At 45.6% G+C, this 144,179-nt stretch overlaps 1 protein-coding gene across 1 annotated transcript; it reads left to right on the plus strand.

Annotated features, from left to right (window-relative positions):
• Nucleotides 1–22,368: 22,368 nt before the first annotated feature.
• On the plus strand, nucleotides 22,369–92,905 carry CHSY1 (chondroitin sulfate synthase 1). The gene is made up of 3 exons (XM_026510341.4): nucleotides 22,369–22,722; nucleotides 37,165–37,660; nucleotides 89,848–92,905. The coding sequence occupies exons 1-3, from the start codon at nucleotides 22,400–22,402 to the stop codon at nucleotides 91,435–91,437; spliced, it is 2,409 nt and encodes an 802-aa protein (XP_026366126.1). The 5' UTR covers nucleotides 22,369–22,399; the 3' UTR covers nucleotides 91,438–92,905.
• The last annotated feature ends 51,274 nt before the right edge of the window (nucleotides 92,906–144,179 follow it).

Below are 144,179 nucleotides of genomic sequence, written 5' to 3' on the forward strand. Positions count from 1 at the left end.
TTATTTATTTATTTGACAGAGAGAGACAGCCAGTAAGAGAGGGAACACAAGCAGGGGGAGTGGGAGAGGAAGAAGCAGGCTCATAGCAGAGGAGCCTGATGCGGGGCTCGATCCCAGAACACCAGGATCACACCCTGAGCCAAAGGCAGACGCTTAACGACTGAGCCACCCAGGTGCCCCAAGACACAGTCTTTCATACCAGAGGAAAATAATTCTTCATTTGGGCCTCTAAAATGCTGGGCGTAAATAGCATATTTTATTCCCAGTTCACATATAATTTCTTGTAGTTCTCCCATAGAGGTCCAGTGTAATAGGGGCAGGGGTAGGGGGAAGAGAACATTTCCTTTGTTATGCCAGGTTATCTTAATGCTAGCGTTTATCCAATCCATCAAATTAGCTAAGTGCCTGCGATTCTCACCCATGCCTGCAGCATATATCTTTGGCGCAAGGCAGGTTAAGCAGCGATGGAGGCCATTTTTGACATTTCAAACGCATTTAATATTATGCAATCTCCTCCAGTATTCCACAATTGTAACACCCAAGCTGCCACCCTTCTTGGCCCTTTTGCTTAAAGAGGCTGGTTAGCGCCATTAATTCAGCGGTCAAATATTCCCTCATAGTCATTTCCTGATGAGTGGGAATTTTTTCTCGGCCATCCCCAGGCTCATGAGTGGCCTGGGTCTTTGAATTGAAGGGCATGCCTATAAATCCATTTTCCTCTTCTATGATAATATCCTCCTCATCAGAGGAGTCATTATCCTAGGGATCCCATGCTTTAGGGTCCCAATTCTCTTGAGATATAGTAGTTCTCACTTTAGTGCATGGTGGTCTGTGCCCATTATCCATGCATCTTTAGCATCTTACATGCTGCAATTCCTAAGTGTTCCTCCTGCTGTTAGATTCTTTTGGACATAATTGTTTCAGGATTTCTTTTCCCAGTGTTCTTGGTCACGCCGCTTTGAAGAATGAAGAGGTAGACCAGACGAAGAGTGGTGGGCAGCAAAGCAAAATTTATTGAGCAATAGTACAAAGCTCCTAAAGAGGGAGGGGACACGAGAAGGTTGCCCTTGGAGTTTCTAAGTCTAGGGGTTTTTATGAGATTGCTGATGGGCTGTTTTAATCTGATTAACCCTTCATGGGTTAATTAACCCAATCAGGTTTTTGTCCATGCACTCATCTACCTATCGGGTAGTTGTTCACATGGGAAAGGGTGGAGGCCTCCTTCCAGGGTGGTGTAGAATAGCAGGATGGGGGCTTCTTCCTTTTATGGGTAGTTTCCTCTTAGGATGGTGGGCCCCTTGCCCCTGCCTGTCTTTCTTCCGACTCTCCTCCATTATACTGTCCATGTCAGAGGAACATGCAGCTCATACATCCTTTTCTAAAGCCGATGCTTCTCTGGTCTGTTCCAATTCTCTCCTTACTGGGAATTCCCTTTTGTATTGTCTCCTACTGCATAGATCAGTGGCCAAGCTGTGGCTGCAATAGTTCATTCACTTTCCCTTCTCTGTTTCCTTCTCCTCGCCATGTTGGATAGGATATAAAACAATCCCATGGGCGTTTTGGAGGCATCCCTGTACTCACACTGGTCCAAAATGCTCAAAAAACCTCGGTCCCCACATAGAGGTGGTTGGCCACCCTGGAATTTCTCTCATGGATGCTGAGCTTTCTCCTCCTGCCCAGTCCCTTTACCCATGTTTGGTTCATTTTTGGTCTGCCAGCTCACTAATTATTAGAAGGTAGAGGGGGGACAGTAAAGGATCCTTAAGACTGAGAACCCTCTGATACTGCAGACTGAAGTAAATCACTCCACACTGTTCGCACAGAGTTTTATTCAGGGTAACCCGTTGACAGGGGGTGACCTGGTAGATGATGTACATAGCTATGCTCCACCCCCATCTGGACCCTTATCCACCAGTTTTATAGAGGGAGGGGATCATGGTGGTGAGGTCAAAGGGTAGTGATCTAAGGTGGCGCCTTCTGTGTGCTACTTTAAGCAAGATCAGAACAAGCCTTCCCTCCTTTTGGTCAGGGCATACATTAATCTTTAAGGGACCTGGAGGACATAGCCCCAAGGGAGGTCATTGTGTGGGTATGAACAAGATGGAGGGCTGAAGACGGAATCAGCATTGTCAGCACTCCTACAAGTTGTTCAATAGTCAAAAATCAATCAATATGATAGATCACATTGATAATAGAAAGGATAAAAACCATATGATCATCTCAATGAATGCAGAAAAAGCATTTGACAAAGTACAACATCCATTCATGATAAAAACTCTCAACAAAGTAGGTTTAGAGGGAACATACCTGAACATAATAAAGGCAATATATGAAAAACCCACAGCTAATATCATCCTTAATGGGGAAAAGCTGAGCTTTTCCTCTAAGGTCAGGAACAAGACAGGTCCACTCTCACCACTTTTATTCAACATAGTACTGGAAGTCCTAGCTGCAGCAATCAGACAGGAAAAGAAATAAAAGGCATCCAAATTGGTAAGAGAGAAGTAAAACTTCCACTATTTGCAGATGACATGATACCATATATAGAAAACCCTGGACTCCACCAAAAAAAAACTACTAGAACTGATAAATGACTCAGTAAGGTTGCAGGATACAAAATTAATATACAGAAATCAGTTGCATTTTTATACACTAATAATGAAGTAGCGAAAAGAGAAATTAAGAAAATAATCCCATTGGAAGGAGTTAAGATGGCGGAGGAGTAGGGGGCCCCTTTTTCAGCCGGTCCCCTGAGTCGAGCTGGATAGGTACCAGACCATCCTGAACATCCACGGAATCAGCCTGAGACGCAGGAAGATGCATCTGGATCTCTACAAATGAACATCTCCAGCGCTGAGCCGTGGTACGAAGCGGGCAGCCGTGACACCACGCACAGATATCGGAAGATAAACGGAAGGGGGAGGGAGCCGCCGCATTCGGGCGCCGGGAAGCGGTAGCCACCTGCATGGAGGAGCGGGGGACTCACGGACAGCACCCGCGAGACAGCAGACTGAGACCGTGAGCCGGGGAACACGCACCACCAGACTGAAACGGAGCTCCGGGAGCACACAGGGGCGGCTGGCGGCTGGCGGTGTTAGAAACACAAAGGACAGAGATGCACCAGCCCTGGAAGTGAGGGCTGGGACGCCGGGTGTGGGGCGCACATCCCGGGACGCTGCAGGGTTGAGCAGCACCAAGAGTAACAGAGTTAAAGTGGCCAGAACATCAGTGGAGAGCGGTCCGTGATCCCTCTGTTCTGAGACACAGGCTGAGAATCGGCCACTGCTGCTCTGACTCTCAGAAGAGGCACAGCAAACCGCCAGGGAAAGCCGCCAGAGAACAAAAGCCTGGAAATACCGGCTCACAGCGTGCCCATCCCCATCCCCCCTCGCAGGGGACGCGGAGACTCTACCCAAACAGGGTTGCCTGAGTATCAGCACGGCAGGCCCCTCCCCCAGAAGGCAGGCTGAAAAATCAAGAAGCTCACATCCCTAAGATCCCTATAAAACAAGGGCGCACGGCCTGGGTCCCGGTCAATAATTTGGGCTCTGCACAATCCCGCAACCTCTCCTCATCAGAATGACGAGAAGGAGAAGTCCCCCCCAGCAAAGAAAAGACAATGAGTCTGTGGCCTCTGCCACAGAACTAATGGATATGAATATAACCAAATGATCAGAAATGGAATTCAGAGTAACAATGGTCAAGATGATGTGTAAACTTGAAAAAAGTATTAACAAAAATGTTAATGAGAATATAGAATCTCTAAGGGCAGAAATGAGAGCGAATCTGACAGAAATTAAAAATTCTATGAGCCAAATGCAATCAAAACTAGAGGCTCTGATGGCCAGGGTCACTGAGGCAGAAAAACATATTAGCGAATTGGAGGATGGGTTAGTAGAAGAAAAAGCGAAAATAGAATCTGGACTTAAAAAAATCCAAGCCCACGAATGTAGGTTACGGGAGATCACTGACTCAATGAAATGATCCAATGTCAGAATCATTGGCATCCCTGAGGGGGTGGAGAAAAATAGAGGTCTAGAAGAGATATTTGAACAAATTGTAGCTGAAAACTTCCCTAATCTAGCAAGGGAAATAAACATTCATGTCCAAGAGACAGAGAGGACCCCTCCCAAGCTCAACCGCGACAAACCTACGCCACGTCACGTCATAGTGCAATTCGCAAATATTAGATCCAAGGATACAGTATTGAAAGCGGCCAGGGCAAAGAAATCTCTCACGTACCAAGGCAAAGGCATCAGAATTACGTCAGACCTGTCTACACAGACCTGGAATGAGAGAAAGGGTTGGGGGGGCATTTTTAAAGCTCTTTCAGAGAAAAACATGCAGCCAAGGATCCTCTATCCAGCAATGCTGTCATTCAGAATTGATGGAGAAATAAAGACCTTCCAGAATTGCCAGTCATTGACCAATTTTGTAACCACGAAACCAGCCCTACAGGAGATATTAAGGGGGGTTCTATAAAGGTAAAAAGGCCCCAAGAGTGATAAAGAACAGAAAGTCACAATCGATAGAAACAAAGACTTTACTGGCAACATGGCATCATTAAAATCATATCTCTCAGTATTCAATCTCAGTGTAAATGGACTAAATGCTCCCATAAAACGTCACAGGGTTGCAAATTGGATAAAAAGACATGACCCATCCATTTGCTGTCTACAAGAGACTCATTTTGAACCTAAAGATACATTCAGACTGAAAGTAAAGGGATGGAATACCATCTTTCATGCCAATGGACCTCAAAAGAAAGCTGGAGTAGCAATTCTCATATCAGACAGAATGGATTTTAAACTAAAGACTATAGTTAGAGACACAGAAGGGCACTATATTATTCTTAAAGGATGTATCCAACAAGTGGAGATGACAATTATAAATATATATGCCCCCAACAAGGGGAGCAGCAAGATACACAAGCCAACTCTTAACCACAATAAAGAGACATATAGATAAAAATACGTTAATAGTAGGGGACCTCAACACTCCACTATCAGCAATAGACAGAGCACCGGAGCAGAAAACCAACATAGAAACAAGAGCTTTGAATGCCATACTCGACGAGTTGGACCTCATAGATATATATAGAACACTACACCCCAGAACCAAAGAATACTCATTCTATTCTAATGCCCATGGAACATTCTCAAGAATAGACCATGTTCTGGGTCACAAAACAGGTCTCAACTGATACCAAAAGATTGAAATTATCCCCTGCATAGTCTCAGACCACAACGCCTTGAAATTGGAACTCAACCACAAGGAAAAATTTGGAAGAAACTCAAACACTTGGAGACTAAGAGCCATCCTGCTCAGGAATGATTCGATAAACCAGGAAATCAAAAATCAATTTAAACAATTTATAGAGACCAATGAGAATGAAAACACAATGGTCCCAAACCTATGGGATACTGCAAAGGCAGTCCTAAGGGGAAAATACATAGCCATCCAAGCCCCACTCAAAAGAATGGAAAAATCTAAAATGCAGTTTTTATATTCTCACCTCAGGAAGCTGGAACAGCAACAGAGGGACAGGCCTAGTCCATGCACGAGAAAGCAGTTGACCAAGATTAGAGCAGAAATCAATGAATTAGAAACCAGGAGTACAGTAGAGCAGATCAACAGAACTAGAAGCTGGTTCTTTGAAAGAATTAATAAAATTGACAGACTACTGGCAAGACTTATCCAAAAGAATAGAGAAAGGACCCAAATTAATAAAATTATGAATGAAAAGGGAGAGGTCACAACCAACACCAATGAAATTGGAAGGATTATTAGAAACTTTTATCAACAGCTTTATGCCAATAAATTAAGCTATCTGGAAGAGATGGAGGCCTTCCTGGAAACCTATAAACTACCAAGACTGAAACAGGAAGAAATTAATTTTTTAAACAGGCCAATTAATTATGAAGAGATTGAAACAGTGATAAACAACCTTCCAAATAACAAAACTCCAGGACCAGGTTTTCCTGGGGAATTCTACCAAACATTCAAAGAAGAAATAATACCTATTCCCCTAAAGCTATTTCAAAAAATAGAAACAGAAGGAAAGCTACCAAACTCATTCTATGAGGCCAAAATTACCTTGATCCCCAAACCAGGCAAAGACCCCATCAAAAAGGAGAATTACAGACCGATTTCCCTAATGAATATGGACACCAAAATTCTCAACAAGATCCTGGCTAATAGAATCCAACAGTACATTAAAAGGATTATCCATCATGACCAAGTGGGATTCATACCTGGGATGCAAGGGTGGTTCAACGTTCGCAAATCGATCAGTGTCTTAGATTTTATCCAGAAGGAAAAAGCCAAAAATCATAAGATTCTCTCAATAGATGTAGAAAAAGCATTTGACAAAATACAGCATCCTTTCCTGATTAAAACCCTTCAGAGTGTAGGGATAGAGGGTACATTCCTCAATCTCATAAAAACCATCTATGAAAAGCCTACAGCAAATATCATTCTCAATGGGGAAAATCTGGAAGCCTTTCCCTTAAGATCAGGAACACGACAAGGATGCCCACTCTCGCCACTATTATTCAACATAGTACTTGAAGTCCTTGCAACAGCAATCAGACAACAAAAAGGGATAAAAGGTATCCAAATTGGCAAAGAAGAAGTCAAACTGTCTCTCTTCGCAGATGACATGATACTCTATATGGAAAACCCAAAAGAACCCACTCCCAAACTATTAGAAGTTATAGAACAATTCAGTAATGTGGCGGGATACAAAATCAATGCTCAGAAATCAGTTGCATTTCTTTTTTTTAAAAAAGATTTTATTTATTTATGTGACAGAGAGACAGCCAGCGAGAGAGGGAACACAGCAGGGGAGCGGGAGAGGAAGAAGCAGGCTCCCAGTGGAGGAGCCCGATGTGGGACTTGATCTCGGAACATCGGGATCACGCCCGAGCCGAAGGCAGACGCTTAACGACTGCACTACCCAGGCGCCCCTCAGTTGCATTTCTATACATGAATAATGAGACTGAAGAAAGAGAAATTAGGGAATCCATCCCATTTACAATAGCACCAAAAACCATACGTTACCTTGGAATTAACCGGAGACGTAAAGGATCTATATTCTAGAAACTATAAATCACTCTTGAAAGACATTGAGGAAGACACAAAAAGATGGAAAAATATTCCATGCTCATGGATCGGAAGAATTAACATAGCTAAAATGTCCATGCTACCCAGAGCAATCTACACTTTCAGTGCTATCCCGATCAAAATACCGATGACATTTTTCAAAGAACTGGAACAAATAGTCCTTAAATTCATATGGAACCAGAAAAGGCCCCGAATCGCCAAGGAACTGCTGAAAAGGAAAAACAAAGCTGGGGGCATCACAATGGCGGATTTCGAGCTGTAGTACAAAGCTGTGATCACAAAGACAGCACGGTACTGGCACAAAAACAGACACATAGACCAATGGAACAGAATAGAGAACCTAGAAATGGACCCTCGGCTGTTTGGGCAACTAATCTTTGATAAAGCAGGAAAAAACATCTGGTGGAAAAAAGACAGTCTCTTCAATAAATGGTGCTGGGAAAATTGGACAGCTACATGCAAAAGAATGAAACTTGACCACTCTCTCACACCATACACAAAGATAAACTCCAAATGGATGAAAGACCTCGATGTGAGACAGGAATCCATCAAAATCCTAGAGGAGAACATAGGCAGCAACCTCTACGACATCAGCTGAAGCAACCTTTTTCATGACACATCTCCAAAGGCAAGAGAAACAAAAGATAAAATGAACTTGTGGGACTTCATCAAGATAAAAAGCTTCTGCACAGCCAAGGAAACAGTCAAAAAAACTAAGAGGCAGCCCACGGAATGGGAGAATATATTTGCAAATGATACTACAGATAAAGGACTGGTATCCAAGATCTACAAAGAACTTCTCAAACTCAATACATGAGAAACAAATAAACAAATCAGAAAATGGGGAGAAGATATGAACAGACACTTTTCCAATGATGACATACAAATGGCTAACAGACACATGAAAAAATGTTCAAAATCATTAGCCATCAGGGAAATTCAAATCAAAACCACACTAAGATACCACCTTACACCAGTTAGAATGGCAAAAATTGACAAGGCAAGAAACAACAATTGCTGGAGAGGATGTGGAGAAAGCGGATCCCTCGTACATTGTTGGTGGGAATGCAAGTTGGTACAGCCACTCTGGAAAACAGTGTGGAGGTCCCTTAAAAAGTTAAAAATTGAGCTACCCTATGACCCAGCCATTGCACTACTGAGTATTTACCCCAAAGATACAGATGTAGTGAAGAGAAGGGTCATATGCACCCCAATGTTCATAGCAGCATTGTCCACAATATCTAAATCATGGAAGGAGCCGAGATGCCCTTCAACAGATGACTGGATTAAGAAGTTGTGGTCCATATATACAATGGAATATTACTCAGCTATCAGAAAGAACGAGTTCTCAACATTTGCTGCAACATGGACGGCACTGGAGGAGATAATGCTAAGTGAAATAAGTCAAGCAGAGAAAGACAATTATCATATGGTTTCTCTCATCTATGGAACATAAGAACTAGGATGATCGGTAGGGGAAGAAAGGGATAAAGAAAGGGGGGGTAATCAGAAGGGGGAATGAAGCATGAGAGACTATGGACTCTGAGAAACAAACCGAGGGCTTCAGAGGGGAGGGGGTGGGGGAATGGGATAGGCTGGTGATGGGTAGTAAGGAGGGCACGCATTGCATGGTGCACTGGGTGTTGTACACAACTGATGAATCATCGAACTTTACATCAAAAACCAGGGATGTACTGTATGGTGACTAACATAATATAATAAAAAAACATTAAAAAAAGAAAGAAAATAATCCCATTTATAGCTGCATCAATAAGAGTAAGATACCCAGGAATAAACTTAGCCAGGGAGGTGAAGGACAGATAAAAAAAGAAGAAAAAAAGGAAGGAAGGAAGGAAGGAAGGAAGGAAGGGAAATCAACCCAAAATTTTAAATAGGCATAAGCTTTAAACAGTTCACCAGGACGACATATAGATGGCCAATAAGCACATGAAAAGATGCTCACCATTATTAGTCATGAAGAAAATGCAAATTAAATGCACCATGAGATTCTACTGCATACTTATCAGAATTGCTAAAATGACTCATATTCCAAGTGTTGGCAAGGATATGGAAGGACTGGAATTCTCACCCAGTGCTGGTAGGAATATAAAATGGAAAACAGTTTGGAAGTTCCTTAAAAAGTTAACTCACACTTACCATATGATCCAGCCATTCCACTCCTAAGTATTTGCCCAAGGATAATGAGAGCTTATGTCCATACAAAGACTTGCATGTGAATGTTCATAACAGCTTTATGTGTAATAGCCCAAATCGCAATCAGTGCAAATGTCCATCAACAGTTGGAGGGATAAGCTGTAGTATGTTCATGGAATGGAATGCTACTCAGCAACAAAATGGAATGAATTATTAGTATGTGCAGCAGCAAGGATGGATTTTAGAATAACTAGTGTGTGTGAAAGAAGCCAGATGAGAAAAGTACATGCTGTATGATTCCGTACATACAAAGTTCCGGAAAATACACACACTCTGGTGACTGAGGGCAGGTCCGTGGTTGGGGGCAGGAAGGGGGTAACTTTTGAGGGTGATAGATAAGTCTTGATTGTAGTTGTCTTAGTCCATTTGGGCTGCTATTAACAAAACACCATGGAATGGGTGGCTTAGAAACACTTATTTCTCGCAGTTCTGGAAGCTGGAGTTCTGAGATCCGGCTGCCCACATGGCTGGATGAGGGCCCACCTCCCCATCTCAGCCCTCCTGGTATGTCTTCACATGCCCTCACTTGGAGGCTAGGGGGCTTTGTGGGGACCCTATCATAAAGACAATAATCCCACTCAAGGGGGGCTCCACCCTCATGACCGAATCACCTCCCCAAGGCCCCACCAGCTAATTGTATCATCTTGGAGATTAGGATTTCAGCATATGAGTTTGGTTTGGGCAGGGACACAAACATTCAGACTATAGCAGTGACGTATTTAATACAAATATCAAAACGCGAGGCACCTGGGTGGCTCAGTCAGTTAAGTGGCCGCCTCCGGCTCAGTCATGATCCTGGAGTTCCCGGATCGAGTCCTCCCTGCTCAATGGGGAGTCTGCTTCTCCCTCGGTCCCTTGCCCTGCTTTCATGCTCTCTCTCACTCTCTCGCTCTCAAATAAATGAATAGGATCTTTAAAAACAACAGCATATATCAAAACTTATCAGATCGTACATTTAGAACACGTGCGGTTTATCATATATCAATAGACCTCAATAAAACTGTGTTCAAAACTTCTTTTTGCTCAAATAACAGGCAAGATTTCTGGCCCCTGACTGGCCCCTGATAGGACAGGTGGTTCCAGTGCAGGGTCAGAGCTCTCTGTGGGATCTTTGAGTTTCTGTCAGCTTTGCTCTCTTGACATCACAAAATTTCACAAAGGAGTAAAACAGGGGTGGTTTGGGCCTGGCGTATGTTCCAGGCAAGTGTCGTGGGCAGCTCCTGTCCGAGCCTAAGTTACACAGCTTCTCACACTTGCCTCTGATGTTTGCCCTCTTTTAACCCAAGCACTTGGCTCTATTACTACGAAATATTTAGAAATAAAATGGATTTTGCAATGGCATAGATGTTTTTTCTCATTTAATCAAATAACGTATTTATTGGAAAATGTCAGGAAACCCAGAACATGTAGAGAAGAAAACAAATTAAACTAGGTCAGTAGAATTTCCCTATTATTTTCAGCTTCACTGAAATGATTGAACTTTTCTGTCGGGCAGCAGGGCTAGTTGAAACTTAAGACCATTTCTAGCCTACAAGAGACTCATTTCAGACCAAAAGACACCTACAGATTGAAAGTGAGGGGATGGAGACACACTTATGCAAAAGGATGCCAAAAGAAAGCCAGGGTAGCAATCCTTATATTGGACAAGTTAGACTTTAAAATGAAGACTATAACAAAAAACAAAGAAGGACACTGTATAATAGTAAAGGGGACAATCCAGCAAGAAGACCTAACAATTGTAAATATTTATGCACCTAACATGGGAGCACCCAAATACATAAAACAATTAATGACAAACATAAAAGAAATAATTGGTAGTAACTCAACAATAGTAGGGGACATTAACACCCCGCTTACACTGACGGACAGATCATCCAAACAGAAAACAAGGGAACAGTGGCTTTGAATGACACACTGGACCAGAGAGATATAACAGACATATTTAGAACATTCCATCCTAAAACAACAGAATACACATTCTTCTCAAGTGAACATTGAACATTTTCCAGAATAGATCATATGTTAGGCCACAAAACAAACCCCAGCAAATTCAAAAACGTTGAAGTCATACCATGCATCTTTTCTGACCACAACTCTATGAAACGAGAAATCACCCACAAGAAAAAATCTGGAAAGACCACAAATGCATGGAGGTGAAATAACAAGCTACATAATGAATAAATGAATAGATGATGAATCAACCAGGTCAACCAGGAAATCAAATAAGAAATAAACAATTATGTGGAAACAAATGAAAATGAAATGCTCCAAAATCTTTGGGATGCAGCAAAAGTAGTTCTAAGAGGGAAGTTTCTAGGAATACAGGCCAACCTCAAAAAAGCAAGAAAGATCTCAAATAAACAACCTAACCTTCCACCTAAAGGAGCTAGAAAAAGAAGAACAAACAAAATCCAAACCCAGCAAAAGGAAAGAAAGAATAAAGATGAGAGCAGAAACAAATGATATAGGAACTAAACAATAAAGCAGATCGATGAAGCCAGGAGCTGGTTCTTTGAAGAGGTAAACAAAATTGATAAACCTCTAGCAAGAATCATTAAAAAAAAGAGAGAGAAAAGACCCAAATAAAATTACTAATGAAAAAGGAGAAATAACAACCAACACCACAGAAATATAAACAATAGTAACAGAATATTATGAAAACCTACATGCCAACAAATCGGACAACTTAGAAGAAATGGATAAATTCCTAGAAACGTATAAACTACCAAACTAAAGCAGGAAGAAATAGAAAATTTGAGCAGACAGAAATCACCAGCACAGAAATTGAGTCAGTAATCAAAACACTCCCAACAAACGTAAGTCCAGGACCAGACAGCTTCACAGGCAAATTCCACCAAACATTTCAAGAAGAGTTAATACCCATTCTCCTCAAACTATTCCAAAGAATACAAGAGGAAGGAAAACTTCCAAATTCATTTTATGAGACCAGTATCACCCTGATTCCAAAACCAGATAAAGACACACACACACACACACACAAGAGAACAACAGGCCCATATCTCTCATGAATATAGATGCAAAAATCCTCAACAAAATGTTAGGAAACCTAATCCAACAATATATTAAAAAATCATACACGACGATCAAGTGGGATTTATTCCCAGAATGCTAGGGTGGTTTAACATTCACAAAATGTTCAGTGTGATACGTCACATCAGTAAGAGAAAGGATAAAAATGATATGATCATGTCCATAGGTACAGAAAAAGCATTGGACAAAGTACAACATCATTCATGTTAAAAACCCTCAACAAAGTAGGTTTAGACGAAACATACTTCAACAAAATAAAGGCCATATATGACAAGCCCACACCCGACATCATAGTCAATGGTGAAAAACTGAGAGCCTTTCCCCTAAGGTCAGGAACAAGACAAGAATGTCCACTCTCACACTTTTATTCAACATAGTACTGGGAGTCCTAGCCACAGCAATCAGACAGAAAAAGAAATAAAAGGCATTCGAATTGGTAAGGAAGAAGTGAAACTCTCACTATTTACAGGTGACATAATAACACATATAGAAAATCCTAGACTCTACCAAAATACCATTAAAACTGATAAATGAGTTCAGTAAGGTTGCAGTATACAAAACCAATGAGCAGAAATCTGTTGCATTCCTAGATGCTAATTATGAAGCAGCAGAAAGTGAAATTAAGAAAACACTCCCATTTACAATTTTACCAAAACCAATGAAATTTCTAGGAATAAACTTAACCAAAGAGGTGAAAGACCTGTACTCTGAAAACTATAAAACACTGGCAAAAGAGATTCAAGATGACACAAAGAAATGTAAAGACATGGATTGGAAGAAGAAATATTGTTAAAATGTCCATACTACCCAAAGCAATTGACAGATTTAATGCAATACCTATCAAAATACCAGCAGCATTTTTCAGAGAGCTGGACTGAACAGTTGTAGATTCTACATGGAACCACAGAAGACTTTGACTAGCCAAAGCAATCTTGAAAAAGAAAAACAAAACTGGAGGTATCACAACTCCAGAGTTCAAGTTACATTACAAAGTGGTAGTAATGAAAACCGTATGATCTGGCATAAAAATAGACACACAGATTTATAGAATAGAACAGAGAACCCAGAAATAAACCCACAATTATATGACCAGTTAATCTTCGACAAAGGAGGAATATCAAATGGGAAAAAGACAGTCCCTTCAACAATTGGTGTTGGGAAAACCGATCAGCTACATGCAAAGGAATGAAACTGGACCACTCTCTCACACCGTACACAAAAATGAGCTCAAAATGGGTTAAAAACCTAAACATGAGACCTGAAACCATAACAATCCTACAAGAGAGCATAGGCAGTAATCTCTCTGACATTGGCTGTAGCAACATTTTTCTAGATATGTTTCCTGAGCCAAGGGAAACAAAAGCAAAAATAAACTATTGGGACTCCATCAAAATAAAAAATTTCTGCACAGTGAAGGAAACCATCAACAAAACTAAAAGGCAACCTACAGAATGGGAGAAGATATTTGCAAATGACGTATCTGATAAAGGGTTAGTATCTAAAATGTATAAAGAATTTATACAACTCAATACCCCAAAAAAACAAATAATCCAATCAAAAATGGGCAGAAGGCATGAAAAGATGCTCAACAACGCTCATCGCTAGGGAAATACAAATCAAAACTACAATGAGATATCATCTCACACCTGTCAGAATGGCTGAAATAAAAAACACAAGAAACAAGAGTTGGCGAGGATGTGGAAAAATAGGCACCCTTTTGCAACAGTCGGTGGGAACGCAAATTGGTGTAGCTACTCTGGAAAACAGTACAGGGGTTCCTCAAAAAATTAAAAATAGAACTAACCTACAATCCAGCAATTGCACTACTGAGTATTAACCCAAAGAATACAAAAACACTAATTCAAAGGGATATATGCACCCCAATATTTATAGCAGCATTATTTACAAGAACCAAGATATGGAAGCAGCCCAAGTGCCCATTGATAGATGAAAGGCTAAAGAAGATGTGATGTATATATGTGATATATATCATATCATATATCATACATATGATATATATATATATGCCGTTTATGGCTGAATAATAAGAATGAAGTCTTGTCATTTGCAACAATGTGGATGGAGCTAGAGAGTATTAAAGTGAAATAAGTCAGTTAGAGAAAGACAAATACCATATGATCTCACTCATATGTAGAATTTAAGAAACAAAACAAATGGGCAGAGGAGAAATACGAGACAGAAAGAGACAAACCAAGGAACAGACCCTTAACTAGAGAACAAACTGATGGTTACCAGAGGGGAGGTGGGGGCGGGGGGAGGAGCAAAATACGAGATGGGGATTCAAGAGTACACTTGTCATGATGGAAACAAGTCAAATAATTTTTTAAAAGACCACTTCTAGTCTGTGATAATAAAGCATGTTGTCTTTGAGTCTTCTCTTCCATTTGCCAGGCAGGAGGGCACATTTTCAGAGTGCCCTCTGAATTCAAGTGTGTGTGCATGGAGGGGCCTTTCTTGGGGGGACACAACAAAGGCAAACATTATACGCAGATGACCATGTCACCCACAGTTCATATGACTGCAAACGTGTTAAAGGTGGCGTTTGGAGGAGAGTCGCGAAGACAACGTTTGGACCTCGAACTTCTGCTTGGAGGGCTGGCAGACGAACCTCTCCAATATGGACTCTGCAGCTGTGACCCCAGGCGGATGCAGGAGGTTAAAATTTCTCCCTTAGTGTCTACTGCCACGTGCAATCAGCTGACACTGGCTGGTCGTTTTCACTGGTGGGGGAAATCGACCCATTTCCCACATGAAAGCAGAGATCCATGGTCTCAAAACTCTCTGTGTAACAGAATCTCACGGGGCGCTTGTTAAAACAACAGACACAGGTCACACTTCCTGTGTTTCTCATTCAGCTTCAAGATGCAAGGGGTCCCTTCTAACCAGCCCTTTAGTTCAACTCCTCGCATTTTACAGTTTCACCAACGAGTTAGCCACAGGTGCAAGACCAGGGTATCACCTTGGAAAATTCTGGTGAAGTCAGGTCATTAGAAACAGGTTATTAATAACCATAAAATAAAAAATCTGACCATTGTTCTCTTTGAGTCCAAGATTATAGATCCGCACTTAACAGAAATAGCTATATACCACAAGAGGGCGCCGTTGTCACAATGTTCTTGTACTGCCCCTGACCCTCTTCACCGTGTTTAATACTGTGTTGTCTAAGAAAATTTTGAAAGATTGATTCTTTCTTTTGTGTGCTTAAAGGCACAAACTCAAAAAAGACATGGCAAGAGGCCCTAAGATCATGGAAGAGCCAGGAATATAGTACAAGGAGGAACCAGGATTAAAAAAGGGGGGGGGGAGAAATAGATTCTGAAAAAAGTATGGGAAGTTTGATGGCTTGGGAAGGCTCTTAATGACATTTCCATGCTGGTAGAACACTTGTAATGACGTGTTAAGGAAACTACATAGTAAAATTTTGATTAGACCTCTGAAATATTCATTTTAACTGATAGCTAAGGGGTGAGAGACAAAACCTGGGGGATTCTTAGAATCTGAGGCGTTCTGGGCTGGGGTGTTGGCTAATTGGTTGGTGGCTAACCGGTTTCATCTCTCTGGGTCCCAGTTCCCACTTCCATTAAACAAGAGCAATTGCACCAAATAAGGTGTCAGAGAGAACCCACGGTCTTTAGTCATCAGTGCTCTGCTAACATCATCTTGGGGCTTCAGCCGGTGGGAAATTGGTAGCTCTTCTTGGACGGTTCGATAGATAATACAATCACCTAACAAAAAATCAAATGAATATTTAAGTCTCCACTGGGAAATCTCCCATTTTTACTTTCAACCACCAAGCCCCACACCTGGAGGTTTTTGTTTTGCTTTGTTTTTAATTTTTAAAAAAGATTTGCTTATTTATTTTAGAGAGCAAGAGAGCGAGCACGCGAGTGGGGAGGGGGGAAATGGGGAGAGAAACCCAAGCAGACTCCCGTGTAGCACGGAGCCCAATGCAGGGTTCGATCTCAGGACCCGGAGAGTGTGACCTGAGCTGAAATCAAGAGTTGGACGCTCAACCGACTGAGCCACCCAGGAGCCCCCAAAACCTGGAGATTTTATCTCTTCTTTCTTGTGGACCCTTTGGTGTTTTGTTACGAAAACACAACCAAAATTCTTATTCCATCTGCTCTTTGTTCTGTCCCCCTTCCATCTCAGCGGGGAGGGGGCACTTGCTTGCTTTGCTTTTCATCAGCAGCCGATTTCATTCTCTGGTGGATGCCCTGTTGTTTATGTCTCCATTATTATTTCTTCCCACGAGAGGAAATGGACACTTGGGTTTCCTCTTTAAAGTGTCACAAACACTGTGGCAGAGAATAACCATGTGCAAGTGTCATTTGGTACTGCTATGGCTGGAGGACAAATTCTCAGAAGTGGCATTGCTGGGTTCAAACTCAATGCACTCATAACTTGCAGTTTTGCCCAAATTGCCCTCCACGTGGGTTGTAAGACTCTGCTCCCAGACTGTTGGGAAGCCCCTTTCTCCAGACTCTCCAACAGAGTGCATCGTCATACCATTTTTATTTTAAACTCCTGTAGAGACCTTAATAGCAAGTCTGGATAATCATCCTTCTAACTCATTGGATGGGTGATGGGAGGGTTTATGACCCCGTCATGGGCACCCTAGGACGACAACAGCGCATGTGAAAGCTCAGTGACATGGGGCCCTCTGAGCAGGTTGATGTCGTTGATGTTTTCCCATTCTTGCTCTGCCCTTTATGTGTTTTTGGATCTGAATTTCTGCTCCTCAATTCAGAGCTTAAACCTTCTTCTGCAACTTGAATATTCCCCTCCCAAGCAATTTTATGCTTCATTAGGCCGTGAATAAAAACAGAGAGAGTCCGACCAGCACATCGATCTGGAGCATTTCCACAAGGCGCCCAGGCCTGACCACTGTCTGTGGCCCTCAGGTGGCCATGCTGCTGACCGGCTGACCAGTGCATGGGTTCTGATGGTGGGGGGGGGGGGCGGGGGGGACTCCCTCCCTCCCTCCTGTGGACTGGAAGCTTTGTCTTTGTGCAAACTTTCCAGCTGTGGAAACTCTGGCACCGCTCTAAAGATTAATGGCATTTCTTGGCAACGGATGGGAAAGGCAAACTTCTCTGCTATTCAAGGATTAAGTCTTAGCCTAGAAGCAAACTGTCCCCGGCCTCTGCAGTGAGTTTATCTCCCAGAGAACATTCAGGCGGTTTCTCAATAGCGCCTGTGCCGGCGTCAGCCAATGTTTTCTAGTTAGTAAGATTACATCCCATCCGGCCAGCACCCAGAGCCGTGCTGAATTTCTTCTGTCTCTCAAACACACACATAATGACTCAGTAACTGACAGAAAGAATGGACAAAGCTGATAAGCAGACCAAGGAAGCATGAAGAACATTCTAGCACAACCAGTGTCCGAGCCACTCCTGTCTGGAAGCCAGAACATAAGCCATAGTCGCTTGCCCTTTCCTGCGTCTGCCTGGAAATGCTGCAAACAGAAGGAAATATTGAGCAAAAGTAATTAGCTAATGAGGACCTTAAATGCCCATTTAATAGTGCCATTAATAATAAAGCAAAGTTTTATTGGGTTAATAGAGGTTAAGTGGCAATCTTAGTAAAATGGTCATTATAGATTTTCTTCTTCGCAGGCAATGAACAGAACCTTCTGAAAAGACGGATTATAACTCCCTCCGCTGCGTTTGCTGTTTCTCAAAAGAGGTATTTCTAAAGGTCTTAAAAAATGATTACCACTTTTTGCGGGGCCCCCGTCTGCGGCAGGAGTCCAGGAGTTGCGTCTTTAAAGAAGCCCTTACAGGGAACTCTGTCAGTTGCTCAAGGCTTGCTGCCAACAAACAATTGAGGTATTTACCAAAGGTTTCCAAGAAATTGCTGCAAATTATATGAAATGTTATACCTGTTACAGGCGTTCAATGTATTAGCAACAGAAAAAAAATGTAACGCGCGTGGGGACAGAGTAGCAATTTGTGAGAAAGTGCCCAGGATCGTAGGTGGAGGTGAATTTTAATGATATGTCGCAGAGAATCACACTGCATGAAAGCAGAAAGGAAGTCAGATAATGTGGCGTTTTTTGAACAAATTGCTAAATGTTGGTGTAGAATCACTGAGAAGGAACTTCTAACGTGATCCATGGAAAGACCCATTTGGACTCCAGAACACTGAGACCCTGAGGCGGGACATAGCTTGTCTGGGTGGGACTTCCTCGCGTAGAAGGAAGACCGGAGGCCCCACTCGGTCCCTGCTCCAGGCCAGGCCCCCATCTCAGGTGGGGTGTGTGCCCTTAGCAGCCTTCATCTTTCAATAACTCTCTAGTCTGGGGTTTCTCTTTACAGGTTTTTCTGATTGTGGTTAACACCACTCCTTTTTTTTTTCTTCTTTTTAATGATTTTATTTATTTATTTGAGAGAGAGAGAGAGCACCAGCGGGGTGGGGGGAGAGAAGCAGAGGGAGAAGCAGACTCCCCGCTAAGCAGGGAGCCCATCGCAGGGCTCGATCCCAGGACCCTGTGATCAGGACCTGAGCCGAAGGCAGATGTTAAACCGACTGAGCCACCTGGGGGTCCCAACACCACTCCCTTTTTAAATGAGAAAAATGGTCAACGAGTCCCTGAACTTAAGAGAGAGGGCTCCTACAGCAGTGAAATTGAGAAATAGTTCTTTCCTCAGTTTACTGAGGCTAAATGCCTATGAAAGCTGGTCAACCTGACTTCTCTCCACCTTTAAAAATAAATTAGGGGGGCTCCTGGGTGGCACAGCGTTTGGGTGTCTGCCTTCGGCTCAGGGCGTGATCCCGGCGTTCTGGGATCGAGCCCCACATCAGGCTCCTCCGCTATGAGCCTGCTTCTTCCTCTCTCACTCCCCCTGCTTGTGTTCCCTCTCTCGCTGGCTGTCTCTATCTCTGTCGAATAAATAAATAAAATTTTTTTAAAAAAAATAAATAAATAAAAATAAATTAGGGAGAGGGAGACATAGGGGTGGGGAGCTGCCTGGTCCGGAGGTGGTTTGAGGAGGGTGCATGCGTGTGCAGGAGTCTTAGAGGCACACCATCCTCCCTAGATCCTTGCTGGTAATGGCTGTGCACGGGCCCATAGGGCTGGTGTCTATGCAGGCAGGCCTCCATACTGGACTTACCTACCCGCTTTGGCCCTTTGGGCTTCTGGCTGTCACTGAAGTCCTTGGTTCCAGGCATTGGCCTCCGGCTATGAAATGCCCATCTAGGCCAGCTCTGCCTCCAATTCAGGCCTCAGCAGGGGCCCTCCGTGGGTCTGACACCTTTACATCCTTCCCTAGGAGAACTCCCTCAGCTTCACCATTCAGCTGCTGCTTCCAGCTGTGCCGGGGCGTCCCCTCCCTATCCCCAGGCCACACCTGGGATGTGATCCCTGCCCCGGTATGGAGGCCCCTGAGGCCCCTGGCTGACTTCTACAGGACCTTGGCTCTCCTGTCCTCCCACCATCCCCCAGACTGGCATTCCCCTGCTTTTCCGGGGAGGACTTCACCTATGTCACGTTGTCCTGGTCCAGGCTTTTCAAAACCTTCAGGCTCAGGCTTTACGGAGAACAGGGAGTCTTCTAAATCATGAAGGAGATGCTTCCATTGGGTCTGCAGATGAGACAAGTGAGGATATTGATCTCGGGACACAGGGACAGCTAGGAACCAAGGAATTGAGGAGGACAAAACATTCCAAATCCTCACAACGTTAAGTCCCATCCTGTTTATGTACTTTTCATCAGATTTCACCCTAGAAGAGGAAATATAGAGACGTTTAAAGCAGGTTAGAAAATATTGAACTCATTAAGTATGTCACCAAATTGAACATCTGTGTCTTGCCAGATTTGTGCTTTATGGAAATCATTGTGAATTATGGGGCTGTTGCTGAATTTGGGGGCATCTGGTGACTACTTGGCATTTGTGGCTTATGGTCTTACTGGAAACCCCTTTGGATGGTTTTCGAGCCTATAATTCATGGTTATATGTTCTGTATTTTTCCCAAGACTACTGCTGGAGTCCTGTGTTCACTGCATAATGAGCATTTTATTTTTAGATGTGGATCACCTCTTAGGGAGGGAGTCTGGGGAAGGTGGGTAATGAACTATTTTTGACATAAATAATAAGTGCCAAAGAATGTGGTAATATCCAAAGAATAAAACAACAGTGACCGCCATTCAATTGCAGAGACCGTGTCTGTATCTCCCACAACTTGCCACTTTCAATTGTGTAATATTTCAAACATTTGGTCATGTTAACAACGAGGAAAGATGCAAAGGATTACCCCAAGCATGCTTACTTTCTGTCCCTAATTCCTGGGTTCATTTGATGAAATGAAGGGAACCTGTCAGGCCCAGGAAAACACTTTGCTCTCCAGGAGTTTCATTAGAAAACCCCAACATATTGGCGACTAAGTAACAAGACTAATATTTACTCTATACAAACATTTGTTGTATGGACACTTTCTCAGTTTTTGTAGCTTTAGCTGAGTTTTTTTTTTTTCTAAGAGGAAATGTATAAAATTTAAACTCCATCCTAGAGATCCGTTATTCAAAACCTCTCTTTAGAAATCCACAGCACTTTTATGGATGAATGATGTAAAAATATTGACAAAGATTCAGGTAGGTCAGGGGTACTAACCGACTATCTGCCTACAAAGAATGTAAATAAAAGTAGTGTTTACCATCCAGAGTATTAACATCACCTTCCATTTCTCCAACATCCGTTAAATGCTAGCACTGTTAGGAGCTTGGACATAAAATATAGCTTTTTTTTTTTTTTTTTTTTTTAGCTTAGAAACTAGGGGCAGGGAACAAGGTAAGTGAATTCACGGTTCACTCTGCAAGCATGCACGTCTCAAACGGCTCCTGAACTGTTTATTCTATATGCGCTTGCTCCTGCCCACATAACGGCGGGAACAAAGGTACAGTGTGAATCGGGAAGACGCGGAGAAGGTAGAAGGTCAGGTCCGCCTGGCTGGAGGGCAGGGCGTGGGGAGTGAGGTTTATCTGAGGACAGTTTCAGCAGAAGGAACGAGCGCTTCGTGCAGAGTTCGGGGACCAAGAAGCCCCTTCTTCAAAAATCCCTCTTCAGATTGACGCTAGCAGGGCATCTCGCAGGATGGGGCCGCCTGGCGGGCATGGTCCCCGGGAGGGGACACCCTGGGGCCGGTGCTGGGCGCCGCCGCCAGGAGTCCGAGCGCAGACCGGCGGGGGCGTGGTCGCCGGGCGGATAACGGGCTGCAGGGCGCCGCGGTCCGGGGCCCCGCCGGCGCCGAGTCCGGCCCCACGCCCCCTCCGCCCGGGCAGCCCAGCCGCAGACCGCGCTGGCGGGGCGGGGCGGGCGACGCGCGCGCCGGGAGGCTTTTTTTTTTTTTTTTTTTGTCAAACTTTGGCCACGTGAACCTCCCCCCATTCACTTTTGCGCCAATCCGGAGGCGCGGACGGATCCCGAGAGGGGCCAGGCTCCGCCGCCGCCAGGGCCCCTTCATAACGCGCCGTGCGTGACGTGAGGGGCTCCTGTTGCAATGGCGAGCTAAGCCGGAGGATGTGCAGCTGCAGCGGCGGCGCCGGCCACGAAGAGGACGGGGGCGGGCGCAGCGAGAGCGGAGCTGAGCCAGCGGAGAGACGCGGGCAGGGCGGGACGGGGGTGCGGACTCCGCTGCCACAGCCGTCGCCGTCGCGCTGGCCCCGCGCCCCCGTGCGCAAGCGGGAAGAGCCGCCGCAGCCTCGCGCTAGAGCCGCCGCCGGCGCGCGCCGGGCATGGTCCCCTCTTAAAGGCGCAGGCCGCGGCGGTGGGGGTGGGCGTGCGGAACAAAGCGGCGGCGTGGGGCCTACGGGAGGCTCGGGGGCCGCGATGGGCGCGGCGGGCCCGCGGCGGCCGCGGCGCTGCCCGGGCCGGGCCTCGCGGCGCTAGGACGGGCTGGCCTCCGCGGGCGGGGGCGGCGGGCTGAGGGCGCGCGGAGCCTGCGGCGGCGGCAGCGGCGGCGGCCCGGCGGGCGGAGCGGCACGGGCATGGCCGCGCGCGGTCGGCGCGCCTGGCTCAGCGTGCTGCTCGGGCTCGTGCTGGGCTTCGTGCTGGCCTCGCGGCTCGTCCTGCCCCGCGCCTCTGAGCTGAAGCGAGTGGGCCCGCGGCGCCGCGCCAGCCCCGAGGGCTGCCGGCCAGGGCAGGCGGCGGCGGCTTCCCAGGCCGGCGGGGCGCGCGGCGATGCGCGCGGGGCGCAGCTCTGGCCTCACGGCCCGGCCTCGGATGGCGGCCCGCGCGACAGGAACTTTCTCTTCGTGGGAGTCATGACAGCCCAGAAATACCTGCAGACCCGCGCCGTGGCCGCCTACAGGTGAGTCCCTGCTGCCAGGACGTCGACTCCTGTATCCAGCATCCCGGTGGGCGGCCCTGCCGGTACTCCCTTGGCTTGAGTCTTTGCTTGCTTTCCAGACCCGAAGCTCCTGGGGTTCCTGTGGGATCGGGGTGCCCCTTGGGTTGTGGATGTCGGACACTGGAAGCAGAGGTCAGAGGCGGGATGGTGAATGCAACGTCCAAGAGTATGGGCTTTGGGATCAGGTGGACTAGGTTGGCTCCCGTGGGTGTGGTCCTCAGCCTGACTTTGTGTAAGGCACTTTAGCTTTCTACGTCCAAGCCTTCTTCTTTGTTAAATGGGTCTGACTGAACGTATCTCCCTCATAAGGTTGTTGGGAAGACTCTTAGCACACCATATCTGTAATAGTGATGGTTATCGTTTGATTCTCTGAAATAGGCACCTTTTGCTCTTGAGGCGCTAGAGCCGAGGTAAGTTAATCTGGTTAGAGCCTTTCCATAGCATACTTGAAGACATCACTGGTGGAGGTATTCTTGTAAATGAAAGGGGCTGCCCGCTACACACTCGACCCCACCAGTCTGTTGAGTTAATGGAAAGAGAATCTTGGGAAAAGTAGTTCTTGGCCCATGGTAGATTCGGGGTTAACTAGCTCAGTTTAGGGATGTGTGTGTGTTGTCCAGTATCTGGGTCCTAGTTGGCCATATGAGTCATAAAAGTGGCTGGAATCATGTTCAGGATTAACAGAGGGATTAGCCAAAGTAACCTTTAGAAGGGCGCGATGATTTTGGAATGTCAGATTTGTATTCGAGTGAATTTGAGGTAGGAGAAGGGTGTGGAACCAATAAAGGGATTTAAGGGAACCTTATACGTGTTAAGTACAGAAATGCTTACCATGTGGACAAGATTTGGGAGTCATCCAGCCACAGAACAAACCAATTCAGGGAGGTCCTCTGAGAAGGAACTTTTAGAGCAGTCAGTGCTGAGCAAGGCCAAGCTGGTTGCTGCTGTTGGTTCTTAATTTATAACCAATACCTTTGAAACTTTGGCTTTTAAATTTAGTCCTGGTCTAAATGTCCAGGCATTAGATATGAAGGGAAAAACATATATGGATCTTTATTCCTCTAAGGGAAGAAGTACAGGATTGAAAAAGAAAAAGAGCAATAGAGAATGTCAGCACTTTCAGTGCATTGACTCCCCATTCCTGCGTGTTTCTTTGAGGATCTTACTTAAGTCCAGAGCATAGGTTCTGCCGGGAAGGATCCCGAGTGCCTGAAAACCTTAGACTGTAGCCACTTCGTGTAAATTTAGACTGTGTTAGTGATTTAGGAATCCCCAGCTGAAGATTTTCTCCCAGATCTCCCACGAATTACCTGGAATTTTATGCAGATTGTTCTTTGTGCCAAGAGAAATGGCTACATCTGAAATTGGGGATGAGCTGTATAAATTGTTTACAGAATGGTTTTGAAAGCCAGTCCGCATAACTGTTGTTGGGTGACAAGGGCTGTGAAATCACAACTTTGGAGACAATTATCAAAGTAGTTTGGACAAATACTAGATTGCCCACCAAACAGATATATTTTCATGGACTCAGAATCAGTATAAAACCAGTAGGGGTCCTGGTACACCAGCAATACTCAGAAAATGTAATGCAAAACTGGACCTGTTATTTTACACTTGGAGATGATCTTTTCCCTGAGCCCAAGCTTGACACTCTTACTCTCTTGGTCTCCTTTTCCAAATCTCCTACCTCATCTTTTTTGGATGTAGGATTTTTATCTCATTGTTTATTTTCTTTTAGACACTTAATGGAAAGTAGAAACACAGTTTGCCATCTGGCCCCAGTTCTTCCTCCTTTGTGACAACTCTGCCTTTCTGATAAAGGGAAAACCCTTATGTGGAAACAGTGTATCCTATCCAGGCACTCTGTCAACTTTCCTGCAGCTCTTTTATCTCTTTGATCTTAAGAAGTCCCATTACTTGAAGCTTGGGGGGTGGACTTAGCTTTCCCGTTAAGATCCTCTGCTTGTCAGCCCGTCAAGCCTCTGTTTAGACCGTTTGCAGGAGATGGCACAAGACCGTTTTAGTCTTAAGGAACTTCTGGGGAAGGCCTGAATTGGGATGGAGGTTACAGTGTGTAACTTATGATTATGGCTCTGCTGTGCTTTGCAGCCGAGGCTGAAACTCCACACTCAGCTCTTAAAATGGAAATTGCACGCTGTTTGGCATAAAAGTCGGCTTGAATCTTACAATGCTAGGTAGAACTCCAGTTTGGCACCGGGTGTGCTCAGTTTTACTTCTCCCCTGAAAGGCAAATTCATTCTTTACCTTAAGAACTTTAATGTTTTTTAGTTTAGTTTTTTTTTTTTCTTTTTAAGTAAAATTACTGTTTGGCTTTATGGGTGTAAGGAGATGCCAGCGTTTTTAGTAAGATGGCAGTATGGTGTACTTTTATGCTAAAATATTAAAAATGTCAGAATTTAGGTCTGGGGACTAGTAATTGTCTGAGATCCAGAAAGGAGCTATAAAGCCTTTGGGAAATCAATGAGATACGCCTGTCTGCACTAAAGTTAGCGCATTTTAATGATGGAACAGCCCCATCATTACACTTTTACTTTCTCAATCTGCCAAATGCTTGAAGTGAAGAGAGGGGCCACCAAAGATTGTTAGCAGTGCAGTGACAGCTGATAGCATGCAAGCAACAGATTGGCAAACAAAACTCAGAGTGTAGCTTATCAGAGACTGACGGGGGCTAGCTTCTTCATAGGCCCTAAGCAGACACCATAGCTGTTAAGTTCATAGGAGTGATCCTGGTTCATAAAAATACCCAGTTACACTTAAGATTCATCCCTTTGTGCAACAAATACATACATGGCTCCTCTGGGTCCAGACTGTTGAGGACACAATGGTGAAGATGCTTGTTCTCATGGCACTTCTGTTCTAGTGGGAGGCAAGACACAAAGAGTTAATGATGGGTACTATGGAGAAAATAAAACAGGGTAAGGAAAGGGTGGGGTGGTGTCTAGAGAACTTGGTATTTGGGCTGCAGTCTGATGGTGAGGAGCTGGTTGTGTGAATATCATTGGTGAGCAAGGGCGCAGAGGGAAGAGCTGGTAAGTACAGCAACCAACTTGGAAGGGAATAAAAGAAGGCCGGTAAAAGAAAGTGGACAAGGCCCGATAACGTCTGGTCTCGTGGAGTTTTATCCTAGGTGAATTAGAAAGCCTTTGGAGGGTTCAGACAGGAAAGGGTGGTGATGGCATTATGTCCTAAAAGTTAATTCTGTCCATTGTGTGGAGATTGGATTGTAGGGAAGTAAGGAGATTTTAGGTGTGGTCTGGCTGGAGGTGGGGGTGGCAGGGACTGGTGTGGTAGCAGTGGTCATGGAGAGACGTGCAGAATTCCAGGGGATCTGCTGGAGCGGAGGTTAGGATGTGCTGACCGAATGCTGGTGAGTGGTAAGGCAAAGAAGAATCAACAGTGCCTTTTAGGATCTTGCCTTGAAAGACAGGTGTGAGTGGTTGTATTATTTATTGAGATGGGGAAGGAGGTGAGTCAACAGGTCTGGTTTTGCACAGGAAAAGTTTGAAGAAGGCATTTAGACATACAGGTGGATGTATCTTTAGCTTTATAGATATAATGAATTTACAAAGAGATGGAGAAAAGATTTACATCTGAGATGGTTACAGTGCTGGAGCTCTGAAACTGTCTGAGGCTTCCACTGCCTGAGTGTTCTGGGTAGCTGGGGTTCTGCAAGTACATATAGAAATTTGTTTTGACTCATCTGCAGAGTATTTGTATTCTTGGCAATTTCACTTCAAAATGGTACCTTGATTCCTCCAGAGGGATTTATTATGCCAGATCATCAGAGCCCCTGTGTTCCTTGTGTCTTTTGTTACTAGCTACAGCTTATATTATTTCCATATTTTTTTCTTTGTTTTTAGTGTGATAGAAATTCACGTAGTTTAGTTTTTACTTTTCTGATTTTAGGGTTACCTCCCTCCCCTGCCCCAAGCTCAGAGAGTTACTGCCCTGGAGAGATTTTTAAAAGCAACATTTTTTTTTCTTATTCTAGAAGGGGTCGAAATCATCTCAATCTCATTTTTCCCCGCAAACAGTACATTGTATCAGCACCATCTGTTGAATAAGCTCCCATTTCCCTACCAATATGAAATGCCATCTTCATCATACTCAAAATTCCTGGGTATGTTTTTGGACTTCTTATTCTGTTCCACTGATCTTTCTCTCTGTTCTTTTGCCAGTACCACCCATTGAAATTATTGGAAGTTGAATAATTTTTTAATATCCGGTAGACAAGTTCCTCTTTGTTCCTCTTCTGTTTCAAACATTTCTTGGCTACACTTACCTGTTCTTGCTCAGAGAATTTTGATACCATTTGGATTTTCTTTTTAATTAATGGTTTGATAAAAAAAAAAAAAGAAAAAAGCATGCATACTTTGCTTTTTAGTCCTTTCTTATGCCCAGAACTCTAAGCTAATCCAACACCTTTTATTTGTCTTGGTTTTTACCTCCCCTGGGCTGAAGATGGGGAACCGTTTTGTTCTTTCTTTACTTTCTCAGAGGAAAGAGGTGGATGGGTTTCCCTTCTTTGCCCTGGGAGTGATTAAGGGCACCATTAAAGATTAGCATCAGTCTGTAGGGAACGGTGGGAAGAAAGTTTGAGAAACACTAGCTGTAATACAGGAATCTTGTTGCAAGATGTTGTAGTAGTTAATGGCCTCTTCCGAGTGCTTTCAGGGAAGGCACACTGTTCTTTTACCAACCTTACTGAGGAAATCTCAGAGTTCCTTTTCTTATTCTTGAACTCAGTAAACCATACTTATCTTGAAACAGTTTAGAGCAATACTTTCTCAGATAGAATTCAATTTGGCAAAAACTTAACTGACTGCCTTCTACAATCCGAATAATCAACCTGTAAATGAACTTCTGGAGCACAACCCATTTCACATTGTGAGTTAACCTAAGGTGACTGGAGGACTATGTGATCCTGAATGTGAGTTTAGCTTTTTGTGTCCTGATTCCAGATCTTGATACCCTCAGAAAGTTAGAATATTCCAAGGATAGCTGTGGTTGTCAGCAGAAGTTTATACATGGTTGTGTTTTCATCACACGACTAGTTTCACTTCCTTTGTCCATTCATTAAGCTGCTCTGTATTGAAAATGGATTAATAATTCTATCCTGGCAGGATTTGTCTTCTAGGGAGGGAAAGAAATGGTAATACTGATGATGAGGGCCTACAGAGTGCCTGGACTAACTGCTGTGGGGACACAGGACAAAGGCCTGCACTCATTTATGAAGGGGATCAGGAAAGTCCTCGTCCACACACTCCTGCACCTTTTCCCTCACTTAGTCTTGAAGGATGAATAGCAGTTTTTGAGGCAGAGACAACAGATTCCTGGAAACATGGAAGAGCAGGAAGTAGTGAAGGAACAAGGGGATTGTGCATTTTGAGGCTGGAATCTGCAATGTAGCATTTCCTCTAGAATTTTTCAAAGGGATTTAAAGATGTGCTCAAAGATGTATGTATGAATTGGAAATTCCAAGTATCTTTGGTGTCCTGCCTTAGGAACTGTGGACCATAATTGATTTCACTGATTTATCCATACCGTGATCTGCTTCTCTAGCCGCAAAAAAATGATGTGGCTGAAATACGTTTACTGAAATGAAGAGAGAATCACAATATATTTAAATTATTCAAGAGTAGGTTATAAAATTGTATTCTGGGTATGAAGCCACTCCTGTTTAAAATCAAACAAAATAATCCCATGTGTTTGTGTAGTATAGAAAAGAAAGTGTGAAAGAATATACACACAGTGATGCTGAATGATTTTTCATACTCTTCTTGGCCCTTTGTCTACTTTTGAGCTTTTCTGCACTGAGCAATTATTTTGTAGTAAGGCTACAGAACTACAGTTTAAAAAAGAGGAGGAGGAGGAGAGAACAGCTCTTGGAAGGAAATTCGAGTGCGGTTTCGTGTGTGTTAAATTGTAGGTAGGTACCTGCAACACGGCTGGGCACAGATGGTGCCTTGGGGCTTGGGTCCGAGGTCATTCTTGTTTCAGGAAGTAACAGTTAATCCTGTCCTGATAAAGTATTTGGTTTCTGCAACTGTATTTTCCTTAGTTCCATAACTTCACAGTTCTAGGTAGTACTTGGGAGAATCAAGGGACAGCTTTTTTTTTTTTTTAAAGATTTTATGTATTAATTTGACAGAGAGAGACAGCCAGCGAGAGAGGGAACACAAGCAGGGGGAGTGGGAGAGGAAGAAGCAGGCCCCTAGCGGAGGAGCCTGATGTGGGGCTCGATCCCAGAACACAGGGATCACGCCCTGAGCGGAAGGCAGATGCTTAACGACTGTGCCACCCAGGCGCCCCCAGGGGACAGCATTTTTAACGTGAGGGCCCTGGCTTCCACACACGAATGTGAGTACTCGGTGTCTCCACCTGTTGTGCATGTGGACGGAACTGGGAGAACAAGAAACTTACGATTGAAAAGTAGTGAAGCTGTCCATCTGCTTACCTTAATTCAGTGTCCTGTCTAAAACCTGTATAGCTGTGGTATTCGTTCTGTAACCAAGTAATTTGGTTTGTGGATGATTAATAAGAAGAAGGTGTAGGGGCGCCTGGGTGGCTCAGTAGGTTAAGCGTCTGCCTTTGGCTCAGGTCATGATCCTGGGGCCCTGGGATGGAGTCCTGCCTGCGTGGAGCACCACCCCCCTCTTTAAAAAAAAAAAAAAAAAAAGGTGTATTCTGCCCTGATTTGATATCAACCCTGGGTTTGCAAACCCAAAACCTGAGGATTATTGAAAATAGAGTTGTTAATGGCATTAAAACAATTGCTTTGTAAGTTGGGCCTAGGTGTGAAGGCTGCTTTTGTGTTGGGATTTTCTTCTGTGTGTTGCCAGCCCACTGCTGGAAAATGATCGGGCCAGGTTTACAGTAGTGAAGGGACCGAAAGGGAATGAGGGTTTCAGAGGCTGCCTTTGGAGTGGAGTCTTCTGACCTTCAATTAAATCCAGTTTAGACTCTAAAGAGGTGTCCTCAATGGACAGGTTTCTGCCAGGCAGACAGAGTGACAGTGGCTGAAGTGGGTGTAAGGCAGCTCTCCTTTTCTGGGATGGCTATTTTCTCAGCCTTCTCAATGGAGGAGGGACTGCAAAGGAAATGTGGGTGATGACCTGGAAATAAGTGTGCGAGATGGAGAATCCAGTGGCTGGCCCATGGAGGCTTTAGAATCAGACCCCATTTGCATTCTGGCTTCAACATTTATTAGCTGTATGATGTTGGGAAATTATTTACCTAGCCTCGCGCCTCAGTCTCCTTCTCTGTAAAATGTGGGTAACAATACCTCACACACTGCATAGAAGTGTCACAGGCTGAGTTACTAATGCCCCCAGCACAGTACGCAGCACCAGGTAACTGCTTGGTGGAAGGGTGGCTGTGGGCTGCTGTTAAGCGGGTTGATACCAGGAAGTGCCTTGACACAGGAAGACTGACTTGTAAGAGGGGTCGGCCAGAGTAGGTTCAGGTGGTTTTACACTTTTTGTTGCTGCTGGTTTTTATGTGGTGTTTTTTTTTTTTTTTGCTTAGAATTAAATATGAAATGAATTTTGTTTATGCATGATTAAGAATTAGTTGCATATTTACACTTTTAAGTGTACAGTAGCAAAACAGAAACTATAAAAGGTCACTCTCCAACTTTGGAAATGTATCATGAGACCAGAATTTGCCTTCTATTATTAACATTCCAAATTTTAATTCTTAGGTTTCGAAGAGGGTGTTTTTGTGGTCTGTACTGATGAGTATTTCCATTGTTTGCTGTGAACCTGGGCTCAGAGGGCAGGTTGCTGTTAGTCCTTAATACCTTGGAACTGCCTCCTGGGCTGGTGCCCAGGCCATTGTTGAGGTGGGAAGCAGTAATCCACCCGCCAACAGCTTTATTGAGGAAAAAAAAGTCTTAATGCTTGCTTTCACCTTAAGTCTACTTTTAGGATTAATGGTAAAGAGTATAATTTGATTTTTCTTAAAATTTTTTTTCCCCACCATTTGTGATTTCTGTTCTATTTCCGCACCTACTTCCAAAAAGAATTGAGATTGCTTACGTCATAAGGTACACAGTAAGACAGTTAAAGACTTTAAAAGAGGAAACCATGTATCCGGAAACCACATAAGCGGAAGGGAAACCAGCTAAGTACGCTTGTTCCTCATACCAACACAGAACAGAGATAAAGGACTGAATGATGCTTACAGCATCCTGCCAGACGGCTTTCCTTCAGCTCCAGGAGAGGCCTTGAGTCATCACTTGGTACCCTTGGAAGATCTCTGAGTTTTCCCAAGGCCTGATCGAGTTCAAGTGCATGGCTGCTCTCACTGGCAGCAAAAAACTGTCCTCCGTGCACTTTTTTGGGAGGATGAGCTCAGACCGATGCTCCATCAACCTTGTGCAGGATACATGTGCCCTGCTTTCCCTGCCGTGGACCCCAGGGGAGAAATTTCTGTCAGGTCTTAACATCTGGAATAGTCCTCTCACTTAACCCTGAGCAGTGGGACACAGTCCTGCCACATCTCTTGGTTACCTGCTGGAGGGGACCCACCTTTAGCAGACAGAGAGACCACATGATGGCAGTTGGTCTCACCACGTGGGCTCCCTCCTTTAGGGTGGCATCTTTTTGGAGGACTCCAGTTGGTTCCGTATTTCCCATGGGCATAGAGCTGAGCAGGCAGCCCCTACCAGGGTTTCGCCCTCCCTGGTACCTGTACTGGTACCCCGCTCTGACTTCCCTACTTTTGTTGTTCTTTGGCCTTATTTTCTTGCTCATGTTTTCGTGCTGTATGCCTTTTGGTTATCTTAAATCTTGTCTGTTCTATATGTATATACCTTTAATTCCTATTATCTATCAGTTCTACAAGGGAAAAAAATGAGATTCTCCCTTCCATGACTCCAAATTCTGAGATGATTTGATCATATGAGTCCTTTCAAACTTACCACTATAACTGTCTGGCAATATATTTAATTGTGATTTTGGGGGAAATCACAGAAGATCTCCCCTTTTTACTTGTAAAAATTACTGTAGCTATTAAAATTCAAAAAATGTGGAAGTACTCAATCTTCATTTTTCTTTTAGTTTTTGTCCATTGGATAGAATAAAAAAATGTTTATTACAAAAGTAGAATTTTCTGATGTCAAATCTTTTCATTTCTTTGGATGCTTTGTAGCTTAAAGTTTTTCTCCAGATTAAAAACAAAATTTTTTTCCATCTCTAAATATAGCTATCTGTTGCAGAAAATTTAGAAAATGTAGAAAGTATGAAGAAAATTAAATGTCTTCTGATGCTCCATCCAAAAATAACCATAGTAAACAGTTGGGGGTAAAATTGTAAAATATCTTATTTTTGTATGTGTACTTTTGTACCCTTAATACATATCACAGGGATGTACTCTTGCCTGCTTGCTAAACTTACCCACGTATTATGAATGTGTACTCAGGACAAGAGTCCTGCTGTAGACGCAAATTTGTACGGAAATGTACTTTACGTAGTTTTTCTTAAAATGATAACTGAACAGAAAGGGAGACTGAAGTCCTGAGTCAGCAAAGGCATTCCTCAGCAAAGCTAATATTGTCCAGCTGCCTCACTTAACTGTGATTTAACTTGGTGTAGGGATAGCATTTAGAGGCCCAGAGGAAAAGATGATAGCTTGCTTGGCTCTCTCAAATTTCAGTTGTCTTATCTATGCTTTAGCAAGAGTTGGTTATCCGTGCACTGAAAACTGAGCTTGCTGGCAAGGGCCTCTGCAAATGTTCTGTGGTTTCAATTAAGGGAGAACTCTTTGCTCCTGGTAACAAACTTGTCGACGGCAAAGTTGACATTTGTTTATGAAAATAAGGAGCTCGACCTGTTTCTGTCACGGAAGGAGGGCCAGGTTGCTTCTTCAGCAGTGTCTCCTTTACTTCTTTCCCGTTATGAAGGCACTCCCCCAGGTCCCCCAGGATGGTGAATCATGATTACTGTTCCAGAACGCTCTAACTTTCTGGAGCTCTTGAAGCCAAAGGTACCCTAAATGAAAAGATCATAACTTCTTAAGATTGGAAGATTTACAGAAACTTCATTTTGAGAGATTTCCCTCAAACCACCCGTCATTTAGAACAGAAAAGGGCAGCTTGAGGTTTTTCCCTGGGTTACCTAAAAAGGAAAAGATAATAATTGGGTGGAGTTACCATAAAACTGCAGAGAGGCTTTTAAGGATGGTTTGAGGTTAGATTGTCTGTTTTTAAAATTAATTGGTTTCTCTTCTTGGACAAATTACGTGATTTCAAGTCACAGTTTGGGCATTAATCGCCTCAGTGATGGTGGTTCTGTTAGCGCTTCCTTTGCGCATTCTGTCTGCGGGGGCACCTGGAGCCCAGATGAAAATGCATTTTGATGCTAGTCTAATAGGAAGGATTCTGGTGTTTAGAAATGAGAACCGTTTTAGAAGGTAAAGTCTTGGGGCGCCTGGGTGGCTCAGATGGTTAAGCATCTACCTTCGGCTCGGGTCATGATCCCAGGGTCCTGGGATCGAGCCCCCGTTGGGCTCTCTGTGCGGCGGGAAGCCTGCTTCTCCTTCTCCCTTTGCTGTTCCCCCGGCTTGTGCTCTCTCTGTCAAATAAATAAAATCTTTAAAAAAAAAAAAAGGTGAAGTTTTACTAGACTTCTACGCTGACGTTGTCTAAGATTGACTGTAAAACGGAATTCTCATAGATAGCTCGACTGTCAGGTTTTTAGCCAGAAATGTGAGGAGTGGCATTTTCCATCATGCCTCCACGCTGGTTGTGATCCTATGACCAACGGCTCCAGGTTCAGCCCACACTCCCCTGTGCCCTTCATCTTCTCTTTCATTATCTTACTTGCACACTCCTGTGTCCCTAATAAGTCACACTTACATCATGTTTCCTGCATGCTGGGCCGGCGTCTGAGCACTTTAGATAGAAGAACCCACCCGACCCTCACAGCAACCCTGTAAGGCAGGTAGTAGTAGTATCCCCAGTTTACAGGCAAGGAGAGGGAGCCACACAGTGGCTTATCCCAAAGCAGAGCCAGGACGCTCACTGCAAAAGCCTGATTCCAGAACCCATGCTCTTAACCATCACCCTGTGTGTTGTCTCTTGAGTAGGTTGTTCTTTGAAGACAGACGTTGTCTTCCCACCCCACATCTCAGATAATGTCATGGTGCTTGAACATCTTAGTGGCTTCTGGGGTTGGCTACTTCTGTACTTACTGTTTCGAACTTGGTCTGTTTTATGAGTCACATTTTAGTTCAGAAGTAATTGGGTAGAAGCTAAAGTTAGGTTGATTTTATTCACTATCCATGTATAATCAGTTATGAGATGATGCAGACTATTTATAACTTACACTTCAGAAGTACCGTGAAAGGTAGCAGATTTTAACTCCATCATGCCTTATTGTTTTCTGGTTGTGGTTTGATTAAGTCAGGCTCCTTCTGTAGTAAGGGTAGGAAATGGTAGTGTGTCTTACGGAAAGTAATAAGAAGCTCACTTGGGAATGTCTCAGAGACAGAAATGATTTCTGCGCGTTAGCGTGCGTACGCACACACGACGCTTTTAAGTCACTTTTTTCATGTGAGTGAGCAGGATGTGTTGACTTCTTTTATGTGCCAACTACTGAAATTAATTACTTTTTCAAAGAATTGTGACTGCCCAACAAAAATCATTTCTACTGAAGGAAGGAATCAGGGGCTCCTTGACCTGGTTGTGGCTCCTCTTAGTACATCTTCATTGTCACCACCTTCCTGGGGCTGGGAAGCCGTCTCCCCTCCCGGTTACCACATCAGCAGGGGGTCTCTAGCTTATTATACATTTTGTGTAGGTTGTAGTTCATTCTTATTTTTAAAGAGACTTGTCTCTCTGTGGAAAGGGTTGGTTTCTCTTTAAATTAATTGCCCCGTTCCTGCCACGTTTACTTTTTATCCTTTTTTTCAGGAGCTTATCCTTAGTGAAAATGAAGTACAGTACCTGGTACAGCATCTGGAGTCCCATCAGTTTCCATACGTGACGAATTCTTTGTTAAAGAGTTTTATAAATGGCAAAAGACTGCATAGGTCCGTTTTAAATCCATAGACATTAAGGGAAAAACATCACCTCTGCTGTCTTACATCATTTTAAGATGGACATTTACTTCCCCACATTTTAACATCGCTGAAATCAGGGTGCGTTTTGCAGTTGCTGGCATCACGTGATTATGATTGGCACTTTTTTCTTTGTTATTGGTACAAAAAACAATGGTGTATCTTACAGCTGACATCCTAGTTTTAATGAAAAATGGTATGTATGTAGTCCTCAGATTTTTCGAGAAGCATGTTTGACAAAAAGTCCATTGAATTCTTCCTCTGCTTGAATGAGAGACGTTTGAAGTCATTTTGTATTCCTTATGTTCGGGTTAGGAAGAGAATGAAAAGCCAGTAATTGCTTTTTAAGTGCCTCATTGTAGATTGTTGATAAAATTACAAAAATAATACTGTGCTTTAGAAATTTAGTTTTGCAGATGACAAAGTTCTGGAGACAGAGGGTAGTGATGTTGAAGGACAATGTGAATGTGCTTAATGCCATTGAACATTATGCTTAAAAAATGGTTAAAATGGTAAATTTCAAGTTACGTATATTTTATCACAGTTAAAATTTTTTCCAAGAGAAGTAATATTGTGCTTATAAAGATTTTCCTCAATTTAGAGATAGAATAAAGAGAAAGTTCTCTTTATCCCCTCCCTGCCCTTCCCATTTCCCTGCTTCTGTACTCCTTCACCAGCGGTTTGGTGTGTATCTTTTTCAACTACTTCTCTCCCTAAGACTCTCCATTTAAGATATATGTGGTTTTCATTGACCCTTCAAGTTCACTTTTCACCACAATACATGTAATTGTAACAGATGAGTAAAATAAAAACATATTGGGGAGAATATCACCTGCAAAGCGTCCTTTTTTGATCTTATTAGGGCTAAATTGACTGCTTCATTTGTATTCTGTGATGTTTTTCCTAGAAGTAGTCTTTGTAAGTGCATTTTGTGGCTGGACTACTTCTAGTATAAAGAAAGCATAGGGACAGATGTAACATGATGGCCTTAAATCAGCTGTTCAGCAGCAGGATTCCTGACGATTCTCATTCATCATCGGTGTCTCCTCTGGCAGTGGGGGGAGCACATACCCTTGATGGCACTGTTGTCTGGGCTGCTGCAGCATTTCCCACCCGGTGGCCTCAGCCCTCTCCTCTATGCCCTGAGGACTGCGGAAAGCTTTCATCCACTTCTGCCCCAGCTTCTGCCCCATTCCTTCGAAGTGGCTTGTACCCTATGAAGGCCCCCAGCTCTAGGGGGTCTGCTCCCCTCTCAGCAACCCGCCCTGTCTGCATACGCCACTTTCTGGGCCTGTTTCTCATCCTTGACATTCACCCCTGTCTCGGGGAAGCGCTGTGTGTCTAGTTTGTGTTCTTTCTGTACGCTCTTTAAGTAAGGCTGTGCGCCTTTCTTCCAGGGGGCTTGTTCTAGTTCATATTAGTAAGTACACTGGTGTGTGACTGCCTTGGTAAACGTCTGTCTCTCCTGATGACAGCTCCATGAGCTGGCGTCTGTATTTTGCTCACTGAGCATCCCCTGGCCTTGCACATACTTGGCACTTGATGTGCATTCAAAGAAACTTTGTTGAATGAAGAATTTGATTTTTTAAAATTTAATTTTATTTCATTTAAATTCAATTTAATTAACATGTAGTGTATTATTAGTTTCAGAGGTGGAATGCAGTGATTCATCAGTTGTATATGACACCCAGTGCTCATTCCATCACGTGCCCTCATTAATGCCCATCACCCAGTTACTGCATCCCACTCACCTCTCTTCCAGCGACCCTCAGTCTGTTTCCTAGAGTTAAGAGTCTCTTATGGTTTGTCTCCCTCTCTGATTTCGTCTTATTTTATTATGCTAAGCGAAATAAGTCAATTAGAGAAAGACAATTATATAATTTCATTCATATGTGGAATTTAAGAAAGAAAACCAGAGAATCATAGGGGAAGAGAGGAAAAAATACAAAAAAATAATTTGATTTTTGTCTTATACAATGAAGGAGTTTGTGGGTAGGGACTTGATAAGTATCAGAAAATTAACCTGGAGATTTAGACGTTGGTGCCCTGCCAATTTGGTTTTCAGCCATGGCTAAAACTTAGTTATCCTGGAAGTATTTAAACACTTCATCATTCTTTTTTGTTGGGGTTCTTTTGGAAATGAATTTGGGCTTTGCAATACCCCGTAGCCTGGGCTTCCATTAAGGGGAAGCAAGCAGACCAAGTAGCTTTTTATTATTCCTTTTGAACACACAGTGATTCAGCATGAGTAGATATGTGGATTTCTGGAAATGAGAAGCTTGACATGAACTGTTCTCTCACTGATACTTATTTTAATTCCAGAACGTGGTCCAAGACAATTCCTGGGAAAGTCGAATTCTTCTCTAGTGAGGGTTCAGACACATCGATACCAATCCCGATAGTGCCACTGCGGGGCGTGGACGACTCCTACCCACCCCAGAAGAAGTCTTTCATGATGCTCAAGTACATGCATGACCACTACTTGGACAAGTACGAATGGTTTATGAGAGCAGATGATGACGTGTATATCAAAGGAGACCGTCTGGAGAGTTTTCTCCGGAGTTTGAATAGCAGCGAGCCCCTCTTTCTCGGGCAGACAGGACTGGGCACCACAGAAGAAATGGGGAAACTGGCCCTGGAACCCGGTGAGAACTTCTGCATGGGGGGGCCCGGTGTGATCATGAGCCGGGAGGTTCTCCGGAGAATGGTACCACACATTGGAAAGTGTCTCCGGGAAATGTACACTACTCACGAGGACGTGGAGGTGGGAAGATGTGTCCGGAGGTTTGCAGGGGTGCAGTGTGTCTGGTCTTATGAGGTAAGAACAGAAAAAAAAAACAACACGTTAATTTCATCATTAGTTCTGAACCAATTGTAGGAAACGAGTGATGGTATCTTCTTTAAGGCTTGAAGTTGGTATACGAAGGTATTGCACATTTTTACCTGAGTTTTTAAAATTTGAATTCCCTCTTCGTATCTTTTGTCCTTCATTTTTAGGACATACCTTTGATACTTTTGTCCTGATACCTTAGTTAATTAATAATGGCATTTGGAGCCCAAAGAAACGATATGGTTCACTGTAGGTAACAGTGATATTTTCATGATTACCCAGAAAATTCATCTACTCTGATGTCTTCTGGTTCCGCAGATGTGATTGCAAGTTTGTCAACACTCCCTGCCCCTCTTCTCCCAAACGCCTGACTTTTCTCATCTGGTCATGTTGACCCACACAGTTTTGAAATTTAACGTGTTTAGAATTCATAAAATGAGCAATGATATAAAAATTTTAAAAAGCCAATTGCATTTGACTTTGCATTTATTTTGAACCTTGACTTTTTAGACAGTTATTTGTAACCTGTACGTTTGCAACGTCCTTGTTCTTTTCAGACTAGTTGGTAGGCAACCTCTGGGTTATCTTGACACACAAGCGCTGTTTTTTTGTAGGAAGCCTACTTGTTTTCTCTTTAAATGTTCTCGAGAACATGAGTTAGCTTTTGACTTTTCTCTGTTTTTATTGGCAGATGTGTACCTCTTGCCTGCAGTTACAGGATCTGATATTAGTCAGAGTGGAAAAAATTATTTAGGTGGTGTTGTGTTTAGATTGATAAACTACCGATAGTTGTGAGGAACAGAGTTTGTAGACCTTTGCCCAAGAAAAAGAAACCCACTTTCTGATGTAAACTGTTAGCTTTTGTTATGAGTTAATTTTCTAAAGTGCTTGAGTGAAGGAAGAGTGTTCTTGCCAGTACTTGCCTCCTCCCCCCCCAGACTTGCTTTTAAAGGTTTCCTAATAACTGTTCTTTCATTTGAACTCTTAGGGAAGTGGACATTTTTAAGAATACAGGAAGTAGTTTTCATGTTCATTTCTAATTATAAAGCCTACATTTTAAATACCAAATGTAAGTTGAGTGAAACCTCTGATCTCTGTGGTCCCCCCCCCCCGCCCCCGCGCCTCCCGTGCACGGAGGATTGGTCACTGGATCTAGTGGGGGGGGGGCGGGAATCCCCTCATCATGGATTTTTGCAGGGGGGAAAGTTCTTTGATGATGTCATGCAGTTTCAAGCAGAATACAAAAGGCAGCGTTTCTGCATTTTCCCCATTCTTAATTTAGTAGTTATAACCTTAACATGTTTCATTACGGTTAAAACATGTCGTGCCTTGTGTATTTTGGAATGTTTCACTTTCTCCCTGATCTCTGAGAAGCTAGCCCTCCTGCTGGAATTGTAGAGGATAGGCCTACCTTTGAGAGAGAATTTTTAAAAATATCTTAGTGGTGTAGTGCTTTTATAACTTACATACTGCTAGATACACTCCAGCGGAGCAATTATCTTGTTTATCAAGAACTCTGACCTCACATTAGTGCCAGGATGTTAGAAAGTATTGTCCTGGGGCTGCAGGGGTTGGGAGATGGTTTCAGGGCTATCCCCCCCCCCCCCCCCCCCCGTTAACTTGTAATAACCGAAATTCTCTCAGGCCCGAATTTGGGTTGCTGGAAATCGTCCTTTCTGGACACTGGAAGCCACCTCTTTGACTGGAGTTTGACTGGAGACACCTGGCAAAGGGATCTGGTGGAGGAGGAAGCTCTCTCCCTGGGTGGTTCCCCATCCCTGCCTGGGATCTGTCGGGGAGTGTGGAGGAGTGTGGGCAGTGTGGGGGCGGTTGGGTTTGGGTGGTGGCCCTGCTGTTTTTCTTGTGTTGAAATGCCTGATGATGACCCAGCTTTTCCTAGGTACTGCCCTTTTGCGAGCTCCTTTTGTGGGAGATTATCTTCTCCAGAATGTGGCTTGTCTTTTCATTTTAAATGCAATATTCACATGCAAATTGTGAATTTTAAGCATAGTCTAATTTCTTTCTTTTCCTGTATGGTTTGTGTTTTCTGTGCCTTGTGTAAGAAATTCTTCTCTTCCTTGGGTGACAGGAATTGTCTTCAGATATTTTTCTGCAAACTTAAAGTTTTGTCTTTTGTGGGCAGTTCTTCATCTTTCTCATTTTTAAGAATTACATCTATGGGGACATGTACCATTTTATTAGACCTTTGATTTCATTTTGCTTTTTTGGTAGGGCTTTAAGTGCTCTTAACCTAAGTCATTAGTAGGATTTATCATTGTGTTCACTACTCAGGCGAGATTAATCCCTCATGTGGATGAGAACTTTTATTAAACTTACTGTAAATCTAGTTTCTCCATTAAGGCTCACATTATGAGAAATGATTAAGGTAGAGTCTTATGTTAAAGACAATTATGTTAAGCTTTGGGTCTCAGAAGGTGCTTATTTAGCTTTTACAAATCTACCTGGAAGGTGTACTTTTTTTTTTTTTTTTTTTTTGCAAGTTTGAAATAATGCGTTGGGATTACACTTACATAATTAAAATGGCTCGTGAGAAACAACTGTCATAATCAAAATCCAGATTCATTTCTAAGCTTGCTTTGATTATCATTGGTGGTTATTTATTAATATATGGCTTTAAAAAACTTTATTTGGAAATAATTTTAATTTCCCGGAAAAACTAAATAGCACAAAGCACATCCATACACCTTATACTCAAAATAACCTGTTAACATTTTACAGAATTTGCATTGTCATTTGCCTCTGTTCCTGAGTGTCTCCCCGCATCCCCACATACAGGCACGTAGAGCTGTCCCTCATTTAAGAGTAACTTAACATTGTGGCCCTTTACTTTAACTTCAGTGTATTTTGGCTAAGCGTAGGGAAATTCTTATATAACCACAGTACAGATTAAGTTCAACATGGAAACTTTAACCTAGCGTTTATATTCTGATTTTATCTGTTGATACGGTACAGTCCCGCATCACAGGACCCAGCCCAGGGGCAGGGATTGCATTTGATTGTTAAACACCTCCTTTAGTCTGGACCATTTGTACAAGCCTCTTTCTTCGTCTTTTGTGACTGTGGCATTTTTGATAAGTGGCTTTAAATACTTCATTTTCGTAATTAAAAAATGTGGTTACCATACAGTAAACCATAAGGTGGTTTTTAGTAATGCTCCTTAATGCTTACTGAAATCTCCCAACCCAGAGCGAGAATGTGGGCCTTAAAGTTTCCCAATACTGTTGGGAAAGTGGAGCCGGCAAACCTGGTTCCCCCTTGTCTCGGCGTTATAACTCAAGTTACACGAGATTTTTTGGAGAAACACCGTCATTATTATTATTATTATTATTATTATTATTATTATTTAATATTTAATTTATTTGAGAGGGAGAGTGAGCGAGAGAGCTGTTGGGGGGGGGTGAGGGAGGAGCAGAGGGAGAAGAGAAGCAGGCTCCATGCTGAGCAGGGAGCCTGATGTGGATGGGGGGCTCTGTCCTGATCCAGGGACTCTGGGATCATGACCTGAGTGGAAGGCAGATGCTTAACGCCTGAGCCACCCAGGTGCTCCTTGAGAAACATTGAAAAATCTGAAACAATTTATTGAGTCAAATAAATGAAATACTATGCAATTCTTTAAATAAGGGAATAAAAAGACAATTGACCTAACTAATCTTTTCATTTTATTTTTGACTTTTTATTGACATGTATTTTGGGAAAATGCACAGCTCATCAATGAGTGTAGAGCTCAGTGGATTTTCATAAACAGAACACGGCTGGCTAACCAGCACCTTGATCTTGCCTTTCTTATTTTAACTCAACATCTGACTAGTAAGAAAGGTATTTCGAATAGAAAATGATCATTACTAGTGAACGTGGGAGCTAGGCATAGGTAGATTTAGCAACTTAAAAGATGTATTTCATGCCATCACATGGCTTAAAATTCAGAAGTTGAAAGGGTTTATCAGGACAAGTTTTTCCATCTCTGTCCACTGGGTTCCCTTCCGAGTCAGCCACTGTGGCGCCTCCTTACAGGTGTGCCATACGCAGATACAAGCAACGAAGTCTGTCCGCCTGCCCCCTTTTACATGGATGGTAGCATGTGTTACGTACTATCCACGTCTTCCTGGTTTTACCCACACGTCTTGGAAGATTTTCCAGTTGGTACATAAGAAGCTTCATCTTTTTGTATGGACATTCAGGCTCTTTCCAGTTCTTTTCAGCAGTGTTTCTAATTAGCCCCTTAACCCTGTGTCCCGACCTTTTTCACATCATGATACACACATTGAGGTATGTGGGGGCCCCCAAAGGGCTCCTGCTACCCCACCCTCTACCCACTGTACCCCCCAACCCCAGACCTGAAGGGATTGTCATCTCAGCACAACTAGACGGGTTATACCAGTATACTGAGACACGCCAGCATGACGCTCTGAGTTAGCCAGTATTTGTTAATCAAGCATTAGGGAGCCCAGCACTGCCCTCTGAACGGGTCAGAAATTACAAAAGAGTGAAACACAAATGAAACACAAATGGCCTTTTTTCCCCTCAAGGGGTGTAGTCTAATTGAGGAGACAAAAACATGTTTATGAAATAGTTGAGAAAAATGTAAAAGTGTAAAACCCTGTGATAGTGATCTTAAAGATAAAACTACAGGGAAGGGGTAAGATTAGTGATGTTCTTTTTTTTTTTTTTTTTTTTTTTAAGATTTTGTAGATTTTTTTGTCGGAGAGAGAAATGGAGAGAGGGAGAGTGTACAAGCAAGGGGAGCTGCAGGCAGAGGGAGAAGCAGGCTCGCTGCTGAGAAAGGAGCCTGATACAGGACTCCATCTCAGAACCCTGGGATCATGACCTGAGCTGAAGGCAGACTCTTAACCGACTGAGCCACAGCATCTCTAGTGATGTTCTTTTTAAGGAGGGAGTCTCATCAAGGGAAATTGGGAGTTTAGAGCAAAATATGTAAAAAGAGAAGGTTTTCTTGTTAGTCTGGCTGGCTTAGAAAGGGATGTTGAATGTCTTTATATCAGAAGCCTGGGAATTTTTTTCTGTAATAATGGAAGAGATAATGCTTCAACTGCTGGTTGTCACGGAGCTAGTTTTTTCCTAGTGGTGCCTTCCTCACACCATTAGGCTGCTGGTTAACCTTACCTGGCTGAGAACCTAACTGGCTAGAGTAAGATGCTCCAGATACTGGTCACTGACGCTGGCTGTTTCTTCAAGGCAGAGCCCTGCATGGTTTTATACGGAGCCTTTTGTTCTGGTCTGATGGTTCAATCTCCAAGCTCTTAATAGGTTATAAGGGCAAATTATCATCCAAAAAAGGGTGCTACCATAAAAGGCTATATCAGTAGTGAGTGAGAAGGACATGAAGAAGAAGTGAAAAATGAAATGAAATGAGACCGTGAACAGCACAGCAGTCTATAAGACCCACCGTTGTGTTATTGATTTTTAATTTCATTCCATGTGGTTAGGAACATAGTTTGTATTATTTCAGTTCTTTTAAATTTATTGAGACTTTTTTATGATCTAACATATGGTTACCCTGGAGAGTGTTGCATATGTACTTGAGAAGAGTGTGTTCTGCTGTTGAGCGTTGTGTGGGTTTCTCTCAGGTCTATTGATTTGTAGGCTGATCATCATCTTTTTTCCTGTGTTCGTCTATTTGTTCTACCCATTATCGAAAGTGGGATATTGAAGTCTCGGATACTGTTGGAGTGTCCATTTCTTCCTTTCATTTGTGTTGGTTTTTGCTTCATGTATTTTGGGGCTCTGTTGTTAGGTGCATATATGCTTATAACTGTTACATCTGCAGTTATGGATGGATGAACCTTTTTATCATTATAAAATTCCTTCTTTGTCTTTAGTGACAATTTTTGTCTTGAAGTCTATTTTGTCTGATAGTATAACCATTCCGGCACTCTTGTGGTTATGTTGCATGCTATATCTTTTTCCATACTTTTCCTTTCAGCCTGTTCATGTGTTTGGGTGTTTTTTTTTTTTTTTTTTAAGGTTTTATTTGAGAGTGCGGGCGGAGAGGTGTGTGCACGGAGAGAGGGGCAGAGGGAGAGGGAGAAAGAATCCCAAGCAGACTCCACACTGAGCGCAGAGCCTGATGTGGGGCTCTGTCTCACAACCCTGAGATCATGATCTGGGCTGAAATCAAGAGTCCGATGCTTAACTAACTGAGCCACTGTTTGTGTCTTTGAATCTAAATTGTGTCTCTTATAGATAGCATGTAGCTGGAGCAGTTTTTAATTGGGGTGTTTAATCCATTTATGTTCAATGTCATTACTGTTAGGGTAGGATTTGTGTTTGTTGTTTCGCTATTTGTTTCCTAGGTCATGTCTGTTTTGTTTCTCTGTTCCTGCAATGCTGCCTTCTTTTGTGTTAAATAGTTTTTATACGTTTTCACTCTCTTCTCATTTCTTTTATTTTTTTTGAGTTATTTTTTAAGAAGCTACCTTGAGTGTAACAGTTAGCATCTTAACTGATAACAACATAGTTTGGATTAATACCAGCTTAATAACTATAATATACAAAGTCTTTGCTTCGATAAAACGCCATTTTCCTCTTCTTCCTGTTATTGTCATGCAAATTATGTCTTTATACATGATTAGGAGCATCGACACAGATGTATAATTACTGCTTGGCGCAGTTGTCTTTTAAATCAGATTAGAGAAAGAAGTGTGACAATATATTTATACTGTCTTTTGTATTTACCTATGTAGTTACCCTTACTGCATTCTTTATTCACATGTATTTGGATTAACATTTAGTGTCCTTTCCTTTCAGTCTGAAAGGCCTCCTTTAATATTTCTCATAGGACAGGTTTGCTAGTGACAGATTCTCTCAGTTTTTGTGTATCTGCAAATGCCCTACTTTCTCCTTCAGTTTTGAAAGATGGTTTTGTTGGTAGAGCATTCTTGGTTGACAGTCTTTTTCTTTCAGCACTTTGAATGGAGGCTTTCTGGTATCCATGGTTTCTGCTGAAAAATCAGTTGTAAATCTCACTGAGATCCATCATATGTGATGAGTCTCTTCTCTTGCTGCTTTTGAGACTCTGGTTTTCAGTAGTTTGATTATGATGTGTTTGGGTGTGGCTCTGAGTTTATTGTATTTGGAGTTTGTTGAGCTTCTTGGGTGTGTGGATTGTTTTTCATCAAATTTGGTAACGTCTCAGCTGTTATTTCTTTAAGTATTTTTGCTCTTTTCTCTTTCTTGCTCTTCTGCAACTGCCATATGCATATGCTTGGGTTCTGTTTATTTTTCTTTTCTTTATTTTTTCTTTCTATTTCTCAGACTGGATAATCTCAATTGACCTGTCTTCAAGTTTATTGATCGTTTCTTTTACCTGTTCAAATTTGTTGTGAATTTTTTGTTCCAATTATTATGACTTTCAACTCCAGAATTTCTACTTAGTTCTTTTTTATAATTTCTACCTCTTTATTGGTTGCTCCCCCCCCCCCCTTAGCATGTCTCATAATTTTTTTGTTGGAAACAGGGCATTTAAAATAATATGGCAACCTTGGAAATCAGATTCTGCCCCCTCCCCAGGGTTTGATGATGTTGCTGTTGTTTGTTTAGTGACTTTTTGGAAATTTTGTAAAGTCTGTATATTTGTGTGTGTATAGGGACTAAAATCTGCTTGGTTTGCTTAGTGGCCAGCTACTGATTGGACAAAGATGTCCGTAGATGCCCGGAACTGAGAAGTCTCCCTGTCTTTGCTTAGGGGCTCTTTGTACTCACTGGTGCTTGCCTTCAACACTCACCATGTGGTTTTCATCTCTTCCTTAGCCTCATTTCCTGCTTATGTAGAGCCTCAAGGTCAACCAGAGATGAGAGCTTAGGGCCTTCTCTGGTCTTCCCTGGGCCATGTGCACAGTCCCATGCATGTTCATGGCTTCTAGGTTCCCACGAATATATTAAAGCTTTTCAAAGCTCCTTATGGACATGTCATACTTCAACTTTCCTTTCTGAGCTTTTTGGTTAGCCTAGGTTTTGCCCATACTGTTAACTATCTCCTCAGGCAGCATGATATTCAACAATTGCTTGTGATTGTTTTGAACAAATATTTCCTCCCTGCCCCACCAAGAGCCTTTTGCAATAGGACGGCTCTTGAGTCAGGTCAAATAAAGACAGCCTTACAAGTAGGGTCTTCTAGGAAACCACTAGGCAGGTCAGATAATGACAGTTCTCTGGGAATGGGGCTTTGAAGGAGCTCCAGTCCTGCTCTGTCCCCTTCCAGTGGCTGCCAGGCTGCTGGTTTTCACCATGATTGTGGACTGTTGGTTTTCAAGGTTACCACATTGCTGGGGAACAGGGCATAGGAATGGGCAAGTTAAAATGCCACAAGATTTACTATTCCTACTAAAATGTCACTGTTTTTCTTGCATAAATACTTCCTGGGTTACCCTAAGCCTTTGGCTAATATCCAGAGCCATGAAAAGGTTGCCTGAAGCTGTTTTATGCCCATGTTCTCTTTGCTTTTATGGTGGAGAGAATTTTTTTGGATGTCTGTACTCCACCATTTTCATCGATGTCACCTAAGACCGTCAATAATGGAGCCTTAGCTTCACAGCTTAAATTTTGCCTTTTCCAATTATATAAATCACTCTGAAAATCCTCTTATCCTCTGCTTAAGAAGTCAGGGATTTATGCTCTAAAAATTAGAAAAACTTTCAACCAATCAGTTAGAACATTCATGCATGTTTATTTTTCAAATAAATTTTGAACATCCAATATGATCAAGACACTGTACTCGTTGGGGGCAGCGCATTGAGGAAAGTAGAGGCTCTGCTCTCTTCTACTGAGGCTGGGCTGGGTGCAAAGAGACAGACAGTAAAGAGTAACATGTGAGATGCTTAAGGCATAGCAAGGGGACAAATGTTGGAGTGGGGTGAGCAAGGGGCAAGAGGTGTTAAGATGAGGCCAGATGGCACAAATGTCGAGGGAAACGGGAGTGAGTGGAGAGGACGTGCCCTTAGGACACAGTAGGCCTGGGCTTGAATCTCCCGTTTGTCATTCTTCACCAGCTGTGCGATCCTGGGCAGCAAGTTGCCTAACTTCTCTGGAACTTTGTCTCCTTAAAAAAATGGCACAAGAAATTGCCTACCTTGTAGGATAGTTTCAAGGATAAATTGAGATGCTGTGGATTATCCTAGCTAGTGCTTGGCACAGAGCGAGGGCTTATGAAATACTTGAAGTGTCTGAAAAACTAAGTCGTTCAGAACTCATTCCCCGAGGACTTTGCATAGGTTTTGACCTGTATAAATAAGTACTTGAATATGACTTGTAGGAACACTGTGGTGTTGGACTCCCTGGTTTTTGCTTTTAGAATTTAGAGAAGACTCTTCTGACAGAACCAGTCAAAGTTGACTTCAAATGGAAAAGTTAGTTGCTTTGGACCTGTAATAACTGGCAAAACAAAACCTTCCATAAGTACATAAACATCTCTGAAATGGTTTCTCCATTTGGGATATGAGTCTTGTGCTTGTGAGGGAGGAGGTGTGGATCTAAAGGCCAAGAGCTTTGTCTTCACCATGTTCAAATTCGGTAGGAGTGTGTTAACGATGTTCTAGGCTTTACATGTTAATCACCTTTCTTGTTATAAGGTCCCCGCTAGACATATTTAATTTAGGTTGAGCTGACAGGAAAGGGCTCCTTAGCCACATTAGCAGGAGGTGGGATCAGTATATCATTGTCTTTATCTTGAGCTAATAGCTGAATATATTTTCTGTATAGTTGAAAAGCTTGAGATCACCCATGTCATCAACTCATTTTCTGTCATAAACTGACGGTCTACCTTTTAAATCACGTTAGTATTCAAAGTGCTGTATGAGCCATTTTGAGGTAACAAGAGTAAAATGAGCTTTAAGGACTTTCTGTCAATATATGAAAATGGACAAATGTATGTGAAAAATACTTCACTACCTAATAATAGTAAACCCACAAACCAGGGCCAAATAGTGTGAGCACCACAGGGAAGTATGGAGGGCTGTGGAACCACCGAGTGGGGTGGGATGGATTGGGAGGAGGCTTGCATTGTCTGGGGGTCACCCCCTTCTCTAAAAGTGGCTGGATTCCTGAACTGTTCTGCACAGTGAGGATGGTATCCTTTCACATTTGTAAGAGGTCTAGGGATGGCAACAACAAAGCTTTGTAAAGTTGCAATTCCAGTATTTAATCATCCTTGTTGAACTGAACGGGTAAGACTGTCTGGCACCTGCAGTGACCAGTGAGAGAACAAAGGCAGAATGAACCTGACGGTTAGCAGTGTTGTCTGGATCAGGGAGAGACAGTCCGAAGTAAAGCTCCTTAAGGCATAAGAGGGTGTGTTGGACATCAGTTTTCCAAACCCAGTGACATGGGTGTGTGGGGGGGGGGGGGATGTGTGTGCGCGTGCACGCACATGTGTACTTCAAGTATTAGCATGGTCCATAGGTCTTTCACTAGGTTGCTCTTTCTCAAAGGGAAGTTATTTATGAGAAAATCACTCGAGGTGTTTGTTGTAGAGCAAATTTCCAGGCCCAAACCCAGAACCAGAGTTTTGGGAAGTGGGGTCCAATGATCTGCACTGTTTATGGGCTTCTCTGATAGTTCTTCTGGCTCGTGTGTAAGAACCATCGATGCCATGAATACTCAGCAACATTTCTGATGATCCTGTGATATTTTGGAACTAGGTAGAGACAAGGTATGTTTTGATTAATTCTCATTCCGCTCCAGTCCCATGCAGAGCATTGTCCTGGTAGAGGAGAAGACAGGAAAAGGGAGTTTGGACTGTGGGCTTTCCAGTAAGAGACTTGACAGTCCAGTGATCAGGGAAGCAGACTTGGCGTACAATGTCCCCTCATATATGTTTGACAGACTAATGCTTTATAATCTTTCTTCTTTTCTTCTCCGCTCTAAGTCATGTTAATTGCAGTGAGTTGTGTAGCCGGATGAAAGTCAGTGGGGGTGAGTGCTGGTCAGCAGTAAATCCTGAATAATGACAAGGGAAGAAGCTCTATTTGATGTGATGACGAAAACAAAGAACTTTTGGCTGGAGATTAAACTGAAAAACACTTTAAAGCTAAAACCAAGTGATATTTTTAAAGATCTTTTTGTCTCTGCAATTGATGATTTCACAAACGTCTCTTTATGTGGTCTAGTTATAAATCTTCCTGGAGCCTTAGCTTGCCTTTTTTTTTTTTTTTGCCTCAGCTTTTGTTAGTTGCCACGAACCATAACTTGAGATTTGTTTAATGAAACAAATTTCAGTTAAAAAAAGAAAAGAGGGAGTTACAAAGTCTTTATTAATTTCTGTGGTGGTTTTAACACTCACAGGTTTTTTGAATAATCTTCTCTCCTGGTGGTGGAGCTTAATTTCTCTCCCTTTGACTGTAGGCTTGTACTCATTTTTAATGAATGGAGTAGGGAATAGGAAAAATAGTAACTTCACGGTACAAAACCTGGCAGACACTCCCTTAATACCAGCAGTATTAAAATAGTCATATTTGTATCATGTACTCCCAAATGTGATGGGATGAGGCAGCTCTTCACCTGTGCCTTAGTCCTCCTTGCGCCGTAACACCAGTCTGGTCATGAGAAAACATCAGATGTACCCAAGCTGAGGGACATTCTACAAAATACCCGACCGTTGTCCTTGCAAGTGCCAAGTTCATGAAAAGCGAGGAAAGACTGAAGGACTGTCATGGATAGGCAGAGACTGAGGAGACAAGACAGCTGAATGCATCGTGGGGTCCTAGATTGGAAGAGAAGAGACATTCGTGGAAAAACTGGTGAGATTTGAATAAAGCGTATGGTTTCGTTAATAGTGTTGTGTGAATGTCAGTTTCTTAGTTTTAATATGCGTGGTGTAGAGTCGTCACATAAGATGCTGCATTAGAGGAAGCTGGGTCAAGAGATGGGATCTCTCTCTACTGTCTTTACCAGATCGGTTATAAACCTGAAATTATTTCAAAATAGAAAGTAGTTAGACCCCAGAGATGATCTAATTGGACACACAGAAGTGGAGTGTATGGTGTTGACCGCTCGGTGCCCTGGGGAACCGGGGTGAAGCCACAGAAGACTGGATCTTCTGTGAGTCTAAGTGGATATTGTGCAGGATGTGATTTTTAGCTTATTGACTTCTAGGAAATCGAAGACAGAAAGTTCTTTGTTTGAAAGGGCTGCAGACTTCTAACCCTCATAAAGAGCTTATCATTTGAGCAGGCTTATAATGTACCGTGTTATTACTGTAAGAAATTTGTAATGGTACCATTACAGCAAAACTTTTCCCTGGCTAAAAAGAATCTTTCAGCATTCACTCAGCAATTTAATGCTAGCGCTCTTACTAACGTCATCATGGTTAACCCTATCATGTTTTGTTCCTGGGTTTTCTCTCAGTGAGCCCTTGTAAGGATAAAGAAATCAGTACAAGGTTGTTTTATTTGCTGTCTAGCACTTATTTCCAAAGATTTTTCTTTTGAAAAATACTGTAGGTACTACTTTTCCTTTCAACTCCTGTGCATTCCCCTTCAACAGGAATATTCAGTTTAAAGACAGAAGACTTATTTTATTTATAATTTTGTGGTTTACTTGAGGCAGAAAGATGAGGTCATTCTTGGTTTTTTACCACCCGAGGAGCGCCTCCTTGCTTTTTATGTTGTTATGAATCGATTCTGCAATAATCTAGAATTCTGGTTGTTTCATGAGGGGAAGATGGGTATGGAGATTGAAATATCCCAGATGATATAAACACACTTAAAATTTTTAAAAAGGTTAACTCCTTAAATGAGCTCTCTGTATGCCTGCTCCCTGACACGTCCTGCTCTGGACACTGCGGCTGCTGCAGCGAGCACAGCAAAGCTTGCTCTCAGGCTGCGTTTAGTTCTTTACAGGGGTGTCAGAGGTGACGACTATATACTGGCAGGTGGTGCTAAGCATGGTAAGGGATGGAGTGCTGGAAGGGTCGGGGCGTGCCAGCCCAGCTGAGAAAGTGACAGTGAACCTCGTTTGTACCCCAGAAGGACCATCTCTAGCAGAGGGAATGGGGCATGCAAAGGTGTGGGGACAGGAAGTGTGTGCATGATGAGGACATCAAGGAATCTGGGTGGCAGGGGCACCTGAGTGGAAGGGGCCAGATGCTGGGTTCTATGCTGAGTGAGCTGGGCAGGCACTGGGGGTTTGGGGCAGGGGAGTCCAGGGAGCTATTTCAAAATGACCCCTCTGGCTGGTGTGTGAAGACACTGCAGGGGAGCAAGAGTGGGAGCCAGGGAGATTGGCGAGCAAGCACTCCGGTAACTCAGAGGGAAAGGTAGCTTGGTGTAGGTGGCAGCAGTCGGAGTGGTGCAGAATGATTAGCCTGTGGATGAATTTTGAAGGTAGAGCTGATAGGACTTATGGAGCGATGAGATGTGGGAGAGAGGAAAGTTGCCCGAGCAGTTGAAGGGATGGAGTTACAGGGATGGGGAAGACAAGGAAGTTCAGGTTAGAGATACCAGTGTGAGTCAAGTGCATTTTCACGGTATTTAAAGCCAGAGGAGCAATGACATCACCAAGGGAGTTAGAAAAAGTCTAGGGCTGAGCCCAGGGCCTCCCAGGGGCTGGAAGTCAGAGATGAGGAGGAATCCAGCAAAGGAGACTGAGCCAGGGAGGCCAGTGAAATAGGAGGAAGACCTCACCTTTGATTTACATTAGCTTAGTTTGAACTTGAAGTGTTTGAACATTCACCATTCAGACTTTTCAATCATGACTGGTGCTTGGGAATACTTCTTAAAACTGATAGAGCTCAGGGGGCAGCCAAGGGCTGGTGGACCACAGATGGCTGGTGGTCCACACCTGGGCAGAGGCTAGAAGATTGTTTGCTTGGAGTAAGAAGCGGTGGGGCTTGTGTGCCTGTGATACGAGGTCGTATTTATCATGGAATTTGACATTCAGGTACGTTCATATAAAACTGCATGGTTTTGCTTGTTCTAAAAAACATAAGCCACCCCATAGAGTTGAGTGCATTATCATGAAGTTGCTTCAGATCCATAACTAATTGATGGAGAAATGTACCAGGGACTTAGCCTTTCTGTTATAATCTTTGGTCTATAAAATTCCTAATAAACAAAGAGCTTCCTGATTACCAAGTGATCTAAGTCAGTTTTAATAGTTACAGTAGATCAATAAGGTTTCCAAGTGGGCACTTAACCATGGAAGGCAGAAATAACTATTAATTTCAGGAGAAAGTTATAATTGAACATTGACTCAGTTAAGCCTTTGTAGTAAATAATTTGTTTTTGGAGAGGATGAGGTTTAAGGGGCATCCTACACTTTTGCTGTGGTGAGAAAATGCGTCTAAAGTATCTCTCCCAAGCCTCGGTTTCCTCTTCTCTGAAACGGAGTTGTTGAATGTATCCTGGATTGTACAGATGGTAAAGTGCCTGATTCAGAATTTGAATCCAGGCAGTCTTACTGCAGAGCCTACAATCTAACTAACACAATTATATTTTCTTTTTCTGTATCATACTGTGCTGTACTCTACCTTTTTATTGTAACTATTGCCAGGAGTCATTTGAAAAGAACAAAGTTCAGTTTTTGACAATTTTAGACAAAAGGGAAAATTTTCATGCTTCATACATTTCTTTGGTGGGATATTTGCAGTATACCCATCTGTTTAAGATGATACTCAGCTGGTAGCCGTTAGATCTCATAGTACTCTGCAAGTTTTCTTTGTTAGACCCTTGCCGAGCTAGTGTAAATGTCTAGCTGAAAAGCAGTGGTTTAAGTGGGTTTAAAGTGGTGGACCTCAACCCAAGAACCAACAAAAGAAGTGTTTGATTTCCAATTCCTAGATTTACTCTTAGGAAGTTTTTAATGCAGAAGAGAGGAGTAGAGCAAACATTCCTGGATCAGTTGCTCAAATCTCCAAGCTAGTCTTAAAATTTCTTAAAAGTTACTTTAAAGATGCTGGTTGGTCACAGTCTTCTGAAACAAGTCCTCTGAATTCTCTGTTTATTAACTGTGTAATAAAGGTGTTTATTAACTGTGTAATTGAATTTTTAGGTAGTTTAGAAGATGGTAATATTCCACATTCACAGTCGATTTTATGTGGTATTCTGTGGTCATCCCTGTAGGAAGAAAAATACTGCCAGATCCTTGGCCAGAAATCTTCATTCTCTGCTATTTTCTAGGGGAAATCCATTGGTGTCATCTTGACTTACAGTACGTGTAGTAGGTTGAATAATGGCCACCCAAAGATTTCAAGTCCTAATCCCTTAAATCGGTAAATATTATTTTCTTTGGAAAAAGGGTCTTTGCAGATGGATTTAAACTAAAAATTTTAAGATGAGGAGATTACCCTGGATTATCCAGTTGGGTCCTAAAATGCCATCTCGAGAGTCCTTATAAGAGAGAAGCGCAAAGAGAAGTAACACAGACACCAAGGAGAAGACAGGTGGAGACCGGAGCGATGTGGCCACAAGCCCGGAATGCCAGCAGCCATCAGAAGCTGGAAGAGGCGAGGGGCAGAATCGTCCCTGCAGGGAGCATGGCCCTGCTGGAGTGCAGACTTCCAGCCTCCGGAATGTTGAGAGAGTGACTCCCGCTGTTCTAAGGCACCTGGTTTGTGATCATTTGTTACAGCAGCTCAGCAGGTGACTACAGCCTGTTACCCAGAAACGTGGCCGTGTCGCTGTGGCCTGAGGAGAACCACTCTCTTTCTCTAATCTGGGGGTGTTTCTTATGGTTATGTGGTGGTAAGTACCTCACGGATGGTAAGCGTTCACTGCTGGGTTTGTCTAAAGCAGCAATTCTCAAAAGTGTGGTCCCTGGGACAGCAGTGTGAGCGTCACCTGGTTCTCAAGTCCCACGCAACAGAAATCAGAGCTTCTGTGTGTATAAACGTTACCATGTATCAGAGTCACCTGGGGGGCTTTTTAAAACACACTGCTGAGCCCCATCCTTGGACCTGATTCAGCAGGTGCGGGGCAGGGCCTGAAAATTGGCATTTCTAGCAAGTGGCCGGGTGGTTCTGATGCTGCTGGTCGGTCCAGGGACCACACTTTGAGAATCACAGGTCTAAGGTTTGGTGGTTTACAGAACAGTGAGTAGAAAGAGATTTTTGGGTTGTTTTGTTTTTAAATAAACTTTTGGCTTTAGGAGAGTTTTGGATTTACATATCTTTATCGCAAAGATAAAGGTCATACTTTATTCAGATGTCTTTAGTTTTTACCTACTGTCCTTTTTTTTTAATCTTACGTCGCCTTAGACCTCTCTGGTCTGTGACCGTTTCTTCAGCTCTCCTTGTTTTTGATGACCTTGACAGTTTTGAGGAATACTGGTTAGGTAGTTTGTAAAATGTCCCTCTTTAGGATTCATCTGATGTTTTTCTCATGATTAGACTGGGGTTATAGGACAGACGTGAAGTGCCGTTCTCCTCACATCAGGTCAGGAGTAATACTGTCAGCGTGACTTAGCACCGTTGATGTTGGGACACCGGGTTGGGGGAGTGTTAGGTCTCCTCCCCTTTCCAGAGTATGCTTTTTGGAAGGAAGGCATTAAGTGCAGCCCACACGTAAGGAGTGAGGAGTTACGTTCCCACAACCTGGGGTTGGACTGTCTACATAGATTATTTAGAATTCTGCACAGATTTGTCTTTTTTCTCCCATTTATTCATTCAGTTTTTAATTTATATCAGCATGGACTCATAGATACGTATTTTATATTTCGGGTTCTATACTACTATATTCGGTTGCTGAAATTGTTCCAGCCCTGACTGTTGGGAAATTTTTCAGTTGGCTTTCCTTCCCTTCCCTACCCCTTGTTCTCCCCCTCTTCCCTTCTTCTCTCTTGAGCGCTTACTCTCTGGCACTAGAAGGTACTGTAGGCTCATCTTGTAAACTTTCTGCTGAAATTTTCTGCCATTTTTTTCAAGGAGCCCACACTCCTTCTATTGGAAAATGGCATTAGAAACCAAGATCTGGGTGCTAGGTGTGCTTATTGCTGTTGGGGTGTCAGTTGCCTCTACGTCCACTCATATGACAGAGCAAGGAAATTTATGTGTGTATACTGGCCCATGTATATATACACAAATCTCTAGTTCGGTGTAGAACCGCCTGTATCTATGTGGAACTAGACTCATGTCGATAATGATGTCTCCAGGTCAGATCATCAGCACATGGGTTGTTCTAGCCGCCTCCTTTTGCTTGACTATAACCTCCCATTTGAGCAGTGAGAAACCTGTCTGTCTCCATCCACCATCCCTTTAGTTAGTTGTTCAGTCCCAGTGTACATATAGAGTGGTTTCTGAATCTTTAACATGTGTCCCCGTGAGAAGCTTTATCAGTTAGAGTACAGCGCTCTTGGACAGTTTCATTTGCCTTTAGTCTTAGTTTCTATTCATTTCCATACTTAGGTCAGCAGCCTTTTCCCCCCACTCCCCCCTGTGTGATTGTTCCGTACATTTGTAAAACTGTTTGTTTTGTCATTGGCTGCATTCCATCCTGGAGTCCCCTGACCTCTTCAATGACTTAAAAAAAAAAATTGTATATGTTTAGGTTCACTCTTTGTGCTATAAATTTTGATAAATTTGTTTTGATAAATATCCATCATGTGGATATGTGTGTATAATGTGTCCATCACTGTATCCGTAGTGTCGTGTATCCTTCATGACAGTATCATACAGCAGAATAGTTTCACTGTGCTAAAAAATCCCCGGCTTCCACCTATTCAGTGCTCCTCCCCCACACCTTCCTCCCTCTAAGTCCTTGGCAGCCACTGATCTTCTTACTGTCTCTGTAGTTTTGCCTTTTCTAGAATGTCATAAAATTGGAATCATACAGTATGTAGTTTTTTTTCAGACTGGCTTCTTTAGTTAGGAATGTGCATTTAAAGTTCCTCCACCTCTTTTGTGGCTTGACAAGTCATTTCTTTTTATTACCAAATAATACTCCATTGTCTGGATGGTCTGCAGTCTATTCATCTGTTGCAGGACATTTTGATTGCTCCTGGGTTTTGGCGATTATGAATAAAGCTGCTATAAAACATTGGCGTGCATGATTTTGTATGGACATATGTTGTGAAGTCAGTTGGGTAAATATCTAGAAGTGTGATTGCTGGATGTGTGGTAATACTGTGTTTAGCTTTGTAAGAAACCGCCAAACTGTCTTCCAGAGTGTACCACATTGCCTTCCCACCAGTAATGAATGGGAGTTTCTGTTGCTCTTAGGCTCTCAAGCACTTGGTGTCGTCAGTGTTCTGGATTTAGCCATTTTAATAGGTGTGTAGTGGTATTTCATTGTTGTTATAAGGAGGAGGTTTTTCGTACCGTATTTATGGTTTAGTCCAGGCTGATGTGCTTTTATTTGGTACTGTTCTAACTGTTTATAATTTGGGCAAGGGGCTCTTTCCATTTTTGTATTTCAATAATATTAAACTTGGCCAGGTTTGTGCTTGACTATAATGAGGATATGGAAAATTGTTGAATTGATCTTCTCAATTGGGTTTGATTTTTTTTTTTTCCTCCCTGTTCTTTTTTTGGTTGTTCATGTGCTTTAGGCACCTAGAATATTAATGCAGAGCACTTAACCTTAACACTAATGGCAAACGTTTTCAGAACAAGTCTGAACAACTTATAGAAGATGATCACATTCTGTGTTTCAACCAAGGTGAATATTAAGAAAAGCTGAGAGCGATTTTAAAGAGATGTACGTGAATTGTTCATCATTTTGTTCATTCAACAGGTAATTAGTAAATGCCTTCCATGAGATGGTGGTGTAGTATGGCAGGGGTACTAGGCTGAGTAAACTTGTACCCATCCTTAACGTTGCGGAATTTTTCTAAAGGGAGAGACAGGATATACAAACTTCTGTGATTCATTCAATACTCAGCAAAATCAACACTTAGCAAAAAGTTGGGCGCTTGCTGTGTTCCTGGCACTGGGAAGTCAGAGGTGAGCAATGGGAAGGTCCCTGGGCCCCGGAGCATACATCTGTGCAAAGGCACTATTTCATTCTTTACAGCATGGGTTCTCTGTAGTACCAAGACAAAGTAGAGAGAGCTGTTAGCACAGAGAGCGGGAAGGTCTGACCTGGGCCTGTGGGGCAGGCTCTGAGGGAGTGTCTAAAGGATGAGTTATGAATTCAGTAGGTTGAGGCGGGAGTGGGGAGATGAGAAAGGTAAAGGATAGAAGGAGCCAAGTTGAGGGTAGTCAGACAGTAGTGCCTGGGGCTGTTCTATTATCAGCTTGCTTTCATTCTGGTGATTTCCCCAGCAGAGGCTCTTATAGTGCTTCAAACCCCAACCCTTTCCCCTTCACAGGTAAATAAAGTGCCCAGTGGTATAATTCAAAGTACTTCTTGCAGAGACTGGATTTTTCTTAGATGACATTTTTACCATCTGATAGAAACAGCACAGACTAATGCATGACTAAAAAGCATTCCTCTCCTTTTAGCCAGGCAGCGGATCAAAGATGAATAAGACAAGAACCTTACTTTCAAGGAGCCTGTGGTCCTGCAGGGGAGAGATGGTGTATAATCACACACCTCCGAGAGAAGTGGTACCAGCAGAGCCAGGAACAGGGTGTTCTAGAAAACCAGTGACAGACTGCTGGGGGTGGAGGAGTGGGTGGGGGGGAGAGGTCCACATGGGTGGGACTCAGCCAGAGCCTTGTTGACTGACCCAAGAGGATGGTCCCCACCTTACGAGGATGGGGCATCCTGTCAAAGGGAACAGTAGGTATGAAGTCACAGGGATATGGGACAGTCCCACCTGCCATGAAAGCTACATGTGGCTTAGTGTGACTTAGATGGATGGACAGAAGTGGTTAGTTTTTATTTTAGGGGCTGAGGGCATTCACCACCATGCAGCCTCTGCGCGGGGACTGCCTTCATGTTTTAACAGATTTTTTTTTTTTTTTTTACCTGATTCCTGTAACACAAACCAGCAGACCTTCATATGGAAAAAATAAGTCTTCTGTAACCTGCAATAAGGTCATTACAATGAAGAGATTAAAGATTTCCACAGTTTATTTGTTCAAGGGAGGTGTGTATGCCCAGCTTACATTGCCTGATCCGTCCAAGTGAACTTGTAATAAAAATCATTCCATGATGTGATAGAAGAAATAGGGACTGTACATTTTCTTCATGATCTCGATAGTTACAAAACGAGGTGGAAAAAGTCAACGCAGAATAAAGTCTATTTTAGTGGAGTTGAAAAGCTATGTTGTCGTCTTATCGAAGTTGTTTTCTGAGCTACTTCTGCTCAAAGACCACCCTAAAATATAGAGCTTCACCTCCCAAAATGAGTGGATCACAAAATTATCTTTTCACCTGAACTCAGAATTTGAAAAAGCTGTGGAAAAGGAAACGGAGTTATGATTTGTTTAGTGAAGTATAAGGATTCAGACTCACTCGGAGCAAATGAATTGAGCAGGTGACACCCGAGAGTTGAACTTAGCCAGAGTTCATTGATTCTAAGATGCCATCCAGGGGCATCGGGAAAGAAGACAGTACCACCAAATAACTGTGCTGGAGTGCTTGCTTACTGGTAATAAGTCACACCCCAACTGCAGAGATGCTGAGATGTGAGAACCTCGAAATGGGGTCCGTTCTGTATTTCCTACTGCTGACCAGCCTATGGGATTATCAGAGTGCTGAGCTGTAGAATGAGAATCATCTGGGGACACCAAGTTGTGTTCCCCATGCCCTCAATTTTTAGTACAGTCCCTGCATGTAGTAGGTGTCTGGTAACTGAGTAAATACATAAATGGAGGAAGGGATAGGTGGATGGACAGAGAGACGGATAGACAGATGTGAAGTAGGGGTTGAAGGTGGTTGTTAGCTTAGAGAAGGTTTGTGTGGAAAGGGGTTCCAGGCAGTTTAAATTCTTAGAAAAATTATTAAAGTAGCAAATTTGACAAGAGTCTAGTGTTGCTTATATTATGGTAGTAATAATAATCACAAAGATTTAATACTTAAATAAGTGCTTGACCCTTAGGACTTTACACGTACGAATTCATTTTGTCCTCATAACAATTCAAGGAGGTAGGTGCTGTTATCCCCATTTTACAGATAAGAAAACTGAGGCCCAAAGTTATACAGCAGTGACTTAGAAGGATGTAATAAGAATGCTGGCATCAGAGGGGCGCCTGGATGGCTCAGTTGGTTAAGTGCCTGCCTTCAGCTCAGGTCATGATCCTGGGGTCCTGGGATTAAACCCTGTGTTGGGCTCCCTGCTCAGGAGGGAGTCTCCTTCTCCCTCTCCCTCTGCCCCTTCCCCTGCTCATATGTGTGTGCTCTCTCCCTTTCTCTCTTGTGCTCTCTCTCAAATAAAATCTTAAAAAAAAAAAAAGAATGCTAGCATAAGAATACTCTAAATCTGTTTACAGTTAGAAATTATTTTGATTTAAACAATTATTTTGAAAGAATTTAGTTTTCTATTTTAAAATTATGTGAGAGTCTGTGCCCTGGCAGCTCCCTGAAGGGCTTACTCAATAGACACTAAACATTGTGTACTTACCCCTTCATTTTTTAATGGCCTTTCAAACTTAAGTTTGCTCTGGCATTGTAGGCTTATGTTGATAGTATACGCCAGAAAACCTTTTAAATTATCAGCTCTGTGAGTTACGGTCTTCACCTAGTATTTTCAGCTCTTCGTACATCGTTTAATGTACCAAAGTATCTAAAAATTTATTAAAATTGTAGAGGTTGTACCTGATTGAAAATTGTCATTGTTTTTTTTTTTTTTTAAGATGGCAGATAGAGACACAAAGAACTTGTGGGGTGAGGCTGATGCAGACTTTGCTATGGTCAGTGTCTCCCCGTAAAAGGGCTGTAAAAATTATAGTGCTTTTGTGATATAAACAGGCCCCGGTAAGTCTGTGTTGAATGCACATGGGGGTGGAAGAAATTCAAGGTGCCTGGTGACGTGCAGTTGCCGCTCTGCACCGCACCCCTGTGCTTGAGATGCAGGACTCGCCCGTCCCTCCCCTGGCCTCTCTTCTGCAGTCTTCATAATTATTGTGATATTTTTATTACAACTTAGATCCCACTTTCTCATGACTCACAGAAACTACTTCTGATTTTAAGACTTAAGAAAATAGGATTTGAGATTCAAAGCAGTACTTTTCTAACACCCATGTAGGTGTCTTTGTGTCACTGCGAGATTGTTGCTTACATCAGAGGGCATTTTTTCTGTGAAATGCAGTGTTTTTGCATGACTAGAGTATGTATGGTCTCCAGAGGCTGATGTTGAGGTGTGGTCAGACCTCCAGCCTCTCGTCCTCCTGCGCGCTCTGCTGTGTGCGCCGTGCAGGTCCCCGCTACAGTGTGCCTGTGGCCATGCGTTTCAAAGACCTGACCAATAAAAGGTGCCATCTAATCGCACACTGTTGAATGAGTAATTACAGTCCAATCTTAACGTTAAAAATGGAGCTCAGTTTTGAGCTTTTTTCCCCCCTTCCTTTTTTCCTTTGCATGCTTTTTACCGGAAGCGTTCAGAAAGTTTTACCAGGGCTAGTGGGTAGGTGGGGGAAGAGAAATACTAGATCAGAAGTCGAAGACATGTACTTGGAGAAGCTTGATCAGCCTTTTAACAGCACTAACCTGTAGGAATCTTAAAGACTCGAAATTACCAAGTTGAAGGCACTTTTTATATTTTCTCTGTTGATCTTGCCATTTAAATTGTCTTAATGCAGATCAGTCACATGCCTGTACCAGCCTTGTCTGTCACGTAGCCCTGTATCTGCCCAACCTTCCAGTAAGCTGGCGTGTGCTACCGTGTACGTTCTAAACAAATACATGTGTGTATTGGAGCAGTTTCTGATTGGTTTACAGCCGATCCTGGAAATTAAGCATAGAAAATATAGAAAGATTTCTTTGCACTGCGTTTTCTCCTCCTTTGTTGACTTCATGCAAACATATTTCATTATTGTTGCATAGCAACTGACTTTGTGTTTATGATTTTTGTTTAGCAGTTTTTTTCCTATGGAACATTGAATTTGTATAACAATTTCCAGTCTTGAAGCATCAGTGATGAAGAGTTTTAGCTTAACCCTTTTCCCCTGAAACAGAAAAACCTACGTGGCATTCCAGGTATATATCCCTTTGTCATTTCTCTAAAACTTGTGTGAAATGAAGTTCTGTTAAAATGGATGGCATTTTCAGTGCTCTGAGTGTTCTCTTTAGTCACCTTCAATCTGAAATAGTTCTGCAGTCTTCCTTTCCTTGATGTTTAGACCTCCACACTTCGGGGGATTAGAAGCCGGTGGAGTGTTTAGCCATTTGTATTTGTTTATTGTTTTCTCATGATTAGATCCAAGATTGTGCATTTTGGGCAGGAATATTACCAAAGTGATTCTGTGCTCTTCTTTTATTCCAGCAATTCGTGACTTTGATTTGTTCTGTTATGGGTGGTATTAACACTGATCACTTGATTGAGATGGTTATCTGCCAGCTTTCTTCACTGTAAAGTAACTTTCTTTTTCTAATTAAAAGCATCATTGTGGAGAGATGCTTTAAGGCTGTGTAAATATCCTGTTCCTCATCAAACTCACAGCCTCTAGTTTAGCAACGCTTGATGTCTCTTGGCTGAATACAGTATTACTGTAATGACTGCCAAATGGTGCTTTTCTAATTCCCTTCTTTCTGCTTTCACTAGTTGCAAGTAAGGAAGACCTTGTGTTTCCCATGTATCTTTTCATGTGTATGTTTGTGTGAGTGTAGACTCTTGTATTCCTGTTTTATTCAATGGGTTATAATCCTTTATTTATTTTTTTCCTATTTCAGCTCCCCCCCACCCTTTCCACTCACTCCCTTCTGGCAACCACCAATTTGTTCTCTGTATTTATAAGTCTTGTTTTTTGGTCTCTTTTTTTTTCTTTGTTTTCTTTCTTATATTTCACATATGAGTGAAATATGGTATTTGTCTGTCTCTGGCTGACTTATTTCACTTAGTATAATACTCTCTAGCTCCATCTGTGTTGTTGCAAATGGCAAGATCTCATTCTTTTTTATGGATGAGTAATATTCCATTGGGTGTGTGTGTGTGTGTGTGTGTGTGTGCGCGCACGCACACTACATCTTTATCCACTCATCTAATCAGTGGACACTTAGGTTGCTTCCATATCTTGGCTGTTGGGTTATAATCTTTTAATGTTAGTTTTCTGTGTTTAAATCATCCCAGATTCATGCAATGACAGCCCTTTCTTGCCGGTTTCTGTGTCTTTCTGACATGTCTCTGTCATTCTTGGGACGATTTCTTGCTTCCTGGCACAGCAGAATATTTCAGGGTTTAAATTTTTCTCTGCCACAGCTTTGCAGTCTGCAATTTCTGTAAGAGACCCTGGTTCCTTTTTACGAAAAATATCTAGAAGCCAACATCTAGGCTCTAGGTATGCTCACTGCTGTTGGGGTATTGCTGCTCCCACCGCTGTTCAGTGAACTAAACGGGAGAAAGTGTGTGTGTGTGTGTGTGTGTGTATCTGTGAGTTCACACTGATACCCCAAATCCCATTTCAGCACTAAATAATTTATTCTTTTTATCTCCCTTTTCGTATTTTTTATCTCCTTTCTTTGACAGTTGAGGCATCTAACTCCCGTTATCCTCAGATATATGTGCTCATTGGATAAATTTCCATTGTATGCAGTCAGTCTGCTATTTCTGTGACCCTTGCCTGCAGATAGGTACCTTACCTTCAGGCTCCAATACCCCGTGCTGGGCTACTGTGCCTGGCTACCCTCCCCACCATGATGGGACCCTGTCTTGCTTGACCCCACTAATGACTTTTACTTTCACTTCAAGAAAAAGGTGGAGGGTGGGCAGGAAGCCTAAATCCATTTTGAAATGGCCTTGTATAATTATAAGTACTTTAGGTAATATCTGGCCACATCACATAGCAACATAACCCCTCTTTTTTTTTTTTTTTAAGATTTTATTTATTTGACAGAGAGAAAGACAGCCATCGAGAGAGGGAACACAAGCAGAGGGAGTGGGAGAGGAAGAAGCAGGTTCCCAGCAGAGGAGCCTGATGTAAGGCTCGATCCCAGGGATCTGGGATCACGCCCTGAGCTGAAGGCAGACGCCCAACGGCTGAGCCACCCAAGCGCCCTTATAACCCCTCTTTTAAGAGGATTTCTAGGGGCGCTTGGGTGGCTCAGTCGTTAAGCGTCTGCCTTCGGCTCAGGGCGTGATCCTGGAGTTCCGGGATCGAGCCCCACGTCAGGCTCTTCTGCTGGGAGCCTGCTTCTTTCTCTCCCACTCCTCCTGCTTGTGTTCCCTCTCTCGCTGGCTGTCTCTCTCTCTGTCAAATGAATAAATAAAATCTTAAAAAAAAAAAACAAAGGATTTCTAAAACCTGTTGGTAAATTTAGTAAAATAGTATTCCTGTTTCGATAATATGTTCTTTGAAGATCGATTTTTTTTTTGTTGTTGTTAGTGTTTCTTTACACCAACTGTTTGACTTGGTTTTTTTTCCTAGTAGATTGGGTCTTGTCTTAACCATATCTGTATTCCTCTTAGAGACTTCTGTATTAGGCACTTAAATGTTTGATAAATTAGCATAGATAGGGAATACGATAGCAGTACCTTGAGGTGTAAGAAAAGTATTCTGTTAACATTGAAATGAAATATTGTATAAAGTGTTAGAGTGTATAGCTCTTGACAGCCAGCCAGCATCATGAGTTGTACTCTTAAAATTGGAATGAATAATTTTTAAAATACTGTTGTTAGTTGGCAAACTTGAGAAGCACTTGGTGATACTAATTCTTCCCATTCTGAAGTTTTATATGGGTGTAACTCTTTCCTCTTCTTTTAGCCAAAGATTTTTTTTGTTTCCAAAAAATGAGGTATAGAAGAAAAGCCTTTTATTCCCATTTTAGGTAGTGAGTGGTTTCTTTTTCTTTTTGACTGTAAATGCTTTGTTAATATAAAAAACATTTGTTAGGAGTGGATTGTTTCCTAGACTAGATTTGTTTCAGATAGCCCATTAGGATTTCACGCCCCCCCCGCCCCACCCCAAATTTTGTCTCTTTGCTTTTGGTTTTGTTTTGTTTTGTCTGATCTTGTTGCTTTTGACATAAAATGTTGATTTTAGAATCAGGTTTCTCCAAAAGGGTATCCAGGTTTGTGCTGATCTGCAGCTGTGGTGCTGGGTAGTAGCCAGAGAATAAGTGTGGCCTAAGGCCCCAGTACGCTAATGGGGCATCACGTTTGGGAGAGGGAGAGACATCGTTACAGTGACACAGACGGGGATATCAGAGAGTATAGTGCAAACTCGTATGCATTTTTAAAAGTAAAAATGAGAGAAGAAATTTAATATTTATTGGAGGACTGCTTTGGGCTACGCCCCCAGACTGTGGGACTGTGCATTCTTCCTTCCCCGCCCTTAGGGTCCTTCCATGTGCAAAAAAATGAAAAAACTCCATTTGTTTTCTCATAGGTCGTATAGTACATTTTAGTCCTTGCTTCTTTTCTGTAGCCAGTTTATTGATGTGGTCTAACACCACTCTCTTTTCTAGCTTCCGTAATACACTAACTTATATAGGGTACCATATTCTTTCAGTGAATAATGTGATAACTGTTTATTTTCTGAAGTGTTACTTGTATGCAGTTAGCCCACATACATGCTTCTGTTCCAAACCGTTGTCATAGGAAACCAATCTCAATTGTGACCCCAGCACTTAGCTGACCTCCATCTTCAGAGCCTGGTGAATTCATAAACCAGCTGATGACAAGCTGCTTACTTCTCCACCCCCCTCCTATCCACCACCCTGTCTCGTGGCTTAGTTGCTTTCTTTCATGGACTATATGACTCTTTAAAGACAAACACTTGGGAATTGGTGCTCCTGCTGCTTTGAGCCTGGTTGAGTTTTCCATTGTCTGTCTATAATCTCATGCCTGGCATGTGGGTCTGACCATGCCCTTGTGGCCTTGGTCTGCTTCCTGGATTATACCTTTTTGCTCAGAGACTGCCTATAGGAAGGAAGGAGGGTAGGCTTGGGTTTGGGTTTGAAATTAAGCTTCTCATTTAGTTATACAAACACTGTGTAACAACGATCAAAAATCAAATGCCCTTAAATACTATTATTTTAACAGTGGAACATATTACTAGCTATAGGTACTTGAAATAGAAAACAAAACTGTACCAGGGACATGGGAGACAGAGCAAATTATTATGAAACTATCATCAAAATTAAAGGTCTCCACTGTGAGCAGAATAAGTGTAGATGGGTTTGTGTATCTGAATTTCAGAGTGGCTGGTACTAATAGTTCTCCATAGAAATGTCAGATTCCTAACGTTTTGTTGGCACAGGACCCTTTAAGTTTGAATATGTATCTTTCAGTGAGTAGCTAAAATAGTATCAGGTAAAGCTATATATATATTTTTTTCTACTTATCAGGAAGCTTTGTAGAATCCATGTAGATTGATGACCACTTTATATTAAGGGGAAGGGGCACCTGGGTGGCTCAGTCGTTAAGCGTCTGCCTTCGGCTCAGGGCGTGATCCTGGCGTTCTGGGATCGAGCCCCACATCAGGCTCCTCCGCTGGGAGCCTGCTTCTTCCTCTCCCACTCCCCCTACCTGTGTTCCCTCTCTCGCTGTCTGTCTCTCTCTCTCTCTCTCTGTCAAATAAATAAATAAAATCTTTAAAAAAAAAAAAAGGAGGAAATACAGGAACCAGTCTTTTTCTTGAACAGCTGATGAGTATGCTGGTTCTAGTAGTACATTCTGGATTTTTTTCCCTCTGAATCATTGTGTGTATGGTGGTAATTTAGTGACGAGGAGGTACTGTAAATTATTGGTTATAATAAATTGATGTCATGCTCACAACACAGCAGGCAAAGAAGGATGAATTAGAGACAGAAATAGTAACAGGTTTTTGTCCAGGAAACCTCAAAGAATATAATGAAGTATTGCCATGTTGATTATTTAAAAAAAAAAAGAAAGAAAGAAAGAAAAGGGAAAAAAAGAGCCAAGATAAAATATTGAAACCTTTGGCTTAATAAAACAGATTATATAGATCAAAAGCTTCTTGCTTTATACTGCTAAAAATTTCTTTGAATTTATTTTTGGGTGGATGGAGTATGTAGTATTGCAAAAAAACCATCACTATCATTTTAATCTCTCTTTTTGGTAATTCTTTTAGATTTTGAAATAATTTTAGCCTTAGAACAATTTCAAGACCAGTACAAAGATCTCCCATATGCCCTTCATCCAGATTTCCTGAATGTTAACATTTTCCACATCAGCCTTACCATTTTTCTCTATCTGTATATATTATTCTTTCTTGAACCATTTGAGAGTAATTTGTAGACATAATACTATTTTTTGCCCCTAAATGCTTCAGTGTGTTATTTCCTAAAAAGGACACTAATTTATATAAACACAGTGTGATCATGAAAGCCAGGAAATTAACATTGACATAATACTATTATCTAATCCACAGACTTTAATAATCACCAGTGTCCTAATAACATCCTTGATAGCAAAAATAAAAAAACAAACTAAAAACAAAACCAAAAAAATACCATCCAGAGTGCAGTTCAGGGTCACATACAGCATTTACTCAACATGTCTTTTAAGTGTCCTTTAATTTTGACCTCGTTTTTGCCATTCATGACCTTGACATTGTCAAAAAGTACTGGCCAGTTATCTTGCAGCATCCCTCAGTTTGGGTTTATCTGCTGGGTCCCTGGCTAAGTGACGTGTGTCCTCCTTGGTGCGTCATATCAGGAGGCACTCGATGTCATTATGACTCCAGTGGGCAGGATTAACTGATCTCTTGCTAAGTCTCCATTGTAAGATTACTGTTTCCCCTTTTAATTAATACGTCTTTTATGGGGACATCTCTTGACAACCATCCTATTCCTCCTCTAGCGGCCATCCACAAATTTTAGCATCCGCTGACGATTCTTACCTGAACTGATGATTCTGTTTGTCAAATGGCGGTATTCTTAACTCTACCGGAAGGTAGTTTTCATGCCCTGCAGCTTTATACAGGGGGCTTTTAGAAATTGTTTACTTTCTTAGAAGTAGTTTGAGTGACTCTAAATTTGGGAAGCCTTTGTATTGAAATTAAGTGGTGTCTCTCTTGTCCTCTGTTGGGTGTATGTCCCTCCACCCTTGCAACGGGTGGAGGTGGTGTGTGGCCTAGGGGGACTGTGGACAGGATCTACGGAGTGCCTTCTGGGTGCCTGCTCTGCTGGTCTGTATCCTGCCCCCTCCCCACTTGGCTCTGGAACCCAGAACTTTCCACTTTAAAGCTTGGATTTAGGTATACAGTTCTTAGTACAGTGAATCTGTGGCTGTTTTCTTGTTTCCTTTACTTTCCTTTACCTGAAAATAGCTGTTACTGAAACCTGTTATCACATACTTTTTCATTTTTATATGTTAAGTGATGCTGTTAATGTTTTCTTCTAGAAACAAGTGGCCTTTCTATGCAGTGCAAAATAGATTTGGAAAAAAAAAAAAAAGGAATCTAGGTCTATGTGTAATATAAATGTGGACCATGGCATTTCCCCATGAATTATAGCTGATTCGTGCTGGTAGGAAAAAAAGCCATCTAAAACACAGAAACAACCTGTGCCACTTTGTATTTTTTTTTTCCTTATTTGATTTCCATTTAAATAGCTTCTTTTTAATTGTTGGTCCTCATTTTATAATCTTTATCCTTTATCCTTAACTACTGTTCCAAAATTCTCAAACATGCAAACTACTATTTATAAATCAACCTTAAAAAAAAAAAAAAAAGAGCCAACACCCTAAATTGGCCTCCCCTTGTTCCATCTGTACCAGTGAATGCTGCCAGCAGTCACCGATGTCCTGGTCCTTCACTGCGGTCTGTGCCTCTAAGTCTCGGGCCCCGTTTTCCCCTTCCAGACCTCTGCCTCCTTCCTCCCTGGCAGGCTGGGTAGGAGAACTTGTCAGAAGCAGTCTCTGAAGTTGCTAAAACTCATGGAATGCAGTCTGCCCGTTACATTAGCTCAGATTGAAAGCTCCAGTGTAAGCAGAGGGCTGAGCCTTGTCCTCTGCGGCGGTGATGGGCCCTGCTGGCTTGCTGCTGCCTTGAGAGCACATCTGACCCCTCGTGTCACTGCTAGGCAGGCATGAAGGCAGCTTCCAGTTCTCTCTTTCGGACTCAGCTCAGGAAAGGTCGAAGGTGACAATCTTCCTTTCCTTCCTTTTCATCTGGTTAGCCTGGTCTCCCTGAGAACATCCCTCAAATAAAAAGGAAAGGGCAGTCCCTACCATTCCAGGGCCACCAGAGCTGCCAGGGAACGCCTGTCTGCGTTTCTTCCCTGCCGCTGGTACTTCTGACCTCTTGTCATCTCTCCATCCTGTGACTCACAGCTGTAACCTTCAGCTGAGATTTAGTTCCTCTGACTTGGTGCCCTCCGGCCTGCCCTTCCCGCTTGCCCCATGGTCTGCTGGAAAGGAGCCCAACTACTCCACTCATTAAATGCAGCAGGTTGGCCCCAAAAGGAAGTTAAGGATTGAGGCTGGGCTTGCTCACCTACCTTGTACCCATTCTTAAGCATCTTTCTTACGTAATGCTTTTTAGTCTGTTTGTCCCCTACCTTGTTCCATAGGATTTGAGAGATGGCCCTTCCTGCCAGAGTCCCTGCTTGTCGGTGTTCATGGAAGGGGTGAGGGGGGGAGTAGGCAACGCTGCCTGAGATCCCTTTGTCCAGACACCAGCCTCATCATATTCTTTATGTGGTAGGTTTTGCCAGGGATGTGGATCAGAATCCCAGATCATGGAGAATCCGTGCGCTGTGAGAAGCATAAAGGAGATTGATCTTCTCTCTCCTGATAAGCTCTCCTGACACACACAGCTCCCTTGTAGGCACACCTGGGAGACCCTGGGAGGGAATGGGATATTGTGTGACAGAAAGTGCATGGGCCCTTTGTGGCCCAGAGACCTGGGCTGAGTCCCAGGGAGGCTGACCTTTCCTGGAGATTGACATGTATGGAGAGTGGGAACCTGCTGGCCCAGCCACAGAGCTGCCACGGAATTGGGCCTGGTGGTGGTGGCAGCGGCTGGAATGTGAGGGGACCTAAGAGTTCTACGGAGAAGTTCTTTTGGTGGATTGAATTATTCCCAGCAAGCCAGCAACATGACTGGGCTCTGTATTTGATAGAGCACCCCAGCAGGCTTGGAGGAAGGTAAGGCTGGGGGCAGGGAAGATAGGAGGTTTGTGCCGCAGCCAGGTGAGTAAAGAGGAGGGTCAGAATGATCTCAGAGCCTTGCCAGTGGGCTGTGGAGGGTGGATGCTTCGGAAAGACTCAGGGACTGCATTGCCCAGAACCTGGTCACTGACTGATTTGGGGGTGCAAGTGGGAGGCAGGGAGCAGCCAGTTGCCCTTATCAGTGCCTGGAGAACAATCTTCAAATGATTCTTCAAGTCTTGTCCATACTATTAATTTGCCCTAGATCATAACCCTGAAAGGGATTTTCATGTTTAGCCCCCTTATCTCACAGTTAAACTGAGACTTCCTTAAGGTCAGAGCCGGCTGGGTCTCAGTGCTTTCCACGCATCGTACTTACCATTCACATTCGGTATGACAGCACAGCAAACCCTAACCTTATTTTATTTTGGGGGGTTGGGTCACAGGATTTTCTTTTTCATTGAACACTACATCAAAAACTAATATAGTTTTTTTTTTGTTGAAATGTCTCTCTTTTTTTTTTTTTTACCTTGAAGCTCATAAAAATCAAAATCAAAAAAGAATTCTAGAAGTAAGCTGGCTCATGAAATGACTCCAGTGGTGAAAACGTATCTTATTCCACCTAGGTCGTCGCAGGAGTGACGAGGAGTATTTGGAATTAAAAACAGTTACTTGAGGCTGTAGAGTGTCAGACAGCGGTACAGCTCTGCCTGGTGTGCAGTGGGTAGACACGGAAGACTTGTGTGAAGTCAGTGGTGTGTATGAAGTCAGTTTTTCTTGTACCTTATTCACAGTGATGCTTCCGAGAGCTTTTGTGACTCATTCATATCCAGTTGCTGATGCAGCTGGAAAGCTGGTTAGAAGCAGGGGTAAAATGAACGTAGTCCGCTGGTTCGTGGTCTTTGAAGGTTCTATTTTGGGGAGCGCTGTGTCTGTTTTTAGTTTCTTGAAACTGCCTTTTATGCACAAAACCGAAGTAGAATGATTGTATACCACAAAGTATAAGGCATGCAGAATTTGATTCATCGTGTTTTCTGCTTCTGGTGTTATTACTTTCAGGTTTTTAATTTAGCTTGAATCAAATATGTTGGGTTTTGAACAACTTACATAAAATTTTAACTTTGAAATTACTTTTTTTGAAGGAGTTTTATTAGCACTGAAAAGATAGGAAACAAGGTGTTGATTTCTTTCTTTTTTTTTTTTTTATTAATAATGATTTTTTATTATATTATGTTAGTCACCATACAGTACATCCCCGGTTTCCGATGTAAGGCTCAATGATTCATTAGTTGTGTATAACACCCAGTGCACCATGCAATACGTGCCCTCCTTACTACCCATCACCAGTCTATCCCATTCCCCCACCCCCCTCCCCTCTATAGCCCTCAGTTTGTTTCTCATAGTCCATAGTCTCTCATGAAGGTGTTGATTTCCACAGACGTAACGGGGTGTGTTGGGGGAGACACAACCTAACGCTGGTCGAGAGTGGTAGGTCTGGGGGCAGGGAGCAGGGAGCAAGGACACATCAGCTGTACCCGGGAAGGTGAACCACGTGGGGGAGAACACCGCATTTAAAACACGTTTTGTTTAGAAAGAGTCTGCACGCACCTGGCCTTAATCCATTAGTGGGAGCGCTGTAATGGTGAATGGCCCTCGGTCAGGGGTCAGTGGGTTTTTTCTTTCAAGGGCCAGGCAGTAAATATTTTAGGCTTTGGTGAGACATAAGGTCTCTGTCTCAACGAAAGCAGCCAGAGACAACAGCTAAGCAAAGGCGCATAGCTGTGTTCTAATAAAACATTTAACAAGTAGCAGGCCAATTTCAGAGTTTGGCCCCAGGGACCAGAGTTGCTGACCTCTGCTCTAGTTGTAGACATGAGGGTTTTGGTTCCTGAGTCTGCTCTTACTCTCTATTTCCTTTTCAGTTCAGCCAGTTTCTCAGAGCCCTTTTTCCCCTCTGTAAATTGAGAATAATACATTTGACCTTTGAGCAATTCAGGGGGTTAAGGGCACCCTAACTATCCAAAATCCACGTGTAGTCAAAAATCCGTGTATAACTTTTAACTCCCCCAGAACTTATTGTTAACACCCTGCTCTCCATCAGAAGCCTTACCAAAACAGTCGATTAACACTTATTTTGTATGTTATATGTGGTATGTTCTACGTATTGTATACCGTATTCTTAGAATAGAGTAAGCTAGAGGGCAGAAAATGTTGAAATCATCAGGAAGAGAAAATATATTTATAGGACTGTTCTGTATTTATTGAAAAAATCCACACATAATTGGATCCAGGCAGTTCAAACCTGTGTTGTTCGTAGGTCACCTGTACCTAGGGCTAGCGTGAGATTCTATGAAATAATATGTAAGATATCACTCGAGATAGTAGTGGTTGTCTTGCATTTTTTGTGAGATGTCATCCTGTCACGTTGCATTGTAATCATGGTTTGTTCATTGGCTTATGCATTGAATACAGAGGCAAATGTGTAACTTCAATGACTTGGAAAAGAGTGAACCACTATAACAGACACCTGAGGAATGCAGTGGAGAGAGACACTAGCCTCTTTCTTGAGTCGCAGTCAGGGGTAGGTATTCCAGGATAGCAGGGACTCTGTTCCTTACAGTCATTTAGGGACCCAGCTTCTTCTGCTGCTTCTCTGCCATCGCCTGTGGCATCATCCTCAACCGCATGGTTATGGCGCTCTGGGTGCAAGAGCCAAGGGGGAGGGGACAAGAGCTTGGGGACACAGAGCCAGGCCTTGAGGAGGCACCGGCTGGAAGGGGAACACATCGCTTCCATTCACACTCTGTGGGAGAGAACGGGGGTGTGTGGTCACGCCTAGCTAGATGGGCAGGCGGCTGGAGCCAGGCCACAGCCTGTCACCACGGAGGAAGGGAGGACGGAGCCTGGCAGTCAGGTCACAGTCTGTGCCACGGGACTGAAAGCAGTCTTATGTCCTGTCCTGAACCTTTACATCCAGGGTAGCCTGTCCTCTCTTCTGTGGGTTTGTGGATTGCGTTTGTTTCTCAGGTTGTAAGTACAAGGCGTTGGAATATCTCTGGTGGGAATAATGGCCATGTACAAAGGTCAGACACTGAAGAAATACAACTGTGCAGAGCAATTTAATTTTTAACTTTTACATTAAAAAGCTCCTAATATGAGATCCAAATAGGAAACACCCTTCTTCCAGGCATTTCCATTGGCAAGAATCATTGCCTGTTGTGAACTGGTCATCAGTATATTTTCTTGGTAGTTTTGGTTTTATGTTTGTTGTATTGTGTGATGCTCTTACAGTTTAACTTTATATAAATGCCATCATCATTTGGGATGTCTGTAGATATTTCACCTAAATTTTTCTCTCCTGGAAAATCATCTGGCTGTAATGGTAAGGGGATATTCTCAAAATATAGTATGAAACCAGCAAATCAGTCCAAATGGAAAAGTTTCCCTTAGGGTGTCTCCTTATAAATTTATATTATATTGCTTTTAGCTTTGGCCCTACCATAACATGGAGCCTGGGAACGTGTTTGTGATTAAATTTGCATTTGGGCAATGTGGAAATGCCTTACTGGTAGTTATCAAAGCTTAACCTGATGTTTAAAAGAAGGAATAGAATTAATGGGCTTGCAGTCAGATTTATCAATAAATAAGGAAAACTCTGATTGCATTAATGCCACCTTCTGTGGGAAGAAATAAAGTTTGTGATTCTGCAGTATTTGCTTAGTTACATAGTTGTAAGGTAAAACAGAGTTGTAAAGTAAACATGCACTGTTCCTTTGTATTCTAGGAATAGGCTTATTCATGGTGAATTATGAATTGCTAGACTTACATATACCCAATGCAACATTGTAGCACGGTAGACTAATGCCTTTGAAAAGAAACCATAGCATTCACATTTAAATTTATTTTGACATCAGTTGGACCCTAAGATAGTAACAGTGGTTATGGCTAGGGATTAAGAATAGAATTCTTGTTTCATTTTACCTCTCAGAGTTTTCCTGGTTTTGACCAGTGAACACAGGCTGTGTAATAAACCTCACCCTTCTTTTGTGTGTGTGTGTGTCTGTGTGTCTGTGTGTGTTACACTGGCACAGTATGCTGTATACTCTGACACCTAGCCTTCACATCAGTATGGAATACCAGAAAATGCGTGACCGACGACAGTCTGGGAAAGAAAGAGGTTTCATTTCTTCCAGTGCAGTTTCATATTTGTGGAGTTTGATGAGGAATATGTTTTTAGTTAGAGTATGTATGTCACATACACACTACTTTGTATATTTCTAGGTGATTTGTGTTGACTAACTTGGGTCAAGATAATATGCAACTTGAATTTGATTCTATGTGAAATTCTCTTGTTACCCACCCCCCCTTTTCTACGAAAAAACTTTGTACTTCTACCCTTTGGTCGATGTATGATTTATTCCATAACATCAGCCTTTAAGCTTTCTCACTTTTGTGAAATGTTTACTTTTCTTGTAACTTATAATTTTAGTGTCTCTTTTTCTTTGGCTAAAAGGTTCTGATTGACAAATAGTAGAATACCTTTATTTTATTTTTTATTTTTTAAAAGATTTTATTTATTTATTTGAGAGAGAGAGAGCAAGAGCTTGAGTGTGGGGGTGGTGGGAGAGAGAGAATCTCCAGCAGACTCCCTGCTGAGCACAGAGCCTGACACGGGGCTTGATTCCATGACCTCGAGATCATGACCTGAGCAGAAATCAAGAGTTGGACGGTCAACCCACAGAGCCACACAGGCGCCCCCAGAATAACTTGATTTTAGTTAGCAGTTAGTGTTGTTAACTATTTCAGAAAAATAAGATGGTCAGAAGTAGAATTATTACTCAGGATATACTTATAAGTGTGTACATACTGTAAGTATACCGTATGTACACTTACTGTGTAAGTATATACCGTATACAATATACTGTATAAGTATACATACGGTATACTTACAGAGTATACTTGCTTTTGTTGCCTTGTATATGTGCGTTGGGACAAATATTTTTCAGATGTCCCCGAGTAGGTTTATAAGTGATTCTCCCTCTTTTCAGTATTTTATAATGAATGCATACTGCTTTATAATAGTAAAAACAGGTGTAAAAATAGTAATCATAGGTGATGTAAGTATTTCTACAAGACGGCATTTTAAGAATCCCATGGCTTATGGCGCAGACAGGAAATGCTGTAAGTATGACTGCACTTCATTCATGAAGTCCCCTTTATTTCCTTGTACTTGATCTTTATTATAAGGTACATGTTGTGGAATCTGATGGAAAGATTGGGCAAAGAGGTAGATGAGATCTTATCTTTTTGGCATCCTTTTCAGAAGTGCGCTTTTGAAAATACGATTTTGACTTTCAAAGCCCCCAGTGGTTATCCCTCCACCCCCGCCTGTTACGGCTCTCACTGCCTCTCCTTTGCCCAACCAAACACAGGTCCACACGGGCAGGGGTTGCGATTTGATTTAGAAGTAGAGGCAAGATACAAAAGGGGGGGTGTGCAGAGACTTGGGAACCGGGCATGTGCGGTGTTCTAGCAGGAGTAGAAAGTTCTGGATGTCACTGACTAATACGACTGTCTTGGTCTTTAGAATTAGATTCCTCTTTTCTTTCTAGCACTGGATTATTAGTTATTTAATGGTGCAGGATATTAGATAGGAAACAAGGACTCGAGGGGCAAAAATGATGGCTAGGTAGTTGTGTTGGCCACAGAAGTCAGAGCAAAGTTAACTTAGCTGTTATCATATAAAGTGCAGTAGTGAAAACGTATCACTTTGAAATACTTTAAAGTGTTACCTACCCTGCTTGACGGTTTCTTGCTGAGGTACCTCCGTAAAATATGTCCATCCATATGCAGCGGGCAAGAAAGAAGCAGGGAAGCAGGCCGTTTACATTAGTTGAGATGGGGTTACCTTGCATGAACTTTTTCACTCTGTTTCCTTTCAGCTTAGAGTGCTGGAAGCCCATGGGGAAATAAATGTCAATAATAAGACCAGTTAGCCATTCTTATTTTTAGGAGTGGTTTTATTTTCATTTTTCTAAGTTCAGGATCACTTAACGACTATCGCTAGTAATGGCTTTCCTGCTGGAGACTCAGCAGCTGCATGGGGGTGGGGGGAAGGCAGGGGATAGAGCAGCTTAGCCCTTTTGAGGCACTTCCACTTTAAAAGACAGCTGGGCTGGCGTTTGGATCCCACTTCTTTCTGGTGCCGAGCCAGGGCAGGGCGGCGAGCGGCTGCCCGTAAGTGAGGGAGGAAGTGGGTGGAGAGAGGTGTGGAAATCCGTGCTGAATGCAAGTGACACTGTCCCTGGAATGGTTCTCCCTCCCCTGGCACACCCCCCCCCCCCCCCGCCGCCATTGTTGAGACTCAGTGCCTCCGTCCACTCGAAGTGAAAACGATCCTGTTGTGCTCTTTTGCCAAGAGAGTGGGTTTTCTTAGAAAGCGAAGGTTCCTGAAGGTTCCTGTCATCTTAGTGTAGGAGATTGGTACGTCGCCAGATCTTCCTTACCACCAGGAATGTTGCTGTTGTGACTTTTCCACTCTTGTTTGCTCTTATGCTTCATCTGACCAAAATTTGGTTCCATGGAGTTTACATACTTGGTCAGAAAGTTTGGGATAGCTTTTAAGCCTTATTGATGATACTATTAAAATATGCCCCACCACCACCAACCCACACTCCATTTCCTAAACCCCAGGATTATAAGGAGCCCCACCACACACATGAATGAGCCTTGCCCTGAGCTGGCATGGAAAGGCTGGCATAGAATGAGTAGTTTGGGAGGGGACTTACCATGGTGGCTGGAGAGCTCCAGGGTGGACAATCAGGCCGGTTGCCCAGGGTGGCCCAGGCATGGTTCCTGCTGTTTGCTCCCAGATGCGGCCTTTGCACAGAGTAGGTGAGTCCTATTTGCTGAAGAAATGAATGTTCTAGAGAGAATACCACGTATTCTCTAGTCTTTGACCCACGGTGCCCTTTGGAGCACTTCCTTCCCCCTCATTTCTGTCAAGTCTCTGTTTCCATTTCCCCCTGCTGGAGAGGCCTTCCTCTACCCAAGTGGGCGAAATTGGACCCACCCTTCCCCGCTCCCCACTGTTTGATTCTTCAGGGCTCTGGTCTCAGTCTCCCACGTTATCCGCCCATCCTATCCCTGGAGTGTGAGCTGCAGGAGAAGGGGACCCGCCACTCCCTGACCTCTGTATGTGCCCAGAGTGGTGGCCCCCCCAGGCAGCTGTGACAGTGGGGCACCAGGGAAGCTGCTGCACGCGTCCAGGTCAGTCTCCTGATTTGAACACGTGCACAGTAATAGTACCACCTCGTAGGCTTGAATGAGTGAATGCATGGTGAGTGCCGAAGAGCGTCCCAGAGATGTTGCTTATCAATGTCGTAAAATCAGAGACTGTTTAACTTCCTTTAGAGCCTGGGGCTAATAAGGATTTTTAAAAAAATCAAGTATCTCTGAAGGGTTAAAGGACAAGCTTTCAGTTCAAACATGTTGCCTAACACTTAACTAACAGAAAGGTTATGTTGATGGTTGTGTAAGTCGTGTTGGTTATTTTGGACGTATAGGATGATTATCTGTTCGGTACACTGAAATTCTCTGTTATTAACATTTTAGCCTTTGAGTAAATGTTTATTGAGGGATTCTGCTGCATTCGGGCTCTGCTGCGTGCTGGAGCTGCAGAAATATGGGTGAGGTCTTCCTTCAAGGGCCCTTGGTCTAGTGGAGCAACTAGGGATAGTAAGTGAAATTTTTGAGAATTCTAGATGATTCTCTTCTATGGATGCTTTTCCCCTTTCATGTTTCTGAGGCTAGAATCCATATTTTAAAGGCCTGTGTTCCTGAGGTCTTGCTGCCGTATCTGTTGGGAGTTGGGGAAATGGAGGTGGAGGTTGACAGGGTGTGTGTCTTGCCTTGGGCTGCTCTGCCCGCCAGACCCCTGACCCTATGCCTGGGAATATGAGGGGCAGGGTTGGGTGGGGACAAGGGATAGCTTTGCTTGGCAGGCAGTTGTGGTACGCCAAACGTGTTCTCTTTTCTAGTGTTAGCTCTTCTGTGGAGTATGGTGCTTCTCTTTCGTTGTGATGTTTAAATATTGTCTGGAGCCACTTTGCAGTGTTAAGTGATTAACCTTTTTGTCTTCATTCGCAAAATGGGAGAAATAGTATTCATTTGTTCAGCAAGTACTTATTGGGCAATTACTTATGTTAGGCACCTAGAACAAAAGTTGGTTTTGCCCTTAAGGGGTTTAAAATTGTGAGCATTCAATGAGTATGTGCTTGGTGGGGGGTGGAGAAAAGGAGGGGGAGAGGGAGGGGGGAGACGGGCAAGGATGGTCTCATGGTAGATGCTCAGACTCAAAAAAAAAAAAAAATCTCTTCTCCTTTTTACATAAGGCTTTTTACTTTACTGTCTTCAAGACCAAAAAATCTTACTCATTGTGAATTGTTAATCACGTGTGCTTTGTTTCTACCCATCTCTTTTCCACAAAGGATCTGAAGTTTAGAGTATTTTGTATATTCCTCTAAAGGTTTTGTTTTGCTTAGAGCAGGGAGTGGATAGAGGAGTGAAGAGAAGAACAAAAGAATTGATTATAAATAACAAGTCAGAGAGAAAGGATTAACTGTTTTCCCCTAGAATCTACTTTAACATAAATAATTCGAGGATTTTTTTTCCTAATAGGTTGCCTTCGGGTTTTTAAAAATTAACTATTTTTTTTAGAGCAGTTTAGGTTTAAAGTGAGATTGAGCAGAATGTACAGCCTTCCCATATACCCCTACCTTCCCCCCCACCCCACGATTCCCCTGCCGGCATCGCCACAGAGCGCTACTTTCGTTAAGTCCGTGGACGCACACAGACACAGCAGCATCACCCAAAGTCCCTAGTTTACATTAGAGTTCCCTCTTGATGTTGCACATTCTCTGGTTTTGAGAAATTTATAATGTCAGGTTTCCGACGTTATGTTGTATTGAGTAGTTTTGCTGCCCTAAAAATCCTCTGAGCTCCACTCATTCGTCCCCCACCCTCCCTCAACCCCTGGCAACCACTGATCTTTTTACTGTCTCCATAGTTTTGCCTTTTCCAGAATGTCCTATAGTTGGAGTCATACAGTCTGTAACCTTTTCAGATTGGCTTCTTTCACTCAGTAATATACATGCGAGGTTCCTCTGTGTATTTGCTTGGCTTGATACCTCACTTCTGTTTAGTGCTGAATACTTTTCTATTATCTGATGTACCTCAGTTTATCCACTCATCTACCCAAAGGACATACTGGTTGATTCCAAGTTTGGGAATTTATGAATGAAGCTGCTATAAACATCTGTGTGCAGGTTTTTGCGTAGACAGAAATTTTCAGTTCATTTGGGTAAATACCAAGGAATACAATTGCTAGATAGTACCGTAAAAGTACATTTAGTTTTGTAAGAAACTGCCAAACTGTCTTTAGAGGATGTGCCTTTTTGCATTCCCACCATCCGTGAACGAGAAGTCCTATTGACCCATATCCTCCCAGCAGTTAGTATTGTCAGTGTTTTGGATTTTGGCCATTTTAATAGTTGTGTAGTGATGGCTCATTTTAATTTGCTAATGTTATATGATGCTGAACATCTTTTCACATGCTTATTGGCCATCTCTATATCTTCTCTGGTGAGCTGTTACGGTCTTTTGTCCATGTTTTAAATCAGGTTGCTTATTTTCTTAATGTTGAGTAAGTTCTTTGTGTATTTTGGACAACAGTCCTTTATCAGATATGTCTTCCGCAAGCATTTTCTCCCAGTCTGTGAATTTTCTTCTCATTCTCCTGACAGTGTCTTTTGCAGAGGAGAAGATTTGATTTTAATGAAGTCTGGCTTCAATTATTTCTTTCATGGATTGTGCCTTTGGTGTTGTATCTAAAAAGTCCTCTCCACGTCCAGGGTGGTCTAGGTGTCTCCTGTTATCTCTGAGGACCTTTATAGTTTTGTGTTTTACATTTAGGTCTGTGATCCATGTTGAGTTAATTTTTGTGAAGGGTTTAAAGTCGAGGTCCAGCTTGATTTTTGTGAACATGAATGTTCTGTCGTTCTAGCAGCATTTGCTGAAGACTATCTTTGCTTCATTGTATTGCCTTTGCTCCTTTGTTGGTTTGCCTGTGCTTAGAAAATGTTTATTTGTATCACTTCTCTAGAAACCTGATACTATAGAATTTTTTAAAAAGATTTTATTTATTTATTTGAAAGAGAGAGAGCACGGGGGAGGAGCAGAGGGAGAAGCAGACTCCCCACCGAGCAGGGAGCCCAATTCGGGGCTGGATCCCAGGACTTTGAGATCATGACCTGAGCCGAAGGCAGACGCTTAACCGACTGAACCACCCAGGTGCCCTGATACTAGAGAATGTAAAGCTTTCAAGAGCTACCCCTTCCCCAAAACACTCCCTTTCCTTCCCCTTTACCCTTTTCTTAAAGAAAGCTGTAAGAACTCGAGCCTTTGTATGATGATGGTGGAGTGAGAGTCACTTCTCAGTTAACTGCAGGATTATTAAACCAGGGTATCCAAAACATGCTCTGTCCTCCGTCACCACGCAGACTCCCTCACCCCTGTGTGGTGACAGAAACACTGACTTGAATGAGTGAAACAAAGCTGTGGTACCTACCACTGGGCTCTAAAGTAGAAACTTTGAGAGGCTTGAGCGGACGGGAATCGGGCTGTGCTCTTGTTCCCCGCATCACTGGCCCTGCGGCCCTCCGCTGCTGGCCTTACCTTGTGACAGCAGCTCCACTGGGTGGCCCCAACGCAGTAGGCCTTCATCATTTAAAGCCTGCTTGAATCTTTAGGTGGTATGTGGATGTTAAGATATTACTTGTAAGTTAAAATGGTTCAAGATGTCTTTATTTAGAGTGAGATTCCACAACAAATCAGCAATCTTGACTAAAAAAACCTAGAAGGAAATGAACTTGTAGGCCATATTTGGCCCACGGATTTATTCTGGCTCATATTTCTCTCTCATTCTAAAATTTAGATTAGTTGCTAACATTTAGAAATTAGGACACCCCTATTTCTCACTTTTCTTTAAAAATCAGAAGATCTGACCCCACTGGGCCTGTATTCCTCTCTGTCTCTCCCCAGCCTGGCACACTTCCCCCATATTGCGCCCATAAGTTTGTTTTTAGTTTTATTTCTGTTTTGGTTTGTTTTTTTGGCAATCCCCTAGGCTGCGGCTTACGTCGGTTTTCCTATGGATTTTTGCTCCAGTGTGAGAGCTGTATGTGGTCACATTAACTAGCATTAGAAAAGAGCACAGTGAGGGGCTCTGTCTGCCGTGCCCAGCGGTGACCGTACCCGGGCACCTGCGGGAGACACATTTAGAGAGAGCCCTTCCTACCCTTCCCCTACAGCAGGCCCAGGGCTGTGCCTGCAATGCTGCCCACTCAGTGCTTTATCTTTGTGTGCAAGCTTATCTTCTCTTTGTGTTTGCCCTTTTAGATTTTCCCTGCCTGGTAGACTGCCTTTCATGTGACTGTTCAGTAAGTATTTGGTGCCACATTTACGTAAGACTTTGTTCATTTAAAGATAGCTGTGCACACATTCATTCTTCTTAATGCTGCCACGTTTGCTTCTTTATCCGTGGGAGCAGAAAGGCGATGCCTGGAAAGCTTAATGGACTCCCGCAAGGTCAAGCGTCATTAAAGGGCAGCGATGGGAGTTCAGATCGGTTTCTGACTGCAGATAAGGGTGTTCTCTTTCCACGGCCGCTGTTGACCATTCAAACCACCAACTGTCAGCCCTCGGACTCTTGATTTCAGCTTGATCACTTTGCTTATTGTCTTACGTACAAGTATCAAATTACTGACAACAGTTTTTGCTATCCTTTGCCAAGCTTCATTCTCAGTTCCTTTGAAATGCGTCCGACTTCTCCAAAAGGTATTTAGATTTCAGAATTTGACACTAATGGTTTGAGACACAAACATAGCTCTCATTTTTTACCACTAGAGACCCAGTGTAATTCCCATGAAAAATCTTCGTTTTTGAATGGACTCTTTAAAATACAAAGCACCTAATCCTCAAACTTAATTGGATGAAAATCGGCAAAGCCGATACAAAACGAATTAGGAGAGAGACCTAATATGGATTGTAGTGACCATATGTCCTGAGAGCCAGGGCCAGGCCAGTATATGCCGGTGATCTGGGCCTAATTATTAACAGATTTTTCTCTTTCATCTCAAAAAGGTCCTGGTCCAGACAGTAAATTCTCTGGAAACCCTACCTCTAGGTATATGAGAATGTTAATTTAAACATTTAAAACTTGTGAATAGATTATTTTGAAACTATTACCAGTTATGGTCTCTTGACATTTAGGCAACCCGTATTTTCTTTGAACCGTTTTCCAGCACAAAAGGATAAGAAAAATCCTCTGCAAAGAATCGAAACGCTGCACAGATCAGAGTTAAGAAATAGCTATCGATCTGGAGCAGTGACTGTGTGTCAGTGTGGCTGAAATACATATTTAATGATGGACCTTAATGTAAACAGTTACCGGGAAGAGCCCTGACTTAACGAGAATGTCGGCCTTCGTTGCAGAGGACGCCGAGGACATTTGCTAATGCACACTGTAGACCGTATTGGTTAGCTGAAGATCAGATGTGGGTGGTTGATGGTTATTTCCAGCTGGGCTGGAAGTTCCTGGGAATAGCGTGACCTTGGTATTCATTAGCCCCTCTCAGATTTACCATAGAATGAGTCACAGTCCTGAAGCATGTCACAGCGCAGGAGATGGCTTTGCTGGAGTCCAGGATTATGGGGGTACTTTTTAGAACAAAGATTAGGGATGTTCTGTGGACACTGGAAATTAAATGAAACAATAAGGGTACTGTATGCATCTTAAAAAGGCTTCCTGGGTGTTTTTTAGCCAAGGAACGGCCTTGTGATTATCAAATAACCCGTACGTGCACCAATTTTGTTCTTTCTTCTGCAATACTTTTTAACTTTCCATTTTATAATATTCTTTGAAAGAATGAGCCAAATTATAGATTATTGAAATACTTTAAAATAATGAAGTCCTCTTAAAATTTAAATTTGATAGTATTTGAAATATTCTTTATAACAAAAAACCCTCCTTATTTGCTACCCCATGGAATTACTAAAATGAACCATTACAAATCTCCTGTCCTTAACTATGTTTATTTAGAGCAGAATTGGAGGTTTGTTTTTATAAGATGGAACAGTTAACTGGTTGCGATGTGGTTTTCTCTTCTAATGCCCCAAATACAGTTTGACTCCGTGAAGGTAGAAGCCTGTAACATTCAACTACTGTACCTTTGACCATATCAGGGTGGGTGGGGAGAGGAGCATCAGGGCATGACTTTAGAGTTATATGTGACTGTTTTATAAAACTAGCGTGTAGGATTTTTTTTAATACAAGGTCTTAGAATTCTTCATGTTGAAGGAACCTCTTGTACTAATATAGTCATTTTATAAAGAAGAAAACTTAAAATCCAACAAATTCAGGTGACTCCTCCAAGGTCTTACAACTTATTAGTAGCATAAAGGCAGTAAATGTCTCCATATAGTCTTATTTCTTAATGTTTGATTTACATTGTTACATTCTGTACTTTCCCCCAGGGAAATAGTTGTTTTATTTCTAATACCTTTAACTTGCTAAATACTTACTTTAGTCACGCAGTTATACCTCTTAAGGGTAGGGGATTTCATTCCTGTTGAACCCTGGAAATTGCCTGGAGTCCAGAAATTAAATCTTAACCTGCGTCTTACTTGCTTAATGGGAAACATTGTAGTGGACAGAAAATTGGCCGTAATATGGAGAAAAGAGGCATGATGGATAGAAGACATAGATGTTCAGCATAATGATCCAGCTGTTTCTCATTCAAGTGCCCATGAGCAAAATGGCCCAACTTCCTCTCACCTGCAGCATACGTACCTTCTTAAACGCAACAGGCATCTTTAGAGGGAAAAAAAAAAGTAGGCAAAATCCAAATAATAGCAAGGAAACGAGGAACCAGTCAAGATAAAAACAAAGACAGTTTGAGGAGAACTTTGGAAGGGATTTGAAAAGCAAAAGCAAATGCTCACAATACTAACAAAGGCAGAAATGAGATCCCAAAGCCCTGAGATCGCCTGATGTGAACAGGTGGAAAAGGCGATTTGGGGTAAAAGTGGAGGGGGATAGATGGCGGTTGGGGAAGGTGTTGCGAGCTCTTGCCCAGGGCCTGGCCCACTGGGATGGGGGGGGGAAGTCTGATCATTGGGACCAGCACCCAGCCTTCCCTTATGGCCTTTCCCTCCCCCTCTCCCTTGCAGGATCCACAGATGATTTCTGGATCATTTGTCCCTAGCTTGGCCTTAATGTCTGTCTCATTGAAATTTTTGCTTTGAATTACACTTTATATTCCCATTCTTAATTCTGAATGTGTTTTGTAGCTCATATTCATATAAGAAAACAAGTTTCCCTGAAATCTGCATTTCCCCCTTCCTCTCCCCCCCCCCCCACATTGAGGGTAAAAAGAAAAAGTTTCCTGACCTCTCCACCAAAGCCATTTATAATAAGGCTTTGTATAGAAGTTGATGGGGATTGGTAAATGTGCTGAATGACCAGAAGGTACCACTAGAAACTGATTCGGGCAGGGTCTTAGTATCACCCTTAAGGTGCACGGCCTCCCCTGTAGACATTCTGTCTACTCACCTGTACAGTTCCTGTACACATTTGCCCTTTCAGAAAAGGAGCTATTCACTGGCATTTGTTGAGGTTTTTCTTAGGATCATAGCAGGTGTATATTCCATCCAGTGTGTCAGGTACGTGGCTTCTTTGTCTAAAATGTTTATTTTGTAATATTAGGGTGATGTAGGAGGGGAGGGCACCAGCCAGTCTGGACATAGACTTGGCCTTACTTTTAACAAAATAAGTGCCGTCCCCCAAACACTGTCATGTGCCCGTGTGCTCCCCACCCCCTCTCTAGTCTTACAAAAGATTTCTTCATTTGGGGAAAAAAAAAAAAAAAAGGATATAGCACAACATTCATTCAGACTTGTAAAGGTTAGCCAGATGTGCCTACAACTTTATTATAGTTCAAGTTCTTGGTCTGTAATGCTTCCGTAAAACGCCGTTAGTCAGTGTCAACAATTTTCTTTTCTTCGTGTTTATGCCTTCAGCAAACACACGCTGTGTTTCAGGTAAAGCTTGCCTGGACGTCAGTCATGATGGAAGTCATGACCACAGACAGCCTGTAAAAGATGTTGAGAAACGTGGTCCTGAAAATGTTTGGGGATGTGCTGTCCTGGTGAGTGCGTAGGAAGAACCAGTCATGCACGGAAGACCGTGCGCTCCACCGAGGACTCCCCTTGGAGCTCGCTGTCCACGGGTGGGGTTTTGATAGCCGAGACTAAGATGTGCAGTTATGTATTTGGTTTTCTGGGGGGTAAAGGACAAATAACAACTACATCCTTTGTCTGGAAGGATATTTATTTTTCCTCAAATATACTGCCGATTTTTACATTGAAAAATATATTCTAGCCAGAGGACCCCAGCCCTGTCCCGGTTCATTAGTTACCAATTAGTTACCAGATCTGTCCGTCCTCATCAGCTGTGCTCTTCTGCATTGAAATCAGGCAGCAGTTTCTTGATACCTGCTGTGCGTAAAGACTACTGATTATCATAAATTCACCAAATGCCTGCTGAGCGTCTCGTGTCAGGCATGAGCTAGGCTCTGCAGATAAAGGTAGTGAACGCGTGCGCACCGGTTCCCTCAGCCTGCTCCAGAGGGCTTTGTCTCCGTCTGTTCGGGCTGCTGAACAAACATACTGTCGACGGGGCGGCTGGCGCAGCACACGTGCATTCTCACAGTGCTGGGGGCTGGAAGTCCAAGGTGAAGGTGTCCGTGTGGTCAGCGGCTGGTGAGGACCCTCTGCCTGGTTTACAGAACTGCTTTCTTGCTGTGTCCTGCCATGGTGGGGAGAGAGTGCCCTGGTCCCTTCATCAAAACCCTCACTTATCTGGGCCCCATCCCACCAGGGGAGCCCCGCCCTCACAATTTCATTTAAACTCAGTCTCCTCCCAAAGGTCCCACCTCCAGACACCCTCATATTGAGAGCACCTCAGCATGTGAATTTGGGGGGCACAGACATCCAGTCCACTGTACTCTCCTTGTGGGACTTCTTGCACTGTCATTCTGGGGCTCTCTTTCTTCTCTGTCATACCCCTGGTTTCCAGGATGCTGTGTGATCATCCTTCCAGGTCTATTCCCTCATTCTAGGAGGGCACATCCTTTCATTTTTTTTTTTTTTATTAATAATGATTTTTTATTATATTATGTTAGTCACCATACAGTACATCCCCGGTTTTCGATGTAAGGCTCGATGATTCATTAGTTGTGTATAACACCCAGTGCACCATGCAATATGTGCCCTCCTTACTACCCATCACCGGTCTATCCCATTCCCCCACCCCCCTCCCCTCTGTAGCCCTCAGTTTGTTTCTCATAGTCCATAGTCTCTCATGTTTCATTCCCCCTTCTGATTACCCCCCCTTTCTTTATCCCTTTCTTCCCCTACTGATCATTCTAGTTCTTATGTTCCATAGATGAGAGAAATCATATGATAGTTGTCTTTCTCTGCTTGACTTATTTCACTAAGCATTATCTCCTCCAGTAGGAGGGCACATCCTTTCATAGCTGGGAAAGACTGAGTATGAGGTCAGACAGTCAGCTGCCTGAAAATATCTCTTCTGCCCCCCTACCTGATGGATCATTTGGTTGGGAGGAGAACTGTACGTTGGGAATAATTTTCACTCCCCCCTCTTACTTCTAGATAGCCTCTTTTTCTCGTCTTTGGAAGTTTTCAGATTGCTTCAGATTGCTTTCTTTGTGGTGTTCTGAATTTGTATTCTTTGTACCAGCAGTTGGGGTTTAATTCAGGCAACTGGTCCCTTCATTCTGAACCCATTTTCTGTATTGTTATTTGCTCCCCAGTGTGCTTTCTTGTTGTGGAATTGAGTACTTCCTCTTTTCTGGTTTTGTTGTTGTTTCTGTTTTCTGGGATTTTCTTCAGCTTTATCTTCGAACTCTGTTCTGCTTTTTTGTGTTGCTGTTTTGTGTTTATTTTCAGGAGCGTTTTCGGTTTTCTGATTTTCTTTTTGATAGTACTCGGTTTTTGTCGTATGGGTGTATTATCTTCTGTGTGATGTGTGATGCCTTATAGGTTTGTCTTTTGCTTCTCTTGCTGAGTTTTCCTTCTGTTCACTACATTGTTTCTCTTTCCAGCAAGGGTTTGTTTCTTTGTTTTGTCTCCATCTCCTGCACTGGACAGTCTTTCAGCAGCCTGATGGTCCTTAGCTGTTGATCATCATGGAGACTGAGGCATTGAAAAAGCTAACTGGAAGCTCTGTAGGCAAGATTTCTTAGACTTGTGTCTTTGCTGTAGTGACCTGTTTGGATGGTGCTTTCTGTGGGAGGACCCTGGCCTATGGCACTGGTCGGTTGATCCAGTCTCCTACATGGATGGACAGTGGGGGGTAGGTGTCCTGGGATCCAGTTGGGAAAAGGGCTGGGAGCCCTCCTCTTCAGACTTTTGTTTCCCTCCAGTTGTTGGCCTTGATCTCATCCCTACCCAGGTGTTCAGATTTCATTTCTGGAGAAATTGAACTTCAGGTTGACGTGCTTATCAGTGAACTAACCCAAGAGGGGTGAGGGGAAAGAACCTGTAGACAGTTATATTCAGGAATAACTACTGGAAATGAAATGATCATGTGAAGAAACCTCCGATATTTGCTACTTGCCCATCCTGATTTAGTTAAAACAATTGTGAAGCAGTGAATTTTGGCAATACCCTCATCATCTAAATGGCAGAATAACTTGGAGCATGTCTTTGAAGATGCTAGACATCTGCCACCACCCTCCTTCCCCCACTCCTGTGATGGGGAGAGGGGAGTGTCCCCTGGCCATGCTGGGAGGGGATGTCATGGCTCCACGTTTGTCCAGTCCCACTGCGTGCAGTACTGGGCCTCACCGCCTGCCTTTCACAGCACCTTTCCTGGGGTTCTGAAGGGCAATAGACGTCCTCTTCCTTCACTCAAGTTCATTTCCTCTGAATTTGGGGGCATCTCTTAGCCCCCGTGCCTCCTCTCCCATTGTCTTGGTCCTTGTGAGTTTATTCCTTTCTTCTTTCTTCTCTTTGAAGAAGTATATGGGAGGAGAGAATCATGTGGCTTCTACCACTACATTTTTAGCCACAGGCCTCTGATTTGTATTTTAAGAAGACCATTCTTGCTACTGTGTCGAAGGGCCCTGAGGGAAGAACAGAATTCTGCAGGGAGCCCCATAGGGAAGGCACGCTGACCAGAGCAGGGCCTGAGGCACCCTCCTCCCAGCTGGGCCAGGCCGGGCCGTGCTGGCTTTCTGCTGGGGGCGGGGCAGGAGAGAGTGCCTACTGCTTCAGGCTGTTCTGACCTAATTTTGAAAAACAACCTGTAAGGTTCAATGTGTTTACGTTCTTGGAAACGGAGAGACCTTTAAAACAAGTCGTGGTTCTTCATGCTCACTGTTAGAAATTTGGAAATTGTAAGTGGACAAAATGAAAATAATATGTAATTATAACAAATGTATATAAAATGATTATGTAGCCTTCCATCATCTCGCATGCAGCAGTTACTTTACTAGTTCCCAGTCATGGAGCCCTGGTTGGTGATGATTTCTTGGCTGTGATGGAATGGGCACTGCTGTGGTCTTTGTGTCACCCCTCAGGTGGGGTCAGGGGTCAGATGGCGTACCAGCTGTGGGATGCATGTCATGAAGGCTGACCTTGCGAAAACTGGAAGAAGGGCCTTCAGGCACCTGTTGGGGCACACAGGGGTGAGGGGAGAGGGTGGGACCGGCTGTGCTTGCTTCGTGTCCTTAGCACCTGTGGACAAATTTCATTTTTCCTGGCTTGGCAGCCTCACAGGACACTGACTTGTCCCTTTGCAGCCGCACGGTTGGCATCCGGGACGCAGTCGGGCTAGAACAGGAATGTGAACACACTGGGCAGGAAGTTCCTGAAACCTCTTTTGTTGTAACCCATATAAAAAGAAAGGCAAATGATCAGGGTCCTTGTCCAGCCCCTGCCATGGGGTGTTCATGTTAACGTAGTTTTTCTCCATGCTCACTCTGTGGCCTCGCAGCCAGGCCTTGGAGGAGCTCGGGCCTCCTTGGCTTCGTGCCTTCCCAGCTAAGCAAGCCCCAGACTGCTGCTTTGCTTCCGGCCATCCTGCAGCTACAGGAAGGGTGTGGAGAGGCGCAGGGCACCCAGCACCGTCGGCTGGGAGCAGGGACCGTGAGCAGCCCCCCGCACGTGGCTCGGGGCGCACCCTGTGTCTGCCCACTGCCTCCTGGCACGCCTCAGAGGCGGGGTGCTCTCCGAGGTTGGGTGTGCTCTGCTTCTGTTCTTTTAAACTGTGACTGCCTTTTCTAATTAATTGTAAAATTTGGAAGTGATTTCAGTGGCTAATTCTATGTTCCCGTGTCTTGTGTTGATCAAAGTTGAAATAGTGGGGGCCCTTCTGAGATGTTGTCATTCCATGCTAAGTTCTATTCTGCGAACAGACCTCGCAGGTGTCCAGGGCTGAGTTTGAGAAGGTCAGCGTTCGCCAGACTCTCAGCTCCCTGAGAATTAAGTGAGCGAGTGGATGTGGGTGGAGGCCTTGCACAGAACCCAGCCTGCATTCCTCCCTCTCTCTCTCTATCCCCTCCTCCCACCCTCTCTCTCTCCCTCTCTCACTCTCTTCTTTGGAAGGGTTTCCCTTCTTTTTACTCTTACTGGCTTTATTTAGTGGTAGCTTGTAGTATTGTACAGAAGAAAATGGGATGTAAAAATGCTAATAACTATGTTTTTCTGTTATGGCGATTGCTGTGTGTCAGGAAAGAAAAAAGTAAAAAATATGACTTTCCAAAGGTAAATAAACAGCTTGGTTCAAATACATACCACCCTATCAAGAGTTAGTATTTAGCAATAAGAACAAAACCCAGAAATGAAACAGGGCTCATTGATCACATACCAACTTCAAGTGTTATTAAGGTGTTTTTTGTAGGTTTTTATTCTTCGTTCCAAAATGTGTTATAGAAACTCACCATCTCATTGCTTGGACGTATGGGGGAGTTAAGTACATTCCCTGTCTAACTGGAGGGCATGCCGCATTTGGGCTAATGGACCTCCAGCCTTTGTCCTCCCTGCCCCCAAACCTGTATCATAGGACAGGGGTGAGTTGGTGAAATAATGAACCCCCTTGCATTGCCCGCCTCTTAGCTCAACACTCTGAGCCTGTTGTGTGCTGGTGCTGGAGACCCGGTGATGAGCAAACAGTACCCCCCCCCCCCACCTGCACAGAGGCTGTGGGAAGGCTCACTTCACACAAGGAACAAGCAGGCATTTAAAGGATTTTCAGCACGCTCACTTCCAGTGACCTTGAAGCATCTTGTTCTCACTGACAGCATGCCTCCAGATAGCCAGCCTCTTCCTCTTTCTCTTTAGCTTGCTGGAAGCGTATTAATCCTGCATCGGGTCATACTCATGGAGTTTTCCTTTTCGCTCTGTTGATGCAGTTTATTCCTAGACAGGGGTAGCTGCAGGGTCTGCTGTTCCAGAAAGGCAGCAGCTCCCGTTGGGTGCCAGTCTTCAGTGGGGGGGACCTTGGCACTTGGGTTCTTTACACGGGCTTGGTGGGGACCCAGGGTGGCCTTCTCTTGCAGGTACGCTGACTTGGTGCACTCTGATCTCAAGATTATACTTTTTCTGTATGAAAACTTTCTCATAATTCTGTTTGCTTACAGAATTATATTGGCCAACTCTGGTTATCGATGGGTCTTCTTTTTTGAAGCAGTTTATACTTATTCTTCCTCTAATCTCATTGGACTGCTGGAGATCGGGCTTTCCCCAAGTCCTCTGGTATGCTGTGGCTCATTTGCGAAGATTTCTAATATTTAGAGTTTTGTTTTCTCTGAAGACTATGCAGGTGTGTAGGGGAAGGCAAGAAGAGAGGGACAGAGTCACATGATACTAAAATAGCCATATTTTTGTGTGTGTGTTTTTTTCCTTAACAGATGCAGCAGCTTTTTTATGAGAATTACGAACAGAACAAAAAGGGGTACATCCGAGATCTCCATAACAGTAAAATCCACCGAGCCATCACCCTGCACCCCAACAAAAACCCGCCCTACCAGTACCGGCTGCACAGTTACATGCTCAGCCGCAAGATCGCCGAGCTGCGCCACCGCACCATCCAGCTGCACCGCGAGATCGTGCTCATGGGCCGGTACAGCAACACCGAGATTCACAAGGAGGACCTCCAGCTGGGGATCCCGCCTTCCTTCATGCGCTTCCAGCCCCGCCAGCGGGAGGAGATTCTGGAGTGGGAGTTTCTGACCGGGAAGTACTTGTACTCGGCCGCCGAGGGCCAGCCCCCTCGGAGAGGGATGGACTCGGCCCAGAGGGAGGCCCTGGATGACATTGTCATGCAGGTCATGGAGATGATCAACGCCAACGCCAAGACCAGAGGGCGCATCATTGACTTCAAGGAGATACAGTACGGCTACCGCCGCGTGAACCCCATGTATGGGGCCGAGTACATCCTGGACCTGCTGCTCCTGTACAGGAAGCACAAAGGCAAGAAGATGACCGTGCCCGTGCGGAGACATGCGTACCTGCAGCAGACCTTCAGCAGGATCCAGTTCGTGGAGCACGAGGGACTGGACGCCGGCGAGCTGGCCAACAGAATCAACCAGGAGTCCGGATCCCTTTCCTTCCTCTCCAAGTCCCTGAAGAAGCTCGTTCCCTTCCAGCTCCCTGGCTCCAAGAATGAGCACAAAGAACCCAAAGAGAAAAAGATAAATATATTGATTCCGTTGTCTGGGCGTTTCGACATGTTTGTGAGATTTATGGGAAACTTCGAGAAGACGTGTCTCATTCCCAATCAGAACGTCAAGCTCGTGGTTCTGCTTTTCAATTCTGACTCCAACCCCGACAAGGCTAAACAAGTTGAACTCATGAGAGATTATCGCATTAAGTACCCCAAAGCGGACATGCAGATTCTGCCCGTGTCTGGAGAGTTTTCAAGAGCTCTGGCCCTTGAAGTGGGGTCTTCCCAGTTCAATAATGAGTCTTTGCTCTTTTTCTGTGACGTTGACCTCGTGTTTACTACAGAGTTCCTTCAGCGGTGTCGAGCAAATACAGTTCTGGGCCAACAAATATATTTTCCAATCATCTTTAGCCAGTACGATCCAAAGATTGTTTATAGTGGGAAAGTTCCCAGCGATAACCATTTTGCCTTCACTCAGAAAACTGGCTTCTGGAGAAACTATGGGTTTGGCATTACTTGCATTTACAAGGGAGATCTTGTCCGAGTCGGTGGCTTTGATGTTTCCATCCAAGGCTGGGGGCTTGAGGATGTGGACCTTTTCAACAAGGTTGTCCAGGCAGGTTTGAAGACATTCAGGAGCCAAGAAGTAGGAGTGGTCCACGTCCACCATCCTGTCTTTTGTGATCCCAATCTCGATCCCAAACAGTACAAAATGTGCTTGGGGTCTAAAGCATCCACGTATGGGTCTACACAGCAGCTGGCTGAAATGTGGCTAGAAAAACACGACCCAAATTACAGTAAAAACAGCAATAATGGCTCAGTGAGGACAGCCTAACGTCCAGCTCTGCTGGAAGAGACGTTTTTAATTATCTAATTTATTTTTCAAAAAATTTTTGTATGATCAGTTTCTGAAGTCCATACGAGGATATATTTTACACGTGATTTTCTTACAAAGGACTCCTTGATGATTGAGCTTTTTGAACAAAAATGTGATCATGTTTGCCTTTGAACACATTTTCTCGCTGAACGTTGTGTAGCTGACCTGCTTAATGATGACTTGAAATGTACCTGATGAACAAAACTTTGTTGTTTGGTTTTTTTTTTTTTTTATGCATTTCCTTTTCAGACCTCCCCCCCCTTGCTGCAGTCCTCTGGCAGAAAACATGAACGTTCCTGCAAAGTATTATTGTAACGAAACACTGTAACTCTCGTAAATGTTTGTCGTAACTGTTAACATGGCACAGATTCTACCTTTTGTCTTTTTTTTTTTAAGCCATTTTGTGTTCCAGTTGTAAAATAAGGAAATGTGATAATAGCTGTACCATCACCGTCGAGAGAGCTTTCCAAGGTTGATTCTTTCCCCCAGATTTGTGCTCATCGTGGTCACGTAGTTGTGTGAAAAGCAAGGGGAGGGGGAAAGGCACGGTGAGACATGCGGCTGTTCTTGGGGTCGTTCGTGCGGCTCAACGGGCCTGGCATTCAATTCCAAGACGGATTTGGTGTTTTTTGTTTTTTGTTTTTTCCTCTTCCTGACCCTTCTCTTTAAAGGGTAAACTATTATTAATATTTAGAATGGCAAAGAAGAATTATTGTAATAAATCTAATAATGTACACAAGCTAAAACAGAAACAAAAACCCGCCCTAATGGAAGCATTGGAGGAAAACGTATTTTGGTTTTGTTCACTTCATCCCGTCTGCGTTACATTATTGGTGGAGATGGTGGTTTCATTCTTTAATTACTGTTTTGTTTTATTCTTTGTATCCGAAATACCTTTAATTTATTTAATACCCATTGTTTAGAGCTCTGCCGTTTCTCCAGTACCTGTTAGTTATTAGTATTTATGTGTATCAGGAGTGCGTTTAGTGGTCTTTCACTTGCAGTAAACTGATCTCCAAAGATTTCCTTTTGAAAACGCTTTTCCCTCCTCAATTTTTACATTCCTTCCTGTTTTACTAAATACTAAGTGTTCTTTGACAATTTTGGTGCTTGCGTGTTTTGGGGACAAAAGTGAAATGAAGTCTGTCATGACACCAGAACGTACGTTTGTTTTCAACTCACAGATCAAATGTGCCTTAATAAATTGTTTTTTTTTCATTTAGATTTCAGTCAGTAATAGACTTGCCATTTTAATACACATCGTTGGAGATCTGCTTATTTGTAAATAGTCTGTTGCTCATTTGGGAAAATAAACCAGTGAACAGTATTTTTCTATTGTACTTTTCAGGACCATTTTGTCTCATTACTCCTGTTTTAGCTAAAAAGAATTGTATTACATTTGGAGAGTAAAAAACTGAAACACTGATTTCTAAATGTTTCCAAGTTATTTGAGGGGAATATTTTGTGTAGACTGCAGTTTGGGAATGAAATGAAACTTTCAAGTGCCTTTTCTTCTGTTTCCCCCAGAATGAATTTGTCCTTTCTTCCTCCTCTTCAACTTGCTGAATCTGTGTTCCCCAGAACGAGGGTCTTCAAACCCATTCCAAGCCTCATCTGGCTTCTTGGTACACGTGCACCTTCCTGGCCCCAGAGTGGGACCGACTGGGCCTCTTAGAGCCTGCGTTTTGGCTGCGTGCATGAACATTTTCGGGGTTTTAGGATGGATCTATCTACAGGATAAATTGTGTACCGTTGCTATATAATCCAAGAGTCAAAAAAAGTAAGACCTTTGATGTCAAGGAAGCAAGCGCTGTGGAAGCCAGTCCCACTTCCAGGACAGGTATTTACCGTGTAATGACAGTTAAGACCCAGTATAATAACATTGTGCTCTCAGTACGAATTGCTGTCATTCAGCCTAATTGTCATTTACTTTGTGGGAATGTTTAGTTTTTCTTTGGAAAAAAGCACAGACATTTTTCTTCCTCAGTAAGGAAGAGCACAGTATACACCTTGATGACAAAGTAATTTAAATTCTCTAACATAATAGTGAACTGTCGGGATTTAGGACAGGGTACCTATGAGCAGTGGTCTTGTCGAGCTCGACTGTCCAGCATCGTGGTGACACTTCGTTAAAGTTCACCATTTCCTTCCCACTCCCACTCTTGCTCAAGTCTGATCCTCTTCCTGATGCCCGAGTGGATGTTTATGCAGGTGCTGCCCTCCCTCCCTCAAGATTCTGCCTTCAGAAAGGCTGCTGAGGGCGCCTGGGGGGCTCAGGCGGTGAAGCGTCCACCTTCACCTCAGGTCATGATCTCGGGGTCAAGCCCCGCATCGGGCTTCCCGTTCAGCGAGCAGTCTGCTTGTCCCTCTCCCTTGGCCCCTCACCCTTGCGTGTGCCCTCTCTCTCCCCTCTTTCAAATAAATAAAACCTTTTCAAAAAATAGGCTGCTGGACCGCTTCCTTCTGGTCCCCTCTCCTGGTCGTGCCATGCCTGGACTCTGTGCCTGCTGGCCTCCCGGTTCATGCTCCCCCTGGCCTCTCCTCGTCCAGCTGGGCCAGAGTCCCTCTTACTAACTCGCTCTTCCCCAAATCAGCCTCTCGGTTGCCTTCTGCCCAGAGAGCGGGCTCTATAGGGCCCCCCTCTGGAACCCCCCTCTAGCCACACCGGGCTCCAAGTTTGTGGGGACATCAGTGGCTTTCCTGCTCGGACCTCAGTCTGGAACTCTCTCTGGCCAACTGGACTGACCCTCCAGGAGCCAACTAAAATTCCCCCGTCTTCCACTCTGGTGTCACCCCGGACCCTTCCAGTGTAGAGGTGACAGAGCTGGACTTAATTCTGTGGTCATGTGATCATGTCTTCCTCGCTGGACTCTTCCCCGTGCTACCCGGGCATGTTGAGCCCTCTTGTCTGGAATGACCACGTGCTCCACTGTCCCCACCCTTGCCGGTAGCACATAGTTCCCCATCTTGTGTGTTCCTCGAAGCGCAATGTCCACATGGCCCACCTCCCCACTACTCCATTAGCCGTGGCCCTGTGGCCCACCCACACTCATGACCTGGAACTAATCGCCTCTGCTTTAAAACTCTGAAGGCTTTCTAGCTCTACTCTTTGTTTCATTTGTTACTTTAAACTTCCTGTGCATGACTGTATTTTAGATACAGAAGAGTGTTGAAATGGCCCGTAGGCCCACAAACCAGAGAACTATTAACAGTGCTTAAAAATGGAGACTCCTAGTGAGGTGGTTGGAAGGGGGAAGGTCACAGCGGTGCACGGAGGCGCGAAGGGGAGCCTTCCTACTTCCTCCAGCCATCCAGCCCCGGGGGCCCTCCCACGAAGAACCACCAGGTCTGTGTGGCCTGGTGGGGAAGGGGTGGTGTGAATCATAGATGAACTAGGTGGGTAGCATTTTAAACAAGTCATTTACACAAATGAGAACCACATGCTTATTTGCTTGGGTACGCAGGTCCGTGTGAGCCTCTTGCTGCAGGACGGAGGGACCTGGTGCTCTGATGACCGGGCAGACGTAGTTTTGGAGGGCGGGGGAGGGGGGGTGCTGAGTGGGCTTCCCGAGCATTGTGGGTACACATGTGAGACCCCTGCCCGAGTGGGTGTAGGAGGGCCCTGTCTCGTGGGGCAGATGTTGATTGCACCTCGCCTCTGGGAGGTGGGATCGCTTTCCCAGCACTGCTATTCGGAGCCAATGCGAGGCCACAGTATGCACGTGGACCAATAGCATTCCAGGACTTTGAGGTTTGAAGACAGGGCCATAGTCACAAAGTGCACGTCATATGGCAGTCCCACTTGGCTGCAAAGTTGGCAGCCTGGGAGCGAGGGAGGTGCATTCCCTTTCACTGGGTGCTGAGAGCAGGAGGGGCAGGTGCTGCCGGCGCACACCCACAGCTGGGGCCCTCCCCGAGTTCGGGGCACAGAAGTAGCCCCGACCCTCCGAAACAGCTTTCCCTAGTCTCCCCGAACTCCATCAGCCTAGCGGATCAAGTTCTTGGTCTCTGTGCCCCCTTCCTGGCCAGCCTTCTGAGCTATCCTGTCCACGAAGCTTTGCAAGCCTCAGCCTCGGCTCAGCGGACGGCGCTCTCTCTGCCGCTCGGACTACAGGTGCGGGGACACTGCGAACGCGCGTCTTCACTCCCAGCAGCCTAGGGACGGTTACCATTTGTCGTGTGTGATCAAGCAGAATGACAGTCCCATTTTGCCTCAATCCTGTGCCCTTGAAGGGTCACCTGGAGGAGGACAACAGAGAAGGGGAATGGTGGGTTTTCAGAGGCGTTCTGATGCTAGCTCTCTTGCCTTTGAAAAAAGGTCTGTCCTCTAGGAAGGACTTTGGGACCGCCTGCCCACGGGACTCTCAGCTGCTCAGGGACTCAGGGCCCCAGATGGCAGCCTCTCTTCTTGTGCTTTCTCGTCCTGGAGGGAGTCGAGTGCCAGCCCTCCTGCACCTGCGCCGGCGCCAGCCCCGGGGGATTAGGCTGTGTTACTGTGTATAAATTGCTGTAATCTCTGCTGCAAAGGAGCTTAGGGGCCACGGTGACTGGGGGCCAGCAGGGAGGGAATCCGCCTGCTAAAGTGGCTGCACGGGGCTGCACCTACCTCAGTGGGTCCCACGGTGCTTTCTCAAGCCCTCGAAGGACGGGCTTCTGTTCCACTTGAAGGAAAAGGCTGCGCATACCGAATGTGCTTCGTCAAACTTGTTCGTTCTAAATGCAGCGAAAGTGTAAATGTTGCAATACATGGGATCAGATTACAGCAACTCATTCTGCATGACTGCCAGTAGGAAAAAAACCCTCCTCCTGTTAGTTTCCCTACGCTTCAGGGTTCTGGGCTTTTTGCAGGCATGAAGGGGGGTGGTAGAGGAAGGGGGAGGTGGGAATATAGAAACCTCCAACCAGAAACCGGAGGGCCAACCAGATTAGGGGCTGGTATGTCATCGGGGCAGTTAAACCACTTACGTGCCTGTCGTCAGATACTTTTTCAGTGCATTCATTTGCCATTTATTATATTCCACTTAGGAGGGTTTTCCTGTCTTATTACAACAATCAAAACTAAAATTTTGTCCTTTAAAGGACAAAATTCTAGCTGCATTTTCTTTAAAAGGGTAAGAGCTGTTATGCCGGACTGATTTTGAATGAGAAAATATAACAAGAAATTGATCAAGGCATTTAGTAATGCAAATTAGGCAAGCTCTGGAATCTACTTAAACAGAGCCGAGCCATCTGTAATGAATTTTTCTCCATGCAGCAGTTCGTCGCAATTAAGCCAGCGATGCCTCTGGACTGCCACCTTTCCTTCCCTCTTGCTGGCTTGCCACGACTCAACACCCGCGTTGGGCCACAGCCTACTGCATGCCTAGCTCGGCGCGGCCTTCACGTTCCCACTGGAGAAAGGAAAACACTTGCAGCCAAATCTCAAAGTGACCTTCACATTTATTAATCCTGAATTAAGTTTGGGTCTTTCTTTAGGCAAAGGCTCACTTCCTGTTACAAAACTAAAGGGGAACTCTCAGTCCTAGGTTCCACATGCCCTCCACAGGCTAGAAATTTCCTAAAATGTACATTCAAGGAGTTGAGAAGGAAGCATTTTGCTTTTTTTTTTTAAGTCCGTCTCCCCTTGTGAATAACAATGTCATTAATCACAATATGAAAATATGCAGACCGGGAAGTTGAGTCAAGAAGGAAAGACCTTCTCCTCCACCCTGTTCCCACTGTGGGACATTCCTCTGGGGCTTATTTAGAGTTCAGTGCAATGTAGCAAGTTGCTCCCTGCTTCTCCAGCGCACACTTAAAACCCCTCTTTCAGTCCTTTGAAATCATCATTAATGGCTGCCTTCTCTGGTAGAGTTGAGAACTTTCCCAGCGTCGACCACCTCCAGTGCCCCATGCTCTAGCCCGAATAACACTGCAGTGAGCGTTGCTCGCGCACAGCCCGGTTTGTACTTGGACCATCCGATTCCCAGAAGCGGGCCGTCTACCTCCAGGGCTGAGGGACTCTGTGTCGGCTACTTTTGACTTAACACAGAGCCATTTGGTATTTGACGTGGTCAACGTGGACATTTTGTACCTACTAGCACTTCCAATAAAACCTTTCAAAAATAAACTTGAACGCAGTGAAATGACCTTCCAGAAATACTATGGGACTATTACACACGGAATCTTGGTTACACCAGCCCATGAGAACGGCAGCTCCACAAACCCAACTCTGTGACTACACCACTGAGTCACTATGAAGTGAGAGAAAAGTCAGACAGATTTATGGATGAGTCAGGCAGCGAGGAGAGGCAAGTTCCAGGCACAAGGCCTGTTTGGGAACAAGGTACATTTCTCCACTCCGGGCTGCAGGCATTCGTCCCAGGAGAGGAAGGGGCAGGGGCCAGGAATGGGCGTGGCCGGCTTGAGATAAGAGCGGCTCTTTCAGACTTCACAAGGCCGGGAGGGGGGGTGTGGACGTGACCAGAGACACCGGGCATCCGTCTGTGCAGCCGGAAGGGAGTCTGCATTTTGGGGATGGGCAACGCGTGCACATCTGAACACCGATGGGAATCCATTTCAATGTTGGAAGATGAAACTACCGAGCCCTCTCTGATGGTCTCAGCAGGTTTGGAGGGTTCCTTATGTCTTATGTCCTAATTATAATTTATTGTCGCTTGGCATCTGCGCTGCTTGGAAGCCAAAGTGCATGGCTAGATTGGAAGGTGGTATTGGCTGTGGCTGATGTAGGGCCTGGGGCTTGGAGAGCAGGCAAAGAAGGGGATGTGCAGCGTCTCCTGGTTAGCAAGGACAGCGGGAGACCCCTGGAGGGCCCCAGCGAGCCAGAGATCTCTGAGAGCCGGTCTTGGGCTCAGGGAAGGCCAGGGCTAAGGCTATGTACCTTCACGACCTTTCCTCGGGCCGGAGCAGGCAGAGGGCTGAGGTGGCTCGCCATAAAGTCATTAGTAATGAGCGGTTTAGGTTATGATTCATGGGCCTTCTTCAAAATTAGATTTGGGGATGGGCCTTGCCCTTCTCCCAAAAGGATGTGCCTTCCAGCAAAAACTCGCCAGGCCCAGTTTCTCGGAGGCGGGTTGTTAGGGCAGTCCCTGGCTGGGCCACATGGGATGTGACATTTATGTCCCGCCTGCCTGGCGGGATGGGAAAGCCCTGTCCAGCCCCAGATGGTATCCCGCGGGCCTGTGGGGAGTCTTGGCCGCTGTGCCTGCCCGGGAGCTGGGTCTTGGCTGCCAGGTCTTCCCTGAGCTAGGCAGATGCTTGCCTTCCATTACCCACCCCACTGGGGACCTCGAGTTAGCTCCTGCCCTGCAGGGCCATGCCACCCCCCTCACCTCCTGACGCTGCGCTTCCCCCCGAGTCATGGCTGCAGCAAACAGCTGCCCCCGTGTTGCTTTGGGAAGTGAGTGTATCATAGAATCACTCTGTTTTGCCCCAAAGCCTGTCCCCCCATCACCCCCTCACGGTCGGGGTGAGGGTGGGGGGTTCCCCTTGCCCTGTCTGGTTCCATGTGTTTGTCTTTTTCTGCCTCCACACAGTCCCAAATGAGGAGGAAGATGTCCACGAGCTGCAAGACTGGGAGAACAGGAGCCACGCATGGACTTCGTAGGCTTGGCGGTCCGATGCCGCAGACTGTCTTGAATTGTCCGAGAGGATGCAGGGTTGCCAACTGTGAAGACAGACGCTGTGCAAACCGAACGCACGTGTGGACTGGGACAGCAGCCACACAGCTCCCACTCGGGGCGAGTTCTGAGTGGCCAGCAGCTCTCCGTCCTGCAAATGTAGGGGTGCCGCCCAGAGGGGCTCCTCGGGCACCACGGAAACCAGATTCGAGGGGTGCCCTGCAGGACATCCTGGGCCCTCTCAGCACAATGTCTCTCTGCGGGAGCTAGATTCGCGGCTGGAATACGGCTCCAGAAGAATTCACGAACCTGGGCCTGCTGAACTAACCGGGCCTGGGGGTGGGGACAGATGGAGGGGCAGTGATTCCACCATGCTGTTCCTTAAACACAGCTGGTGCTTCACTCTGGTTATACAAACCCAGGGGAGTTTGGGATGAAGGGCAGGGCACAGAAATACAAAGGATTGGGTTCATTGTGAGGTGTTTGGTTTGGCACTGGGGGGAGAGAAGCAGCCCCAGAATCAGGCGGACCTGGGTTTGGGTCCATGGGGGACTGGAGTGGGCGGCTCTCCCCAGCCCCACATTCGGTGACCTCACGGCGGTCAGGTAGCCTGCAATCAGCTGAGGTGGGAGTGTTCATACCCCTGGAGCTGGTGAATCTTCAAGTCAGGGCTGCTTCTCTTTCCTTGTCTGTTTGGAGTTGGCCTTCCCAGCACAGCAACTGGTTTGCACTGGTTGGGATCAGGCCCACGGACGATGGGCCAGGCCCTGAGCGAGTCCGCCAGCCACTGCGTAACCTCGGGCAGGGTCCTGGTGCCAGAGCTTGGCTTCCTGCTCTAAAATGGGCAGTTATGATGACCCGGTGAGACCGATGAGAGAACTCACAGGACCTGGTTCAGCGCCTGTCACTGTTTCAGTTAACGTGTCACCCGCACACCGTGTCCCCACCTAAAAATTGCAGTTGCTCCAAACTCTTTCCAGACCCGTATCCTGTGACTCATCAAATCCCACAATCCCTCCTGGATACAAAGTCACCAGAGTGGCCCCTCCTTCCACCCCATCGTCTCCCCACAAAACGGCCTGGATCGGGCAGGGCCTGCCCATTTCCTGCTCCTCTGGTCCAGCTGCTCCTCGGCCATCCGACTCTTCTTAAAAAGGACAAACCTGATCTGCCCCCTTCTGCTTAGACTCGACCCCCATTCCCGTCCAGACATCAAGGCCTGACTGCCCCGCGGCAGCTCTGCTTGGCCCGCCTCTCCTCTATCTTTCCAGCTGCATCGGAGCTTGGCAACCTCTGCCCCCATCACCACGCCTCCCTACCCAAGAGGAGACGGGAAATCTCTCTTAAAACTGCGAGCTCTGGCCCAGATGGCATTCTGTGCTTGGAAGGCCTGCCTGGTCTCTCCTGGGCAAACGTGTGGATTCTTGGCCCCCTCGCTCAACCCTGTCTGAGCACCTTAGGTGGACATTACTCACCTCTGTAGGCCCTGGCTCCTTGCTGGGGGCTTCTGGTCTCCATCTGCCGGTTGTCTGGCTCCCACACCAGACGGGCCCAGACCGAGGCTCGCTCACCTTTGTGACTCACCCAGGGCCTGGCCGGTCATGCTGTGTAGCCCGCGTCAGTTTCCCTTGACTTCTATTCTAGGCTCTTGGCTGGCTTATTTGCCAAGGGGAATTAACAACCAAGATGAAATATTTCTATACAGACAGCCTGGGACATTCAGTTTTTAGGTGAAAACAATCAAACAGCTTTCAGTAAGAGCTGTAAGAACGGGAACCTTACTTCAGAGACATGGAATGCTTTCCCTCCTGAATCATGAAACTAACATTTATGGAACCGTAACTAAGTGCCAGGCACTTTATATGTTACTGCATTTACTGTTCCCTCAATCCCTATGAGATCAGCATTCTGACCTCAGTTTATAGGGGAGGAATGGAAGCTCAGAGAGCTTAGGTGACATGCCCAAGGTCACAGAGCTAATAAATGGCAGATCCAAAATTCACACCAGATGAGCCTTTCTTCAAAAGCCACGTCTCAAGGGGTAGGGAGGGGGGTTGGGGAAGGCAGTGTATCTACTTGTCAGGGAATTTACGGTCCTCAGTTTAGAGCACTCACAGGGTACCCGGATGTGGGAACCCATGGAACAAGGGTGTTTTCAGAACCATAGGAAAGGGCACGATGCATGAATACTTTATCTTTTACTTTGTCTCTACCTTTTTAGGTGCTGATTTTTTTTAAGATTCCCTAAACATACAATTCAATATAGATACAGTAAAAACTTTTTTTTTTTTTCAAAATAGTATGCAGTTAAAGTTCCAGTCATGGTGGAGTACCTTGTATCAGACTCACTCTTCCATTGATAGTGATGATAAATTACGGACAAAGTAGCAAACACGCACACACACACACACACACACACGCACGCACGCACACACACACAAATATTTAAAGATTTGAAGGCACTAGAGAGTGACAAAATCAGGCAGATACCAGAGGAGACTTGACCATTGAACAACGGGAACACATATTGTTATAATTACACATGTTATTTATCCTGCTCTATCCTGGAGGGCACCCTCCTGGCCACTCAGCACGGGGAGAGAGGGATGCAGAAAGTTCCACTGTTACTGGCCTGCGGTGTCAGAGGATGGAGTTTAGAGTTGACAGAGCAGCTGGCAGTGGAAGAAGGAAATCCCAGGAAGCAGGGAGATGTGGAGGAGGGAAGCCCCAAATCTGCATATCGACTGTTCCCAGAGTCAGTTGCTCCTGATCTGTGCTTGCAATGGGGCGACTACAAGGAACACAGTGTAAAGCGATAGCTGTCGGGCAGGAAAAGCTAATTGAAGATTTCAGCTGCTTCCCATTGCGGTGGAGTCAGAGTTTGGAGTTAGAACCCCACTTAGTTGGAGGAGCTTCACAAACCTGGGGATTTCCACTGAAACCCCAAAGGGGCTATGTATCTGGAGCAAAGACTATGTCTCAGATTTATCCTAAGACCAGTGGCAAAATCAAAACAGACTTCTTCCAGTAAGTGTGAAAAACAAGCCTCCACAAAATCGAGATGATCAGCCAGGAATTTAATAGTCAGGTATTTACAAAAATCAACACTCTTCAGAGGAACATAACAGAATCCAGAGTTTCTACAACCTTATTTATGAGGTCTAGAAATTCCTTTTCTTAGTGCCTTGGGCTGAGTTTTAGACATGGCTCCCCATTCCCATTCTGGAACCCCTTTGCACCACGCCCTGGTAAGTTCTAATACTTAACTGTGGGCTGCTTCTTCTTCTTTTTTTTTTTTTTAAGATTTTATTCATTTATTTGACAGAGATAGAGACAGCCAGCGAGAGAGGGAACACAAGCAGGGGGAGTGGGAGAGGAAGCAGGCTCCCAGTGGAGGAGCCTGATGTGGGGCTCGATCCCAGAACGCCGGGACCATGCCCTGAGCCGAAGGCAAACGCCTAACAACTGAGCCACCCAGGCGCCCCTTAACTGTGGGTTTCTTGTCAAGATTTGCTGGTTGTCTGGCTGTCACACCAGACTGGTAACTTTTGATTAGTAGACATGTGAAAAAACAGAGAAATGTGACCTATGGTCACGAGAAAATTCAGGCCATAGAAACAGACCTGAGATGAGCCAGGTATTACTATTATCAGATAAATCTTTAACACAGCAAGCATAAAATATTCAAGGAGTGACTATGTAGGGAATCTTAATGGAGAAATAGAAAATAGAAAAAAGAATTTCGTGGGTATTCTGAAAAATATCTGAATGAAGGAATGAAGAATTCACTGGATAGACTTAAAAGCATATTGAAAATTACAAAAAGTTTTGGTTTTCTTTTAAGATTAAAGAAATTAGCAAACCACTGCAAAACTGATCAAGAAAACAAGAGAACAAAACACAATTTACCAATATCAGAAATGAAACAGAGGATATCACTACAGATCCTACAGCTATTAAAAGAGTAATAAGAGAATATTACCTTTATGCTAATAAATCCAAAAACAAAGATGAAATGGACACATTTAAAAACACAACTTGACCAAAATTGATGTGAGATGAATAGCCTTTCATACAATAAGAAATTTAATTTGTAATTAAAAACCTGGCCAGAGGAAAAACTCTAGGCCAGATGGCTTCACTGGTGAATTATATCAATATTTTACAAAAAGATGATAACCAACCTCACAGAAATTGTTAAGAGGTAGAAGAGGGAACACATCTCAATTTCTTTCTTTCTTTCTTTTTTAAGATTTTATTTATTTGTCAGAGAGAGAGAGAGAGATTGAGCACAAGCAGGGGGAGCAGCAGCAGAGGGAGAAGCAGGCTCTGCACTGAGCAAGGAGCCCGATGTGGGACTCAATCCCAGGACCCTGGGATCATGACCTGAGCCAAAAGCAGATGCTTCACTGACTGAGCCACCCAGGCATCCCACACATCCCAATTTCATTTCTAAGTTCAGTGTAACCCCAATACTGAAACCTGACAAAGATACTGGAGGCTTTGTAGAGTGGAGTGTCTGCTGAGGTGTCCTGGCCACTGCACTCTGGCTGTGGGCCCCACTATCACGTCCTCCACTGTGAGGCCTCTCTTCATGGGACACCCTTGCTCAGTTCCGATTGTGCCACTTGCCACATTCAGGAAATATTTGTTACCTGCTAGGCCTCTTCTTCTCCTCCTTCCCCTTCCCCTCCTCCTCCTCCTTCTTCTTCTCCTCCTCCTTCTCTTCTTCTTCTTCCTCTTCCTCTTCTCCTTCTTCTTCTCCTTCTCCCTTTCTCCTCCTTCTCCTTCTCCTTCTCCTTCTTCTTCTTCTTCTTCTTCTTCTTCTTCTTCTTCTTCTTCATCCTCTTCAAAGATTTATTTATTTGAGAGAGAGAGTGCAGGGGCTGGGCAGAGGGAGAGGGAGAAAGTCTCAAGCAGACTTCGCACTCAGTGCAGAGCCCCACATGGGGCTCAATCTCACAACCTCCAGATCATGACCTGAGCCGAAATCAAGAGTTGGACCATGCTCAACCAACTGTGCCACCCAGGCGCCCCCGAGCCTCTCCTGCTTCACTGTTCCGGCACTGCCAGGCACGAGGATAAATCTGGGGTCTTGCTAATATCCCCAGTCCTTCTCAGGATGGGGTCATCAGTTCCCTCTGCTCTTAGATTCCCAAGAAACTAAGGGCTCAGGAGAGATGGCCCAGAGACGGAAAGCCTACCCCAAGCCCTGCTCTGCCCCTTGCTTCTCCTCCTCCTCAACTACGGGATCTTTATATCATCTCATGGGCGTGAGATACTAGCTCTGATTTATCTGCATCCTTTCGAAAATCAAAAGTCAAGAACCTTAGTGATTTATCATCTATGTTCTGCTATTACAACCATCCCTTGAGGAAATGGATGTCTCATAGGCCTGCTGTTTGAGGGAACAATGTGGGTAACAGGAAATAGTGATATGTAGGAAACACTCATCTTTGGAACATGATTCTGCCATACGTTTCTGTAATAGGGACTGTTTAAGTAAAGCCTGGGCAGGCAGAGAGATAGATCGATGGGATAGATGAGAGAGCTCAAAAGCAGGTCTGCGCACACGGAAACATGAAATGTTACAGGGTGACCTGTGGATCTGTGGGAGAGGACTGGCTTCTCGACAAATGGTGCTGGGACAGTTGAGTAGAATGAGACCCCAACCTTAGGCCATAGGCAGAATGGATTAAAAACCTGAATGGGAAAAGTAAGACCATAAAACTTTTAGAAAGTACCATGGGAGAATATCTTCTTGATCTTGGGGTTTGGAAGTGTCTTAAACAAGATCCCAAAAATGTACTAACCATAAAGGCAAAGATTAATAAATTCATTCATATCAAAAGGCATCATAAAAGGAAAAAAGATAAGCCATAGACCAGGAGAAGATATTTGCAACACATATAAATGACAAAACACTTACATTTGGAATACATAAAGCACTCCTGTAAGCCAATAAGAGAAAGACAGACAACCCATAGCAAATGGGCAAAAGATCTCAACAAGAATTTCACAATGAAGGGAATTCAAAGGGCCAGTAAGCATAAGAAGATACTCAATATTGTTAGTAATCAGGAGCATGCAAACTAAAACCACATGCGGTCCTCTCACGCACCATAAGAGGAGTAAAACATTTTCAAGTCCAGTGAGTGATCCCTAGCGTTGCTGAACACAGAGAAGACTGAGGACTCATCCACCGTGACGGGAATATATATTGGGATAGACACATTGGAAACAAGTTTGGCATTATCCCGTCAAGTCGATGACACACATATTGTCTTAGGAGCAATTCTCCTCGTAGCTGCGTACCCAGCAGAAATGCACGTGCGCACTAGGATTCACATACAAGAATGTTCCTGATAGCATTTGTTGCTCGGGTTAGCTAAATATCGGAAATAACTGAAAGGTTTCCAAACAATACAGGTGGATAAAGAGAGTAAGTATATATTGGCATAAGAATACTATACAGCAACGAAAGCTAATGAACTATTGTTACGTGTGACCCTAGATGAATCCACAAAGGAATGAAAAAAGTCAGCAGAAGGACATTACTGTATGTTTCCATTCACATAAAATCCAAAAAACAGCCAAATTAAGCAACGTTGTCTAGAGATGAATCCAAAGATGGTAAAACTACTAGGAATAAAAAGGAAAGAATTATCATAAAGACAGGCTGGTTGTTGAATCTGTCAAGAAAAGGGTTTCTGGGGTACAGTAAATATTCTGTTTCTTTACCTGAGTATTCATATTATAATTACTATTTAAACAGTCCATATGCTAATGGTCTCTTTTATATTTATTAGCCATGTCATAAAAGAAATTAATTTTAAAAAATGAACCATGGTGCTCTATGCTGCATCCACTAACACTCGTCTTCCTGAAGACACTGTACGACATTGTTCATATATTAATAAGACTAGGAAGCAAGTTACAAAACCATATATGCACGACGGGAGCACGGCTTAGAGGAGAACATATATATTCGCAGAGAAAAGATCTAATGGGAAAACCTCAAAAATGTGAACAGCGATTCTTTTCGTTTGTATGCTCTTAAGTGATATCCAAATCTTCACGATGAACAGGGGTTAATTTTCTAGTTTTAATAGGAAACCAATATGTTATGTAAATTCTCTGCAGAAAGGTCTGACATAAGACTTACCATTTTATTTCTGTCGATCAGGATCTAGAGTGGGAAAGAGAAGCCCCTCAAAGCTCTTCCAGGAAAGGTATCGAATAGAGGGGCTTAGGTGTCTGCTTTCCCCTGGGAAGGCTAGAGGAGCCCGAGGCTCTGCCCAGGCCGATTTGTGGGGGGGCACACCGCTGTGGCTTTGATTCAAAAGTCATGTCCAGGCCACCACGGCCACATGCACGTCTCACACCCAAGATGCTGCTGCAGGTGCCGGGGCCACAGACAGCCGAGCCTCCAGCAGCAGGAGCAGCCTCGGCTGGCTGCCACTGCAGTCCCACCTCATAGATCACACAAATGCCTGTCACCCATGAACCCAGGTGTAGGCATCTGGAGAATGGAGACTAGAGCATTTTGTCCCCTGCGCACCGTCTCTGGGGTTCTGCTCCAGGGCGTTGGAAAGGAGGTGGCCGAGAGAGCCAGCTTTCCCTTTGTACTCTATACCCTGTGGATGTGACGCCAGGGCTACCGTAACAGACTACGATAGACTGGGGGGCGTAAGCCACAGAAATGTATCGTCTCAGTGCTGGAGGCTGGAAGTCCAAGGTCAAGGTGTCTCGGCAGCATTGGTCCTTTCTGAGGCCATAGGGAGAATCTGTTCCAGGCCTCTCTCGTTGGATTAGAGATGGCTGTGTCTTCAAGTGGTCTTCCCTCTGTGCGTATCTCTGCGTCCAAACTTTCTGTTTTATAAGGACATTGGTCATATTGGGATCAGAGATCACCCACTCCAGTGTGACCTCATCTCAACTAATGACACCTACAAGGACCCTGTTTCCAAATCAGCTCACATTCTGACATACTGGGGATTAGGACGCAGGACTCTGAGAGGGGGACACAATTCAGCCCATCCCCATGCATTCAAGCTTCTTCAAAAAGCATGTATCATGGATTGGGAAAGGAAACCGAAGATTCTCCGCAGATATGTCATGGAGACTTTGACAATGTGCTGTGCTGGGACGGGCCTTGTGGAGGCTGGGACGCTGGGGAACGTGCACGGCTGAAGACCACAGATGTCGGCCTTCTGAGAATATTCTTCCAGGTGATGGCTTTGTTGACAGCAGAGCGCAAGACTGACATAAAAACCCATCTGCCTTCTGCACCACCGAGGGGTTGTATTTTGTGTGGGAGGACCCCCTGCACTGTCTGTCCCGTCTCTTTTTACCTCCTCTGGTAGCATCCAGCTGCCATCTGGCTGGACTCACCTTGGAGGGGGAGGAGGGGACCAGTCCCTGGGGCCTGGGGCTCCCACACCCCTTTATTATTCTGGGTCTGGCTTGGAGCCTAGGAAAGCTTTGGGAGAACAGGCAGAGGCCCTGCAAGAATCCCCTGCCTTGATCTGATCTGGCAGAGACCCGGCTTCAGAGTGGGGACACATGCCTGCCTTCCTCACGGAGCTGTCGCAGCGTCTCTGGACAAAAATTGTCTCGCTGCTCCAGGGGCCATGGGAATGGCCCCCAAGAGGCCAGCCTCCACCCTGCTGGGATTGTCCCCTTGAATGATAAGCGGGCATCCGCGGCCAGAAGGTCGGAGCGGAGCCTTGCAGCTCCCAGCGAGAGTTTTGTGTTTCCCCTCCAGCGGGTGTTGGCCGGGGCTGTGCAGACGCCTTTGTCCCTGCTGGTTGCTCCAAAGCTTGGATTCCATCCCTGGCCAGGCCCCAGAGATGCCGGCTGGTTTTCTCCAGCGGAAGAAGCTGTTCTTTCTGTGTCTGCAGATGGTCCTGTTGCAAGTACCTCGGTCAGGGGGTTCTGGAAGAGCCAGCTAAAACGAGCAGACGTTCCCCTTCCTTTGAGAGGGTGCTGCTGGCTGTGGTGGAAATGGCCTTGGGGCTAGTGGGGCCTGTTCAGTACTTCTCTGGGGATCGTTCATCCTGTCTCCTCCAAGCCTTGCTTCACTCTCTTCCTCCCCCTTCTTCCTCTTAGCCTATGGACACGGCCACACAGCCTTCCACTTGCGTCCTGCACAGCCCTGCTCCAAAACTTTTGATGGCTCCCTATTGCCTAAAATGGCGTTTCTCAAACTGTGTGCCTCGGACTTGTTTGAGGCTCATAAACGATCAGCCCCTCGCAGCTCCCATCCCAGACCCAGCACTCAGATCTCCAGGGGGGAGCCCAAGGACTTTAACTCTCTTCTCAGGTGACTTTTGTTTTAAACTTGTATATGCATATTTTAAAAAATATTGTGGTGCAATACACATCATATGAAATTTACTGTTTCAGCCACTTTTAAGTGTATAGTTCAGTGGACTTAAGTACTATTATGGACTAAATATCTGTGTCCTCCCCAAATCCATGTGTTGAAGACCCAACCTCTGTGGCTATGGTATTTGGAGGTAGGGGCTCTTGGGAGGTGTTTTGGTTTAGATGAGGTCAGGAGGGTGGGGACCCCATGATGAGATTAATGTCCTCCTAAAAAGAGAAGAGAGCATCTCGCTTTCTCTGTGAGCACCCAGCAAAGAAAGGCCATGGGAACGCACAGCGTCAGGGGACAACTTTCATCAGACCCTGACCGTGCTGACACCGGCTCTTGGATTTCCGTCCTTCCGAGCTGAGAAAGTAAGGGTCTGACCTTTGCGTCACCTCGTCTGGTATTCTGGAATATTCTGGAATATGTGGGCAGCCCGAGACAAGTATGTTCACACTGTTATGTCACCATCACAACCAGCCATCCCTGGAACTTGTCATCTCCCCCATCTGAAACTCTGCCTAGTAAACCCTCACTCTCCCGTTCCTCCCTCTGCCCCTTCTTTGTTCTGTCTCTATGAATTTGACCACTCGAGGGACCTCACATAAGTAGAACCTTACAATATTTGTCCTCCGTGCCTGGCTGATTTCACGTCTCCTCGTGTGCTCCCAGTTCATCCATGTTGTAGCCTGTGTCCGAATGAGCTTTCTTTTTCAATCTGAATAACCTTCCATTGTTTGTAGAGACCACATTTTGTTTATCGGGTCATCAGACGATGACACCCGGGTTGCTTACACAGTTTGGCTATTGGGAATAGCGCTGCTGTAAACACGGGTATACAAACAGTCCTTCCAGACCCTGCCTTCAGTTCTTTCGGGTAGATAGCCGGAAGTGGAATTGCTGGATCATATGGGAATTCTGTTTTTAATGTTTCCGACCAACGGCCATACCACAGCGGCTGTGCCATTTTTGCATTCCCACCCACGGTGTGTGAGTGTCCCCGTGTCCCCACATCCTCATGGATAACTTGTTATTTTCTGTTTCGTATGTTTGGTTGGTTGGTTAGTTGGTTAGTTTTTTGGGGGTTTTTGGTCGTAGCCATCCTAATAGGTATGAGGTGATATCTCCCTGTAGTTTTGATTTGCATTTCCCTGAGGCTGAGTGATGTTGAGAACCTTTTCATGGGTTTACTGTTCATTTGTGTATTTTCTTTTCTTTTTTTAAAGTTTTATTTATTTATTTATTAGAGAGAGAGAGCACATGAAGGGGGAGGGGCAGAGGGAGGGGAAGAAGCAGGACCCTGATGAGCAAGGAGCCTCATGTGGGACTTGATCCCAAGACCCTGGGATCATGACCTGAGCCGAAGGCAGATGCTTAACTGACTGAGCCATCCAGGTGCCCCCATTACTGTATTTTCTTTGGAGAAACGTCTACTCAAGTTTCTTGCCCATTTTTAAAATTGGATTTTGTTGTTGTTGAGTTGTATCCAAAGCTGATTTTAATATATATATTTATTTTATTTAATTTATATATTTATATATAGATATATATTTATATATATAGATTTAATATATATATATTATTTATTTAGAGAGAGAGTGAACAGGGGCAGAAGCAGAGGGACAGGGAGAGAGAGAATCCCAAGCAGACTCCCCACTGAGCACGGAACCTGATGTGGGGCTCGATCTCATGACCCAAGATCATGACCTGAGCTGAAATCGAGAGTTGGACATTCAACCAACTGAGCCACCCAGGCGCTCCAAGTTGTATCCATTGGTGATTTAGATGGAAGGTGAAGTGAGAGACGGTTGGAGAGCAAATGAGCCCTTTGTAGGGCGTCCAGGGCCCTCTGCCGTGGGGCCTGCCCCACCTTCCATCTCATTTCCTGCTGTTCCCAGCAAGAATGCTTTGCTCTAGCTGGACGTTTCCATCTTCTGGCCTTCATTTTTACCATTCCAACAACGTGAACCTCTGCAGCAGACAGACTTTTTCTTGTCTGCACAAGAACCACTCTCTTCCATCTCCTGCTGAGATAGTTCTCGTGGGACTGTGGGTCATAGGATCCCTCCCCCTCCTGGCTGCATCAGTGGTACATGACCCAGGCTCGCCCGATCCTAGTGCTTCCAACACCTAGTTTAAGGGGGCTGGCCCAAGGGCTGGACAGTCAATCCAAGCCAGTCAGGCTTCTACGTGACTAGTAGAGAAGTGTCTTTTTCTGCTTGGCTTGCCAAGCCAGGATGATATAAGCCTAGGCCCCTTGTGGCTTCTCAGCAGGAAGAAAGGAAAGGTCAACACACTATGTAAAATGAGTCAAGACAAGGAAACCAGAGAGAGAATGTGAGTAAGAGAGAATGATGTTGTTTGAGTCCCTGGATCCAGCCATACCTGAAACTAGCACTCCCTTGATATTTCAAGTCCATAAGCCAATAGATTCCCTTTTTGCCTAAGCCAGTCTGAATGCAATTTTTGTCACTGGCAACATAAAGTTCTGATGAATGCAGAGGCCCCTCTCAGTGCTTCCATCTGTTCTACGATGTGGCCACCCACCCGCGTCCCCACCCAGCTTAGATCTGCGCTCTTCTCTTCTATAGGTGAGGGGCTGCTCCCTCTAGGGAACTCCAGCAGTCAAGGGGTAAGGAGATGGCTTTGTAGGTGTTCTGATTTTCAACTCTCTGCCAGTCCTGTCCCTTCCAGACCTTCTGTGTTATATACGTGCTGTCTGTACCTTGTGTAATAGGGTGAGTCTTTACGAGAAAAACGATCCTTGTGGTGGCTGGTGTGAACTTGGGAGGGAGACATGCAGCATCTCCACATTCCCCACCCACACCTTGGGGCAGCCTTGGGCAGAGGTCCAGCCCCATCCGAGGAGCGTGTCCTCTGCAGAGACTTACAGAGGGAGGGCGTGAAAAGGTGAGTAATTGCGGAAAACATGAGCTGGTGTCTCCTTGTTGTGGGTTTCAAGTGTGTGGCTTTTTCTTTTCACAGCTGTGCTCTCCCTAGAGGGTTTCCCACCCCCAGCCCAGGAAGGGGAAGCCACCCCCGGGTGTCAGATAGGGCTGGGCTGCTCCCACGGGGAACCACTGGTCTTTATGGTTCGGTCCCTTGGAGGGCGGTTGCTCTATCCTTGGAACAGGATGGGGGGCGGTGCGTTGGGTCAGAGGTTTGGGGGAATGTCCTGGCCACCCTGAGAGAGGGGAAGGAAATGGATATTGGCGTCCTGCTTCATGGTGAGTCCAGCACCCTGAACAAGCCACCCCCAGACAGCATGTCCTCTGGGCGGTGGGCATGCAGGGGGACCAAGTCCTCACACTTGCATCGTTTGGGGCTTGTAGCATGTGAAGGGGTTCCAGTATGACTTGCTCAAAGACTTTTGTTTTTAAGTATAAAACTTTTCATTTGAAGAGCACCCAGGTATTACAGAGCAAGTTCCAAGGTACAACACGTTAATACGTCAGCGGGTCCCGTGCACCTTTCACCGTTGTTGCTGGTGCCATTGTGACCACTTGCTAGGCACTTGGGCCATTCATTGGGGGATGTTCCTGTCCCCTTTCCTCGGTCCTGCTTCCGCTGCTCCAAATTGCCCACGGCAGCAAGAGTCCAGCCTGGGAGAGGAGCTCCAAGGGAGTGAAATCAGCAATAATAGTAATAGCTAATAACATTTATGGTGGGCTTCTTGTGAGTCAGGGACTAGTTTATTTTTTTAAAAGATTTTATTGATTTATTTGAAAGAGAGAGAAAGCACGTGAGAGAGGGAGAGAGACGGTACGAGCAGGGGGTAAGGGCAGAGGGAGAGGGAGAAGCAGACTCCCTACTGACCAGGGAGTCCCATGCGGGGCTTGATCCCAGGACCCTGGAATCATGACCTGAGCTGAAGGCAGATGCTTCACCGGCTGAGCCCCCCAGGTGCCCCAGGGACTAGTTTAGTAAACATTTTGCAAGTATTATTTTGCGAGTATTTTTTCAACAATAGTGAATACTCAGAGGGATCCCAATTTTGTGATTTATGCAGATGCGCACAGGCTGTGACCACCCCTCGTCCCACGAGCCTGGGCTTGCCCTTCCTTCTGAAAACACGCTGAGCTGCCTCGAGAGTCCGTGGGTTTATTCCCAACGTTGTCCATGCCAGCTGCACGTGTTATAATAAGGAAGCAATTGAATTAAATATGGTGCAAACTAATGAGGTATAAGGGTAATAAGAATGGATTGTTGTTTTTATGATACGTGGGTTGAAACGCCTGATAAAGGTGAGTCACCTTACGGAAAGTGCTCGTCCACTAAGATGTAGGCAAGACAGCTAGGAAAGATCAGGAAAACCCAGTCGCAGGGTCCCTGCCCACAAGTAGCTTGCTTCAGGCTGGTTTGCAATTTCTGGCTGCACTTTGGAGGAAAACAAGTTGAAAATCATAGACGCACATTAGGGTTATGATTTATGCAAAACCCTGAAAGCTGACGTGGAATTCTACCAAGGGGCTCGTTGTCAAAGAGAAGGACTTGAACTTATAGCAAAGTGCAGTTACGACGTGTGTTTTCAGGTAGAAGCTTTACATTCGAGAGAGTGGTTTTAGGATGCCCCACTTGAGCAGTCTTTTTAAATTAGCCCACAGGAGGCGGGGCTAAATTAGCTGGTTGGGGGTTTGGTTACAGGTGTATATGAGTGTGGAAGAGAGGTCACGTGTCCACCACTGTCTTTCTTGGGAAGATTCCTAAGACCCTCCCTGGTTTGGGTCCTGTCCTCTTGTTGGAGCAGGGTCTTTCCTTCCCCCCCGCCCCCCCCCCCCCACTTCTCCAGGTATCTGGGACTGTTGGACAGTGGGTCACCTGCAGGCCCAGGTCACGGGAGAGTCCCTGTCCACCTCTACCCGTCCCTATGGTGACCCCAGCTGCCCTTCACCTCTCCCTTCTCCCCAGTGGCGGGGAGACGACATCTCACCTGACCCTGCGAGTGTGTCCCCAAATCTGTTTCTTGTTCTCGCACCTCCTTTGAGACTTTGTCCTGAGCTGGGAGAGGGAAATGGCCCTCGCGACACCAGTCAGTGTCAGAGGGGAGAAAAGTCCGCAGAAAACACTCAGCGTTTGGAAGAATGGATAAACAAATATGGTCTATCCATACAGAGGCATAGGGTTCCACCTTACTCGAGGAAGGGAATCTGACACCTGCTGGAACATGGATGAACCCTGAGGACATGATGCTGAGTGAAAGAAGCCAGTCCTCAAAAGCACAAATCCTGCGTGACCCCACTTACATGAGGTCCTGGAGTGGGCACATTCCTAGAGATGGAAAGCGGAGGGGTGGGGGCCGGGGCCTGCATGGTGGGGAGGAAGGAACAGGGAGGGAGTGTCCGAGGGTGCAGGGTCGCAGTGTGGGAAGATGACCAATGTTCTGGAGATGGATGGTGGTGATGGCTGCACAAGGGTGTGAATGTGTTTAATTCCACTCAGCTGCACACCTACGAATGGTCAGTTTTGTGTTGTGTATGGTTTAACACACACACACACACACACACACGAGCCAGGCCCTGCCCCTCAGTGCTTCCCCTCTGCGGGAAACCTCGAGATGGTTTCTGGTAGACGGGATTCTGGACATCTTCGTGTCTTTCCTTGAGCCTTACTAGGTTTTCCCAGTTCCCCGCAAAGAGCTCTTCTTACTGTGATAACTGGAGGGGAGAAAGAAGGGCACTTCAAGCATCTCAAAGAAGCTACGAAGGGAGAGAGCAGGAAGTCCCTTGTCTGGATCTCATCCTCCGCCTGCCCAGGGCCTGGGCCTTGACCCGGTGGGCAAGGTCACAGTGTATAAGCCCCGAGGATGGACTAGAGTGTCAGGGGGGCTGGGAGCCCGGAGGGAGGGGTGGTTTCAGCTCACGGGAGACCGGGAAGGTTGGCACTGCTCTTCCAGCCCCTGTCCCAATGAGAGGCTGGCAGGGCCTCCCACAGGGCCGAGCCCTGGTGCCTGCTGGACATGCTGCCGGGGGATGGGGCCCCTTCATCCAGAAAGGATGGAGGGACCAGTCCTGGTAATGGGACAGTCCGGCTATCAGCCCTGACAATGGGCCTTGATTTAACAGTTAGATAAATAGATGCTACAAATTTTATTTTATTTTGCATTTAAATATTTTATTTATTTATTTGAGAGAGACTGAGAGAACATGAAAGCAGGGGCGAGGAACAGAAGGAGAGGGAGAAGTGGACTCTGCACAGAGTGCAGAGCCCGATGCGGGGCTCGATCCCACAACCCTGAGATCATGACGTGAGCTGAAATCAAGAGTTGGGCGCAGCTCAACAGACTACGGCTCCCAGGTGAACCAGATGCAACAGATTTTAGATCACTGAGTCCGGTCCAGTCACAGAGGAGGGCTTTATATGCATAACTTTTTAAAGGTTTTATTTATTTGAGAGAGAGAGCGTGCGCGCAAAAGCAAGAGCTCAAGTGGAGGGGGGAGGGGCAGAGGTAGAAGGAGAAGCATACTTCCCCTGAGCAGGGAGCCTGACTGGGGGCTCGATCCCAGGACCCTGGGGTCACAACCTGAGCCAAAGGCAGACGCTTCATCGACTGAGCCACCCAGGCGCCCCTATATTGAATTATTTTTTTAGTTCTTACTAGAATCCTGTGGTTAAGGATCTTTATTTTAAATACTTTTCCCTGTAAGATACATGCTACAGATGAAGAAGCAGGTGCAATATATTCGTACATTTATTTTGTTTTTTTAAATAAGAAATTAATTAAATTCATTAGGGTGACTGCTATAACGCATAGACCCCCCCCAATGTCTAATGGCTAGAGCACAAAGACTCTGAGTTCTATTCGCCAACGTAATCCAGAGGCAGAGGCAGGGGGACGGTGGGCTGTCACTCAGGGATCCAGGTGTGGGGGCTCTGCTATTTTCAGCTCAGGGTTTCTGAGGCTGCCCTTGGCACTGACACCTAGCCAGCTGGCAAGGAGCCCACATGGCAGAGTTCTACAGGCCGGGGCTAAGAATCATGACATAACTTCCACTTCCACTTTACAGGCTAGAACTCGCTCTCATGGCCAAACCTGACTGCACGAGAGGCTGACAGATACAGTCCAGCCGTGTGCTGAGGACAAAGAAGGAACGGCTATGGATTTGGATTAGGGTGACCCCCGTACTTTTCAAACTGGGACGTGACCACCAGGGAAAGGTGTAAGCAAAGTATGCCAGGACAGCAGGACAAATTAGAGTGGGGACGGAAGGTCGTTTGAGTTTGGGGAGCAAGAGCAGGCAAAGACAAGCAAACGAAAATATGTTTTCTTATTTTCCTTAGTTTCTACAAAGAAAAAAAAAAGAAAAAGAAAAGAAAAGAAAGAAAGAAAAAGGAAGCTACGGCGCACTGCCTTTTCTACACCTCGGCTTTAGTTCTCCTACTTTGCGATACATCCCAGACATCTTCCATGCAGAGATCCCGCTCTGGGTGGTTGCTTTCTAGCTTTGACACATTGTGAGCCATGACCTATCGAACGAGTCGCTGCAAATAGACGCGAGTTGTTTCAGTTTCTTGCTATTACAAACAATCGCACCGTAAGTCATGCTGTGCAAACGTCATTTTAGGGACATCTCTCTTAAACAGTCGTAACATGCACACCAAGGTGGTTGGCATCCTCTTATACGTGCGTCTCAAATTAATGCCTCGGATGGTTTTCTTTCATTTTGTGCTCTCTAGAAATAAGATCAGATTAAATACATTCTTTTCAAATTCTGTGACTCTGTCCATTTCTGCCCAAAATGTTTTTGAGATTTAGCCATGTAATGAATGTTGGATGGCGTTGAGTGAATGTGCCACATTTAAAGAATAATTTAGTCTATGTTTGGGGGTGGTTCTCATCATTGCCAGTGTTCTGAGCTTTGGACGATGGGGTGTGAATATTTGCTGGCCCCTCGTGCATTGTGGGTGTGCTGTCTGTACTGCTCACACCATCATAGGGCAGGTGTGTATTCCCTCATTAGACGCTGCCAGACTGTCCTCCGGAACCATTGTGCTGAATCGTGCTCCCATTTAACAGATTCCCATTCTGACCTTGGCTTTCTTTTTCATTTGGGGTTAAACAACGTTTCCCTTTTCCGTGATTTGAGTGCCTGCATATGCAAATGCCTCTTTGTGGCTTTTGCTCATTTTTCCATTGGACTCAGGTCTTTTCCATGTTGGATGGGAGGAGTTCTTTCTACACATTGCATACCAGCTCTCTGTTGGTTAGAATTGCTGCGGATACTGTCAGTTTGTGACTTGTGTTTACTCTCTTCATTATGTCTTTTTTTTTTTTTTTTAAAGATTTTATTTATTTATTTGACAGAGAGACAGCCAGCGAGAGAGGGAACACAAGCAGGGGAAGTGGGAGAGGAAGAAGCAGGCTCCCAGCAGAAGAGCCTGACATGGGGCTCGATCCCAGAACACCGGGATCACGCCCTGAGCCAAAGGCAGACGCCCAACGACTGAGCCACCCAGGCGCCCCTCTCTTCATTATGTCTTTTGATAACGGACGTTCCATTGCAGTGTGGGCAAATGAATCTTTCCCTTAAGGTTGGTGCTTTTTGTTTCCTGCTTGAGAACCCTTCCTACGCTGAAGTCTCAATCCTCACATTACACAGGCGCAGACAGCGGTTCCGATGTTTGGGTAATGTGTTCCAGGCCAAGAATTGGTGCCCAGGTTCCGACCTAGCCTGCCCCCCCTGAGGCGTTGCCAATACAAGCCTGGCCACCCAAGGCCAGAGTGAGCCTGGGAGGTGCCTGCCCCTTCCCAGACCTGCCAGGGACATGTTGGGCTCTGATGCTGCCTGCTCTGCTGACCACCCCAGGCGGGTCTCCCCATCTTCACACACCACCATCAGTGCCTCCTTTCGGCTTAGAATTTTATTTTTCTGTCTGACAGGCTTCCCCTTAGCGGGATTGGCCTGTATTCCTTGGGATACAACCCAGGATCCATCCGTGTGACTGCCACATGGTGCCTTCAGGGGTGGTCCATCTGGGGCTGGAGTCTCCAGAAATATGGATTTATCGGGCAAATGTGGTTTCGCGTGGTTCTGGCTTTGATGACAACGGCAGTGGTGATGACGATGCTATTTTGTTGTTTGGATTGTACCCTGGCTGAGAGGTAGAGCAAGGATTCCCCCCTCTTTACCGGCCAGCAGGAATCTGTGCTGCGGGCCCTGGTCTCTGCCTCTTGAGGACGGGCAGAAAACCCAGCGGCCTCCTTTAAAAGCAGGAAGAGGGAGTGGAAGCAAAGAAGGAAGGAAGGAAGGAAGGAAGGAAGGAAGGAAGGGTCCCCTGCGATCCCAACATCCCAACACACAACCTCCTTCCAAGTCAGGGGCAGCGGGTACATTTCTATGTCAGTTACTCTGCGTGCCATTTTGTGTCCTTTTTTTGTCCTTGTGAAACAGACGTCATTTTTGACAGCCACGCAGGAGGCCACGGAGTTGACAGCCACACACTAACACAGCCACCCTTCTGGTGCTGGACAGACACGGGGCCATTTCCAGAGTCACCTTGGATGTTTTGGTCAAACCCTGCAGTGGGCGGCTTTAACTATGACTTTTTTTCCTTCCTTTTAATTATCCCTTAAGCTACATTCTCAGAAAATGAGATTTCTGGGTTAAAGGGAATGGACTTTTTATGGCCTGTTAAAGATTGTGGCAAATTTCTTTTCAAAGATGCTGTGCTAATTTGCAAAACCCCAAATGAGTTCCTACAATTTTTGTAAAGCTAGAGAGAGGCGGGGAAAGCTCACTAGCGTTTCTCTCCGGCCCCCGGGGGGCGCTGGTCTTAGTGCTTCGGGAAGGCGGTAATCAGTGGTGCTATTTTTGTGTGGCCAGGCTGTGGCAGACAGGAAGGCTTTGTGGCTATCTGGACTGATAAGATTATTTGAGGACTGTTCCCGGCCAGTGTAAATGCCTGCTGTGCGGGGCTCCAGTCTGGGGACCTGGGAGGGGGTGACAGGGCCCTGTCTTCCCAGAGTTTGCCTTTTTAGGTGAGAGGTGAAGCCACCGAGGGCATCGCCAACCAGGGTCAGGGAGCCTTGCTTCCTCGATGCTCTTGCGTGGGCCTCGCAGGAGGCCTGGGTGGTTATGGCTGGGCCCGAGGGTACCCGAGAAGGTCTCAGCCCTCAGGCCAGAGTGGCCGGGCCCAGCTCAGGCAGAGCAGAGCCCTCGGGGAAACAACAGGAAGGTTCGTGCGGGCAAGCAGGGCAGGGGAGCCAGCCAGAACGATTGTGGCTGTGCCTTCCCAGGACCGACAGGGACCCGCGGCTCAGGGATGAAGGGCAGGTGTCCCCACGCTGGCTGGGGCCAGAGACCCACACGCGACCTCCATCAGAGGTGACTGATCTTTTCGCAGATGCTTGGTGTGAACCCAAGCCCCCTCGTCCGGCCACCGCAGAGGGAGGCCGAAGCCTCAGCCGGGGCCTGCCCAGCACATAACTATGTCCACAGTCCACTTCCCGTCGGGGAGCAGGGTGGGAGGCTCGGTGGGGACAGGAACCTGAGAGGTCTGCACACTCAGAACAAATGTCATACAAAACCAAACCGCTTCCTGGGGTGGGGGCAGGGTGTGCCGTGCCTGGGGTGTCGGGGCCTGGCCCCTGCTGCAGGGGGCTTCTGGGGCTTCTAGGGTCAGCCAGGTTCAGGTCGCCTTCCCCCGTTACTGCCCCAGCCCCACGGTTTCCCGAGCCCCTCGGCCAGCTCTGGCGTTCTCCACGGCAATCGAAACCATGAAATAGCAGCCGCGGAGAGTCAGCCCCCCCTGCCAGCCACAGCCCTGAGCGCCTCACAGGGTCTAGCTGTGTGCTGGGTGTTACTCTCAGCACCCCATCCTCCGATTGGGGAACAGAGAGGTTAGGAAACTTGCCCCGGCTCACCCAGCCAGTGAGTAGCGGAACCGGGACCCACACCGAGGCTGGCTCTCTCCCGAGCCTGTGAGTTTGCTCACCTTCAGCGTTGTAAGATGACAAATGCTCACACATGGACTTCTCCAAAGAAACGCATAGGGACCCCCAGCTGGCTGTAGGGACACAGGGGCGGCTCCCAGTGTTGAGCTGGGACTGCGTCCCAGCACTGCGCACAGTGGCCAGGCAGCGTCGCCCAGTGACTGTTTCTCTTAACCTGCTACTCGATCTGTAAAATGGGTATAATCCCCACGTCACAGGGGGGCTGGAAGGATTAAATGAGATCACATCCGTGACCGTGAGCAGCACTGTAGACCCTGGCCGTGGTGCGCGTCTAGGAAGTGTGGGCTCCAGGGCCTAGTCCTCTTCCTTCTCGTGTGTCCTCTGAGGGACCCCGAACTGCCCTGGGTGTAAGGGCAGCATCCACAAAACGGGACGATTCTCTGCCTGCTGCCACATGAGGCTGTTGGAAGAGGCAATCGCACTCATCCCCATAAGACTCCACTGCGCAAGGCTGGTGCCTTCTGGAATTCTCTAAGCCACTGGGGGAAGGATATGCTTTCCTGACACTTCCCTGCGTGCCAGAGGGATCTTTGGTTTAGCTGCCTGGTGCCCTGGTCTCACTGTCATCGTCTCATCAGATGGCCCCTGGGCACTAGCCAGCCTGCAAGTGCGGGGCGCACACCCCAAAGCGGTGATCAGTTTCTCCTTCCAGATTCACCTCTGAATTCCAAAAAGGGTCATTGGGGAATTAACACATCTTGCTGACCTCCCCATTCTACAGGAAAAGTCAGCCTGCCTGGTCAAAGCAAGAGTGAAATATTTATGAATGCCATAAAAATTTAATGCTGATTTAGATTTTGGTTTGATTTTTCGATTCCACTTAAACAGATTGGGAGAATGGCAAGCGTGTAGCTCATTGCACTGTGAATATCACGGATGGCATTGCTCCTGTTTCAGATAACGGATGGTATTAGAAAGTGCTTGGCAAGGTCGTTTGCTCCCCTGGGCTGCACTCCCCCTTCCCCTCCTTGTGCTTCTCCCTTCTACGTTCCCAGAGCTCCGCGCGCTCCTCTCCTAGCACTCTCTGCCTTGGTTCCTTGAGAGCGGCATCGAATCTGATGTTCTTGGCAAGCTTGCTCTCCCACTCCCCACCAATTCATGTCTCTCCTCTCTAACCTCCCAATCTCTCTGGCTCCCTCACACTGGTTGATGACGTCCCTTCACACCGCATTGTCACAAGATGGCTGCTGCATCACCCGATTTACCTCTCCTTTCTATGCAGGGAGAGGAGGAAGGAGGGACAGAGGCAAAGGAACAAGGGTAGTCTTTCTTCTAGCAAAGCTTCGACTTTTTATTTAAAAAGGGTTCTTCTCCCCAGAAACCTACATTTCAATGACCAGACCTGCATCCGTGGCCACATCTAACTGAGGAGACGAGTGTCCTAGAAAGGCACATTTATACTTCCTTCCAAACCAGGACTCCTTTAGCAGGAAAGAAAGGGGGATGGATACTGGATAGGCAGCTAGCAGGAACCGCCACACAGTCTGCCCCTTTGCTAGTCAACACCTGTCATACCCTTCCTCCACACTCAGAAAATACACCTGTCTCCTGGGCATGCAGCCAAGGTGTCATCCGGGCAGGCTTCTCCCGAAGGCTGCCTGTGGTCCTGCGACCTTTAACTATAAGACAAGTTTTCTGCTCCAACGTTCTCAGTATTAGTGATGGGTTAGACATGGTAAGACTGCAGAAAGAGCTTCCATTCAGAAAAAGGGAGAACGGGGAGCACGTGAAGTCCTGCTCTGCATGGCCACCCTGCTCCTTGGGTGGCCATGTGACACCCTGCTCTGCTCCTGGAAGGCTCTGCCATAGCCACGGCCCCCTGTGGATTCGGTTCTGCCCCCCAGAGGGATCCTCCTGTCCATTATTCTCCATGGCCACAAGAGAGGCGGGTCTTAGGGAGTATGCCATCTCCGGGGGCCTCAGAGCTTCCTGTTGGTGTGAGGTAGGGGTTCGGGGGTTGCCTCAGGGATTGGCTGTTACCATCAGCCTTGGGTTGATTATTTTGGGTAATATATTTTATTCAAAAACTTGGTTGGCTTCTGGTCTTTTTTGGGAGGGGGTCAGTTCCACTGGAGAGTGACCACAGCTGAAGAGCTGCTCTAGCCTAAGCCTTACACACGACAACTCCAGTTATTGACCCACTGGTCTCTGCTGTGCCCTCACCTTAGCGGAATGGTCACTGTATTGAGGTGATTAAAACAGTGACTTCAGCAGGAGACATTCCCTTTATATGCTCTTTTCCAGAGGCCCTTCTGTTAGATGGAATTCTTAAGAAAAGATTCTGGAAAAAGACCTTGTGTCTCAATTTTATCACCTGCCATGGCTGTCATTTGCAGGCAGGAACTTGCTTTAGTCTGGGGTAGAGAAACTCTGTGTGTGTGTGTGTGTGTGTGTGTGTGTGTGTGTGTGTGTGTAAAATCCTGCAAGACTCTAAACTCTGGGACTTTCCATCCATTCTGATGGCAGGCCACTGGGAGTGGGTCCCTGTCTCAGTGCTTCACTTCCCCTTCTGTCACTGCTACTGCTGCACATCTGTCACTGGTCTCAATCCTTCCTCTCTTGTAGAACATTGCCCGAAGTAGCTAATAACAGCCCCATTCTGGAATTTTCCTCACATTTTCCCAATTCTATAGCCTCAGTTGGTATATGGTCTGTGTCCCACCATGCTGCAGGTGAAGGTGTGGCCAAATGTCTTGCCACTGCATAGCAGAGGTCCCTGGTATTCCATCCTGCAACACTGGGGTTCTCAATGTCTGCCCTTCCTCCTCCCTCAGCGCATTCCTGCGGCACTCCACTGCCGGCTACCAGATTTTGGCTTAGTTAGGAGCGCATTTGGCTCCAAGAAAATCTGAATAACGGGGAGGGATTTATTGGTCTCACACAACAGGAAGTCTGGGGCAGTCCAGGGCTGGCCTAGCATCTGGAGGTGACAGGGCACTCAGGCTCTTCCTTGCTTTCTGTTCTGCATTTTCCGTTCTTTCTAGCCTTCTAAATCAGGCGTAATTCTTAGTTTGTGCAACAGAAGCTGAGTTAAGATAATTCAACAAAACAGGAGATTATTTTTATTTTTTTTAAAGATTTTATTTATTTGAGAGGGAGACAGAGAGAGAGATTACGAGCTGGGGGAGGAGCAGAGGGAGCAGGACAAGCGGACTCCACACTCAGTGCAGAGCCTGACGTGGGGCTCAATCTCAGCACCCTGGGATCATGACTTGAGCCAAAATAAGAGTCCCACGCTTAACAGACTGAGCCATCCAGGCGACCTGAGACAGGAGTTTATTAAAAGGAATTTTGCGGAAGGCTGGAGTATCAGGCTAGAAACTAAGCCCCAAGGATCAGCTCCCCACACTCGGGCACCACGGAGTAGTTGGAGCGGAAACCACTGCCACCGTTCCGTGGGGGCACCAGACGTGACAGTGGGTCCCTAGCCTGGAGCTTGACCTGAACGACACTGGCACTGCTGCCACCACCAGCGTCCGTTTGGTGCTTGGAGCTCAACCACTACTATCTTCTGGAGCTTCCCTCTGGACTGACGCCATATGAACTTGAATCTGATTGGAGGAGCTCAGGTCACATGCCTGTACCCTGGCCGCAGAGGAGGCTGGGAAGGGATTTTCGGGTCTCGTGAGCTTGAATCAAACTGGGGGAGTCAGGTCCCGTAATTGAGCCCTGGGTGCAAAGGAAACCAAGAAGAGAATTGTCTCCACTCTACCGCAGGGACATAAGACTTAAGGTGGGTAAGTCTCCCAGAAAGAGCCCAAGTATTCTCAAAGTATGGGGCAGCCAGAAAACGTGACAGGTGCCACTCCATGCGCCATGTCCACTTCCTCACCTGTCCCTCTTCTTTGCACCCCCATCTACCTCCTGTCCCACAGCCACGATGGAGCTGCTCTGGCCCCCTGTGATCATACCCAGGCAGGTCTCTGTGCTCATCTAACTTCTCAGCCGAAAGTGACATGTTGACCTCCGCCCCCTTAGAATGCTTGTCTCTTGTCTTCCACACACGCTGTCTCCTGGTTTCCTCTTCCTCCAGCCACTTCTCTGGCTCTGCAGCTGCCTCTTCCTCCTCCTCGCTTCTGTATCTGAGGGGTCCTGTTCCACCTGTGAGTTGATGGCCCCGCATTTCTATCTCTGGGCCAGACCCCTCCCCTGAGTTCCTAACGCCCCTAGATCCCTTGCGTTTTCTTGTTCCATGGCTTCTCTCAACTTCCTGTGTCTCCCGCAGAGCTCCGATTTCCCTTTTTAATCTATCAGTCGGTGTACCCCGCCTCAGCCACTGGAACCACCATGTTAAAGCCCGCAGCGTATGAGATATTCCTGATTCTCCTTCTTTTCTTCCAACCTCAGATCCACCCCAAGGCATGTTGCCTTGGGCTCCGTATTCAAAAATACCCCAATTCTCTCCACTTCCCCCTGTGCTGCTACCATCACTGTCATCCAAGTAAACCTGTTTTCACCTGGAGGGCTCCAAAGGCTTTCTAATAGGTCTCTCCGCTCTGCTTGTGTGTCTTCCAGTCCATTCTCCACACAGCAACAGAAGAGTGGCATTCCTCAAGCCTCCGTGGGAACACATGGCTCCTCTGCCTCAGACCTTCCAACAGCTTCCTGTGTAACTAAGAATGAAATCTACACTCTTGATGGCTTATGTGGCCTGAGCTATCTGTTCCTGCTTCTCTTTTCCTGCTCAAGCTGCCTTAGTGTTTCAGGGCGTTGGGCATGGCAACTTCCCTGCCTCAGGGCATTTGCACATGCTAGTCGCTGTCTGTCATGTTTTCCCTCGCGTTCTTCCCATGACGGGCTCACTCTCCATCCTTCCTCTCTCAGTTGAAATGGCATCCTTGTGTCAAAGAGGACTCTGATCACCTAGTGTTACTATCATCTCAGTCTGTTTTCTTTGCAATACTTGAACACTCACTGGTCCATAATCATCTTATTTATTTGACTGTCTCCTTATCTGCTCCTCCAATTGAATACCAGGCCCATGAGGGGGAGACCAACCCTGTCTTATTCACTGACTGGCAGAGTCTCTGGGAGAGTAGGCACTCATATTTGAATATTATCTGTCTGTCCCTCAAACACAGCCCAGCACCTGGTGCTCCAGAAATCTTTCTCGACTCATCTGGCCTGAATGCTTGGGCCAATGTTGCCTGTAGGATATGTTCTTGGGGAGGAGAGATGGTTTGGCCAACCCTGTGGCCCACTTGGCTCTCAAATAGCATTTACAATGAATGGATCTGATCTTGAACCTTTTAAAAACCAGCAGTGAAATGCCGCCACTCAGCTGGCCCTCAGGTATGCACAGGCTTAGTCTCCCGCCCACCATGAATCGAGGCTCCGTGGCTGTTCACATGCTTGTAAAAGGCGGCTCCCTGGAGGCCTCAGACCTCCTGGTTGCTTGGCACGTTGACATGAGTGATGAAAATTCTCCAAAGACTCAGGCGAAGTGTGTGGGGGAGCAGATCTCCCAGGCAGGTCAAAGGTGTTTTGATTTATGACGTGTTGCCCTTTCCTGTTGAGTACAGGCCGGAGACCACGTACAGGATGGTTTTGTTCAGGCTTGTGAAGTTACGGGAGTAATCCTGTGGGCCTCAGATCTCTAGTTTATAGCATAGAGTATGCGAGAGTGCAAAGGGAACCCTTCCCAAGTGGTAACCATGTGTAGCACTTGCTAGGCGTCTGCTGTATGCCAGTCCCCAGATAGCCCTTTGTCCACATCGTGGGCAATCTTCACACCGTTCTGCAAGGCCAGGGGGTCTGCATTTTGTAGTTGGAGCCTCTGAAGCTCTGAGCAGCCCCCCACCCCCACCCCAGCTCAAGAGCGTAAGAGCTGGGACTGTGGCCAGGCCCACCTTTTCCAAACCCTCTGAAGGGAAGCTGCAGCCAAAAAGATAGCCTTGGCCAGGCTCCTCTGCAGGTGAAGTCACCCCTTGGGGGATCCTGGGTTTGTTCCCCTTGTGGGGGTGGAGACTTGGCAGCCTGGGAATGGGAGCCACAGGGCGGGTAGGTGGGGGCTGCCCAGGGCCCCACCTGGGCTGAGTGGCCTGGCCAGAACAGGTCCTGGGAGGTCACTCAGCCTCCCACAAGCCTCCCTTATGGTGCCTGGGCCAGTCCCAGCATGTGGATGAACAGCCTCGGCCCCCCTTGGGGAGCACCCTCTCCTAGGGGAGGAGGGACCTGGGCAGGCTTCTCGGTGTTCATCAGTTTTTACCATTCACTGTGTCTCCATGTGGCATTCATTCCACATCTATCAGAGCACTTAGCCCACTATGACAGCTGCTGTGCCATTGTTGTTGTTATAATTATTATTTTGCTAGTTGTTTTCATACTGAGGTGGGAGTCTGGCCCATTTGTTTTTGTGCCCACGATGCTTAGAAGGCAGGAGTATGGAACAGATGGACAGATGGATGCACGGTTGGATGAATAGATGGGAGGATGTGTAGGTGGATGAATGGGTGAATGAGTGGGTGGGTGGATGGGTTAATCGACGGGTGGATGAGTGGGTGGATAGATGGGTGGGTGGATGGATAAGTGGATGGGTGGGTGGGTGGATGAATGGATGGTGGGTGGGTGGGTGGATGAGTGGATGGGTGGGTGGGTGGATGAATGGATGGTGGGTGGGTGGGTGGATGAGTGGATGGGTGGGTGGGTGGATGAATGGATGGTGGGTGGGTGGGTGGATGAGTGGATGGGTGGGTGGGTGGATGAATGGATGGTGGGTGGGTGGATGGATAAGTGGATGGGTGGGTGGGTGGATGAATGGATGGTGGGTGGGTGGGTGGATAAGTGGATGGGTGGGTGGGTGGATGGATGGATGATGGGTGGGTGGATGGATGAGTGGATGGGTGGGTGGGTGGATGAATGGATGGTGGGTGGGTGGGTGGATGGATGGATGATGGGTGGGTGGGTGGATAAGTGGATGGGTGGGTGGGTGGATGAGTGGATGGGTGGGTGGGTGGATGAATGGATGGTGGGTGGGTGGGTGGATAAGTGGATGGGTGGGTGGGTGGATGAGTGGATGGGTGGGTGGGTGGATGGATGGATGATGGGTGGGTGGATGGATAAGTGGATGGGTGGGTGGGTGGATGAGTGGATGGTGGGTGGGTGGGTGGATGAGTGGATGGGCAGATGAGTGGGTGGGTGAATGAATGAGTGGCTGGATGGGTTAGTAGGAGGTTACATGGGTGGATGGATGGGTGGATAGATGGAGGGGCAGGTGGGTGGATGTTGTGGTGGACGGATGAGCAGGTGGGTAGACGAGGAGTTGAGAGCAGAGAGGGGATTTGCTTCCACCTGCCCAGTCCGCCATCACAGAGGCCAACAGCACTCTGATCCTCCCTGACCGGCTTCCTCCTGTCCTTGTTGGTCTCCTTCTTTTGGGCCCCAGCACCATCCCATTGGTTGGTGTGATGGGGCCAGGGTGTGGTTCTGGTCACCAGAAGTGGGGATGTGGCGAGGGAAGAAGCAGGGGCACTGAATGGGGCTCACCGCTACAGTTCCCCAAGTGGAAACTTGAAGACTCTGAACCCTTATCCCTCTGGGCATTGCTGCCAATAGAACTTTCTTTGATGATGGACTGTTCTGTGTTTGTGCTGTCCAGTATGGTAACCACTAGCCCCATGCATCTATTGAATGCTTAAAATGTTGAAATATTAGATATTAGATAGAGGAAGAATGTTAGATAGAGGAGCTGACTTTTTAAATTTATTTAATTTTCTTGTTTATTTTTTACTGAGATGTAATTACATATAACATTGTATTAGTTTCAGGTATATGACATATAATTCAATATTTGTATATACTGTGAAATGACCACCACAGTGCAGCTAATTAATACCCATCACCACACGTGCTTACAAATACTGTCTTCTCATGACACAAAGTTTTAAGAGTGACTGTCATAGCAACTTTCAAATATGCAATGTAGTAGTATTAATTATAGCCACCATGCTGTGAATTCCGTCCCCAGGACTCCTTTTACAGCTGAAAGTTTGTCTCTTGACCACTGTCCCCCATTTCACCCACCCCCACCCCTACCCCAGCAATCACCAGTCTGTTCTCGGTATCTATGAGTTTGGTTTTTTTATTTGTTTGTTTTGTTTTTTAGATTCCACGCATAAGGGAGATCATATGATATTTGTCTCTATCTGACTCCTTTCACTTAGCAGAATGCCCCCAAGGTCTATCCATGCTGTCAAAAATGGCAAGATTTCCTTCTTTTTTATGGCTGAGGGATAGTACAGTGTGCGTGTGTCCGCGCGCACGCGTGCGTGTGTCTGCCACGTTTTCTTTATCCATTCAGCTCTTGATGGACCCTTAGGTTGCTTCCCTGTCTGGGTTCTTGTAAATAATGCTGCAGTAAACATGGGGGTGCAGATATCTTTTGGAGTTAGTGTTTTCCCTGCCTTCAGGTAAATACCCAGAAGTGGGATCGCCAGGTGCATTGCTGGGTCCTATGGTGATTCTGTGTTTAATTGTTCAAAGAGTCACCATGCTGCTTTCCATAGTGGCTGCACCACTTTGCATTCCCAGCAAGCGTGCGCAAGCATCTCTTTCCCTCCACCTCCTCATGCCAACACTGATTATCTCCCGTCATTTTGATGATAGCCATTTTCATATATGAGAGGTGACATCTCATTGTAGCTTGGGTTTGCATTTTCCTGATGATTTGTGATGTTAAGCACCAAAATTTATTTGATTTTAATTAATTTAAATTACTATGTCAACAGCCCTAGACGAGCAGTGACGAAGCATTTGAGCAAGCACAGCTCTGGTGGGCTTTCAGCTCTTATGTGTAAGATGGCCTCGTCCAAGGAAGAGTCCCAGGACAGAGAGGCCCCTGCCTCCTGAGCCTGAGAACCCAGGACGGAGCAGGGGGAGAGATGTCACTGTAGCAGAGATGTTGACAAGCACAGCCTTGGGGGGCTCAGGGTGCCCTTCGCTGTGCGGCAGAGGCTGGAGCCTTGCAGGGCGGGCTCAGAAATAAGACCCCACGTGGGCTCAGCCTGACAGTCGGGTGGGTGTCTTTGTTCTTGTGGAAAGGGTAAAAGTGGAAGCGCTGTCGGGCAGTGATTGCAGAATATCCGGAAGACGTGTCTATGGGGTGGCCTTTGCTCTCCTTCCGCTTTTCTCCATCTGCTGCTTGGAGCGTGGATCTGATGGCTAGAACTCCATCTCCTGTAATGAGGACCAGGGGTCCCCCCTTGTCCTCCCCGTCCCCCCCCCCCCCCCAGGGACGAGGCAGGAGAAAACCAGAGGTGGCCTAGGCCCCATGTTAAGCACACTAACTCACCTGCTATGGTGGGAAATCCTGGCAGGACAAGACTTAGCAGGCCTGACTCTCTTCTGTTCTCTCCAGACTTCACGAAGCTCCAGCCATGCAGCCCCAACACGCGCGCCATCTTGACCTGGGCTGAAGGGTTGAGAGTGGCCATGGCTCCTGCTTCCCACTATCCCTCCTCCTGGCCTCCCCGACCAGCTTCTTCTCGGTGGCAGCACTGGCTTTGAATGCATTCTGTCTTTTTTATGGTCTTGTCCTCTGGGCCTTTGTGGACCAAAGCCAAAACACAAAACCGAAACTTTCTCTTTCCAAAGAGCTGGGCTCTTCCAACGTTAAGCTTTGGCGCCTGCTGTTCCTCTTCCCTGAGTCTCAGCGGCCTGCAGTGGACGCCAAAACCTACCCGCGCATGCTCTGTTCTCTGCTGTGTGGCGCCCCCCTGAGGACCTCCAGTCTAAAATCAGCCCCTGTCTGAATGGGCTAAATGAAGGAGTAGCATAAGGTAAAAAAAATCCCGAACAGAAAATAAAGCCCTTTGATTAATATGTCAAGTAGTATCCTGTCACAAACAGAAATAACTCCGTGTGAATTGAAAACAACGCTTTCTCCTCATTCTGTTAATGAGGAAGAACCTTCTTGGCCTGAAATGTATTTGGATCCCACAGGGAACAGTTGGGAGGGGCAGAGTGGAGGGGTGGGGTGAGCCCATCTCAAAGGTTGTAGACCCTTTGAGGTCTTTTGGGGCCTACTCCTCAAAACAGATGCAGCCTGAGTCAGGCCCCCTAACACACCCCCCTACATGCATATGCATGGACACACACACACACACACACACACACACACACACACACTTGCACTCTGCCTACCACCGCTCTTGGCTGGCTTGATGTTTTCGCTCCCTGCCTCTCAACTCTGTCAAAGATTTACATTTCCATTTTTTTTTTTTTTTTTTTTTTTGGTACTTTGGTAGGCCCTGAGACTAAGAGGTTACCGGGGAAAAGGAAACACATGGATTTCTTCATTGACCATCATGAGTTCAATTATTGGGGCCATAAAGGGCGCTGTGCCCCAGCAGAGGCTGGGGGTTCGGCATCCAGCCCCAGGAGCCCTGTGGGGATCCTGGAGGTGGCAGGGGATGATGTATTTTTTTCCTAGAGCAGTGGGGTGGGCAGGGGGCTGGGGCTGCCAGATTGTGACACATGTCTGTGAAGTGGGGCCCAGACCTAGACGGTCCCCAAAGTCTGTATAAGTCCACAGGCTCCTCGCCAATGCAGGGTGGCCCCCTTTCCAACCTCAGGGCCCAGGCACCTCGGGGTTGTCTGTCCCATCAGTGACGTCTGCTCTTGGGAAGAGCAGAACACTTGAAGCGAGCTCCTCAGGGGGGCTGTACGTAAACAGGCTCCACCCCACATTTAGGAATGAATGATGGAATTTTAGGCATTGACTCACGGGTGGGCAGCTCGATTTCGGTGTCTGGCCTTTTCCAGGGCCCTTGAAATTACTCATCGTCTGGGTTTAAGGCCCTGACAGCAGGGCTGAGACCAAGTATACCAAGAGGACCCTCACGAGGCCTCCCTGGGGAGGATGAGGAGCTCCAGGCTGTGTGCTTGGAACCGACCAACCGAGCAACCTCTCCCCACCCCAGAGAGTCTGTGGAGAGTTGGGAGGCTGGAAGCTTAGTCCCCACTTTGCCCCAGCTGCCTGTGGGAACTGGTGGGCCCCAGCCCCTCTCTGCTGCCAGATCTTTCTTCTGTAAAGGGAAGTGGGTCACCTTTCCTGCAGTGAGCACATGGAGAGGTGGATCCTGGGTTCTAAATCCCGCTCCCATGCTGGGGACCTGAGGCTCTTTGGGAGACCAGCTGGTTCTAGGTCTGGGGCAGGAGCAGCAAGAGGCAGGCCTGGGACATCTTGTGCCAGAAAGCAAGCAAGTGCTGAAAGATTTCTGGGATAATTGGGACATTGAAAAGCATAACGACCGTAATTGAGCACAAAGAACAATACATACAAATCATAGGCCCATTGTGATCATCAAAAAAAAAAGAAAAAAAAAAAGAAAAAGAAAAAGACAAGGAAGGCAGGCAGGCAGGCCCATTTTCCACCACTGGAGAAGCACTGGATCATCCCAGGGAGTAAAGGGAGCTCTTCTTCACTGAAGAATGTCAGATACTGTAGAAAAAAGAAGAGAATCCGAAAGTCAGTGACCTGCAACCCTCACGGTGTAACTGACTCAGGCGAGGGCCATCGGCGGAGGCTGACACCGGGTAGTGAGAGGTTCCTGGGGACTGGGGTATTCACGGGGCACCGAAGTATCACCCTACGGATAACTTGGCAATCACAGAAGCACATGAGCCCTTTGGGAAAGAGATCGAGCCCTCTTTGAGCTGACGAAGAGCTGCCCTGGGAGAGGGTCCTTGCCCCAGCTTCCCAGGCCCCTCTGTCGGTCCTCAGGAATGGAGGGCAGTAAGTCTGGTCATGCGTGTGGCTCAGGGGTCCACGGGCAATCCACAGTGTCGGGGACTGGGTTCCTGAGAGATGCCTTCCTCTGAGCAGAGATGTTTCCTTTGAGGGTGGCGGGCAGGACCCTGGGGGTCTGACTCTACCCTCTGAGTGGTGGCCATGCTGTGGCCTCTGGACCTCTTGGTCTCTGAACCTGGAAACGCATCTCTGTCAACTCTGGACAGTTTATGACATAAAGATGCTACAGAAATCTGTCATTATTGTTTCTCGGTCTTTCTTTGTCTTGAGTGAGGTCTGAGATAACTGAAACACCGCTCAGCGGCAGTGTGGCTCTGTGAAACGTGGCACTTGCCTGCCGAGGATGTTCTGATGTCCGGTCGGAACAAGGTCCTCCTTAAGTCCTGGTGTTAAGCGACAAAAGCAAGTTGGAGCAACACATAAGAACCCATCTCATGGGCACACACACACACACGCACACTCCTCACTTGGGGTGCTGGGCATATGGGTAGTAAGTATAGACAAACAGGACCTAGCCTGCTATCCTACTGATAGGGGGAGGAAGCAAGGGTTTGGTGTGTGTGTGTGTTTTGTGTGTGTGTGCGTGCGCACATGTGTGTGCTTGGCTGTGCACACGCATACAGGTGCGCATGCCTGGCTTGGTCTGTCTTGTATGTTACCTGTGGAATCAGAAACATAAAACGGGAGGTCTGGCAATCTGGAATCTGTGTGGAGCAGGGAATCCGATGAAGGAGGCGCTGCGTGTGCCAGAGTGTTAGATGTCTCTGTCCAGATCGGTCCCCATCACATCCCTGCTCAGGAAGCCATGCAGCCACCTCGGTGCCAACACGTTCCCTTCCACCCTCACTGGTGCAAACCGGGGGACTCTTTGCATTGCATCCCCTCCTGGCTCGCACAGCACGTCACAGCTGTGGGCTACTTGACGCCCAGCAGGCTGGCTTGTGAGTCCCACGTCACCGAGGAGAAAAGCAAGGCTCAGAGAGCCTGGAGGACTTGTTCAAGGTCCCACAGCAGGGAGTGGCTTCTCCTGACCCCACATTCTTTCCACACCCCACCCCAGGCCCCATGCGGCCCCTCCACCCCACTCCTGCAGTGCTACCCAGCTCCCTGCTCGCATCACCTCTTGTGCTGGCCCTGAAGGAGACCTAAATCCTCTGCTTAGCGGTTCGGCCCTGCCCTCCCCATGTCCTCTCTCCCAAGCGCATTGCTTTGCACACTGGCTGGTGCCAGCCAAGACGGCTGCTCCCTACCCCCCGAGTGCCCAGGTCTTGGTGTCTGCCCTACAATCACTGCCCACAGACACTACTCAGGAGATGCTGGACCTAGGAGTTCAGAGGAATGACAGTGACCTCTTCCTGGAAGATGCCTCTGGTGCATCTGGGATGAGACCTTCCTCCTGGAGGGACAGAAGCATGAGGCCAGTCTGTGCGTGTGTGTGCGAGATGGAGGACTGCTTGAGGCCGCTAGAAGAGGGCAGGTGACACCAAGTGACACCAACAGAAACCCTCAGAGTCCTACTGCGGGAGTGGGGATCGTATGCTGTGGGCAGTGCGTGGGCGCTGAGCTCTGCTCTGCAGAGATGGACAGGTCTGGGGGGCCTGTGGAACCTGGAAGACCTCCTCCCAGCCTTGGTCTCTAACTTGGGGGCCTGGACTTCAGGTTCAAAGAAATCCTGAATGACTGGATTATAATAATGATAAACATCGACACTCAATGAGCACTTGCACTTTGCTTGGACTGACTCAATGCTTTATATGTATGTCCTAATGCATCTTAAAAAAAAAGATTTATTTATTTTCTTTAGAGAGAGAGAGATAGAGAACATGAGCAGGGGGAGGGGCAGAGGAAGAAGGAGAAGGGAAGCAGTCTCCCTGCTAAGCGTGAGCCTGATGCTGGGCTCGATCCCAGGACCCTGAGATCATGACCTGAGCTGAAACCAAGAGTCAGATGCCTAACTGACTGAGCCACCCAGGTGCCCCCTGTCCTAATTCATCTTTATAGGTACTATTATTTACTGCATTTCCCACCTCTGGGCCCCTGTGTGCACTGCCTACCAGAAGGGCAGGGCACAGCCTGTGGCAGTTGCTCACCTTAGTGCAGGATGTGAGGTGAGTCGGGGGGTCGGGAGAGAGCATGACGTGTGGACACTCACAGCCCTGAGCGGAGAGCCCCCTGCTGAGTAAATGGACCCTTTCCTGGCCAGTGTTCAGAGCTGTGTTCATGATACGAGTGTGCTCATTTCCACAAATGCTAGAAAGCCCTTTCAACAGCTTTACAAGCCTTTTAAAGAGTGGGGTGTGGGGCTGGGGAGAAAGAGTTGAACAGATACTTTACTTCATTGAAGAAGATACGCAGATAGCCAATCAGCACATGGAAAGATGGAACATCATTAATTGTTAGGGACACACAAAAGAAATCGATGATAAGATGCCACCATACAGCTGTTAGAACAACTAAAATGAAAAACACAACAGTCAGCTCTGGTGGGGATGTGGAGGAACTGGAACTCCCGTCACTGCTGGTGGGGACGTGAAGCACTAAAACCACTCTAGAAAACAGTTCGGCTGCTTCCTACAGAGGTAAGCATATACCTACCATATGACCAGTCATCCTACCGCTGGGTATTCACCCTGGAGTTGAAGACATATGTCCTCCCAAGAACCATACATGAGTGTTCACAGCAGCATTATTCGCCATGACTGCAAAGCAGAAAAACCCAAATGCGCATCAACTGGTGAACGGATGAGCAGAGCACGGCGTGTGCGCGCCAATGAACGCTGCCCAGCAGTAGGAGAAGGACCCACCAAAACATGCAGTGCTATGGATGAAGCCCAAAAACATTAAGGGAAAGAAACCAGAGCCACAGGTTTTATGATTCCAATTCTGACCGTCCAGAAAAGGCAAAACTCTGGGGATGGAAAAGAGATCCGCGGTTGCCAGGTTTGGGGATGGGGGCAGGGTATTGATCACAATGGGACACAGGAGCCCTTTTGAGGTGATGGAGATATTCCTTATCTAGATTGTGGTGGTGGTTACGTGACTATGCATTTTTCAAAAAGCTTCAGGTTGTATACCTAAAAAGCCAGATTTTATTGTATACAAAGTACACCTCAATAAATCTGATTTAAAAGTAGTTCAACCTGGGGCCACCTGGGTGGCTCAGTTGTTTGAGTGTCCGACTCTTGGTTTTGGCTCTGGTCGTGATCTCATGGTCGTGAGATCGAGCCCTGTGTTGGGCTCCACGCTCAGCGCGGAGTCTGCTTGGGATTCTCTCTCCCTCTTCCTCCACCCCTCTCCCTGCTCACGTTCTTGCGCTCTCTCTTTCTCTCTCTCAAATAAATAAACTCTTAAAAGAAAACTTCAACCTGAAGGGCCACTCCGCACCATATGATGAGGCCATGCCAGTCCGTAAACACCTCCCCTACAGCTGTCCAGGTTTGAGGAGGCCACAGCGGAGAGCCGGGAAGGAGAATCACACTCACAGAGGAGCCCCAGCTCTACCTCCCAGGCTCTGGAGAAATGGCTTTGGCGTCTTGCTTCCCTTAAAGGAACAGTGGGCAGGCCTGTCTCTGGGGAGGGATTGTGTTGGGACTGCTCAAGGCCAGATTCTAGAAACATTGGCCTGGGAAAGGCCCCTTCCAGCCCTGCCCTGCTGGCCACTCCTCGCTCCCCTGGTGGCTCCGAGCACCCTGGCAGGAGTTCCCTGGGGGCAGGCCAGGCCTGAGTGGGCAGCCCCTCCCCGTTCCCCCCCCAGGTGGCCTGGGAGCCCGCAGTTGCGGGGCAGGAGCTGCCCCTCCCACCTCATGGCCCGAGTGTCAGGGAATTAGAAACATGTGGCTGAGGGGCCCCGGGCGGAGGGGAAGTGTTGGAGGCACCCGGAAGCTGTGGCCCGACGGGACCCAGACCCTGGGGGCCTGTCAAGCGGGAGCTTGAGCCTGGGGTGGAGGAGCGCAGAGGGACAAGGTCAGGGAGCACAGGGACGGTTAAAAGAGCAAATGGAGAATATTTCATAAGTAAAGGAAGAGTTGCTGCCAGGGGAGGAGGGCCTCTGCGGTGTGGGTGGGGCCCGGGCTGGGCCGGCCAGCCTGGCTGCTTTCCGGTGGGGCTGGCCAGAGCTTTTTCCTAGGACGTAGTGACCAGGTTTGGGCTGCTGGGATGTGGAGAGTCACCCCTCATCAGCCCCAGGTATGGGGGTCTGTGGCCCCCCCCCAATGTCACTTGGACCCATGGCCCTTCATCTTTAGTGTCCTTATCCTTAACCTTAGGGCTGCTGTGAGGGCTGAGCCAGGCAAGGCGGTGGGAAGTGAGGGACTGCGAGGGTGGGGGTCCCAGAAGCTGTGACCTGTCACTTTGCTCCTGTCTCAATGGGGCGTGCTTGGTGAGAGAGGCCGGGGGACCTCAGCTCCATCCTCCTTGCCAGTGGCCTTGACTGAGCCTCTCAGGCATTTCCCTGATGGACAAGTCACAGTCACAACACTCACCTTCCACAAGGGGCTATTGTGGAATGACAGGGCCCAATGAGGGGGAAAGGGCTGGAGCCGGTGAGCCTCCTGGAACAGGCCAGGTGAGGACACTGCCTCTGTCCCCTCCCCGCCGGCTGCCAACGTTCCCTTCCCTTCACCCTCCGGGCAAACTACAGGAGCTCAGGAGCAAGGGAAGCTTCTGCCTGGGCATGGGGTGGGGACCACAAGGGAAGGGGACAGGCTCCATGTGGGGAAGGACGGGAGGAAGGGAAGAAGGGGCGTGGCGGGGGGTGCAGCCGAGTCGGGCCTCCCTATCCAGGCCCAGCAAGGCCAGCCAAGGGCATTGCCATACACACGTCAGAGAGACCTGCCCGCTCCTGGGGCTAAGCCATCTGTTCCTTTGAACAAGGCTTTACGTTTGTATGATGTTTTAGTCACAGGGACGCCACCAAGCAGCTGCAGCGGGCTCTCTGGGCCAGAGTCGAAGCCGAGGAACGGCAGTGGTCGGCATTTACGAGCCTCTCTGTGCAGCCCCATGCCATCCTCTCTAGGGGCCGTGTCCCTCCAGTCCCCACAGCACCATTTAGAATCGACCAGGCTTGTCCCTTGGCCAAGGTTAGATGCAGAGCCAGGCAGGAGCTCCAGAGCCCACCTCTGCCACCACTCTTACCGACCACTAGTACCACAGGCCTGGTTGTCCTCTACGTGCAGATCAGAAGTGGCCTTCCTGTGGATCCCTGGGGTGGGGGCTTTACAGAAGTGTCTGGTTTGGGGTCCGATCTGGCCTACGTCGCAACGAGCACCTGCACCCTTGCCCTGCTCGGGAAGAGAGCCCGCCTCCACACCTGGGTTTGTGCAGACATGCACAGGTTACGTGTGGTCCCCAGGCTGGGTGGTCGCACCTGCAGACACTGAGCTGCGGAGACGAGTGACCCTCTCAAGGTCAGAACAGGCCCCAGGCCGCTGAGCGCCATGAAGTCCAGCATTAATTCCCATAGAAAAACAGACACGCAGGGTGGTGCTCGATTCTTCCAGCCCAGCCTCTGCTCTTCCCTGGCCAAACACCACATTCCCGTAGCCAGTGTATTATATTTCTGCAGCCATTTAAAAAAAAAAACCACAATATTTCTGAATTGGCAATAGCTGTACATTGGTACAAAATTCAAAATGTATTAAAAGGTATATGGTAAAAATCTCCTTTCCCATCCCTGCTCCCAGCCAATCTCCCCTGGAGGACAACCCTTTTCTTGGACTCATTTTCTTGGGTGTCTTTCTGGAGATAATTTTACTTAGTTACATAAGTACATTTATAGATTCCTTTGACCACTTTTAACCTGAATGGCAGCCTACCATATACATCATGATTTACCCCTTCCATTTTTCCATTTAACATATGATGGAGATTCTTCTTTATGCTTCTAGAATTGCCTCTTTCGTTTTAATGGTTGCATAATATTTCAGTATAGGAGACAGTATTGCTCTTTGCACAGCTCCAGGGAGGTACCAGTGTGGTATTTGGTGTGGCCCTGGATAGATACAATATTTGACCTGTTCCTTATTAATGGGCGTTTAGCTCAAGTAGTCATCTGCTTGGGCCCCGTAACACAATACCACGGACTGGGAGGCTTAAACAGAGCTCTTGATTTCCTCTCAGCTCAGGAGCCTGGAAGTCCAAGATCGAGGTGCCATCAGGGTTGGCTCCTGGGAACGACTGTCTTTCTGGCTTGCAGGCCGCCACCTTCTCACTGTGTTCTCACATGGCAGAGAGTGAGTGAGCTCTGAGTCCCTTTCTCTCCTTATAAGAACACCAATCCTACCGGCTGAGGACTTCACCCTATGATCTCAGTTAACCTTAATTGCCTCTTCCAAGGTCCCATCTCCAAATACAGTCACATGGGGGATTAAAGCTTTAATATGTGAAGTTTGGGGGGAATGCAATTCAGTCCCCATAGCTTGTTTCCATATTTGGCTATGATCAAATAAAAGACAAAACCAAGGATTAGGCAACCTGCACATTTAGCATCTTAGAACCAGAAGGTTGTGCTGGCCAAGGAGACAAAGCAGGACCTGATCGCTTGGCCCTCCGGTCTGACCACTGCTCGGCATGCTTGCTGCCTCCTCAGGGCTGACTGGTCCTCACCCAGCTCCGCTGGGCCACAGGACTGTGTAGCTGTGTGTGTCCAATTAACAGCCACAGATGCAGGGTGTCTTGGGTGTGTCTCTTGTTATTTCTGATGAACAGGTGGTCTCTCCAGAAATGGCCTCTGAGAAAATTTGCCTGGAATTTCATTGGTTGCAGCTGATACAGAAGCGTCAATGATCACGGTAAATGAAAACGTAATCTTGCCCTTCTTAGCTGCCTCTTTTCCTAATGAGCAGCGTCGGCCAGCCTTCTTTCCCCGCAGGAGAGACACATCAACGATTTCCAAACCCTCTCTGAACCAACACACTATTTTGTCACCTTGCCAATTCCCTTGCTGGGAGGTTAATAAACTTTGACATATGCTCAAGAGCCATTTGTGCTAAGAAATCTTGCTTCAACACAATTACTAACAACCCTGCAGCATCATCAGTCATATGTCATTTCACACACGTGCACGTTTACTATAGGGTGCATTCCCGGAAGTGTGAGCGGGCATCCTTTCCACTTTCCCTTTAGTGTTCTTTGAAAGGCTGGAAAGTGAACAGCTGTGTTTCCTGCTTCCCTTGCAGCTAGAGTGTTGTGCTGGTAAATACTTAATAACCAGCTCTCTAAATAAATAAATAAAATACAAAGACACTCTGGCTTGTTGTAGTGCTTGCTGATTTTCATGGTGTAAATACTCCCAGCATGGTCAATTTCAATTAAGCTCTTCATACGATGCCACTGAATGTGCAGTTGGGATTGTGTGTACCACTGACTTGCTGGGCCGAGCTGGCTCTAGCACATGCTCAGTTCTGCCACTTAGTTGCACGCTACTACAGTTCAAGGCCAAGAGCATCCCCTTGCTGCTTTTGGCTGTTCCTGCTGGCAAGCAGAGCTGTGGTGGTTGTTTCTGCTGCAGTGGCATTCCAGGGTCCACTTAGTCCCTTTGTGGGGTCAAGAGGCAGGTGTCGGGGCAGCAGTGGTGACCTCCTAACCCCCACCTGGCTGGCAGGGTTGAGGCAGCAGCACTCGGCCGGCTGGTCCCCAGGCATTGTTCCGGGCATCTCTCCAATAGGCCTGGCCCACGCCTGCTCCTCCAGCCCTTTCAATAAAATTGTAAGCCCATAATTTCCTGTCTAAACCCCCTTTCACTTAAAATTGTTTGAGTGGTTTCTATTTCCTGTAAGTAAACCCTGGATGATATAAAGTGGAATCTGAATCCATTTTTTTTTAACAGATATATACTTTTCTCAAGGCTATTTCCTCATCTGTCTGTGGAGAAGGATTGTAATGAGTCGTGAGGTCTCGGAGGACAATCATAAAAAACTGGCACTTGTGAAGCTTGGTAAATCTGGCAACTCTGGAGGGAAGCGTCCGAGTGCACTGAGAAGGACAAGGCCCACCTCCAGAGTGTGCAAGACTCTGTCCTCCCACAGCCTCTTCTCCAGGCCCTGCTGAGGGCCGCGCTCACGAGGCAGAGACTGGGCTGTTGGATGCTAGTGCCGGCTGGGGGAGAGACTGGATTTTCTTGGCTCCACATAACCAGACACGTGAGAATGTGTCATGTAATGGTTCCTCTAACTGCACTTTGAGACTGAGTGGATTTTGGGGTGTCTCTCTTGATTTATCCTCAGGCAGAATTCATGTTTGGGGAGCAAACTACTCTTGACATAATGTGGAGGAAGAGATCGTGTGTATATAGATGATTCTGGCAGCCTGGTAGAGGAATTCTTTTGGCTGATTAGGAAGGACTCCCTTTGTTAAAAGCAAATACCTCCTGAGAGAGGGTCCTGTTATCAGCTCTGGGCACCTTAGTGTGAGGGAATTTCCAGGTTCTATCCAAGCCAAAAGCAGACACTGAGCTGAGGACAGTTTCCTGGGAGCATGGCCCAGCTGGGGGGAGTCTGACAGCAGAAATGTGGTGAGTAAACTGATCACAGGCAGCAATGACAGAGGCCAGTCTAGGTGGGGTGCCATAGGTGGGGAGCTAGGCCCTGTACAAAAGTGGCTGAGATCTGGGGTCTAGAACTGGGGTCTAGCAGACTTGGCTTCAGGCTCTGATCCCTCCCAGTCCCTGCACAAACCACTCACCTCTCTGGGCCCGTCTTTCCTCATTCGTAACATACAGATGATAATATCTAACTCACGAGTTTCTCCTGAGGGTTGACTGAAATAAGAACTACAAGGCATTGGGGAAGAGAGTATAGGTGTTGAACCAAGGGCAGAGGGATGGGAACTGTCTGCATCTGCCTGGGTTTACACAATAAAGTGTGTGTGGGGGCATCTGTAGAAAACAGGACAATAATGAAACCCACCAAGTCAGACCCCTGTGTTTTATAACTTGGTGTGATAAAATACTCCTCCCAGGGAAAATATTTTATTGGTTGAATTCGAAACAATTGCTTGTGAGTATATATATATATATGCTACATATGAACATGATTCTATTTCTTATTTTTTCATAAATTTTGTATTCTACATGTAAGTTCATTTGGAGAACTCCTACATATACAGTTGGCCCAGAAATGTGCTTTATAAAGTAAGTCATGAGAGGGAAAAGGCCACTGTGGGCATACAACCTGTCTCTAACTCTGGGGTACTATGAATTCCTTCCTTAACAGCAGATGGGACAAAATAAGGGCAGTGCAGTGATTGGAAAGATGAAGATACAGAACTTGAGTTAACTTTAATTCTGCCGTTCTGGGTGACCACTATTTAATTTGTATTTAAAATTCAAAACAGTCTAACTGTTTTGCAGTGCACACTGCAAGGTAAGTGCAAATTTTAGTTCACATAGGAACTATTTTGCTAAATTGGAATAATACCTTTAAAATTCAAACATCTTTTAAAATTATTAATTTAAAACTAATGAATGCGGTTCCACAGGTACGGAGTTTGGAAATCACCACTCTGTCCTAACAAGTGAAAAACAAAGGGAAAAATCAACAACTCTTCTTGGATCCATGGGAGGGGGAGGGCATAAGGCAAATCGCTGCCTCCAAGACTGAAGAGACAGAGGTGAACCCGTGAAGACACGGCTTGCCAGAGCAGCGACTTGTCGCTGGACACCACAGTGGGAACCTGTGCTGGGGTAGGAAAATGTGAACTATCATTGATGAACTGCTGGAGACCCAGGGTGGACAAGTCTGAGAATTAAAAGGGCCACAGTCACGGAGGGTCCCCCACAGTGTTGACCTGAGATTGACCTCCAGGAGCTTGACCACGTTCCCACAGTATCAGAGTAAAAATCCCCTCATGATTCTAGCTGGGGAGGGGAATATGAACCATTTGCCAGAGCACGCTCTTCTCCTTAACAAGGTCTGCCTTTAGGGAAAACTAGTTAACCAGAGTCTATGCTGTTGGGGTATTACCAGAGCCTAACTGCTCTGGGGAAAGGGAAATAATCAACTCCGGGAAACTATAGCCATCCTGTCCCCCCTAAGGAGGAGAAAAAAATCTGAGACACTCTTGTGACGTTCACAGTCCAGAGAGACAGGCTCACTAAAAGACTGAGACCTAATTCTAGAACTATAGAACTCTTCCCCTCCCCGCACAACTCACCGCATCACTAAGGTTTATTTATGGCACTTCCTTTTACCTGGTACGTCATATCTAACTACTAAGAAAAATTACAAGGCATACTACAGGGCCAAAAATACAATTTGAAGAGACCTAGCCAACATCAGAGCCAGACATAAGAGGGATGTTGGAATTACCCATTCAGAAATTTAAAACAACTATGATTAATATGGCAGGAGCTCTACTGGACAAAGTAGACAGTCAAAGTAGATTGTCAGAGTGGATCAAAAAACAAGACCCAGCTCTATGTCATCTACAAGGAGCCCACTTTAAACATAAAAACACATTTAGATTAAAAGTAAATGAAGGGCGTCTGGGCGGCTCAGTCAGTCAGGCGTCCAACTCTTGATTTTGGCTCAGGTCATGATCTCAGGGTTGTGCGACTGAGCCTGCACTCAGTGGGAAGGCTCTGCATCAGGCTCTGCACTCAGTGGGAAGTCTGTTTCTCTCTCTCTCTCCCTCTCCCTCTGCCCCTCCTTCTCATGCTCCCTCTCTCTCTAAAATCAATACATACGTCTTCAAAAAAATAAAAGAAAATGACTGGAGAAAAATGTACCCTACTAACACTAAATCAAAAGACAGTTGTAGCTATATTCATTTCATACAAAGCAGACTTCAAAGCAAGGAAAGTTGTTGAGGATAAAGAAAGGCATTGCAGAAAGATAAAGTGGGTCAATACTTCAAAAAGACATAACAATCCTTAACGTGTATGCTCCCGACAAAGCCTCATACGGTGCGGGGCAAAGTTAATAGACCTGCAAGGAGAGTAGATGACTCCACTACCATCGTTGTGGATGTCAACATCCCTCGGTGAGATACAGACAGATCCAGCAGACAGAAAATCAGGACGGATGGGCTTGACTTCAGCAACGCCATCAATTAATAGGACATAATTGACGTCTATAGGCTATTTCATCCAACAGCAACAGAATACATCTTCTTCTCAAGCTCGCATGGAATATTTAGCAAGATAGACCTCATTCTGGGAAATAAAACACATCATAACAAATGTAAAACACATCATAACAAAAAAAAAATAGAAACCACCACTGAATTAAACTAGAAATCAATAACAGAAAGATAACTGGAAACTTTCAAAATACATGAAGATGGAACAGCATACTTCTTTTTTTTTTTTAAAGATTTGTTTATTTATTTATTAGATGGAGAGAGACAGCCAGCAAGAGAGGGAACACAAGCGGGGGGAGTGGGAGAGGAAGAAGCAGGCTCCTAGTGGAGAAGCCTGATGTGGGGCTCGATCCCGGAACGCCGGGATCACGCCCTGAGCCGAAGGCAGACGCTTAACGACTGCACCACCCAGGTGCCCCAGAACAGCATACTTCTAAATAACACATGGATCAAAGAAAAAATCTCAGGAGAAATTTTAGAATATTTTGAACTAAATGAAAATGAAAACATAACTTATCAAAATTTGTGAAATGTAGTGAAAGCAGTGCTTAGAGGGAAATTTAAAACATTTTGTGTATATATTAGAAAAGAAGAAAGATCTAAAATGTATAGCCTAAGTTAGGAAACTAGGAAAAGAAGCACAAATTAAATCCAAAGTAAGCAGAAGAAAAGAAATAATAATTAGAGTGAAATCCCTAAATTAAAAACAGAAAATTGGTAGAGAAAATTGATAAAACCAAAAGCTGGTTCTTTGAGAAGATTAATGAATTGATAAGTCTCTAGCCAGGTTAGCTATGAAAAAAAAGAGAGAGGACACAAACTACTAATATCAGAAATGAAAGAATGAACATCACTGCAGATCCTATGGACATGACGAGGATAATAAAGAAATGCTATGAACAACTCTATGCTCATGAATTTGATAACTTAGATGAAATGGACCAATTTGCTGAAAGATACAATTTGCCAGAACTCACCTAAGAAGAAGTAGACAGTCTGAATGGGGCTGTATCTGTTAGAGAAATTGAATCAACAATTGATATCTTCTAAAACAAGAAGGCCTGGATCAGTTCACCAGTGAATTCTACCAAACCTTTGAGGAAGAAATTACATCAATTCTCTATAATCTCTTTCAGAAGAGAAGCAGAGGGAATACTGCCTAACTCATTCTATGAGACCAGCATTCCCCTAAAGCCAAAACCATCAAAGACATTACAAGAAAAGAAGACTAGGACCAATATGTCTGATGAATAGAGATGCAAATTTCTTCAATAAACTATGAGGAAATTACACCCAACAATATTTAAAAAGATGTATACACCATGACCAAGTGGGATTTACCCTAGGTAAGCAAGGCCGGTTTAAGACTTGCAAACTAATTAATGTAATCCATCACGCCAACAGGCTAAAAAAGGAAAATCACCTGATTGTATGAAGAAAAAGCATTCCCAAAACCCAACAGCTCACTATTCATGATAAAAAAAAACCTAGTAAACTACGAATAGAAGGGAACTTCCTGAACCTGATAAAACATATCTACGAAAACCTACAGCTAACACCATACTTAAGGGTGAGAAACCAGCAGCTTTCCCACTAAGATCAGGAATACTCCTTCTCACATCCTATTGGAAGTACTAGCTAACACGATAGACAAGACAAGAAAAAAGAAAAGAAAAGAAAAGAAAAGAAGAGAAAAGAAAAGAAAAGAAAAGGAAAAGAAAAGAAAAGAAAAAGAAAAGAAAAGAAAAAAAGAAAAGAATATAGATTGGGAAGGAAGAAATAAAACTAAAGAACAAATCAAGAAAATTAAATATTATAGACAATGTAGTAGTTGCCTAAGTTTTATCTTATCCAGATGTTTTGGGGTTTTTTGCTGAGATATAATTTACACACCATTTTAAAGTGTGCAATTCAATGGTTTTCAGTATTATT

Source organism: Ursus arctos, unplaced genomic scaffold, assembly GCF_023065955.2.
Source record: "Ursus arctos isolate Adak ecotype North America unplaced genomic scaffold, UrsArc2.0 scaffold_28, whole genome shotgun sequence".
Taxonomy (NCBI): domain Eukaryota; kingdom Metazoa; phylum Chordata; class Mammalia; order Carnivora; family Ursidae; genus Ursus; species Ursus arctos.

Excerpts from the sequence above, each read along its gene's own strand:
- CHSY1 (XM_026510341.4), top strand. The coding sequence starts at position 22,400 with ATGGCCGCGCGCGGTCGGCGCGCCTGGCTCAGCGTGCTGCTCGGGCTC. Across the intron at positions 22,723-37,164 it reads CGCGCCGTGGCCGCCTACAG|AACGTGGTCCAAGACAATTC; the intron begins GTGAGTCCCTGC and ends TTTTAATTCCAG. Across the intron at positions 37,661-89,847 it reads AGTGTGTCTGGTCTTATGAG|ATGCAGCAGCTTTTTTATGA; the intron begins GTAAGAACAGAA and ends TTTCCTTAACAG.